The 144,179-nt window shown below is 41.6% G+C and overlaps 1 protein-coding gene and 1 pseudogene across 2 annotated transcripts; both read left to right on the top strand.

Annotated features, from left to right (window-relative positions):
* The first annotated feature begins 76,367 nt into the window (after positions 1-76,367).
* Positions 76,368-111,208, top strand: LOC142740879 (short stature homeobox protein). 2 transcript variants are annotated; one of them, XM_075850300.1, is made up of 5 exons: positions 76,368-76,853; positions 79,499-79,707; positions 84,591-84,648; positions 85,135-85,223; positions 108,839-111,208. In XM_075850300.1, exons 1-5 carry the CDS (start codon positions 76,586-76,588, stop codon positions 109,082-109,084), a joined length of 870 nt encoding a protein of 289 aa, XP_075706415.1. In that variant the 5' UTR covers positions 76,368-76,585; the 3' UTR covers positions 109,085-111,208. The 2 variants fall into 2 exon arrangements, with proteins under 2 accessions (XP_075706415.1, XP_075706414.1); XM_075850299.1 differs by having other exon boundaries at positions 76,370-76,853; positions 84,591-84,657.
* Positions 111,209-122,825: 11,617 nt separating this feature from the next.
* Positions 122,826-122,895, top strand: LOC142747575 (U2 spliceosomal RNA; annotated as a pseudogene).
* The last annotated feature ends 21,284 nt before the right edge of the window (positions 122,896-144,179 follow it).

Raw genomic sequence — 144,179 nt, 5'->3', positions numbered from 1 at the left:
TACAACGGTGTGTACTACTACCTTCAGAGGACAGACACACAGGCTCTAACCAGAGTAGAAAGAGAAGTGGGAGGCCCCACTGCACAACTGAGCAACAAGACAAGTACATTAGAGTTTGAGAAATAGACGCCTCACAGGTCCTCAACTCGCAGCTTCATTAAATAGTACCCGCAAAACGCCAGTGTCAACGTCTACAGTGAAGAGGCGACTCCGGGATGCTGGCCTTCAGGGCAGAGTGGCAAAGAAAAAAGAAAAAACCATATCTGAGACTGGCTAATAAAAGGAAAAGATTAATATGGGAAAAAGCACACAGACATTGGACAGAGGAAGATTGGAAAAAGGTGTTATGGACAGACGAATCGAAGTTTGAGGTGTTTGGATCACACAGAAGAACATTTGTGAGACGCAGAACTGAAAAGATGCTGGAAGAGTGCAAGCATGGTGCAGGTAATGTGATGGTCTGGGTTGCATTGGTGCTGGTAAAGTGGGAGATTTGTACAAGGTAAAAGGGATTTTGAATAAGGAATGCTATCACTCCATTTTGCAACGCCATGCCATACCATACCCTGTGGACAGTGCTTGATTGGAGCCAATTTCATCCTACAACAGGACAATGACCCAAAGCACACCTCCAAATTATGCAAGAACTATTTAGGGAAGAAGCAGGCAGCTGATATTCTATCTGTAATGGAGTGGCCAGCGCAGTCACCAGATCTCAACCCCATAGAGCTGTTGTGGGAGCAGCTTGACCGTATGGTACGCAAGAAGTGCCCATCAAGCCAATCCAACTTGTGGGAGGGCCTTCTGGAAGCATGGGGTGAAATTTCTCCCGATTACCTCAGCAAGTTAACAGTTAGAATGCCAAAGGTCTGCAATGCTGTAATTGCTGCAAATGGAGCATTCTTTGACGAAAGCAAAGTTTGAAGGAGAAAATTATTATTTCAAATAAAAATCATTATTTCTAACCTTGTTAATGTCTTGACTATATTTTCTAGTCATTTTGCAACTCATTTGATAAATATAAGTGTGCGTTTTCATGGAAAACACAAAATTGTCTGGGTGACCCCAAACTTTTGAACGGTAGTGGAATTATTATTTTTTTTTTGAAACAGCAACTTCCAGCATATCCTTACCATTGTTTGGGCCATGCTGGGAGCTGGAAACAATTTAGTGTAAACCTATATTGCAGGGGTTGCACTAAATTGAGCTGTATTTGTGCTGGTGTTGTATATATTTAATGAGCTGGGTTCTGGTGCTGTATATATGTACTGAGCTTGGTTCTGGTACTATATATATATATGTACTGAGCTTGGTTCTCGGGCTGTATTTCCGTACTGAGCTTGGTTCTGGAGCTGTATTTATGTATTTAAGCTTTGTTCTGGTGCTGTATTTATGTACTGAGCTTCGTTCTGGTACTGTATATATGTAATGAGCTGTGTTTTGGTGCTGTATATATGTAATGAGCTTTGTTCTGGTGCTGTATATATGTACAGAGCTTGGTACAGGAGCTGTATATACAGTATGTACTGAGCTTGGTTCTGAGGATGTATATATGTATTGAGCTTGGTTCTGATGCTGTATTTATGTACTGAGCTTTGTTCTGGTGCTGTATATATGTAATGAGCTTTGTTCTGGTGATGTATATATGTAAGGAGCTGAGTTCTGGTTGTGTATAGAACTATATTGCTTGTAAAATGTACAAATGTTTTTATGCTTGAGTTAAATAAAAAAAACGTGGAAAAGAAATGACACGTCATTGATTGGTAGGGAAAACAAACATGGCGAGGGGGAAGGAGATGTCGGGAAAGAGATGGGGGAGGCGCCAAACTGAATCTTGGCCCCGGGTGCTGGAGAACCTAGCTACGCCTCTGCATTCAGGCATATAATAAATTCATGGGGGGGTTGACCTGAATGACCAGGTGTTAAAACCGTATAGTGGCATGCGGAAAAGCTAAATTTGGTACAAAAAAATGGCAGTGTACCTTGTACAGATGGCACTGTACAATTCATTTTTAATTTTCCGTAAAGCTGGCAACCCGGGTACCTACTTGGAGTACTAAGAAAAAAAATATTAAATTTATTTTGCTTGGAGACGAGGTGGGGGAAACTTCTGCTGCTTCAAGTAGTACTTGCCATATCGTTCGTGGCAGCACATTCCAAGTGAAGTGTCTGCAACACCCAAAAAATAGAGGGCACAAAAAAGGTGCCCTCTCTGAGCAAAAAGGGGTATCCGTAAGGATACCATAAATCAGTGCGATACATGTCCATCAAAACCCAGCCCTTGTATGAAGGACTGCTTCTGCATTTTCCACACCTCCCTGGATTAAAAAAAATTATGCTTTTGAAACCCTCACCCCTATGCTTTTGAGACTCCCACCCCTCCCTTTATCATTCTGGTGTTTTACCCATTTTTAAAATTGTACACTCCAAAAAAAATGTATAACAACACTAAAAACACTCATTATACCCCTAGATGTATACCTAATACTCTAACAAATGTGTATGATCTGCACAATTTTTTTTTTATGCCTATGCTTGTGGCTAAAAATCATCCAAGCAAAAATAAGGCCTCAAAATCCTTGTGGTGCTTCTTCACTTCCAGGGACTGCTATGTGTCCAGATAGCATATTTGGACCACTTTGGGGATATTTCTGAAGTCAGAAGAAATACCCCAATAAATATTGAGGCACTTTACTTCACTTATATGCTGTGTCTGCAAAATGTAACATTTTATTTTTCAAGCCAAAAAAACTATGGGGTCATAAAAGTGATCACACCCCTAAATACATGAAGGGTGCAGTTTCCAAAATGGGGGTCACTACACTATGCTGGTACCTCAGGAGCTCTGCAAACGCGACATGGCCCCTGAAGACCATTCCAGAAAAATCTGTGCTACAAATTGCGTTCCTTCTCTTCTAAGCCCTGCCGTGGGTCCAAAAAGCAGTTTATTACCACATATGGGGTATTGCCGTAATCGGGAGCAATTGCTTTACAGAAAAAAAAGTCGATTTTCATCTTCACAGTCTATTTCCATTAAATTCTGCAAAAAAAAACTGTGGGGTCAAAATGCTAATGCTAGAAAAATTCCTTGAGGGGTGTACTTTCCAAAATGGGGTCACTTTTGGGGGATTTCCACTGTTTTCATCCCGCCAAGGCGTTGCAAACACAATATGGCACCGCCAACCATTCCAGCTAAATCTGCGCCCAAAAATCCAAATGGTGCTCTTTCGTTTCTGAGCCCTGTTGCTGGTCTAAACAGCAGTTTATTACCACATATGGGGTATTGCCGTAATTGGGAGAAATTGCTTTACAAATGTTGGGGTGCTTTTTCTCCTTTATTCCTTGTAAAAATTAAAAACTTCTATGTTTTTTCAGAAAAAAAAGTAGATTTTCATCTCCAAAGACTAATTCAATTTAATTTAGCAAAAAACTAATGGGTCAAAATGCTAACTAAACTTCTAGATAAATTCCTCGAGGGGTGTAGTTTCCAAAATGGGGTTACTTTTGGGGGTTTCCACTGCTTTGGCACCACAAGATCTCTTCAAACCTGACATGGTGCCTAAAATATATTCTAAAAAAAAAGGAGGCCCCAAAATCCACGAGGTACTCCATTGCTCCTGAGGCCGGTGTTTCAGTCCATTAGTGCACTAGGGCCACATGTGGGATATTTCTAAAAACTGTGGAATCTGGGCAATAAATATTGAGTTTAATTTCTTTGGTAAAACATTCTGTGTTACAGAAAAATTTTTATTACAAATGAATTTCAGCAAAAAAAAAAGAAATTCTAAAATTTCACCTCTACCTCCTGTGAAACGCCTAAATGGTTAAGAGACTTTGAGAATGCTGTTTTGAATACTTTGAGGGGTGAAGTTTTAAAATAGGGTGATTTATGGGGACTTTCTAATATATAAGGCCCTCAAAATCACTTCAGAGCTAAACTGGTCCCTGAAAAAATAGCCTTTTGTAATTTTCTTGAAAATGTGAGAAATTACTGCTAAAGTTCTAATCATTGTAACGTCCTAGAAAAATAAAAGGATGTTAAAAAAATGATGCAAACCTAAAGTGGACATATGGGAAATGTTTTTGTTTTTTTTTTTTTCATTTTATTTATTTTGTTTATCGCAATTCCCAGTTGTATACATAATCAACAAGCAATAAATAAATATATGTATATATATATATATATATATATATATATATATATATATATATATATATTGGGTCTTTTTTTGTTTTTTTTAATCCCACCCTTCCCACCCTCTAAGACCGGCCTAGTTTCAACTCCTTCAATCCCATTTTCCCCACAATGTATTATTATTATGATTCCCCATACTGTAATAATATAACTTCTCATATTTCAATATACATTCAACATTGTTTTTCCATATTTTAACTTCTAAGGGACTATTTGAGAGCCACTTTCTTACAATTTGCAGTTTAGCAACAAACAGGAATTTCCTTAAACCGTTTAATTCCGAGTCATCTCCTAATATCACCAACTGTGGTGAAAAATAAATATCAACTTCGAGACATTTAGAGATTTCACAGAAAATTGCATCCCAGAACCTAACTATTACCACACATTTCCAAAGAATATGAATATAATTCGCCCCTTCTTCTCCACATCTGGGAAAAATATCTTTCTTACTATTATACATTTTACCCAGCGAGTGAGGAGTATAATAGAGTCTATGAACTAGGTTGAATTGAATCAACTGGTGGTTAAGGTTAATTGACACATTTTCTTTATATTTTTATAAACAGCTTCCCATTGAATCTCCCCAAAAGCGTTCAACTCTTTCTCCCAGTTAGGAGCACTTTTAGGTTTTAACTGTTCTGCCTTCATTTCTATTGAATGTTTATATATACTTGACAGGGTTTTTTTTTTCCTAATGTCCTTGTCACGTTACTGGTTTGTGGGCCCACTAGGCCGTACCGCCGTAGCGGGGAGGCAGCTGGCCAAACAACAGGGAACCCCAGCAATACAATGTGCCGCACAAGGGTGCCTGGATAGTCCAGAGAGTGGCCGCAGCTCTGGCACAGATGGAGATGGGTGCAGCAAGTAACGCCAAATGTGGCGGATGACACAGGTGCCGCAGGTTGCGTCAGACGTGGTGAATTACTCTGGACATGGCAGATGACACAGGACGTGACACGACTCCGACACTAGTAGGCACAGGAATAAGAACAGCACGGGATACAGGAACAGGTAACAGGGCACGGGTAACAACTGGAACGGGAAACACTAAGGGACCATTTGCAAGACAGACTTGGGATAACTAACAACGCTTAGGCAAGGATTAGAATGGCTGGGGCCTTCTTATAGAACAGGAAATCATGGGCAGTTGATGATGATTTCCTCTTGTGCACCCTACGGGACACAGCAGACCGGAGCGGAGGTGAGCGCCGGCATCTCCTAGGAAAGAGATGGGGACCAGCGCTCACGGATCCATGGCTGCGGGCGTCGGGAGGTGAGTAAACCCAAAGGCCCGTGGCCATGGACACTACACTCCTGTTCTCGTAACAATTTATAAATTACATTCATAGAATCTTTATTAAAAATCTCTTTTTTTTTAGTATGTGTAATTGCATGTTCCAATTGGGCATATGAAAATCTCTCTTTTTCTGATAAACCAAATCCCTCCACCAATCTTTCCCATGGCTTAATTGTACCCCCCCCCCCCCCCTCCGCAACATCCAATATCATCCTTAATCCTTTTAACTTCAAAGGAGGTAACTCTTGAATATCTTTAAATTCATTGAGGTTCATGTTATGCCATAGCGGTGAAAAATCCAACGACACCCTACCATCCAACTCCTTCCCCAATAGTGTCCAACATTTATGTAGATGTACAGCTAATGTACTTTGCTTAAAATTACCAGAATTTAATTGTCCCGATTCCAAAACCTCATATATGTCTGCATAACACCCCTTAGCTTTTTTAGTTTACCACTGTAAAAAATCCTCATTCCTCCATTCCCTTATATACTGGAGTTGCGCTGCTAAGTAGTATGCTCTAACATTAGGAAATGCTAGTCCACCCTTAAGGGTATGTTCACACGGCAACGCAAAATACGTCTGAAATTACGAAGCTGTTTTCAGGCGAAAACAGCTTCTGAATTTCAGCCATTTTTACAAGTGCACACGTTTTTAGCAGCGTCAATTACGGACGTAATTGTAGCTGTTTTTCAATGGAGTTAATGAAAAATTGCTCCAATTACGTCCCAAGAAGTGTCTTGCACTTCTTTGAAGCGGGTGTAATTTTACGCGCCATCTTTTGACAGCGACGCGTAAAATTACAGCTCGTCTGCACAGAACATCGTAAGACCCATTGCAAGCAATGGGCAGATGTTTGTCGACGTAATGGAGCCGTCTTTTCAGGCGTAATTTGAGGCGTAAAACGCCTTCATTACGTCTGAAAATAGGTCGTGTGCACATACCCTTCTTGGGAGGCATAAATGTTTCATGCGGACTCTCTTCCTTCCCAAAACTAAACTGTTTAAAAAACATTATAATTCTTTTAAACTGTTTATCTTGGATCCAAATGGGAGCTACCACGAAAACACATAAAAGCTTCGGAACCAAAACTGATTTTATCAAAATGATTCTATCTGCTCTGGATAAGGGGAGTTCACTCCAAATTTTGATTTTCTTTCCACCTCCCTTATCAATGGGTAAAGATTCAATGCTGCAAATTGATTAAAATCATTTGAGATTTTTATACTCAAATACTTAAAATTGTCACCCGGATAAACTACTCTTATGTCCCTATTTATCTTTACTTCCAAGTTGTCAAGTGTTGATTTCTCTCAATTTATTTCTAGACCCGAGAAGTATCCAAACTCCCGAATCTTAGCAATTAGATATTCTAGCTTCTCCTCAGGATCAGCTAAAAATAATAAAAGATCGTCTGCATAAAGAACAATTTTGTCCTCTCTCCCCCTAGCTCCAAATCCTATGATGTTACTGTCATTTCTTATCAAACTAGTCAACGGTTCAATAGCTAATGCAAATAGAAGGAAGGAGAGAGGACAGCCTAGCCTAGTACCCCTGGTTAAGCAAAAAAACTCTGAATTCTTACCATTAATATTAATATTCGCACTAGGCCCAGTGTATAATAATTTGACTAGGTTGATAAAAGAATCTCCAAAACCTTGTTTCTTCATAACAGCCCATAGGTAGCCCCACTCCACCCAGTCAAATGCTTTTACTGCGTCTAGCGACAGGATGGAGTGGGAAGCCACCCCTGATGGCACCTGAATATTTACATCTTTGTTTTTTTATAATATTTATTAACATTTTATTCGGTTTACCCGACTCACAATATTTTTTCTGTCCCAAGAAAAATAACTTATTCTGCGCTCTAGTCACTACACACTTTTTATACTCTGCTTGAGCTTGTGACCATTCATTTTGGTTAACTTCAGTAGGATTGTTAACAAATTTTACTTCCAATTCTTCTGCACTTTGTTTGCAATCATTTTCCTTCTTATTGTAATCTTTTTTTAATCTATTCATTCTCTTAAACAAGACCCCCCTCAATTATACTTTTATTGTCTCCCAAACTATTCGATCAGATGCTGTATTCCAATTTAATTCTAATATGTCTTTAACCTGCTCTTTAATTATTTCTAAGTTTAGTATCAAGATAAACCAATGGGGGTTCATTTTTATTATCTTATTAATATTTTCCTTCCGATCATCTATTTTCAACTCAGCTATTACTGGCGAGTGATCCGATATACTCATAGTTACATAGTTACATAGTTACATAGTTAGTACGGCTGAAAAAAGACACATGTCCATCAAGTTCAACCAAGGGAAGGGAAAAGGACACATAGGAGCTAATATTTTTTTGTTCTAGGAAATTATCTAACCCTTTTTTAAAGCCATCTACTGTCCCTGCTGTGACCAGCTCCTGCGGTAGGCTATTCCATAAATTCACAGTTCTCACTGTAAAGAAGCCTTGTCGCCTCTGCAGCTTGAACCTTTTTTTCTCCAGACGGAGGGAGTGCCCCCTTGTTTTTTGAGGGGGTTTTACAAGGAACAGGATTTCACCATATTTTTTGTATGTGCCATTAATATATTTATATAAGTTAATCATGTCCCCCCTTAGTCGTCTTTTTTCAAGGCTAAATAGGTTTAATTCTTTCAATCTTTCCTCATAACTTAAATTCTCCATGCCCCTTATTAGCTTTGTTGCTCTTCTTTGTATTTTTTCCAACTCCAGGGCATCCTTTCTATGAACTGGAGCCCAGAACTGAACTGCATATTCTAGATGGGGCCTCACTAATGCTTTGTAAAGTGGCATTATTACATCCCTGTCCCGCGAGTCCATGCCTCTTTTAATACACGACAATATCCTGCTGGCCTTTGAAGCAGCTGATTGACACTGCATGCTGTTATTGAGTTTATGATTTACAAGTACACCCAGATCCTTCTCAACAAGTGAATCCGCCAGTGTAGCGCCCCCTAGGACATATGATGCATGCAGGTTGTTGGTACCAAGATGCATAACTTTACATTTATCTACATTAAACTTCATCTGCCAAGTGGACGCCCAAACACTTAGTTTGTTTAAATCTGCCTGTAATTCATGAACATCTTCCATAGTCTGAACTATATTACATAGCTTGGTGTCATCTGCAAAAATAGAAATAGTGCTATTAATCCCTTCCTCTATATCATTAATAAATAAGTTGAATAATAGTGGTCCCAGCACTGAACCCTGGGGTACACCACTTATAACCGGTGACCATTCAGAGAAGGAATCATTGACCACAACTCTCTGGATACGGTCCTTGAGCCAATTCTCAATCCAATTACAAACTATATTTTCTAAACCTATAGTCCTTAATTTACCCATTAGGCGTCTATGGGGGACAGTGTCAAATGCCTTTGCAAAGTCCAAAAACACTAAATCCACAGCGGCCCCTCTGTCTAGACTTCTGCTCACCTCTTCATAAAAACAGATTAGGTTAGTTTGACAACTTCTGTCCTTAGTAAAACCGTGCTGGCTGTCACTTATAATGGTATTTATTGTCACATAATCCTGTATATAGTCCCTCAATAGCCCCTCAAACATTTTCCCCACGATGGATGTTAAGCTTACTGGTCTATAATTACCCGGGGAAGACCTAGAGCCCTTTTTGAAAATAGGCACCACATTTGCCCTGCGCCAGTCCCTTGGCACTATACCAGTCACTAGAGATTCTCTGAATATTATGAAAAGGGGGACAGAAATAACTGAACTAAGCTCTTTAAGAATTCTAGGGTGTAACCCATCTGGTCCCGGAGCCTTGTGCACATTTATTTTATTTAATTTAGCTTGGACCATCTCTACATTCATCCAATTCAGTATATCAACTGATATATTAACAGCACTGGCACCGGCTACATCAGCTGCTCTTTCTTCTGTTGTATATACAGAGCTAAAGAACCCATTTAGTAACTCTGCCTTCTCTTGATCCCCTGTGATCAACTCCCCATTACCATTATCTAGGGGTCCTACATGTTCAGACCTTGGCTTTTTTGCATTTATATGCTTGAAGAATTTTTTAGGATTTGTTTTACTATCCTTGGCCACCTGCCTTTCATTTTGTATTTTTGCTAATTTTATTACATTTTTACAGATTTTATTAAGCTCTTTATATTTTACAAAGGCTGCAGCTGTACCCTCAGATTTGTATTTTTTAAATGCCCTTTTTTTGTCATGTATTGCCCCTTTCACAGAAGGTGTAAGCCATGTGGGGTTTAATTTGAGTCGTTTATACTTATTACCTGTAGGAATAAATTTTGCACTATAATAACTCAAAGTAGATTTGAAAATCTCCCATTTATCATTTGTACCATTATTTGACATTAGTTCTTCCCAGTCTATATCCTGAATTGCAGCCCTCATCCTGGGGAAATTGGCTTTCTTAAAATTAAATGTTTTTGCCCTCCCAGCCTGCGTTTGTTTTTTACAGTATAGGTAAAATGTAACTATATTGTGATCACTGTTACCGAGGTTTTCACGAACATTGACATTCCCAACAAGATCTGCATTATTAGAAATGACCAGATCCAACAGAGCTTCACCTCTAGTCGGGTCTTCCACAAACTGGCCCATAAAATTTTCCTGCAACAGGTTGAGGAAATGTCTCCCCTTCGCAGTTGAAGCCGAACCATGACACCAATTAATATCCCGGAAATTAAAATCTCCCATTATCACTACAGTACCCGCCAGTGCAGCCCGCTCCATCTGTTTATATATCTGACCTTCCATCTCCTCAGTTATACTCCTCCTATCATATTTTATTTTCTCTATAATTGGTAAAATTCTATCACTACATAAATGCAGGTCTATACGAGACATACGTTAAATGTTAACTAGTAACTATTTTGTGTGGTATTACTATCTGTTTTAAAAGCAGATACATTTAAATTTAGAAAAATGTTGGTGTTTTTCACAAATAAATATTAAATTTATCGACCAAAATGTTTTCACTAACATAAAGTACAATATGTCACGAGAAAACAATGTCAGAATCGCTTGGGTAGGTATAAGCGTTCCAAAGTTATTACCACATAAAGTAACACATGTCAGATTTGAAAGAATCGGCTGTGCCACAAGGCCAAAACAGGCTGCGTCCTAAAGTGGTTGAAACCTGGGCACTAAGCCCCGAGGAAACTGCAGAGGCGGCGATACGCGTGGAGTACCAGATGAACGCTTCTGTCACAGTGTTGTATTTACCTTTATTCACACATGCTGCAATTTTTTTTATATATTACATATTACATGCAAATTGAAGCATTTTTTCTGATGCACCTTTCTTAGCATAGGAGCAGTGACGCAAGAGGGTTCATTGAACTGTTGTTTTAGACACACGTTTGGTAGCCCCCTGGTTTATTTTCACGGTGAGCTGCTCCACTGTAGAGTGTCGTTCGGCCCTCGCGCACCTTCGTGTTTAGACAGCCTATCGCACACCTTATAAACCCACCAAGCCAGCCCACAACACATAACTTCCTTCATGGATTCGACTGTATATATACAGTGAAGGAAATAAGTATTTGATCCCTTGCTGATTTTGTAAGTTTGCCCACTGTCAAAGACATGAACAGTCTAGAATTTTTAGGCTAGGTTAATTTTACCAGTGAGAGATAGATTATATAAAAAAAAAAAAATAAATCACATTGTCAAAATTATATATATTTATTTGCATTGTGCACAGAGAAATAAGTATTTGATCCCTTTGGCAAACAAGACTTAATACTTGGTGGCAAAACCCTTGTTGGCAAGCACAGCAGTCAGACGTTTCTTGTAGTTGATGATGAGGTTTGCACACATGTTAGATGGAATTTTGGCCCACTCCTCTTTGCAGATCATCTGTAAATCATTAAGATTTCGAGGCTGTCGCTTGGCAACTCGGATCTTCAGCTCCCTCCATAAGTTTTTGATGGCATTAAGGTCGGGAGACTGGCTAGGCCACTCCATGACCATAATGTGCTTCTTTTTGAGCCACTCCTTTGTTGCCTTGGCTGTATGTTTCGGGTCATTGTCGTGCTGGAAGACCCAGCCACGAGCCATTTTTAATGTCCTGGTGGAGGGAAGGAGGTTGTCACTCAGGATTTGACGGTACATGGCTCCATCCATTCTCCCATTGATGCTGTGAAGTAGTCCTGTGCCCTTAGCAGAGAAACACCCCCAAAACATAATGTTTCCACCTCCATGCTTGACAGTGGGGACGGTGTTCTTTGTGTCATAGGCAGCATTTCTCTTCCTCCAAACACGGCGAGTTGAGTTAATGCCAAAGAGCTCAATTTTAGTCTCATCTGACCACAGCACCTTCTCCCAATCACTCTCAGAATCATCCAGATGTTCGTTTGTAAACTTCAGATGGGCCTGTACATGTGCCTTCTTGAGCAGGGGGACCTTGCGGGCACTGCAGGATTTTAATCCATTACGGCGTAATGTGTTACCAATGGTTTTCTTGGTGACTGTGGTCCCAGCTGCCTTGAGATCATTAACAAGTTCCCCCATGTAGTTTTCGGCTGAGCTCTCACCTTCCTCAGGATCAAGGATACCCCACGAGGTGAGATTTTGCATGGAGCCCCAGATCGATGTCGATTGACAGTCATTTTGTATGTCTTCCATTTTCTTACTATTGCACCAACAGTTGTCTCCTTCTCACCCAGCGTCTTACTTATGGTTTTGTAGCCCATTCCAGCCTTGTGCAGGTCTATGATCTTGTCCCTGACATCCTTAGAAAGCTCTTTGGTCTTACCCATGTTGTAGAGGTTAGAGTCACACTGATTAATTGAGTCTGTGGACAGGAGTCTTTTATACAGGTGACCATTTAAGACAGCTGTCTTTAATGCAGGCACCAAGTTAATTTGGAGCGTGTAACTGGTCTGGAGGAGGCTGAACTCTTAATGGTTGGTAGGGGATCAAATACTTATTTCTCTGTGCACAATGCAAATAAATATATATAATTTTGACTATGTGATTTTCTTTTTTTTTTTTTATATATATAATCTATCTCTCACTGGTAAAAATAACCTAGCCTAAAAATTCTAGACTGTTCATGACTTTGACAGTGGGCAAACTTACAAAATCAGCAAGGGATCAAATACTTATTTCCTTCACTGTATATTGTCTATATTTTCTGACAGGTAGCGTCCATACATGAGGCTTATCCCTATTCAGGATTGCTTGGTGTGGGAGGAATAAGTGTTTTTAAAAGTTTTTATGTTTTGAGCTCACATGTTTTTTTGTACTCATGGTGTAAATAAACTTTGTTTGTAATGTTTGCACCAATATTGGTGTGCAAGAGCCCTTTTTACACATAGTCTTGTCCTTCTCTAGGGAATCATTTTTGTATTCATTGTTTACAGTGTGTGGCACGTAGCACTTAAACATTTAGTCATCTGCTGTGCCTGACATTGCCTTTATTCACCCTAGAATTATTGTAAAATGTCGTGTCTCACACAGAGAGTGCCTAAGTATTCTTAAGACCCCATGTTGCCACGATCATGAGTCTGAAAGCTTAGTTTTGACTTTGTATTTTTTGTGTGACTTAAATTCACTGTAAGGGCAAAAACTTGCGGAAAATTCCACCTACACTACAGAAGAAATTGGTAATTATTATTCACACTAACTCTCAGTATACTCCAAAATAGGGAACTGCTCAAGAACGCACATATAAAGTTCAAAATAATTACCCACAAAAAAGAACGAGATTGTATAAAAACTTTTGTGGTATATACATAATCATATCTAGATGTTATGGCTTCAAGCAGCCAAGAAGTCCACCATCACTTATAGATGGAGTGCAGTTAGTGATTACTATGGCTGATGGAAGTAAAAAATTAAAGGGAGAAGTGAAAATTTGATTGGAAACAGAGAGCAATAAAAAGAGGAAAAGACACAGGAGACTCCTCATGTGCTGAATTAACTCGCTGCTGAGGATGATTGTGGTGGAGTTTTGCTACTGGGCCTCATGCCTTCTTGATATATGTTTTTGGCTATTTGATTTTTGGACACTCCCCCCCCCCCTCAAAAAATAAATAAATATATATATATTCTTGTAGAATACCATAGTTTTCCATTAGACATATATTTATGTGGAATTCCTCATGAATATTATTTGTTTTATCAGTGAAGGGGATTGCATAGGTTTCGCCATACTGCAAAAACAATAATAATATCACGGTTCTCACCGGATCCGTTTGTGGATCCTCTGTGTCGTCTGGGAGATGGTGCTTGTAACCCAGGCAATGCTTGGCACAGCAGGTTTAGAGGCAGTCAGATGAATAGGCCAGAAGTCAGGACAGGCAGCAGATGTCGTTACGGGTATGGATAGCAATAGGTCAAGGCAGGCAGCAGGCAAGGATAGTACAAGTTCAGGCAGAGGTCACAACGGGAAATCCAAACAAAGGCAGAAGGCAAGTTAACAGGGAAAACTGGGTACAGGGAAGCAGCTCACAGGGATAACTTGGTTGAACGAGCAAAGATCTGAGGGAGGCGGGTCCTTAAATAGGAAGTCTTAGGATTTTGACACACGCCGGCCCTTTAAGAAAGGAAGAGTAGGCGCGTGCGCCCTCTAGTGGCTGCAGCCGCAGCTAGTAGATGATGGCCATGGAGGGAGGTGAGAGATGCAGTTACCTGACGACGGCCAGAGCCTGCAGAGCGTCCGGATCAGGTAAGTGAAGTTCGGGACGAGCATGAGGGAATGGAGGGTGCAGGAACCGGAGCAGAGGCCATGGATGCAGCGGTGAATGGCGTGGTAGCCGTTACAAATAATAACAATATGAAAGCTTATAATAATTATTATTATTATTATTATTTTTTATTATGCTAAAAAACTTATATGTATGTGTAAAAATCTTTTTTTTAGCAAGATATTTTTGCCTTTGGAAAGGCTTTTCTAATCTCACAAGACAAGATTTGATCCTCTCCTTGACTCTGATATACTTAGGCCCTGTTCACATCAGTGTTGGGTTCTGTTTGGGGTGTCCGTTCATCCATTTCGTCAGAGGAACAGATGAACGGTAAGCCAAACGAAAACCATGGCTTCTATTTCAATTACCATTGATATCAATGGTAATGCTTCCACTGCTGTTGGCTTCCATTTGTTTCTGTTTCGTAAAGTTTCAGATTTTTCTTCACGGAAGCAATAGTGTAGTCGACTACGCTCTTGTTTCCATAAAAAAAAACTGAAACTTTATCTAACGGAAACAAACGGAAATTAACTGAAATGGAAGCATTACCATTGAAATCAATGGTAATGCAAACAGAAGCTAAAGTTTAAAGGAAAAGATGAACGGAAACCCCAAACGGAACCCGATGCTGATTAAATAGGAAGTCTTAGGATTATGACACACGCCGATTTTTGTCTGTCTGATATATTCAGTTTATGCAGAGAGCTGAATTGTGGGCATTTCTAAAGCTTAGTTCACATCACAGTTTAACTATGCATTAAATATAAGTATAATGTACAGTACCTTAAGGTTTCTATAAGGGCTTATGCACATTGCCATATTACGGCTCCAATTACATACCTTTATAGGGTTTCCACAGAGGTAAGTGAGCCCTGTACCGTACCTTCCTGTCCCTGGGATTTAATTCAATGGCTTACATCGTTTTTTTCTGTCAGATTCTGTATGAATCACTTGGAATGCTCCATCGTAATCTGTATGTATGGAGGTATCTCTATAAAGAGTGAGATGGAACCTGTACTGGCAAAGTCTACGGTTCTGCTATGTGCATAAGCCCTTAGGCTGGAATCACACAGGCAGTTCTTGGTGCTGTTTTTTTTGTTGCACTGAAGTGGATACAAAAGACAGGCGATATATCAATCTTTCCTTTACACTTTTCCTTCTTTTTGGATCAACTGTAACGTTTGATTAAAAAAAACTGGCACAAAAACTGCTTGTGTGATTCCAGCCAAAGGGTAAGGCCGGGTTCCCACGTAGCCTAAAATAAGAATAGTATATTTCAATGAAATATATATAAAAACTGGATATCCATTTTTCGGCCTGACGAAGACGCATGTTCTGCGTTGAAACGCGTTGCCCATCCTGTGCTGCACAATAAATCAGCTTATCAGTACCTATCTGCCTTTTCTTCATATCAAGGAGCGCTCTCCAAAAATATCCAGTTTTTATATATATTTCATTGAAATATACTATTCTTATCTCCCTGCGGCTCAATCTCATTGATGCCGGTACCTGGATACGGAAAGCTGCAACCTGGCTACATCATAAGGACTTTTACACTAAGCTATACCTGCCAGTACTAGCTTTTATGGTGAGCCTAATCACTTACCTTTACTATCCAGTAACCTATCTTTTAAGGTTTATCTTGCACCATGTGGCGCTGTGTATATTTTTCTCTCTTCAGACATCACGTAGCCTAAAAGGAATTGTCTGCTGAAATTCCGCAGCATTTACAATACTAGCAAAGTGAATGAGATTTTGAAAATCTCATGCCCACGCTGCGGAAAAAAAACGCACAAAAATCGTGCGGAAAGTGTTCTGCGGTGCATGTTTTCAATTCCGCAGCATGTAAATTTATGCTGCGTGTTCTGTTCGGAGATGCTGTGTATTTGGCCCATAGGCTTCAATGGGGTGCAGAAATTCTGCAACAGATTTATGTTGTTGCGGTTTTTACAGCGGAGACGCAGCGGAGATGCAGTAAAAACCGTTGGGAATCCACAGGTGCACACATACTTTGCTATAACCAATGTTTAACACTAAATACACAGGTAAAACTGCTGCAGAAAAAAACGCAGCGTTTCCACAGCAATATGAGCAGAAAAAGCGCACTATGTGCGGATTTCTGTGACAAATTTCTCAGCGTTTTTCTAGAGATTCTGCTGCAGATTTTCTGTTGCAGAAAATCTGCAGCGTATCCTGTGTGTGGGAACATAGCCTAAGAGTGGCCTTGTGGCATATCTTTGACACATTTCCATCAGGACCCTGAAAAGACAGAAAAGTGCAACCTTGCTCCTGACAGAATATAGGACTACACCGCATTCCAAATTATTATGCAAATGTTATTTTTCGCTGATTTTCCTAAATAGTCAATGCAAATGACAGTCAGTATAATCTTCAAGCCATCAACCGTTGGAGTATAATGCGAATTTTATTGAACAAATCTAATGATAACAGATTTTTTTTAGAAGTAAAAAACTCAAAATGCACTGTTTCACATTATTATGCACAACAGAGATCAAAACATTTTAAAGGTTGTAAAGATTATTAAAATGGTAATTTGTTGAATTTGCAGCATCAGGAGATCATATTTACAGAAATCAAAAGCTCTTTCAATAAAAAACAAAACTTAACAGGCCAAGTTACATGTTAACATAGGACCCCTTCTTTGATATCACCTTCACAATTCTTGCATCCATTGAATTTGTGAGTATTTGGACAGTTTCTGCTTGAATATCTTTACAGGATGTCAGAATAGCCTCCCAGAGCTTCTGTTTTGATGTGAACTGCCTCCCACCCTCATAGATATTTTGCTTGAGGATGCTCCAAAGGTTCTCAATAGGGTTGAGGTCAGGGGAACATGGGGGCCACACCATGAGTTTCTCTCCTTTTATGCCCATAGCAGCCAATGACACAGAGGTATTCTTTGCAGCATGAGATGGTGCATTGTCATGCATGAAGATAATTTTGATACGGAAGGCACGGTTCTTCTTTTTGTACCACAGAAGAAAGTGGTCAGTCATAAACTCTACGTACTTTGCAGAGGTCATTTTCACACCATCAGGGACCCTAAAGGGGCCTACCAGCTCTCTCCCATGATTCCAGCCCAAAACATGACCCCGCCACCTCCTTGCTGACTTCGCAGCCTTGTTGGGACATGGTGGCCATTCACCAACCGTCCACTACTCCATCCATCTGGACCATCCAGGGTTGCACGGCACTCATCAGTAAATAACACGGTTTGAAAATTAGTCTTCATGTATTTCTGAGCCTATTGCAACCGTTTCTGCTTGTGAGCATTGTTTAGGGGTGGCCGAATAATAGCTTTATGCACACTTGCAAACCTCTGGAGGATCCTACACCGTGAGGTTCACGGAACTCCATAGGCACCAGCGGCTTCAAATACCTGTTTGCTGCTTTGCAATGGCATTTTAGCAGCTGCTCTCCTAATCCTATTAATTTGTCTGGCAGAAACCTTCCTCATTATGCCTTTATCTGAACGAACCCATCTGTGCTCTGAATCAGCCACAAATCTTTTCACAGTACGATGATCACGCCTAAGTTTTCTTGAAATATCCAATGTTTTCATACCTTGTCCAAGGTATTGCACTATTTCACGCTTTTCGGCAGCAGAGAGATCCTTTTTCTTTCCCATATTGCTTGAAACCTGTGGCCTGCTTAATAATGTGGAACGTCCTTCTTAAGTAGTTTTCCTTTGATTGGGCACACCTGGCAAACTAATTATCACAGGTGTCTGAGATTGATTACAAAGATCCAAAGAGCCCTAAGGGTATGTGCACACACACTAATTACGTCCGTAATTGACGGACGTATTTCGGCCGCAAGTCCCGGACCGAACACACTGCAGGGAGCCGGGCTCCTAGCATCATACTTATGTACGATGCTAGGAGTCCCTGCCTCGCTGCAGGACAACTGTCCCGTACTGTAATCATGTTTTCAGTACGGGACAGTAGTTCCACGGAGAGGCAGGGACTCCTAGCATCGTACATAAGTATGATGCTAGGAGCCCGGCTCCCTGCACTGTGTTCGGTCCGGGACTTGCGGCCGAAATACGTCCGTCAATTACGGACGTAATTAGTGTGTGTGCACATACCCTAAGACACAATACCATCCATGAGTTTAATTGAAAAACTAATAATTAAATGTTTATGACACTTAAATCCAATGTGCATAATAATTTGGAACACGGTGTATAGGAACTGACAATCCAAATGTATGAGTATATATTTGCACAATACACACCAGGTGCAAAAATAAAAAAAAACTTTAATTCCGCTACTGTATTAACCGTTCACTTTGTAAATGAAAATAATTTCTACATGCATGCAGGTATTTTGTAAAGAATAAGGCTGGATTCAAACTATATGGATTTGGTATGGATATGCTGCAAACTTCCAGAATGAAAATCCACAGCAAGTGAATAGATACAAGTTAATAGAATAAAAGAGAAGAAATACTAGTGAATAGAACTTTTACAAACCACATTCACATTCAGCAAAATATCTGTGTGGATGCTGGAGAATTTGTATTGTAGCGAGTGAAAGCTGAGAGTCATAGTACAAACGTTGTTGGCCTCGGATGCAGAGTTTTTTCTGTATCGTGTGAACCCAGCCTTATGGGTAAACACAATTATATTGAAACAGATATTAATCTGCGAATATATTGGATCTGTTTGGGTCTGTTATCGGGTCACTTATTGCATATTCGTTATGATTAATCTTGAAGTTCTGCTGTAATCTTTCAGAAAATAAAATGTTTGCTCAGTTAAAATAAATTACCCCCAGACATATGCACAGGTATGTGGTTTGTGAAGCTACTTTGCAACAACTGAATCATTGAATCATTTCCAATAGTAAATCATACATTTATAAATATGCATGCAGTGAAATGTTTTATTCTATACCATTTGCATTTTGGCGTGGAAAGCCAAAAGAGAATCAGCTTGATTGCCAAGTACAAAACAGACTAATGCTAACCAGATACAAAATGATTTTCATATAATGTAATTCTAAAATAAAAGAAGTGTTAACGATCCATGAATTTATAATGAAGGTTGGCTTCACGCAGCGAAATTTTTTATTACTTTTTCAGTTAGACCAGGTTCCCACCTAGCGTAAACGCTGCAGAATTTCCACAACGGAATTGTGTGCGGAAATTCCACAGCAGTTACAGTAGCACCAAAGTGGATGAGATTTAGAATATCTCATGCCCATGCTGCAGAAAAGAACTCAGCGTAAGGGTATGTTCACACGCTAGCTGTCATTTACGGCTGAAATGACAGCCTGTTTTCAGCTGCGTTGTTTCAGCCGTAAAAACAGCTCCTCGTAATATACGAGGCGTCTGTGACGCTCGTATATCTTGAGCTGCTCTTCATTGAGTTCAATGAAGAACGGCTCAAATTACGTGGCAAAGAAGTGCCCTGCACTTCTTTGCCGAGGCAGTCAATTTACGCGTCGTCGTTTGACAGCTGTCAAACGACGACGCGTAAATTACAGGTCGTCTGCACAATACGTCGGCAAACCCATTCAAATGAATGGGCAGATGTTTGCCGACGTATTATAGCCCTATTTTCAGGCGTAAAACGAGGCATAATACGCCTCATTTACGCCTGAAAATAGGTTGAGGGTTTTCCCCATTGAATTCAATAGGGATGCAAGTCCCGCAACAGAAAGCCAAGTGTTGCGACTTTTGTTGCGTAATCGCCGAATAAATCGCAACTCAGGAAAAAAAATCATACTTACCCAAAACGCCCTCCTTCTTCCTGCAGTCCAGCCTCCTGGGATGACGTTTCATCCCATGTGACCGCTGCAGTCAATCACAGGCTGCAGCATCACATGGCCTGCAACATCATCGAAGGAGGCCGGACTACGCGCAGAGATGATGGAGGGGGTAAGTATGAGCGCTTTCTTCTGCAGCGGAAATTCAGTTTGAAAAACCCACCAAAATGTGGTGCAATTTTACGGACGGAATGTATTGCGGGTTCCAGGTCGTACACACTGCGTGATTTTTAAGTAGCGAATGCGACTCGTGGGAACTTAGCCAGTGCAGTCACACGCAGCAGATTTTGTTGCAGGAATTTCAGCTTAAGGCAGGGTTCAATGGTGAAAACCGAAACAGAAAACCCGCGATTCCGCAGCATAAATTGACATGCTGCGGAATAAAATACAGCACCACAAGTCAATTTATTAAAGTTTTTTCTGTGGATTTATTATGCAGAGTGTGGGTGAGATTTGTTTAGTGGATTGAATTTCTCTTTTTCTAGAATTCTGACCTTGAGTACAAAGCAAAAAACAGATAATACCAACTACAGTGTCCTATAAAAGAAATTATGATGCCCACATAATACCAGCTACACTATATATGTTCTGCCAGCAATTCTACCCATATTTTTCAAGCCATAATGTCTATATAATACAAGTCACAATACATATCCAATACCTGATATAGCCACATAATCCATGCCAAGGTGGCCATATAAGTTATAGCGGCCATGTAATAGTAACCATAATGCCCATTTAAATCCAGTTATATTATCCATATTATACTAGCAAGTAATAGTGTCAATATAATTCAAGGCATTTTGTGCCTATTGATAATATCAGTTGTCCATTCTGCTTCACCGTTTCAGTCTGTTCTAACCTATATTGTCTGGATGACATATGCAAGGACATATGCAAGCAGTCAACCAACATCCAGCTTCATGACTTCGAATCTTCCATAGGAATAAAAGTACTGTAGGTGTGTGGCAAATTCACCTATTACTTACTTCTTCTGCTGGTCAAGTACAGTAGCAGTAGGCAGGGGCGTAGCTAAAGGCTCATGGGCCCGGGTGCAAGAATTCAGCTTGGGCCCCCCTACCCCTCCCCAGCACCACCATCATCATCAGACCCCTGCGCGCTCCTATGCCCAGACGCCTTGCCCAACAGCCCCTATAGTATAATGCCCCCACACAGTTAATGCTCCCATAGCTGCCCCCACACAGTATAATGTCCCATAACGTATACTGCCCCCCCATAATAGCCCCATACCGTATAATGCTCCCCATATCAGCCCCCCATACAGTATAATGCCCCCCCCCCCGCAATATCAGCCCCCCCATACAGTATAATGCCCCCATATGTGCATAATTACTTACCTATCCCCGTTCCCACATCGAGTGGAGGATCCTTCGCCTCCTCCGGTGTGTACTATGAGTGACTCGGCGCAGGAAGGCGCGATGATGTCGCTACATCCCGCCTGCCTGCGTCGAGCCGCTCACGGCACAGGGAATGCTGGATCAAGGAGATGTCAGCTCCTTGCTCCAGCATTGATTGGAACCGGGACCTCGGTGAGTGACTCACGAACCCCCAGGGGGACGCGACCCACAGTGTAGGGATGTCACGATACCAAAATTTGGACTTCGATACCGATACTTTGTTTACTTTGCCAACAGTAATAAAAATTAAAAAAAAAGTTCTTCCATTTTATGATGTGAGGCACGAGGTGTGATGATGAATTTTGAATGTGCCTCACATTAATAGTAATTCACCTCATCATGTTTCTCAGTCATAATGGGTTAATGTGTAAGGTACATGATGGGGTTAATTACTATTAATGTGAGGCACATGGAGGTTAAATTCATCATCGCACCTTGTGCCTCACAATTAGGCCCCATGCACACGACCGTAAATAACCTCCATTCACTTTCATTGAGCGCGGACACATTTCCGTATGGGAGCACAGCCCGAAAATGCGGGTGGCAGTCGGCGGCCGGCCGTGCCCGCAATCGCGGGCCGTGATTGCGGGCACGGTCGTGTGAATGGGGCCTAAGTGATAGAAAGCAATTTTTATTTTTTTACAGAGTACACATCATAAATGATGCAAAAAAATTGTTGTGCAGGTTATTACGGCCGCGCCAATACCGATTATGTGTATGTTTTATGTATTGAGACTTATTTTAATGTTTATTATAAAAAAGGTGAATGTGTAATTTTTTTATTTAACATTACTTTGTTTTTATTTTATTTTTAAACTTCAATGTACTGGCCTATAGCTATATGCCAGTACATTAGCCTGTGTACGGATAGTACACAGGCAGTTGTTAAGACATACCTCAGTATGCCCTAACAGGAAATATGGTAGGACAGCCCTGGGGTCCTTCAACAGACCCTGGGCTGTCTGCCCATATATGGTATGTCCCTTAATCGCGTCACAGGAATTCCCCGTGACGCGATCCAGGGGCATCCCCCCTTCTCATTTTCCCCTGAATGCTGCAGTCAGCTTTGATCACAGCATTCAGGAGAATAGCGGCGGAGATGAGAGGTTTCTCTGATCTCCGCCGTTATAGAGCGGGGCTGCAGCTGTGTAATACAGCCATTGCCCCGCTCCTGATATAAGTGCGCGCGCGGTCAGCATGAGGTGATGCGGCCGGCGCTGCACTAATGAGCGGCGGTTCAGGCCCTGGGGACAGAACATGGGGGTGTTTTGTAGCGCGCCCACCATGTTCTGTCTTCAGTGCCGACGCTCATTAGTGCAGCGCCGGCCGCATCACATCATCCTGACGGCGCGCACATGTCAGGACTCAGGAGCGGGGCAGTGACTGTATTACACAGCCGCAGCCCCGCTCTCATACACTCGTGTACTATACTGTATTGTGCAGTTTGCGGTGGAGGAGGGGGGGGCTGTGATTTAACGCTCCCCCCCTCTCCACCGCATACAACACAATACATTACAAGGCATCACACACATTACATTACAATACACGACAATACACGACAATAACGTTACAACACAATACATTACATTACACTGCAGCTTACCTGGAGTCCTCCGCACCGACTCTTCTGCTCTGTCTGGAAGCCGTGTCACGTGACAACACGGTCACATGGTACACTAAGTGTACCATGTGACCGTAACCCGGAAGTGCCGGCTTCACGGCACAGAAGATTTAGTTAGAAAACATGCTGTATGGCAACGGGGGCCCGTGGGCCCCCCAGGCTTATGGGCCCGGTCGCAACTGCGACCGCTGCGACCCCTATAGCTACGCCACTGGCAGTAGGACTGATGGTAAAACAAAGTCTTAACTCAGGACTGTGTTGCACTCACACACGACCACAGAAAACAAACATAACACTTTTTTAGCAGAAAGGCACACCACTCAATAAGACAGAGTTATGGGCACTCCTCCCTGATACAGGGGTAACATCTCTTCAAATCACAATGTCAAAGTCCTTGCTTGACCTTACTTGCTTGCTGGCTTGCTTACTTGTTGCTTGCAGGGAGTATCCTGCAGTGGCGAATTAAGTAGACCATAAGCCCTGGGCCCACACTTGGGCTCCCCTTCTCCAGCCGCGGCATAACTATTGTTAACACTACCTTTTTATGCAAGCTTTAACAAATGAGCGTTACGATTCCCCTTGTCAAAGGACTGCGTCCCTACATACTGACAGTCTCCAACCATCACTGACTGTATCACACTGTGCATGGACACATCCTCCTGACAAGGGGAATGGTAACACTCATTATGATATATGGGGGCATCTGTGTGGGCATTATACTGTATGGGGGCATCTGTGTGGGCATTATACTGTATAGGGTGGCTATGGGGGCATTATACTGTATGGGGGCATTATACTGTATGGGGCATCTATGGGAGCATTATGCTGTATTATTGGGCAAAATGATGTATGGGGGAATTTGTTTGTGCATTATACGGCATGGGCATTATACTGTATGGTGTTATTATACTATATGGGGCAGCTATAGGGGCATTATGCTGCATGGGAGCATCTGTGTGGGCTTTATACTGTATGGGGGCATCTGTGTGGGCATTATCCTATATGAGGCAGCTATGGGGGCATAATACTGTATGGGGACTTTATACTGTATGGGGCAGCTATTGGGGCATTATGCTGTATGGGGCAGCTATTGGGCTTTATGATGTATGGGGGAAATTGTTTGGGCATTATACTGCATGGGCAATATACTGTATGGGGGCATCTGTGTAAGCATTATACTGTATGGGAGAATCTGTGTGGGCTTTATACTGTATGGGGGCATCTGTGTGGTTTTTATACTGTATGGGTGCATCTATGGGGGCATTATACTATATGGTGGCAGCTATGGGGGCATTATACTGTATAATGGCAGCTACAGGGCATTATACTGTGTGGATGCAGCTATTTGGCATTATACTGTGTGGGAGGCACTATGGGAGCATGATACATTGTGGGCTGAACCGGGTGTGTATGGGCGGTGATTCTGTGTAATTAGAGGCGTGCCTTAAAATAAAAATAAAACATTTCTACACACGCCACATTGGTTGTCCCTCTTTGTGATACTAAGTTTTGGAGGTATGGAGGAATCCCTGGCCAGAGCATTGCCAATGCTCTTCCCGGAGATTCCGCTCCTGGAGAAGCCCCTTACATCAGTGGCTCCTCTCGGGAGGCCCAATGGCTCTATGTACAGGAAGGTGGGGTGTAGTGCTATCTATAGGAGGGTGTGTGTTGCACTATCTACAAGATGTCGCCATATAGTGTATGGTGCTATTATATTTAGGGGCACATTGTGTGGCACCATGAGAATTTTATCTTCGTTTATATGTGTGGAAACGTTGGAAAAGTGAGGAGCTGAAGACATCTGAGTGTCAAATTCTGCATGGGTCATGGTCGGGATAAGTCGTCATGAGGCGTGGACCAGATGGAGAAGAGAAGAGGAAAAATACCTACTGGAATCTCAGAAGAAGTCACCCCTGAGTCACTTTATTTATAGAGAATCTGTCACCTCTCCTGACATGTTGATTATAGGAAATCCTTGTATATCACAAAAAGTCTTTGTGCAGTCCAGGACTTATAGGCAAATGGGTGTTACCATTCCCCTTGTCAGGAGGATGTGTCCCTGCACAGTGTCATACTGTCAGCGATGGTTATAGACTGTCAGTATGTAGAGACACAGCCCTTTGAGACCCCCTTCTCAAATCATAACCCCCATTTGTTAATGCTTGCACAAAAAGGAAGTGTTAACAATAGTTACGGAGCAACAGGGCTGTGGTAGAGTAGGGGGGCCCAAGTTTGTGTAACAGCCCCCCAATCCACCACTGGTTGTCACTATGGGCAAAGCTCATGCAGTGAATATCACTAGGTGGGAATAGCCACATTTTAAGGTTTAAGCACTGCTTCCAGCATGAGGACGCAGCATAGCCACGATGGTCTCGTCCTCCTTGCTGGTAAGGCTGTGTCCAAGCCATTTCTTCCAGTGAAAATAGTTTTTTAAAGCAACAGTAGCCAACCAACATTGCCTAAATCTGCCAAAAACAAATACAAAGTGAAAACATAGCATAACATATACATTTGTCGCACAGTAACATGTCTTCCTCCTGTACTGCCCTCCTTGGGAGGGAAAGCAAGTTAACACATCACATAATAGGAACCATGCCCATTTTCTTGTCACACCACATTTGGTACTATATGCAACATAAATATGTAAGGCACTAAAATAAAACTAGGGAGCCATTTAGGATGGGAGCCTCTCCCACATTCTTATGCCACCTCCCAGTTTAACCTTTTCCTGACCAGGAGCTTTACCCACCTTCCTGACTGGGCTCATTTTTAGGTGCCAATTTAAAAGCAAATTGTTGTTCTATTATTTTTCCAACCTACATGTTTTTGGTCTTGTTTTGGGCTCGGGCAAAAAACACGGCAAAAAAGTGCAGGCAGGTCAAAATCTGCCTCGAAGTTCCTTCAGGAATTTTGAGGCAAATTTTTTTCTGCCTGCAAATTACTCCGTGTGCTACATGGTGACTTCAGCCACGACACAGGTCATCCAACCAAAGATCGCTATGTCCCATAGCCTACACCGCAAGTAATGAAAGTCAATGTGGTTGCGTTGCGACCTGCAAGTAACTGCGACACGACAATTAGTATTTCTTGCAACTGTCATGTCGTGGCAACATGCACATTGTGACACAACCACATTGACTTTCCTTACATGCAATGTAGGCTACGGGACATAGAGATCTTTGGCCGGTCGACCTATGTCATGCGTGGCCAAAGTCGGCGTGTAGCAGATAGACAAATTTATTTATAGAGAAAAAAAATTATTGAGAAAAAAAAAAGTGTCTGTGGTTTTTTTGTTTTTTTTACATTACATTTGGTGAGAGAAGATGCAACTGGTGATCGCTGTGACAGGCTGTCACAGTGATCACCTGCCCAGAGACCACTCTGAAGCTCGGTGATACAGCTGTCTCTAGACAGTTGTATCATGGAGCTCCTTACCGTCGGCACGCATGTGATCGCTGTGACAGGCTGTCACAGCGTTCACATTAATGAGTTCCTTACCGTCGGCGTGCAAGCGCTGCTGGGAGGAGCAATGTGATTGCTGTGACATGCTGCCACAGTGATCACATGACCGGAGACCACACTGAGTGGTCTCCGGGTGAAAGTTCTGTGATATCAGCAGTCTCTAGACAGCTGTATCACAGAGCTCTTCACAGTCGGCATGTAAGCGCTGCTATTAGGAGCAATGTGATCGTTGTGACAGGTTGTCACAACGATCACATGACCGGAGACCACGCTGGTTAAAGTTCCATGATACAGCTGTCTAGAGACAGCTGTATCACGGAGCTAAATGCCGCCGGGGAGCGGCAAAACTGCTATCTCTGCAGGACAGTCTGGAACGGCCCTGCAGAGTTAATAGTCTATGGGCAGTCTGCAAGTGGTAAGTCTGTGTCATACCTTACACAAGAACAAACAAAACAGGCCGGACTTTCCAACATTTTATCAATGATGTTTTCAGGGACTTATGGGATCATTTGTAAAAGTCTATCTGGATGATATCTATATTCTCTCTCAGCATTGCAAACATGTCTGCACCCTACTACAACGACTTTGAGAATTTTGCTAATACATAAAACATGAGAAATGTGAATTTGAACAAACTACTATTCAATTTTTTGGATACATTACATCTTAAAAAGGTCTGAGTATGGACCCTTGTAAAATCAAGGCTGTTGTTGATTGGCCAACCCAAAAAAATTTACACGTTCAGAGATTTATTGATTTGTCTAATTTCTACAGAAAGTTCATTCGAGACTTCTCCAAGATCATAACACCAATCACTTAACTGACAAAGAAGAATGTTCGCTGTACTTAGACACCTGAGGCTCAGGATGCTTTCATTAAATTAAAGACCCTCTTTACATCAGCGACAGTATTTGATGTAGTGAAAGAGGTTTGGCTCTGAGGAGAATTCTTGTTAAACAACAGAAAATGTTCATGTTTTTTAGCTAACAAGCCAGTCCCCATGAGGTCCACAGCACTGTCAGGATTTGAACCTAGAAACTTCTGTGTCCCAGGCAGCAGATCTTTTTACTGAACAAACTGGTTTCACCTGCTTGAATTTCTATATTAGCCTGGACCTTACACTTGCTTATTGCCAGACTATTGAGCTTCCTGCCTGTAAACTAATTTATTTCTACCTTACTCTACAAAAAGTTGCTTCTCATTTGTGTACCGAACTTGGATTGTTTCCTACTCACTCTACAACCTGTTGCCACTAATCTGTGAACTGAACTAGGATTGCTTACTGACCTTGTCTCTGCCTCACGCTACAACCTGTTGCCACTTTTCTGTGTAAACAACCTGGACTGTTACTTGACTACTCTTGTTATTATCAACCCCTGCGAGATTGTTTTAGCTACTGGACTCTGAATTTTATACAGACACCTTGATACAAATACACTGTAAAGGATCTGCCAGGCACAGCTTCGGGGTTAACTCCCATAGGTAATCAGTCTGCACCTGAATCTACGTCTCTGAGACTGACTCCATCTTCCACCACTCAGGATGGCAGGCTTAGGAGTGGGAGAGCCTATCGCAGCCTGGCCAGACGGAGCTAGCTCCCGCCCTCTGTCTATTTATACCTACCTTTCCTGTTCCTCCTTTGCTTGTGATTCTTCTCGTGTGGTTTCCTGGCCCAGCTACAGCTCCTAACTATTTGATCCTGCTCCATACTGACCCTGGCTTACTGACTACTCTCCTGCTCTGCGTTTGGTACCTCGTGCTCTCCTGGTTTGACTTGGCTCGTTCACCACTCTGGTTGCTCACGGTGTTGCCGTGGGCAACTGCCCCTTTCCCTTTGCTTTGTATTCCCTTGTATGTTGGTCTCGTGCACTTACTGAGCGTAGGGACCGCCGCCCAGTTGTACCCCGTCGCCTAGGGTGGGTCGTTGCAAGTAGGCAGGGACAGAGTGGCGGGTAGATTAGGGCTCACTTGTTAGTTTCCCTACCCCCGTCGTTACATAATCACAAGTCCATACCTAGTCTACCCTGGTCCCTGACACCACTATGGACCCCCTTGAGACCCTGGCTCAGCAAATGCAGGGTCTCTCCCTACAGGTCCAGGCCCTGGCTCAGAGGGTCAACCAGCCTGATGCTACCTTGGTAGTTCCCTTCACCTCACCTCTTGAACCCCATCTCAAGTTGCCCGACCGGTTCTCAGGGGACCGGAGGGCTTTTCTCTCCTTTCGGGAGAGTTGTAGGCTTTACTTTCGCTTAAAGCCTCATTCCTCAGGTTCTGAGAGCCAGCGGGTGGGTATAATTATGTCCCGGCTCCAGGAAGGGCCCCAAGAGTGGGCCTTCTCCTTGGCTCCTGACGCCCCTGAACTTTCCTCCGTTGATCGTTTCTTTTCTACTCTCGGACTCATTTATGACGAGACTGACAGGACTGCCTTTGCCGAGAGTCAGCTGGTGACCTTATGTCAGGGTAAGAGACCTGTTGAGGAGTATTGTTCTGACTTTAGGAAGTGGTGCGTAGCTTCTCGGTGGAATGACCCTGCCTTAAGGTGCCAGTTTAGGTTGGGCCTGTCGAATGCCCTGAAAGACCTGCTAGTTAGCTATCCCTCTTCTGACTCCCTAGACCAGGTTATGGCTTTAGCGGTACGACTTGACCGACGTCTCAGCGAACGACAACGTGAACGTTTATGTGTTTCCTCCTCCGACTCCCCCATGATGCCTCCCGAGGTTCCGTTGCTTCGTTCCTCCCCGGAAGACTCAGAGGTACCTATGCAACTCGGGGCCTCCGTGCCCCCCCAACAACGTAGAGATATCCACAGGAAGAATGGTCTCTGCTTCTACTGTGGGGATGACAAGCATCAATTGAACAACTGTCCTAAGCATAAGAATGCAGCCTGAGGACTTCCGCGCCTAAGTGATCATCGGGGAGGTCACTTGGGCGCACAGGTATTTCCCGTGAATATGAAACGTAATAAGATCTTGCTTCCCTTTCAGGTCTCTTTTGGTGGTAGGTCTGCTACCGGCAGTGCCTTCGTGGATTCAGGGTCCTATGCTAATATCATCTCTGTGGAATTTGCTATGTCTCTTGCTATGCCTTTGATTGATTTGCCTAAACCTGTCCCGGTAGTGGGTATCGTCTCCACTCCTCTTGCTAATGGTTATTTTGCACAGCATACCCGTTTTTGAACTCCTTGTTGGCTCCATGCATTTGGAGCAGTGCTCTGTACTGTTGATGCAGGGATTATCGTCCGATTTGGTTTTAGGCCTTCCCTGGTTGCAGTTGCATAATCCCACGTTTGACTGGAATACTGGGGAGCTTACCAAATGGGGTAATGAATGTTTGACGTCATGTTTTTCTGTTAATTCTATTTCTCCCCCTGAGGAGGTGAACACGCTACCTGAGTTTGTTCAGGACTTCGCTGATGTTTTCTCTAAGGAGGGCTCCGAAGTGTTACCTCCTCATAGAGAATACGATTGCGCTATCGAATTGGTACCAGGAGCTAAGCTTCCTAAGGTTAGGATATTTAATCTTTCTTGTCCCGAATGTGAAGCCATGAGAGAGTATATCCAGGAATGCCTGGCCAAGGGTTACATTCGCCCCTCTACTTCTCCGGTAGGTGCTGGCTTCTTCTTCGTAGGGAAGAAGGATGGTGGTCTTAGGCCATGCATTGACTACCGTAACCTGAATAAGGTCACTGTAAGGAAAAAGTATCCCCTTCCTTTGATTCCTGATCTCTTTAATCAGGTTCAGGGGGCCCAATGGTTCTCTAAGTTTGATCTACGGGGGGCGTATAACCTTATCCGCATCAAAGAGGGGGATGAGTGGAAGACTGCGTTTAACACGCCCGAAGGTCATTTCGAATACCTCGTCATGCCCTTTGGGTTGTGTAATGCTCCTGCGGTCTTCCAGAATTTCATAAATGAGATTTTGAGAGATTACCTGGGGATATTTCTTGTAGTGTACCTTGATGACATATTGGTGTTTTCCAAGGACTGGTCCTCCCGCATTGAGCATGTCAGGAAGGTGCTCCAGGTCCTTCGGGAAAACAAACTGTTTGCAAAAACCGAAAAATGTGTGTTTGGGATACAGGAGATACCATTTTTGGGTCAAATCCTCACTCCTCATGAATTCCGCATGGACCCAGCTAAGGTTCAGGCTGTGGCGGAATGGGTCCAACCTGCCTCCCTGAAGGCGTTACAGTGTTTTTTGGGGTTCGCTAATTATTACAGGAGATTTATTGCTAACTTCTCGGTCATCGCTAAGCCTCTTACGGACGTCACTCGCAAAGGTGCTGATCTCCTCCACTGGCCTCCTGAGGCTGTCCAGGCTTTTGAGGTCCTTAAGAAGTGCTTTATCTCGGCCCCGGTGCTGGTTCAGCCCAACCAAATGGAGCCATTTATCGTGGAAGTTGACGCATCCGAGGTGGGAGTGGGGGCTGTCTTGTCCCAGGGTACCAGGTCCCTCACCCATCTCCGCCCCTGTGCCTACTTCTCCAGGAAGTTTTCGCCCACTGAGAGTAACTATGATATTGGCAACCGCGAACTCTTAGCCATTAAATGGGCATTTGAAGAGTGGCGCCACTTCCTGGAGGGGGCTAGGCACCAGGTAACGGTCCTTACCGACCACAAGAATCTGGTTTTCCTAGAATCTACCCGGAGGCTAAACCCGAGACAAGCTCGATGGGCGCTATTTTTTACCAGATTCAACTTTTTGGTTACCTATAGGGCTGGGTCTAAAAATATTAAGGCTGATGCACTGTCGCGTAGCTTCATGGCCAGCCCTCCTTCGGAGGAAGATCCTGCTTGTATTTTGCCTCCCGGTATAATCATTTCTTCTATTGATTCTAATTTAGTCTCTGAAATTGCGGCTTATCAAGGTTCAGCTCCCGGGAACCTTCCTGAGGACAAGATGTTTGTTCCCCTGCAATACCGGCTAAGGGTACTTAGGGAAAATCATGACTCCGCACTATCTGGTCATCCAGGCATCCTGGGTACCAAACACCTCATTGCCAGAAACTATTGGTGGCCTGGGTTGCCTAAAGACGTTAAGGCCTACGTCGCCGCTTGTGAGGTTTGTGCTAGGTCCAAGACTCCCAGGTCCCGACCAGCGGGCTTACTACGTTCGTTGCCCATTCCCCAGAGACCTTGGACACATATCTCCATGGATTTTATCACCGATTTGCCTCCATCCCAAGGCAAGTCGGTGGTGTGGGTGGTAGTAGACCGCTTCAGTAAGATGTGCCACTTTGTGCCCCTCAAGAAACTACCCAACGCCAAGACGTTAGCTACCTTGTTTGTCAAACACATCCTGCGTCTCCATTGGGGTCCCTGTCAATATTGTTTCGGACAGAGGGGTACAATTTGTTTCTTTGTTTTGGAGAGCCTTCTGTAAAAAGTTGGAGATTGATCTGTCCTTCTCCTCTGCCTTCCATCCTGAAACCAATGGCCAAACTGAGAGGACTAATCAATCTCTAGAACAATATTTGAGGTGTTTTATCTCTGACTGTCAATATGATTGGGTCTCATTCATTCCCCTCGCCGAATTTTCCCTTAATAACCGGGTCAGTAACTCGTCAGGGGTCTCCCCCTTTTTCTGTAATTTTGGGTTTAATCCACGGTTCTCCTCCGTTTCACCTGGTAGTTCCAACAATCCCGAGGTAGAGGTCGTTCATCGGGAACTGTGCACAGTCTGGGCCCAGGTTCAGAAGAACCTAGAGGCGTCCCAGAGCGTACAAAAAACTCCGGCTGATAGAAAACGTTCTGCTAACCCCTTGCTTATGGTCGGGGATCTGGTGTGGTTATCGTCTAGGAACTTGCGTCTTAAGGTCCCGTCCAAGAAGTTTGCTCCCCGGTTTATTGGGATGTATAAGGTCATTGAAGTCCTCAATCCTGTCTCCTTCCGGCTGGAGTTACCCCCATCTTTTCGTATACACGACGTGTTTCATGCCTCCCTCCTTAAACGCTGCTCCCCGTCCTTGGCTCCTTCGAGGAAACCTCCTGTTCCCGTTCTCCCCCCTGAGGGGGTGGAATTCGAGGTGGCCAAGATTGTGGACAGCAAAATGGTCCAAGGCTCACTCCAGTACCTGGTCCATTGGAGAGGATACGGGCCTGAGGAGAGGACTTGGGTACCCGCCCGGGATGTTCACGCTGGGGTATTGGTCAGGAAGTTCCACCTTCGTTTCCCCAGTAAACCAGGTCCACTTATAAAGGGTCCGGTGGCCCCTCATAAAAGGGGGGTACTGTAAAGGATCTGCCAGGCACAGCTTCGGGGTTAACTCCCATAGGTAATCAGTCTGCACCTGAATCTACGTCTCTGAGACTGACTCTATCTTCCACCACTCAGGATGGCAGGCTTAGGAGTGGGAGAGCCTATCGCAGCCTGGCCAGACGGAGCTAGCTCCCGCCCTCTGTCTATTTATACCTGCCTTTCCTGTTCCTCCTTTGCTTGTGATTCTTCTTGTGTGGTTTCCTGGCCCAGCTACAGCTCCTAACTATTTGATCCTGCTCCATACTGACCCTGGCTTACTGACTACTCTCCTGCTCTGCGTTTGGTACCTCGTGCTCTCCTGGTTTGACTTGGCTCGTTCACCACTCTGGTTGCTCACGGTGTTGCCGTGGGCAACTGCCCCTTTCCCCTTGCTTTGTATTCCCTTGTATGTTTGTATCGTGCACTTACTGAGCGTAGGGACCGCCGCCCATTTGTTCCCCGTCGCCTAGTGCGAGTCGTTGCAAGTAGGCAGGGACCGAGTGGCGGGTAGATTAGGGCTCACTTGTTCGTTTCCCTACCCCCGTCGTTACATACACAGTGAAATATAGCATAATACCAACAGAGAACAGTTCCATCAAAGTAGTGTCAGACATTACTTCCCATATAGATGTGCCCCACATTAGCGGTCATAAATGAAGTATCATAAGATAGAAGTGGAAATGTTAATTCCACTAAAGATATGGTGTTAATTGTCAATAACATATTTATGGAGGCCCTACTGCAATTTTTTTCTTTTTCACTGACAACTATGTTGTTATGTAGGCAGTGGGTGCTTTTCCTACCACCTTCGTCGGCAGCCGGCTTCCTCTGGCCGCCAGCTCTAAAGTCCTTCCCTGTTGCTCCAGGTCTGCCTCCTCATATCACCTGGTGCCTGAGCAAATTTGGTGTAAGCTAGTTGTGTTTTGCAAAGGTTCATGTTTGAATCCTTATTCCAGTCCGCACCCTGCTATCTTTCACCAGCCTGTATCCAGCTATCCGCTACCAGCCTGTATCCAGCTATCTGTTATCAACCTGCATCCAGTTTTCTGTTATCATCCTGTATCCAGCTTTCCACTACTAGCCTGTATCCACCTATCTGTTATCATCCTGTATCCAGCTATCTACTACCAGCCTGTATACAACTATCCGCTACCGGCCTGTATCCAGCTATTTGTTATCATCTTGTATCCAGCTATTTGTTAGCAGCTTGTATCCAGCTATCCACTACCAGCCTGTATCCAGATATCCGCTACAAGTCTGTATCAAGCTATACGCCTCCAGCCTGTATCCAGCTATCTGTTGTCAACTTGTATCCAGTTTTCTGTTATCAGCCTGTATCCAGCTATCCACTACTAGCCTGTATCCAGCTATCTGTTATCATCCTGTATCCAGCTATCCGCTACAAGTCTGTATCCATTCTCCACTACCAGCCTGTATCCTGTTATCCGCTGCAAGCCATTATCCAGATATCGCTACCAATCTGCTTCCTGCTCCCTGCTTCCAGTCCGTATCCTGTTACCCGGCATCAGTCTGCATTTCGCTATCTACTAACAGTGTGTATCCAATTTTTTGAGACTACTCTGAGGCTTACTACTGGTGGTCTTTCAAGTTTTAAGGCTTTCGACGAGATTTTAGGTGGGAATGTGTGCCCATTCTGCTAAAAGAGCATTTGTAAAGCCGGACACTTAAGTTGGACAAGAAGGTCGGCTCGCAATGGGTTTTTTAATTTTTCTTAAAGATAGATGAAGGTACTCTGTTCAGGATCCTAATCTCTTCACCAGAATGGAGAGTTGTTACAAAGAGCATCTCTAGCTATGCAGGACCTGTTCTGCATTACACAGACAATTCATTGACTCATTGACTTGACTTAACATTACACAACCCATTGACAGATATGCTTGGGTAGCATTGCTTGTCACAGTTGTTTGAACAGTAGTTCTGATCCTGTAAATCACTGTCTGTGATGGCTTGATGTACTTACTGTGACTGTTAATTAGCCAAGCAAATAAATTGATTATATCACTATGAAAAAGTTTGCAAATAGATTTGTCATTCTACTTACATGCATAGAGAAGAAAAATCACTTTGAATGACCAGGTAATGAGAATTTATAAAAGCAATTGAAAGTAAAGTGGATACCTCTCACCCTCTGCCTTCCCTGACTATTCCCTTGTTAAATTTTATTATCTTATTAACCGCATGAAGATATCTCCTCTGACAAGCTCCCCTAAGCGACTAAAGGTCTTTGCTGACATGCCTCATAGACACTTATATACGATAATTGATAATATCAATATTAAAGCATGGGAATCTGCTGGGGTTAATGGTATTGCATGTTTATTCCATAAAGAGACATTATGTCCCTTTCACGATTTGGTCCCAGCATATGGCCTATCTCATACAGATTTTATAAACATCTCTGCATCATTTACACTCTGAGCTTGGTGCTCTCTCACTTCCAGTCCGTTTTTAACATGCTAATACTAATAAGCTCTCCACGGTTAAAGTTGTTACCTTATTCTATAATTCATTCACTAATTACATATCTACATTGGGTAAAGAGAGTGTCTAGGAGCTCAGCGCATTGGAAGATGTCATGTAAAATTGCGCTACATTGGTACTCCAGTCCAATTTGTTAAAATGACTCCCACGTCCATTAACTTTTGCTGAAGGGTGTGTGCCCAAGGGGTACTTACCTTCACACTTGATGTAAGTGCCCCTATTGCAATCTTTTTGGGTTGACACATTTTAATTTGCAAACAAGGTTTTGAGATTTTACACTCTTTCCTATCCAGGCCTGGCCTTATGCTTTCTGAGAAATTAAACAAGTTCAGAACATGGCCGATCAGTTCTCTCACATATTCTATTGGCTGCAAGGCTTATAATTGCCAGCAATTGTAAGAATAATGCACCTCTTCCAAGGGCGGAATTACAAAAACAGGTAAATTATTCCTTCAAAAGGGAAACATCTGTGGCCATCAGAACTCATACTATAGACAAATTTTTAAAAAGCTGGTTTCTCTTGAGTGTAGTCTACCAAAGAGGCAACTGTAGCCTCCAGTCTTGCTCTAACCTGATGAGCTGGGTATTTCATTTTACTTCTGAACACTACAGTACCGTTTGTCTATTCCTATAGGTAACTTCTAAACACTCCTTACTGTACTGTACCTATTTGTTACTCCACAAACTAAGGCACACTATTTTTGTGCATACTTAAAGGGGTATTCCTATATCAGACATTTATCACATATCCGTAGTATATGCCATAAATATCTGATAGAGGCATGTTCCAGCCCTGAGAGCCGCACCTATTTAAAGATTAAGGGTCGCCTGACCCCTGTTCTCACCTAAAGAGATGGTTGCTGGCTGCCGCATCCAGGCAGTGGCAAAGTGGCTGGGATTACCGAAACAGCTAAGCTAGCTGAGAGGTGAATTTGAGCTATGGAAAAAAGCATAGCACAACGATCTACGCTGTTTTTGTAACTCCCAAGTTCCAGAAACATTGTTTTCTGAGTATGCCTCTGCCTTATGCTACAAACTGTTGTTGCTTCTCTGTGTACGGTAACTTAGACTATTACTTGAGTACTCTTGCTATTATCGCCCTTTTTCCAGATTGTATCAGCCACTGGATTCAAAATCAGCTTCCAAACTTTGACACCTCCTTTATCAAAAATTTGGGCTAGCCTAGCCATTCCACCTCTGATACAATATCTCCTCTTCCTACGCTTTTGTCTGATTGACTGGCAGAGAATAACTAATACCACTGTAGACTTTGAATAAATGTGATTAATCGAAACATAGGCTCACTGTGAGGTGTAAAATATTGAGAAAGGATGAGCAGATGGTTTAGTGTGAACATTGGCTACAAGAGTTGGTATCAGAATAGGTGGGCTCACACAATTTGATCATAATGTGCACTAAGAACCTCACTATTGTATGTAGATTCAGCATCAATGCATGTAATGGCCGCCGCCTCCGCTTACCTGTTGACGGCCGTGACTGCAGACCTCTATCCTCCTGTCTCCCCGGAGACGCCAACACGTGTATCCGCTCTGCCCTGCAGTGACCACTAGGGTGTGCGCGCGCACATTCCCATCCTTAAAGGGCCAGTGCGCACACATGTAATTACTTAATTAATTATCCCTAGATCACCCTGGGCTATAAAAAGGGCCCTGAACTTTCACTTCTTGCGTGTGCATTGTTGTGTATTCCCATGTTAGTCTTACCAAATTGTCCCTTAGTCGTATCCTGTTCAAAGTGTTCCTGTGCCCTGCTACCTGTATCCTGTATCCCGTGCTGTGTTTGTTCCTGAGCCTTATTTAGTGTTGAAGTCATGTTGTGCCACGTCACGCCTGCTGTCATACACCATGTCTGGTGTCATCTGCCACATCTGGTATCATCCACCACGTTTGGCGTTATCTACCGTCAAGTTCCATCTGTGCCTAACCCTCTGCTACTGTCTGGATTATTTCAGGTACTCTTGTGCTAGGACTTTGTATAGGCTGTTGTTTGGCCCGATGCTACTCCGCTACGGCAGTGCGGCCTAGTGGGTCCACATACCCACAGATCGTGACAATGTATATTTATTAATAGTGTTTAGGTAGCATTAGTGTTCGCAGAGTGCTGTCGCCATTTTTGAATATGGTATTAGAATAATCATTGTCCTGCAAGTCCCGCAGGTCAGAAATCCAGTTCACAATTCCAGGGCCTCCTTCGGCATGATGGTACCACAGAAAAATGGAAGTCCACTCTTGCCAACTGTGCCCTGTCCCAGATCGCTTTTGCAATCTATCCGTGCGGTGTATGGGATGTACTGTAAAAAAGTTGATGCCAGCACCACAAAGAATCAAAATCAGCACAGAGAGAACACCAAAAATTGTGTGTTTTTCTGTTTAACTCTATGACAGGCTTTCTGTTTGTGTAATAATATATTAAACTTTGAAGACAGCACTTAAAAGAGTAATTTTTCAAAACGCTTTGGGGTTTATTTTAACAGCATTCCATAGATAAATACAATGTTTTGGGCTGTTATATGTTATACTTTAATCTGCCATCGGAACTGTCTGTTAAAATAAAGCACACAGCACTTTTGAAAATTATCTATTTTGTGTAGTGTCTCTATCTCCGAAATTCACTTTCTGTACATCCTATGGCAGATAGAACTATTAGACTTGGGACAAATACTTAAATAAATGCTGTTGTCCACCTGCATATTTACAATGTGTAATAATATTTTACCATTGCAGGCTTTGTGTTTGCTTAGCGATATATAGCACTACAGCAGACTGGAAGAGTCTATTTGTTATGCTCCTACAATTGTTTCCCAATTTTATATAAAGTTGTGAGTAAGTGCGTGCACCTATTTATATAAGAGGGTTGTACTAAATACAACTTGTTTATGGTGTGTCAAATACTTTCTCTACTCATCTCAAGTGACATGTACACTATTTATAATTATTTTTCATTAAGGTAAAATGTGTTCCTTTGTGCACAACATTCTATCTTCTGACTTGCTATATATTGGTGCTTGGATCTGTACTGATCACTAGAATAAGGGGCTGTAGTTCTCTTCCGAACAGACGTTAGGCCATAGACTGTAATGAGAGGCCTACAAGAATCTTTAATCTAGCAATAGTTGAGGGGTCTCAACACAGGATCCTCCACTTATATTAACTTCTGAAATGTTCCAATGATATGCCAGGAGACAGATTTTTTTGCGCACAAAAGTGCACATTGACTTTAAAGTGTAGGTCCACTTTTGTTTCAAGTTTTGCAACATGCCATTCAAACTTTTGACAACTAAAGTTCAGAATCTGACTACAAGCTGCCACTAACAACAACGTAACAACTGCTGAGAAAGTGACAATGGCTTCTCAGATGCTGAGCTTCAGCTATCAGAATTTTTAATTTCATGTAACAAATGTGCAAAGGTTGAGATACGGTACATTATTTTGTGCTTGTGAATATTATCCAATTACGCCAGTGACATGCACCAAAAACGGCCTGTACAACAGGCTAGACCTCAACCAGTGACACCTGCCCAATATTGTTACAGATCAATCCTGTTTAAATATCTTAACTGTATGATATTATATAATTTATTAAATTCTTAAAAAATACTATTTGATTTACATTTTTATTCAGTTATTCATAGGGCGATATTGAATCTGATTGAAGCTTCTGTAAACAAGCTACCGCACAGTTCATATGGTGAAATGTTTATTGTGCTTTCTGACCTTTTACGAATTGGTTGCAGATGCTAAAATTATTCAGTGGCATTTATAAAGCAACTCATTGAAACAAGAATTTACCCCAAATATATTACTGTAATTTTTTGTGTAGTATGAAGTAATATATGAACATATTGATCTAAACTATTGTATTTACTTATTTTTAAGTAAAAAATGTATAAGTTCAAAATTATTATTGTTATTAATCTGAAGTAGTAGTAATATTAGTAGTCGTAGTAGTAGTCTCATTTAAGTAGAAATTATATTTTAACTTAGTTATTTTTAAAAACTATAATTAGTTGAGTGAATTTAGATAAACAATAATATTGGTTAGCTTAATAAGCTCAAAAAGATTGCAAGTGCACTATACAATATTTTATGTATTTTCCAGGTGCGCTTTAATTTTATGCCTAAAACTCTTGTGTAATTAAAATGAACTCTATGTGTTAAGGAAACTAATAATAACCTGAACTTTAATATTTAACTAAATGTACTGTCATATCTTTAATGTGTGTTTTCAGACATATAAAATGTTCTAGAAAATATTTTTATAGATCCCAAAAGTAGACAGTAAATATAAACATACTGACTTTTTCCCAATATCATACCTTCCATAGAGGCAGGGTAGGGTGGATGAAGACCTAGCACTAAACTATTTCCCTGTTTACTACAGTTATAGCTGATATCTGCAGCCTCCACTGGGGGAGGCTCACTGCATTCAGATTTTTATAGCACCCACTGATTTCAATACTAGCCGTATAAATCCACATGCTGTTAACTTCCCCATGAGGTAATTGCAGGCAGCTAAAATCGTATAATTGATTAAGTCATATAAACCGTGCTGCCCTATACGGAAATATGAAATTAATTGGTTCAGATTTTTTAAGCCTAAAAATAGAATGGTGGGCATTAACTTTAATAAAAACATAGTTTATTTGGCAAGTTCTCAGTGAGTCCTTTACTCAGTGATGGATTATAATATGGACAGTTTGGGTGGCCGCACCCAAAATGCCCATGTTATAATCCGCCACTGCATCTCCATTTTTTACTTTTTTTTGAATCAGTTGTTATTTTTTTTAATCTAATAGATATTGACTGATCCTACTTACCATTCTTGCTCCTGAGTTCCTCTTTATCTCCAGGCACACAACGTCCTGATGCTAGAACTCTGTGTGACAGCGTCTGGAGATGTCAAAGAACCTAGGAGCGAGGAGGGTAAGTATAGTACATGGAGGAGTCTGGTCTGGAGTCTGAATATTTTTTCTTGTAGATCAAATCTGTGGCACTCTGCAGGTTGTCTGGGTGCTGTAGGTAGGGTTCCCACCCGTAGATACTTGCAATGCAAAACTCAAGCACTCCTTCGGTTGATATATGCAAAATAGGTTTATTTGAAATAAGGCAATATGAGAGTAAAGGTATAATGTTTCGGCCAGAATCGGGCCTTTATCAAACTCTATTGCCACTGGTCAATAGAAAAAACCTTTAGGAAATTACGCTGTGAAGATGGGTAGCTTGAGTTTTTCATTACAATGAATATTTTTTCTTGTCTGGCCTTTGGTCTGAATTTAGGGGAATGGTCTTGAGTCTGAAGAAAATAAGGGGTTTAGTTTAGATCTGAATTTGTTTAGGGGTCTGGTCTAGAGACTGCATTAATTTAGTGCTCTGTTCTGGGGTCTGGATTGATTTAGAAGTATAGTCTGGGGTCTCTATTTATTTAGATATGGTCTGGGGTCTGAACTAATTTAGGGGTTTGGTCTGGGGTCTGAATTAATTTAGGTATCTAGTCTGAGCGCTGAATTTATTTGTTTTGCTAAAGGGGCTGGCAATGAGTAGCAGCAGCGAGCCAAAGATGTCCCAGCAGCAAATTCTGCAGTGGTCAGGACAAGTCATCATAGCATTCTAGTCATCATAGTGGTCTACAAAAACTCTCTGCGTAGCCCTAGTCTAATAGATAACTGGGTGTTGCCATTCCCCTTGTCAAGAGCAACACATTATGATACTGTCAGCAATGATTGGACAGTGTCAGACTGTGTAGGGATATATCCCTTTGACAAGGGGAATGGTAACAGCCGGTTGTCAATTTATTCATTTAGGCAGAACAGGGGCATACTGTTTAACCAAAATTAAACCTGCTAGCACAGAAAAGAGGTGTTAACTATAGACAAAGTATGACAGGGCGGGGTGGGGAAGTATATCGATGCGGTCATCAGTCTGGTCTGTATTTTTTACCCTACACTGTGCTGTATCTAGATATCCCTTTCTGTTTATATCCGTCTTTTTACTTTTGGAGGTGAACGTTCATTCCCATAGACTGTTTTGATACTATGATGATATGCAGATGCCTTTTATTATGATTAACACATATGGAACGTTAACTGCATGTATAACACTGTACAGACAGCTCACTGTCTGCTCTGTCTGTGAAGCTCTGCATTTTAATATGTTTTAAAGATTGACTTTCCTTATGAACTAATAAATGATTGTTATCTTGTTACGCTTCACCTATCTAGCAAATTTTGTAGAATCATATTTCATCTTTTACATAGTTATGTACTGTAGATTGAAATAAATGCATATGTCCATCAAGTTTAACCTTACTAAGATCAATTATACATAAATCAATACTAAATTCTTTATAACTCTCTATGCCATTTATCATTAGATGGCATTAGCTTTTTTTAAATGCAGACATAGTATCTGCCATCGCTACCTCTTGGGTATTCCATAGTTTAACTACTCTAACTGTAAAGAACCCTTTTCCATACTGATGTCTGAATCACTTTTACTCCACACATAATGAATTTTTCTGGTCCTTTGTACAGTTCTTGGAATGAATAAACCATGTGCCAGTTCTTTGCATTGACTACACATATTTTATAGATGTTAATAAGATCACCTCTAAGGCATCTTTTTTCCAAGCTGAATAAGCCCAATTTTTCTAGCCTCTCCTTGCAAGACAGACCTCCTATTTTAAACCCTTTTGAACCCTTTCAGCTCTCCTACATATTTTTTTTTTTTAACGTGGAGCCCAAAACTGAATGCCATATTCGTTATCTGGTCTTACAAGGGTTTTATAGAGGAGCAATATTACATTGGGATCACAGGTTTTTATCTCTGCACACTCAAATTGTATTTGCTTTTGCAGCTGCTGCTTGATATTTCGCACTGGTGCTTAGCTTACTTGTAACCAGAATACCCAGAATACTCTTTCTTCTCTTGTTCAATAATACCCAGTTTTACTCCCTTTGATGTATGATATATCTATCTATGCAGTAATACTCTTACTGCGGCCTAGGTGCATTACTTTACATTTATTAGCGTTCTTGCCCAGGCTGGCAGCTTATAAAGGTCTTCCTGTAATATTTAAAAATTTAGCTGAGTTTGAAGCAGGGCCGCACTGGCCATCTGGCAGCTCTGGCTGTAATGGCTGCCGTGACTTCCCCACGGCCTCTGCTCCGGTTCCGGCATCCTCCATTACCACATGCTCATCCCGAGCTCCACTTACCCTATCCAAACGCTCTGCTGGACCTGGACGGCGTCAGGTAAGTGCTTCCCTTACCTCCCTCCGCGGCCGTCATCCTCGATGTGCGGCTGCAGTCACTAGAGGGCGCGCTGACTCGTCCTGTCTTAAAGGGCCAGCCTTAATTCCTAAGACTTCCTATTTAAGGTTCCTCCTTTCTTGCATCCATGCTTGTTCAACCAAGTTTCCCATGAGTTTCCTTGTGCCCTGGTTCCCTGTTTCCGTCCCTTCTGCCTTTTGTCTGGATTTCCCGTGCTGACCTCTGCCTGAACTTGACTATCCTTGCCTGCCGCCTGCCTTGACCTATTGCTTCCATACCCGTTACGCCGCCTGCCGCCTGCCCTGACCTATTGCTGCCATACCCGTTACGACGTCTGCTGCCTGTCCTGACTTCTGCCTATCCATCCGACCGCCTCTACCCGCTGTGCCAAGCGCTGCCTGGGTTCTAAGCACCATCTCCCAGATGACACCGAGGATCCACGAACAAACCGGTGAGAACCGTTATACTGGCAAATGCCAGAAGGGCCAGTGAACAGTGGGCCGCCTGCTGGCCGGCAAAATAATCAGTGTCAGACAGTCAGGGCCGCACCGTCCATGAGGCGAGATGAGCTTCTCGCCTCAGGCAGCAGCCTGCTGCCTCTCTGAGGGGGCAGCGGCGCCACTGAAACCATCTGCCGTCACCCCCTCCTGCACTAATTGTACCTGCGTCTATATGCCCCACCATTCAGCATCTTACAATGACCCTGATTTGCAGGGCAGAATGACTTGCCCCGCCAATCAGCGACTTTCAACGATTCATCGTGCCTCTTCTGTTGTTGAAAGGCGCTGATTGGCGGGGCAAGTCATTCTTCCCTGCCAATCAGTGCCTTTCAACGACGCTAGCAGCGTGATGATGTCATCGCACCGCTTCCGGGGTTGAAAGGCGCTGATTGGCGGAATAAGTCATTCTGCCCTATATATGTGGGTCACTATCTACAGGTGAGGCTATATGTGGGACTCTATCTACAGGGGAGGCTATATGGGGGGCACTATTCTACAGGGGGCACCATATGTGGAACACTGTGTACTGGAGAGGCTATATGTGGGACACTATCTACAGGGGAGGCTATATGTGGGACATTATCTACAGGGGGCTATATGTGGGGCACTATATACAGGGGGTGCTATATGTGGGGAGCTATCTACAGGGGGGCTATATGTGGGGCACTATCTACAAGGGGCTATATGTGGGGCACTACATACAGGGGGCAATATATGTGGGACACAATCGACAGGGGAGTCTATATATGGGTCACTGTCTATAGTCGGGGCTAAATGTGGGACACCAGGTAAAGGGGGGCTATATTTGGAGCACCATCTATGGGGGCTATATGTGGGCCATTATATACAGGGGGCACTATATGTGGGGAGCTATCTACAGGGGTGGCTATATTTGGGGCACTATATACAGGGGTCTCTATGGGGGGCACTATCTACAGGGGGCTCTATGGGGGCACTATCTATGGGGAGCACTGTGTGTGTGTGTGTGGGACACAGTGTATGGGGCTATTATATTCAGGGATACAGTGTATGGTGCTATTATAATCAGGGACACAGTGTAGGGTGCTATTATATTCAGAGACACCATGTATTGTGCTATTATTATTAGAGGTGCAGTGTGTGTAACTATTATATTTAGGGGTACAGTGTGTGGCACCATGAGAATTTTATCTTCGTTTATAGGTGCAAAAATTATTAAATAGTGAGTAGCTGAAGACATCTGAGTGGCAAACTGCAGAAATGGGCTGTGGCCAGGGGACAAGTCATCATAGAGGTCTGGACCGGATGGAGAAGAAAAGAGAAAAAGAACAACTAGAATCTGAGATCGTCAACGATGAGTCACTTAATATAAATGTATTTTCTGCTTCTAATCAGTACTGTAGTCACTGTATGATCTATAGCGAGATTATGTTGTGGTATGATTGTTTTTTTTTTGTGAAACAGCAACTCCCAGCAAATCCTTACAATTGTTAGGTCCATGCAGGGAGCTGTAGTTTTACGCCGTACAAACCTATATGACAGGGGTTGCACTAAATTGAGCTGTATTTTTGCTGGTGCTGTATTTATGTACTGAGCTTGGTTCTGGTGTTGTATTTATGTACTGAGCTTGGTTCTGGTGTTGTATATATGTACTTAGCTTGGTTCTGGTGTTGTATTTATGTGCTGAGCTTGGTTCTGGTGTTATATTTATGTGCTAAGCTTGATTCTGGTGCTGTATATATGTACTGAGCTTGGTTCTGGTGCTGTATATGTGTACTGAGCTTTGTTCTGGTACTTTATATATGTATTGAGTTTGGTTCTGCTGCTGTATTTATGTACTGAGCCTTGTTCTGATGCTGTATATAAGTACTGAGCTTGGTTCTGGTATTTTATAAATGTAATGAGCTTGGTTCTGGAGCTGTATGTATGTACTGAGCTTGGTTCTGGTACCTTATATATGTATTGAGCTTTGTTCTGGAACTGTATATATGTACTGAGCTTAGTTCTGGTGCTGTATATATGTATTGAGCTTGGTTCTGGTACTATTTATATGTAGTGAGCTTGTTTCTTGAGCTGTATATGTCAAAGCTTGGTTCTGGAGCTGTAAATATATACAATATATTTATAATAACAAAATTGCAGGGCAGATGGAATTGTTTTCAATTCATTGTATATTTAATGGGAACCTGTCTGGTAGTTGTAACCACTTGAACCGCCACTATGCGGTAATACATAACCTGACAATATTTCCAGACATTCCCCTGTATATTGTTTTCAGATGCTGAAAAATCTCTAAAATCAACTTTTAAATTGGTTCACACTATAGGCTAATTACGCATTAAAGGGTCATGGGGCGGTGCCGCTATCCTGAAGAGTCACATATTTCTAACTCCAAACCCACCTTTCCATGCTTTATTGACATCCCACTAGCTGTTATACATCACTACCAGTCTCCTCCAACTTTTCGGATGCGCCATTGCCTTGTAATACTTGGCCCAGAGGCGTAACTAGGTTCTCCTGCACCCGGGGCAAAGATTCAGATTGGCGCCCCCCAACTTATGTCCCGACATCTCCTTCCCCCTCGCCATGTTTGCTTTCTCTACCAATCAATGAGGTGTAATTTTTTTTCATCATTTTTCTAGCCAGTTCTGGACCGGGCAATTTTGAGCCCTCAGGACCAGGCACTGTTTAGCCATTTTTAGCACGCGTTAGTTAAATGGCTATAACTTTTTTATTTTTTGGGCTAGCGACGTGATTTTTACATTGTTTTTTCCGTAGACAATGCAGGTTTTTTTTAATCATTTTTATACACATCCTTATTTTAGAATTTTTAGGCTTAAAGTTTGAAAATAATAGTAAAAAAATAAGCTTTTTTACATTTCAGCTATTTTTTGGGGGGTAATAACATAGTTTTACCCTAAAATAGACCTTTTATTTGTCATTGTCATTGTCATTGTCTACCATAAATGTTAATATATTACATGTCTATATTAGGGTAATTGGGTCAGGGCTAGCGTTACGACAATGATTGGCGGTGGGAACGTTTTGGGGTGGGTATTTTATGTGTATTTATTATTCAATTTTTTTGCACTTTACTTTACTTTTTTTTCTTTATAACTATGGTCTGTCCCTCAAAGGTCAAAAAAGACCTTTGGAAGACTTTATATATTTTTTTTCTTTCTTTTACACCATCTTTTTCCACTGTAACTGGGGCTGTACAGCATTGAGCACTGTGTAAAAGAGATCAGAGAAGACAGAAGCAGGGAAAGCTGCTTTTATCTTCTCCTCAGGGTCCCCGGCAAACACTGACTGCCGGAGACCCGTCATTCAGCTGCCCGATCGCTCGGGCAGCAAGGTAAAACCCGCGCCGTAAATAGTCTATGGCGCGGGTTTTAAGGACACTGACCGCTGGCCGTAAATACACAGCCAGCGGTCGGGAACCAGTTAATGTAACTCGAGCATAAAACCATTTCTACATTTTACAAGCGATATAGTTATATAACGTAGTTAATATAAAAATGTATTAAAAGAAAATAAATTAAATATAAAAGGCATATATATACAAGCACAAAGACACATTCACAAACAGACCCATATATACCCAGTACAGATAATGTAGTAGATTTCACATGCAGTCCTATGTAACATCACAGATAACACAGTGATAGCTCTCTGAGTACAGATAATGTAGTAAATGTTACCTGCAGTCCTATGTAACATCACAGATAACACAGTGATAACTCTCTGAGTACAGAACAGATAATGTAGTAGATTTCACATGCAGTCCTATGTAACATCACAGATAACACAGTGATAGCTCTCCGAGTACAGATAATGCAGTAGATGTTACCTGCAGTCCTATGTAACACCACATATAACACAGTGATAACTCTCTGAGTACAGATAATCTCGTAGATTATAACTATACCCACGGACACATATAAACACACACACAGAGGCATATATATAAGGGCAGCAGAGTATATAAGGGGCAGCAGGGTATATAGGGGTCAGCAGGGTATATAAGGGGCAGCAGAGTATATAAGTGGCAGCAGGGTATATAGGGCTAGCAGGATATATAGGGGGTAGCAAGGTATATAGGGGCAGCAGGGTATATAAGGGGCAGTAGGGTATATAGTGGCAGCAAGGTATATATGGGGCAGCAGAGTATATAGGGGCAGCAGGGTATATAGGGGAAGCAGGGTATTTAGGGGCAGCAGGGTATTTAGGGGCAGCAGAATATATAAGTGGCAGCAGGGTATATAAGGGGCAGCAGAATATATAAGGGGCAGCAGGGTATATAGGGGCAGCAGGGTATATAAAGGGCAGAATGTTATATAAGGGGCAGCAGGATATATAGGGGACAGAAGGTTATATAGGGGCAACATGGTATATAGGGGCAGCAGGGTATATAGTAGGAAGCAGGGTATATAGGAGGTAGCACAGATATCTGCATTTTATCTGTTCTACTTTAATATTGAACACACACTTTTACAAAGAGACATAAACACGTGCAGATACATACACACACACACAAACTGTAACATATACACATACAAACACAGAGACACAAACTGTATACCCACTACACACACATATACACACAGACACACATAGACACTCACAGCATACCCCCTTCCATACCACCTAGTTGCGCCGCCTGCTCCCCCTAGCTACGCCCCTGTTTGGGCACACACTGTGCAGCGAGGTGTACTCTGCCCGGCTGCACCGCGCATGCCAGTACAAGGCAATAAAGCATCCGCAAGAGTTGGAGGAGGCTGCTAGTGATGTAGAACAGCCAGAGGGATGTCAATCAAAACCTGGGGGGCGCTATTTAAATTTTTGCCTCAGGCAACAGAAAAGCTAGAATCGGCTCTGCGGAAAGTGGTGAACACAAGCACCAAAATTACAATAACTGCTGCCTCCTGGTGTTTAAAACCACATCTCTCTGAGATTTATTGCTGTGTACCCTGCAACGATGGGAAGGAGCACTGCAGAAATGAAGTATAGTGCTTGTTGGCCGAGGTACAGCTAATCAGCTCTAGACTTGTTTTCTGTACTGACGCCTCACTCATTAGCGCACAACTCTGGCTCCGCAGAGGAAAAGGTGAATCGCTACCTTCCCAGTCTGCAAGTACAAATCAAACCTAACGCTAGTTTGCTGAGTATCAGCCAATCAGTGATGGGCTTGCTCTTTCTACTGTCCCCTGAGCACAGCTTCAGTCTTGCTGCCGAGGAGAAGGAGACTCCAGCCCCTGCCAGGTATTTTGCTGATGGCTGTAGCGCCAGCTGGTTTATTTCTTTATCTGCTTCAGCTTCATGTAAGCTGCAAACAGTCTTCTACAATGAGTGGGGTAGGGGGGGCATAAGTGAGTGTAAAGGATGATGCACACAGTATCTGCAAGCAACCTGCTTTTGGGAGGGGAGGAGTTTCAGATACGGTAATTAGGAGGAGTTAAAGGGTTAAAAGGGTGAGCATCAGGTTATGGTTAATTTGAGCCACAGATGGGAGGAGCTTTGTAAAAGGGGCATGGCTTCATGGGAAGATGTACGGGGCTTAGTGGTGGAGGGGGCATATCAGGTATAGATGCATATGTACTGCCAGCATCCTGCATGTCAGTGCCCAAGAATCAGCAGTCTACAAAAGAAAGCAGGTAAATATGGCAATGTGAGTAAATTGTTGGATTGATTTTTGTAGTGTGACTGGTTGATGTAGTGTTAACAGTGTAGGTCAATTGTATGAGTGAAATATGCAATTTGTGTGAGTTTTGTGTCTTCTAATGTATTAGTGGCATTTGTGGGCGTGTTGTGTGTGTGGTATACAGTGAAGGAAATAAGTATTTGATCCCTTGCTGATTTTGTACGTTTGCCCACTGTCAAAGACATGAACAGTCTAGAATTTTTAGGCTAGGTTAATTTTACCAGTGAGAGATAGATTATATTTAAAAAAAAAAAAAGAAAATCACATAGTCAAAATTATATATATTTATTTGTATTGTGCACAGAGAAATAAGTATTTGATCCCTTTGGCAAACAAGACTTAATACTTGGTGGCAAAACCCTTGTTGGCAAGCACAGCAGTCAGACGTTTTTTTTGTAGTTGATGATGAGGTTTGCACATATGTTAGATGGAATTTTGGCCCACTCCTCTTTGCAGATCATCTGTAAATCATTAAGATTTCGAGGCTGTCGCTTGGCAACTCGGATCTTCAGCTCCCTCCATAAGTTTTCGATGGGATTAAGGTCTGGAGACTGGCTAGGCCACTCCATGACCTTAATGTGCTTCTTTTTGAGCCACTCCTTTGTTGCCTTGGCTTTATGTTTTGGGTCATTGTCGTGCTGGAAGACCCAGCCACGAGCCATTTTTAATGTCCTGGTGGAGGGAAGGAGGTTGTCACTCAGGATTTGACAGTACATGGCTCCATCCATTCTCCCATTGATGCAGTGAAGTAGTCCTGTGCCCTTAGCAGAGAAACACCACCAAAACATAATGTTTCCACCTCCATGCTTGACAGTGGGGATGGTGTTCTTTGGGTCATAGGCAGCATTTCTCTTCCTCCAAACACGGCGAGTTAAGTTAATGCCAAAAGAGCTCAATTTTAGTCTCATCTGACCACAGCACCTTCTCCCAATCACTCTCAGAATCATCCAGATGTTCATTTGCAAACTTCAGACGGGCCTGTACATGTGCCTTCTTGAGCAGGGGGACCTTGCGGGCACTGCAGGATTTTAATTCATTACGGCGTAATGTGTTACCAATGGTTTTCTTGGTGACTGTGGTCCCAGCTGCCTTGAGATCATTAACAAGTTCCCCCGTGTAGTGTTCGGCTGAGATCTCACCTTCCTCAGGATCAAGGATACCCCACGAGATGAGATTTTGCATGGAGCCCCAGATCGATGTCGATTGACAGTCATTTTGTATGTCTTCCATTTTCTTACTATTGCACAGTGGCGTAACTACCACAGTAGCAGCCGTAGCAGCTGCTACGGGGCCCGCGGCATGGGGGGGCCCGTGTCGCCCTGACAGGCACATTACATGTGCCAGGCCTGGAGGCACGGGCCCCCTCATGCCTAGTAGCAGCATCACTAACGTGACACTAGGCATCCGGGGCGGGCCGGGGGCCCGGTGATAGCCGCAGGGGGGGTCCGGGAGCCCGGTGATAGCCGCTGCACTGCACACTGTGCAGTTGAATAGGACGGCGATAGGTGGTAGGAGGAGTGCTCAGGCAGGGGAGAGGACAGGGGGCAGAGCTAAAGGGAACGAACGACGCGAGACTTCGGGCGGAGGACAGCACAGTCAGGACTGCCGCTAGTCTATGTCTTCTATGAGGGACGGACCAGAGCTCCCTCAGCCATTACACACAGCGCTGACACTAAGCTCCTCCCATCAGCCTCTGTGTAACACGGATCCAGGAAGTGTCCGGACTGACTGTGTCTTCAGCTACAGTGGTGGAGGGGGAGCCCGCTGCTCCGTGAGGGCGGTAAAGTACCAACACAACCAGCTCTGTGCCAGTGCATCCTGCTGCCATGTTATAGGTGCGGTTATTGCTGTGTGTAATAAATGCACTAGTTGCCTGTGTAACGCTTACAGGGGGTGTTTGTGTTTAGCTTGGCATAGAGGACGATATTATACAGGGCAGACCAGAAGTTGGTGCAGGCTTTGCAGTGCCTGATGTTTCTATCCAGGCCAGGACCTGCGTTATGTGGATATTCTATCTTATCCACAGTGTGTTTGGTGATGCCGCTGTGTCTGGGTTATAGAGGGTTAATAATCACCTGCTGCATGAAGTCCAGGGCGAATGTTCCTTTGCTGGACCTGTTGCTGAAATGATTCCAGGGGTCATGCATGACAATGTAACTAATTCAGACGACCGTGGCGTTTTTGCGCACGCAAAACACGCGGCATTTTGCCTGCGCAAAAGCCACTTACCTGCTCCGTGTGGCAGCATCATATGATGCGCGGCTGCGTGGTTTTCGCGCAGCCGCCATCATTATGACATGCCATTCGGATGTTTGTAAACAGAAAAGCACGTGGTGCTTTTCTGTTTACATTCATCCTTTTGACAGCTGGTGCGCGAAAGAGGCAGTTCGCACGGAAGTGCTTCCGTGCGACCTGCGTGGTTTTCACGCACCCATTGACTTCATGTACGTGAATCCCGGTCATGAAGTGGTGTAAGAATGACAAATGTGTCTAGCAAGTTGGGGAATATATCTAATTCTATGTTTGCTATTTTAGTTAGGCCCCATGCACACGACTGTAAAAAACACTCCGTAATTGCGGACCGCAATACAGTCCGCAATTACAAACCCTCCAGGTTCTAGAGCTCCGAAAATGTGTCAGTGCCGTATAACCGCGCTGGGAATTGTGGAGTATGTCCTACTTTTCTAATTTTGCGGGCCATGCTCCCGAAAAAGTGGCCCGCGGGTGTCGGCGGCCGGCCGTGTGCATGAGGCCTAAATTTGTGCACCCTACAGAACTATTTTCAAATCTCCCTTATTTGTCTCCTAATGTACATGATAAACTATATTAATATTTCCAGGGGGGTAGCTAAAGGCTCATGGTGGTCAGAGCTGTAGCACTTGAGTTAAATGATGAGCATGTTAAGCCTGCTCCGCCGGCCCACCAGCTGCTGTTTGACACATTTTTCCCTATTAGGTCGTTCTCCCATGGGTCGAATAAGTTGCGTAAAAATCATGCAGCGTATCCGACCTGGAACCCGCAGTACATTCCGTGCGAAAAATCTCACCTTTTTTCTCTTTTTTCCGAACGTAATTTGCGCTGTGAAAAATAACGCTAATACTTACCCCCTCCGTCTTCTCTGCGCGTAGTCCGGCCTCCTGCGATGATGTTACAGGCTATGTGACAGGCTGCAGCGGTCATATGGGACGAAACGTCATCCCAGGAGGCCGGACTCCAGGAAGGAGAGCATTCTGGGTAAGTATGATTTTTTTTATTTTTTTACATTTTTTTCCTGAGTTGTGATTTTTTTTTTTGCCGCGTAGTTGCTGCGATTACGTCGCAAAGGTCGCAACACTTGGCCTTCTGTTGCGAGGTATCTCCCCGCTCTGCCATTAAACGGGTTGTTCCTACATAAGACATGTATCCCGTATGGATAGGGGATACATGTGTGATCGCTGGCATTGATAGGGAGAACGGGGGACCGAAAGTCCCCTGAAGTTCTCCATCACAAACCTCGGACTTCCGGGGTCTGTGTCGGCAGCTCCGTAGAAATGAATGGAGCGATTGTGCGCATGCGTGACCAGCGCTCCTTTCATTTTTATTGAGCTGCGCAGACGCCGGAAGTCAGAGGTTAGTCATGGAGAACTTGGGGGGACTTTCAGTCCCCCGTTCTCCCTATCGCTGCCAGCAATCACACATGTGGATAGGGGATACATGTCTTTTGTAGGACACTATAGGTCGGATTTTTTTGGGGGGTTGGGGCTGCATGGCGTTACCTACAGGGGGGGCTGCATGGCGTTACCTACAGGGGGGGCTGTATGGCGTTACCTACAGGGGGGGCTGTATGGCGTTACCTACAGGGGGGGCTGTATGGCGTTACCTACAGGGGGGGCTGTATGGCGTTACCTACAGGGGGGGCTGTATGGCGTTACCTACAGGGGGGCTGTATGGTGTTATCTACAGAGGGGCTGTATGGCGTTACCTACAGGGGGTGGCTGTATGGCGTTATCTACAGGGGGGCTGTATGGCGTTATCCACAGAGGGGGGCTGTAAAAAAAGCACTATCTACAAGGGGGGGGGGTTGTGTGACACCCAGGGGAGGGGGGGCCCCAGTCAAAAGTTTGCTATGGGGCCCAGCCTTTCCTAGTTACGCCCCTGCTATTGCACCAACAGTTGTCTCCTTCTCACCCAGCGTCTTACTTATGGTTTTGTAGCCCATTCCAGCCTTGTGCAGGTCTATGATCTTGTCCCTGACATCCTTAGAAAGCTCTTTGGTCTTGCCCATGTTGTAGAGGTTAGAGTCAGACTGATTAATTGAGTCTGTGGACAGGAGTCTTTTATACAGGTGACCATTTAAGACAGCTGTCTTTAATGCAGGCACCAAGTTGATTTGGAGCGTGTAACTGGTCTGGAGGAGGCTGAACTCTTAATGGTTGTAGGGGATCAAATACTTATTTCTCTGTGCACAATGCAAATAAATATATATAATTTTGACTATGTGATTTTCAATTTTTTTTTAAATATAATCTATCTCTCACTGGTAAAATTAACCTATCCTAAAAATTCTAGACTGTTCATGACTTTGGCAGTGGGCAAACTTACAAAATCAGCAAGGGATCAAATACTTATTTCCTCCACTGTAGGTCTAGTGTGTAAGTGTTATGTGAAGTATGTGTTTAACATTTGTGTGGTGTGTGTCTAGTGTGTGGTATGTGTCTAGTGTATGAGGGGTATATGTCTAGTATGTGAGTGGTGTGTGCAGCATCTGTGCCAGGTGTGAGTATTGCGTGTTCAACATGTGTCCTTGGTGTGGGAAGACAATGTGCGGCATATGTCTTAGGTGTGAGTGGCCAGAGTGGAGGATATATCCTAGGTGTGAGTGGTGTGCGTGAGCATGTGTCCTAGATGTGAGTGGTGCATGTGCGGCATATGTCCTAGGTGTTAGTGGGGGATGTGTTCTAAGTGTAACTGGTATGCGTGCGCATGAGTCATAGTGTGAGTGTTGTGCGTGCGCATAAGTCAAAAGTGTGAGTGGTGGGCTTGCACTTGTGTCCTAGGTGTGAATGGTGTGCGTGCACGTGTCCTAGGTGTGAGTGGTGTGCGTGCGCATGTGTCCTAGGTGTGAGTGGCACGAATGCAGCATGTGTCCAGCTTGTGGGTTGTATCTGTGCGTCATGTGTCCAGCAATTGAGTGTGTGTGTATATAGCTGAATATAAAATATAAATCATACTATTTATGTAAAGGATCTGCCAGACTCAGCTTATGTGTCGACGCCCGCGGTTAATCAGTCTGCATCTGCTCCTAGCTTTGATAGAGTGACTCGATCTGCTACCACTCAGGCTGGTAGGCTGAGGAGTAGGAGAACCTATCACAGCCTGGCCAGACGGTTCTAGCTCCCGCCCTCGGTCTATGCATACCTTCATTTGCTTCTTGTCTTTGCCTGTGATTCTCTCTTGTTTCCTGGCTCTGCTGTTCCAGCTATTACTATTGACCTCAGCTTCATATTGACCCTGGCTTTACTGGCTACGCTCCTGCTCTGCGTTTGGTACCTAGTACACTCCTGGTTTGACTCGGCTCGTTCACTACTCTTGTTGCTCACGGTGTTGCCATGGGCAACTGCCCCTTTTCCCTTAGCTTCTGTCTTCCTTTGTCTGTTTGTCTGTCGGGCACATAAAGAGCGTAGGGACCGTCGCCCTGTTGTACGCCGTCGCCGGTAGTGGGTATCAATTCCACTCCACTTGCTAATGGTTATTTTACGCAGCATACCCCTGTTTTTGAACTCATTGTTGGCTCCTTTCATTTGGAGCAGTGTTCTGTACTGGTGATGCAGGGATTATTGTCCGATTTGGTTTTAGGCCTTCCCTGGTTGCAGATGCATAATCCCACGTTTAACTGGAGTACTGGGGATCTTACTAAATGGGGTAATGAATGCATGACATCCCGTTTTTCTGTTAATTTTATTTCTCTCCCTGACGAGGTGAACACACTACCTGAGTTTATTCAGGACTTTGCTGATGTTTTTTCTAAAAAGGCCTCCGAAGTGTTACCTCCTCATAGAGAATACGATTGCGCTATCGATTTGGTACCAGGAGCTAAGCTCCCTAAGGGTAGGATATTTAATCTCTCTTGTCCTGAACATGAGGCCATGAGAGAATATATCCAGGAAAGCCTGGCCAAGGGTTACATTCACCCCTCTACTTCTCCGGTAGGTGCTGGCTTCTTCTTCTTAGGGAAGAAGGATGGTGGTCTTAGGCCATGCATCGATTACCGAAACTTGAATAAAGTCACTGTAAGGACCCAGTATCCCCTTCCTTTGATTCCTGATCTCTTCAATCAGGTTCAGGGAGCTCAATGGTTCTCTAAGTTTGATCTTCGGGGGGCTTATAACCTTATCCGAGTCAGAGAAGGGGATGAGTGGAAGACTGCGTTTAACACGCCCGAAGGTCATTTCGAATACCTCGTCATGCACTTTGGGTTGTGTAATGCTCCCGCAGTCTTCCAGAATTTCATAAATGAGATTTTAAGAGACTACCTGGGGGTATTTCTTGTAGTGTACCTTGATGACATACTGGTGTTTTCCAAGGACTGGTCCTCCCACATTGAGCAGGTCAGGAAGGTGCTCCAGGCCCTTCGGGAAAACAAACTCTTTGCTAAAGCCCAAAAATGTGTGTTTGTTGTGCAGGAGATACAATTTTTGGGGCAAATCCTCACTCCTAATGATTTCCGCATGGACCCTGCCAAGGTTCAGGCTGTGGCTGATTGGGTCCAACCGGCCACCCTGAAGACGTTACAGTGCTTCCTGGGGTTTGCTAATAATTGCAGTAGATTTATTGCTAACTTCTCAGTCATCGCTAAGCCTCTTACGGATCTTACTCGCAAAGTTGCTGATCTCCTCCACTGGCCTCCGGAGGCGGTCCAGGCTTTTGAGATCCTTAAGAAGTGCTTTTTCACTTCCCCAGTGCTGACTCAGCCTAAACAAATGGAGCCATTCATCGTGGAGGTTGACACCTCCGAGGTGGGAGTGGGTGCTGTCTTGTCCCAGGGTACCAGGTCCCTCACCCATCTCCATCCCTGTGCCTACTTCTCCAGGAAGTTCTCGCCCACTGAGAGTAAATATGACGTGGGCAACTGCAAACTCTTAGCCATTAAATGGGCATTTGAAGAGTGGCGCCACTTCTTGGAGGGGGCTAGGCACCAAGTAACTGTCCTTACCGACCACAAGAATCTGGTCTTCCTAGAATCTGCCCGTAGGCTGAACCCGAGACAAGTTCGATGGGCATTGTTTTTTACTAGATTCAACTTTGTGGTCACCTATAGGGCTGGGTCTAAAAATATTAAAGCTGATGCACTGTCGCGTAGCTTCATGGCCAGCCCTCCTTCGGAGGAAGATCCTGCTTGTGTTTTGCCCCCAGGTATAATAATATCCTCTGTTGATTCTGATTTAGTCTCCAAAATTGCGGCTGATCAAGGTTCAGCTCCCGGGAACCTTCCTGAGAACAAGCTGTTTGTTCCCCTGCAATTCCGGCTAAGGGTACTTAGGTAAAATCATGACTCTGCACTATCTGGCCATCCAGGCATCCTGGGTACCAAGCACCTCATTGCTAGAAACTATTGGTGGCCTGGGTTGCCTAAAGACGTTAAGGCCTACGTCGCTGCTTGTGAAATTTGTGCCAGGTCCAAGACTCCCAGGTCCCGACCAGTGGGCTTACTATGTTCTTTGCCCATTCCCCAGAGACGTTGAACCCATATCTCCATGGATTTTATCACCGATCTGCCTCCACTCAAGGCAAGTCGGTGGTGTGGGTTGGAGTAGACCGCTTTAGTAAGATGTGCCACTTTGTGCCCCGCAAGAAACTACCCAATGCCAAGACGTTAGCTACCTTGTTTGTCAAACACATCCTGCGTCTCCATGGGGTTCCTGTCAATATTGTTTCTAACAGAGTGGTACAATTTGTTTCATTGTTTTGGAGAGCTTTCTGTAAAAAGTTGGAGATTGATCTGTCCTTCTCATCGGTCTTCCATCCTGAAACTAATGGCCAAACTGAGAGGACTAATCAGTCTCTAGAACAATATTTAAGATGTTTTATCTCTGACTGTCAATATGATTGGGTCTACTTCATTCCTCTCTCCGAATTTTCCCTTAATAACCGGGTCAGTAACTCGTCAGGGGTCTCCCCCTTTTTCTCTAATTTTGGGTTTAATCCACAGTTCTCCTCCGTTTCACCTGGTGGTTCCAACAATCCCGAGGTAGATGTTGTTCATCGGGAACTGTGCACAGTCTGGGCCCAGGTTTAGAAGAACCTAGAGGCGTCCCAGAGCATACAAAAGACTCAGGCAGATAGAAGATTTTCTGCTAACCCCTTGTTTGTGGTCGGGGATCTGGTGTGGCTGTCTTCAAAAAATGGTTGCCTTAAGGTTCCGTCCAAAAAATTTGCTCCCCGGTTTATACAGCCGTACAAGGTCATTGAGGTCCTTAACCCTGTCTCCTTCCGGCTGGAGTTACCCCAGTCTTTTCAAATACACAACGTGTTTCACGCCTCCCTCCTGAAATGCTGCTCCCCGTCCTTGGTTACCTCGAGGAAACCTCCTGTCCCTGTTCTCACCCCTGAAGGGGTAGAATTCGAGGTGGCCAAGATTGTGGACAGCAGGACGGTCCAAGGTTCCCTCCAGTACCTGATCCATTGGAGAGGATACGGGCCTGAGGAGAGGACTTGGGTACCCGCCCGGAATGTTCACGCTGGGGTATTGCTCAGGAGGTTCCATCTTCGGTTCCCCAATAAGCCAGGTCCACCTAGGAAGGGTCCAGTGGCACCTCATAAAAGGGGGGGTACTGTAAAGGATCTGCCAGACACAGCTTCTGTGTCGACGCCCGTGGTTAATCAGTCTGCATCTGCTCCTAGCTCTGATAGAATGACTCGATCTGCTACCACTCAGGCTGGTAGGCTGAGGAGTGGGAGAACCTATCACAGCCTGGCCAGACGGTTCTAGCTCCCGCCTTCAGTCTATGTATACCTTCATTTGCTTCATGTCTTTGCCTGTGATTCTCTCTTGTTTCCTGGCTCTGCTGTTCCAGCTATTACTATTGACATCAGCTTCATATTGAGCCTGGCTTTACTGACTACGCTCCTGCTCTGTGTTTGGTACATCGTACACTCCTGGTTTGACTCGGCTCATTCACTACTCTTGTTGCTCAAGGTGTGGCCGTGGGCAACTGCCCCTTTTCCCTTAGCTTCTGTGTTCCCTTGTCTGTTTGTCTGTCGGGCACATATTGAGCGTAGGGACCGTCGTCCAGTTGTATGCCATCACCTAGGACGGGTCGTGCAAGTAGGCAGGGACTAAGTGGCGGGTAGATTAGGGCTCACCTGTCTGACCCTACCCCGTCATTACAATTTATTTAGAGTATGGTGATATTTTAGCATTGTATAGTGGTATAATTTTAAATCTTTATACGTCAGTATTAGGCCATGATCATGCAATCAGGATTTGATTAGGACTAAGTCCCTGATTCCACACCTAAAACCTTTTCAAATCCACTAACATTCTGCATCCTTTACAAGTGAATGGGATATTTTATACCCCATTCACATGTAGCGTAAATAAGTCTGCTTGAATTTTTTCCGCACCACAAAACAAAATCCTCTAGAATAATGAGCATGTTCATTATTCTTGTATTAAAGCAGTGGATTTGTTGGAGTTGGAGCCAGGGCCGACCTTAGGGGTGTGCTACCTGTGCCTTCGCACAGGGCCCATCACTCCAGCAGGTGGAAGGGGGCGTTGCGCTGGCTCCCTTCCCCTGCTTGTTTCAGATGCACCCGGGTCCGGCGACTCAGCAGTCGCCGTTCCGCCCGGGCGCTACTTCACTTAGTGACCATCGCTACCACTGTAGCGGTGACACCTGGCATGATGGCGGTGGCGCCGCTAGCAGCCGCTGCGGCTGCTACAGTGGTAGTAATGGCACGATAGCAGAGCAGGGAGATTATAGAAGAGCAGGGAGGTATCTCCCTGCTCTGCTATCTACTAGCACCACTGTAGCTCCCTGAAGGAGTGGAATCCCTGTGTGACCGGGGATTCCACTCCTGGAGCACTCCTTGATGTCTCTGTCCATATATGGCAGACAAAGAATGGCGACATCACACTGCGAACACCAATGTAACCTAAACCACTAAATATAAATAAATAGGTATTACTGCTAAATCTACTTACAATAGGGAGGCTCTTAGTGCACATTTTGATCAAAAAGTGTTTGCCCACCTGCCACGACAATGCGACCTCTATAAGGAATCCCCTTATAGATTATAGTGGAATCCCCGGTCACAGCATCCGCAACGCTGTGGACGGGGATTCCACTTCAGGAGTTTCCCCTGATGTCACTGTCCATATATGGACAGAGATATCAAGGAGCGCTCCAGGAGCGGAATCCCCGGCCACACGGGTGCCACAGAGGGCTCCTTCAGGGAGCTATAGTAGCGCTATCTACAGGAAGGGGGGGTTGCTATCTACAAGTGGGCTGTGGGCTGTGTGGCATTACCTACAAGCGGGCTGTGTGCTGTGTGGCACTACCTACAAGGGGGCTGTGTGCTGTGTGGCACTACCAACAAGGGGGCTGTGGGCTGTGTGGCACTACCAACAAGGGGGCTGTGTGGCACTCCCTATCAGGGGGGCTGTGTGGCACTCCCTATTAGGGGGGCTGTGTGGCACTCCCTACAAGGGGGGCTGTGTGGTACTCCCTACCAGGGGAGCTGTGTGGCACTCCCTACCAGGGGGGCTGTGTGGCACTCCCTATGAGGGGGCTGTGTGGCACTCTCTACATGGGGCTGTGTGGCACTCTCTACAGGGGGCTGTGTGGCGCTATGTGCAAGGGGGCTGTGTGGCGCTATCTACAAGGGGGCTGTGTGGCGCTATCTACAAGGGAGCTGTGTGGCGCTATCTACAAGGGGCCTGTGTGGCGCTATATACAAGGGGGCTGTGTGGCACTACCTACAAGGGGGCTGTGTGGCGCTATCTACGAGGTGGCTGTGTGGCTCTACCTACAAGGGGGCTGTGTGGTGCTACCTACAAGGGGGATGTGTGGTGCTACCTACAAGGGGCTGTGTGGTGCTACATACAAGGGGCTGTGTGGCGCTACCTACAGGGGGAATCTGTGAGTGGTGGGATGATGGTCATTTTATTGTGAGTGGTGGGCTGACCTTTTTTGCCTGTGTCTTTTGCATTCTCTTCAACGGCTTAAGAAAAAAACACACAAAAAAAAGTCAAACAACGCTGTCAGTTCCTGAAGGAATTTAGAGGCAGATTTTTTTTTGCCTTACAAAAAACGTGTGTAAATCTACCCTACAAGTGTAGTGCTTTTTTTTTTAGCCGTTTTGTGTCTTTCACTAAACAATTTTTGTAGAGGTGCCCTGAGGAAATTTTCTTTTTCCAGTGCTGCCTCAAGTGCGAAAAGATTGGGAAACTCTGTATCCTTGGATCCCATCGTGGAGCAGCTCAGTTCGTTGTTGGAATGGGGCCTAGGTGAGTACAATTTTTGTTTTTGTTTGGGGGCACTGTCTACAAGGGGGAGGTGGGGGACTGTATGGCACTGTCTACAAGGGGGAGGTTGGGGGGATTTGTATGGCACTGTCTACAGGGAGGCTATATGGCAAAATCTACAGGGGGGCACTATACTGTATGGGGGCCACTAAGCGGGCATTATACTGTGTAGGGGTACTACAGGGGGCATAATACTGTGGGCCCAATAAGAGGACAAAATACTGTGTCCTTGAAGAGGTTGTAATATATTACATTATTAAATATTATTATTATACTGTATGGGGGCAATAAGGGGCATTATACTTTTTTATGGGGCATTTTTTTTTTTAATGATGGGGTGGTGCGGCGAAAGATCACTTCGCACGGGGCGCCATCTATCCTAAGGCCGGCCCTGGTTGGAGCTATCAGGAACTATTCCTCTTTTCATTTAAACCTGTTGTAATAAATCCCCCCATGTCTAGTATAGCTGTAAGGTGGTCCCATGTACTCCAGCCCAACACTGGTGGCTGCGTATGGCCTGCGGTGGGCCTGTGTGCTTAAAAATGCCGGGGCTGATTTTAAGTTCCAGTCTTGCCCTGGTTTTAAGTATTCTGCAAAGTTTTGTATCATCAGCAAAAACACTTTACTTTCAATCCCATCCACAAGGTCGTTAATAAAGGGATTAAAAATAATTTGGCCAAACACAGATCCTTGTGGTACCAGACTGCTGAATTCAGCTCATTTTGAGAGTGTAGCATTTAGAACGACTCTTTTTTTTTTGTCCCTTAAAGAGGCTCTGTCACCAGATTTTGCAACCCCTATCTGCTATTGCAGCAGATAGGCGCTGCAATGTAGATTACAGTAACGTTTTTATTTTTAAAAAACGAGCATTTTTGGCCGTTATGACCATTTCTGTAGTTATGCAAATGAGGCTTGCAAAAGTCCAAGTGGGTGTGTTTAAAAGTAAAAGTCCAAGTGGGCGTGTATTATGTGTGTACATCGGGGCGTTTTTACTACTTTTACTAGCTGGGCGCTCTGACGAGAAGTATCATCCACTTCTCTTCAGAACGCCCACCTTCTGCCAGATCACGCTGTGACGTCACTCACAGGTCCTACATCGTGTCAGACGAGCGAGGACACATCGGCACCAGAGGCTACAGTTGATTCTGCAGCAGCATCAGCGTTTGCAGGTAAGTAGCTACATCGACTTACCTGCTAACGCCGATGCTGCTGCAGAATCAACTGAAGCCTCTGGTGCCGATGTGTCCTCGCTCGTGTGACACGATGCAGGACCTGTGAGTGACGTCACAGCGTGATCTGGCAGAAGCTGGGCGTTCTGAAGAGAAGTGGATGATACTTCTCGTCAGAACGCCCAGCTAGTAAAAGTAGTAAAAACGCCCCGATGTACGCACATAATACACGCCCACTTGGACTTTTACTGTTAAACACACCCACTTGGACTTTTGCAAGCCTCATTTGCATAACTACAAAAATGGTCATAACTTGGCCAAAAATGCTCGTTTTTTAAAAATAAAACCGTTACTGTAATCTCCATTGCAGCGCCTATCTGCTGCAATAGCAGATAGGGGTTGCAAAATCTGGTGACAGAGCCTCTTTAATCAATTATTTACCCATCTACAAACATGTTCACCCAGTCCGTGCCGCAGTAGCTTCAGTACAAGGCTGTTGCGAGGTACACTATCAAATATGACCAACATCAAAATATGCACTTACCTCCTCATTGAAATTTATCAGGTTGGTTAGTCACAACCTGTTTTTCACGTATCTATGCTGGTTATCAGATATTAAATTTTTTTACTGCTATGTAATTTTGCAGTTCAGTCCTTAAAATATCTTCAAAAATTGTACATACAACAAATCTCAGACTTACCAGACGGTAGTCTCCCAGTCCCACTTTTTTACCCTTGTTAAATATTTGAATAACATCAGTTATTCTCCTATCCTGTGGTATTGACGGTGTTACAGGAGAGTCTAAGAAGATGAGCTATAATGAACTATCAATTACTGTACTCAATTCACTTAATGCTTGTGGATGAATGCCATCAGAGCCACGGTTTATTAATTTTAATTTGCTTAGACACAGCTGCACTTACTCTTGTGTTAAGTACAGTGGTGCTTGAAAGTTTGTGAACCCTTCAGAATTGTATACATTTCTACATAAATTTGACCTAAAACTACATCAGATTTTCACACAAGTCCTAAAAGTAGATAAAGAGAACCAAATGAAACCGATAATTCCAAATTATTAGACTTTGTCATTTATTTATTTATTGAGGAAAATTATCCAATATCACATACTTTATCTGTGAGTGGCAAAAGTATGTGAGGATCTGCAGATAATTTGAAGGTGAAATTATAGTCCGGTGTTTTCAATCAATGGGATGACAATCATGTATGAGTGGGCGACCTGTTCTATTAAAAGAAAATGGATCTATCAACGTCTGATCTTCGCAACACGTTTGTTGAAGTGTATCATGGCATGAACAAATGAACAAAGGAGATTTCTAAGGACCTCAGAAGAAAAGTTGTTGATGCTCATCAGGCTGGAATAGGTTACAAAACAATTATTACCCTCCCCAGGAGTGGTGAACCCGCAAAGATCACGCTAAGAGCAAGGTGTATAATAGTCTGCGAGTTCACGAACTAATCCAAGGTAACCTCTAAGCAACTAAAGACCTTTCTCACATTAGCTAATGTTAATGTACATGAGTCCACCATCAGGCGGACACTAAACAACAATGGTGTGAATGGCAGGATTGCAAGGAGAAAGCCGCTGCTCTCCAAAAAGAACATTGCTGCCCGTCTACATTTTTCTAAAGATCACCAGGACAAGCCAGAAGGCTGTTGGAACAGTGTTTTGTGGACGGATGAGACCAAAATAGAGCTTTTGGGTTTAAATGAGAAGCATTATGTTTGGAGAAAGGAAAATATGGCATTCCAGCATAAAAACCTCATATATTCTGTGAAAAACGGTGATGGTAGTATCATGGCTTGGGCCTGTTTTGCTGCCTCTGGGCCAGGACGACTTACCTTAATTTATGGAACAATGAACTCGGAATTATACCAGAAAATTCTGTCTTTAGATCTGTCCGTGAGCTGCATCTGAAAAGAACGTGGGTCATTCAGCAAGACAACGACCCTAAGCACACAAGTCATTCTACTAAAGTATGGTTAAAGAAGAATAAGGTCTCATGCACACGACCGTAGTGTTTTTCTGGTCCGCAAATTCCAGGACCGTGTTCCGTGAAATGTCCTCCGCAGTTCATCCGTATGTAATGCGCAGTTCATCCGTATGTAATCCGCAAAATGCGGCTAAAAAAAAAAAGCCTAGGTAAAACAGGATGACGACAGAACTCATTCCCGGTCGTCACCTAGCAATACTTCCGCAAATCCGCAAACTGCGGTTGACACACGGAGGTGTACCCGCATTTTCCACGGGCCCATTGACTTCTATGGGCATGTCCGCATCGAATTTGCGGGCCGTAATAAGACATGTCCTGAGTTTGTGCGGCACGCATTTGCGGACATGCGGGGACCCGTGAAAACACGGATAGTGTGTATGGGCCCATAAAAATGAATGGGTCCGCAATTCTCCCGTGGATTTTCGGGGGAATTACGGACGCAAAAACACGTTCGTGTGCATGGGGCCTAAAGTTAAAGTTGGCCAAGAATGGCCAAGTCAAAGTCCTGACCTTACTCCAATAGATATGTCTTGGAAGGACCTGAAGCGAGCAGTTCATGGGAGGAAACCCACCAATATAATAGAGTTGAAGCAGTTTTGTCTAGAGTGATGGGCTAAAATTCCTCCAAGTTGATGTGCGGGACTAATCAACAATTACCGCAAACGTTTAGATGCAGTTATTGCTGCACAAGGGGGTCACCCCACATGCTGAAAGCAAAGGTTCACATACTTTTGCCACTCACAGATGTGTTATTAGATAGTTTTCATCAATAAATAAATGACCAAGTCAATATTTTTGACTTATTTGTTTGATTTGGTTCTCTTTATCTACTTTTAAGACTTGTGAAAATCTGATGTCGTTTTAGGTCAAATTTATAAAGAAATAAAGAAACTTCTAAGGGGATCACGAACTTTCAAGCATCACTGTAGGTAATATAGGGTGAAGAACCTTGATTTCTGTACCCCTGAATATCTGGCACTGGCAGCTCATCAGTGAACACAGATAAAAGTATATGTTTAATATCTTAGCCTATTCTTTGTCCTCTACAATTAAGTTTCAAGGTCAATGGACTATAGAATGGATTACAGGTTGGATGCAAAAAATGCATCTATTGTTTAATCCCTTCTGCACAGTAAAACACAACAAGGGATATTTCTGAAACCATTCTAGGATAAATCTAGCCTTAAAGGGGGTTTCATTAAATTAGGAAAAGTGGGCTGCTTTTTCTTTTATCCTAGAAACAGCACCACTCTTGTTTGTGTGCATGATCTGGTATTGAAATATGGCCTCAATATTTTTTTTATTTTTCAGACCAGAAAACCTTTACAAAAAGTTTCAGCTGTTGATTAAATACTATTGTCTCACTGTATATGTGTGTCCTAGTAAATCCCTATTATCCCTCAGTAATAAAATATGCTATATAAAGGCTAAATGAAATTGATTAAAATAGGGGTGTCATAGTATACCTTGCATACATTTCCTTTAGTACTACACTTTTACAATTTATACTCGTCCCTGCATCAGTGTCTTTTACCCCCTACATTAGATATATTATCTTCAAGAAACAATAGGGATTTTCTAGGACACCTACTGTGTAGGAATAGTGTGGAGGTCGGTGTTTTTCTTTTCAGGACAAGTTCTTGTGGTTATAGGGCAGAATAGGATACGTTTTTATTTCTTAATATGGTTGATTATTTGTGAACTAATAGAAGTTATATTTCATTTGTATCTTTGTACCAGAGGCATTGTTCTGTAGCGTGTACCATATTCCCCAACAGGAGTGCACTCTTAACCAAATTAAATTGGCATACCCCTGAGCTATACCCTGTCTCAGTAAATCTCCCCTGTGTTAAACCTTACCTTGCTATTTTGCAATAAATGCACATTCGGTTAGATCTCTGTGTGTTTTATTGCTATTTTATTTTAAAGCTTTGTTTAACATACTTGCACAGAGTACATGAAGGGGGGTTTTACAGTCTATACAAGGGGCTTTAGGTGGCTCAATAAAACCAGCACTAATTGTATACTATTAAGGTAGACAGTTACAAATCAAGCGGAGTCTAATCCCCACTATAATCACTGTAATATAAAAGCACCTCTTCAGCACATACTACATGCCCGTACACTGTGCCTTGGTGATAATGAGGGTAAGCTACCAAGTTCATTCCTATTGAACTGATAAGTATTATGTCCTTAGCAGTAAATGCCTTAGTATCACCCCCTCTGTGAAAGAACCACTGCTCCCTTCTGTTTAACTAGTTTTCAAGCAGTAAAAAAAACAAAAAACTTTTACTGCTTTTAATAATTGTCCTTTATTCACTCGGCCATTTCATTGCTGCCTAATGAACATACTTTTATGGTGAATGCAGACTGAAGAGGCATGAGAGGCCTGGTACAGTATTCAACGAGATTGATTTTTATTTTTTTACTCATTATAATTGTTTCACTAGGAAAACAAAATATGAACACATAAGCACCAAGTACTAAAACTCCATCTGAAATGCAAACCATATACATTGGTTTTGTAAAGGTTTTTTTTCTATATTTTTGCTAAATTACCATATTGAAGAAGCCAGAATATTGTCTGTTTATTTTCACTAACAGAATTAAGTGATGTGAAGAACAATATATACTTCTGCTAATTTACATACTTTAGAATTATGTAACTGAATTTGCAAATATAAACTTTCTATCAAGCACAGTTTTATGTTTGGTCTTATTTTGATCTAGTTCTCCAATGAAAGATAGGAGAGAAGGGCTGATCCGGAGCATATGTATAAAATGTGGCACGTGTAGGACTGTCCTTTTTTTCTGTTCAATGTCACTGTGACATCAGACAAGATGTGCCCAATAGTGAGAGGAAAGGCTGTCATCGGGACACTTTGATGTCTACAGCTCCTTGATAGAAGGTCACAATACACAGTGACAAGTACAAAATAGCACAAAGTGAGGTGATGCTGGGGCACGTTCACTGTATGATCGTTCACATTTAGGGCATGACCACACATGGCGGAATTCCTCCGCAACTGTCCGCATCAATGCCGCACCTAATCCGGGTTGCGGATTACGGCTGCGGATCTGCACAAAATGTGCAGAAAATTGATGCGGACTAGCTGCTGCGGACTGCGGGAAAAGTGCTTCCCTTCTCCCTATCAGTGCAGGATAGAGAGAAGGGACAGCACTTTCCCTAGTGAAAGTAAAAGAAATTCATACTTACCGCCCGTTGTCTTTATGACGCGTCCCTCCTTCGGCATCCAGCCCGACCTCCCTGGATGACGCGCCAGTCCATGTGACCGCTGCAGCCTGTGCTTGGCCTGTGATTGGCTGCAGCCGTCACTTACTCTGAAACGTCATCCTGGGAGGCCGGACTGGAGACAGAAACAGGGAGTTCTCGGTAAGTACGGACTTCATTTTTTTTTACAGATACATGTATATTGAGATCGGTAGTCACTGTCCCGGGTGCAGAAACAGTTACTGCCGATCGCTTAACTCTTTCAGCACCCTGGACAGTGACTATTTACTGACGTCTCCTAGCAACGCTCCCGTCATTACGGGAGCCCCATTGACTTCCTCAGTCTGGCTGTAGACCTAGAAATACATAGGTCCAGCCAGAATGAAGAAATGTCAAGTAAAAAAAGCAAGACGCATCCGCAGCACACATGACATGTGCATGACAGCTGCGGACTTCATTGCGGAACTTTGAATCTCCATTGAAGTCAATGGAGAAATTCCGCCATGAGTCCGCCACTGCTCCGCAACAGACAGAGCATGCTGCGGACACCAAATTCCGCTCCGCAGCCTATGCTCCGCAGCGGAATTGTACGCATCGTGTAAACGAACACTGCGAAATTAAAGTGAAAGTCAATGTAGAAACGGCTCCGCTGCGGATTAACGCTGCGGAGTGTCCGCAGCGGAATTTAAGTGCAATTCCGCCATGTGTGAACCCGCCCTAAGGGCGGGTTCACACATGGCGGAATTGCACTTAAATTCCGCTGCGGACACTCCGCAGCGTTAATCCGCAGCGGAGCCGTTTCTACATTGACTTTCACTTTAATTTAGCAGTGTTCGTTTACACGATGCGTACAATTCCGCTGCGGAGCATAGGCTGCGGAGCGGAATTTGGTGTCCGCAGCATGCTCTGTCTGTTGCGGAGCAGTGGCGGACTCATGGCGGAATTTCTCCATTGACTTCAATGGAGATTCAAAGTTCCGCAATGAAGTCCGCAGCTGTCATGCACATGTCATGTGTGCTGCGGATGCGTCTTGCTTTTTTTACTTGACATTTCTTCATTCTGGCTGGACCTATGTATTTCTAGGTCTACAGCCAGACTGAGGAAGTCAATGGGGCTCCCGTAATGACGGGAGCGTTGCTAGGAGACGTCTGTAAATAGTCACTGTCCAGGGTGCTGAAAGAGTTAAGCGATCGGCAGTAACTGTTTCTGCACCCGGGACAGTGACTACCGATCCCAATATACATGTATCTGTAAAAAAACATATAAGTTCATACTTACCGAGAACTCCCTGTTTCTGTCTCCAGTCCGGCCTCCCAGGATGACGTTTCAGTGGAAGTGACGGCTGCAGCCAATCACAGGCCAAGCACAGGCTGCAGCGGTCACATGGACTGGCGCGTCATCCAGGGAGGTCGGGCTGGATGCCGAAGGAGGGACGCGTCATCAAGACAACGGGCGGTAAGTATGAATTTCTTTTACTTTCACTAGGGAAAGTGCTGTCCCTTCTCTCTATCCTGCACTGAATAGGGAGAAGGGAAGCACTTTTCCTGCAGTCCGCAGCGGCCAGTCCGCATCAATTTTCTGCACATTTTGTGCAGATCCGCAGCCGTAATCCGCAACCCGGATTAGGTGCGGCATTGATGCGGACAGTTGCGGAGGAATTCCGCCATGTGTGGTCATGCCCTAAGGGGGAAAACGCATCCGAAACATTATACACAGTATTGGACTGTATACTGCTCATATGTTAGAGATTCAAAATTCTTCTCAATGCGTTCATTCAGAAGAGTAAAGTGTGTAAAGGAAAAGATGTGTACGATTAGGAGAGCAGGAGACTTTTCTACATTCAAATATTGTAAAACCTTCGTTTTGTTTGATGTTCTAATAAATGTAAAGTATGAAGTGTTGGTTATGACATCTTATGTCTATTTATTTGTCTATATCTATCTATCTATCTATCTATCTATCTATCTATCTATCTATCTCATATCTATCTATCTATCTATCTATCTATCTATCTATCTATCTATCTATCTATCTATCTATCTATCTATCTATCTCATATCTATCTATTATCTATCTATCTATCTATCTATCTATCTATCTATCTATCTATCTATCTATCTATCTATCTATCTATCTATCTATCTATCTATCTCATATCTATCTATTATCTATCCATCTCATATCTATCTATCTATCTATCTATCTATCTATCTATCTATCTATCTATCTATCTATCTATCTATCTATCTATCATCTCATATCTATCAATCTATCTATCTATCTATCTATCTATCTATCTATCTATCTATCTATCTATCTATCTATCTATAAATCTATCTATCTATCTCATATCTATCTCATATCTATCTATTATCTATCTATTATCTATCCAACTCATATCTATCTATCTATCTATCTATCTATCTATCTATCTATCTATCTATCTATCTATCTATCTATCTATCTATCTATCTATCTATCTATCTATCTATCTATCTATCTATCCATCTCATATCTGTCTATCTATGTGAAATTATTTTGATCTATAGAGCTGCCGCACCTTCTATTGTATATTGCATCCTACATGTATAGAACATTTCTAGCAATCTGGGCCCCGGCCCCCTCCTGATTTAAATGTGAGGTTGTGTAAGAGATGCAATCATGTGCTGCAAGGTGGGGGGCTGCTTTTGCCTATAGCCCTGTCCAAGTGGATCTTAGCTGTGAGCCTTGCCTCAGGCTAAAGCTAAGCACTGGTTTAAAATGGCCACAATGAGCACCAACCTACTCTGTACCAATCTCCATCACCCAATGTCTACTGAGCAGCTTAAGGGACTGATTGCTCCATTAACGCATATAACCTTTCTATCATATTCTACAACAGAAAGATACATACCCAGACCATTTCTATAATGGGTCAGGAGAATATAATTTTTGGTACATAAAGGGTTACTGTAACCTCTACAACTTCCTTGTGCTCTTGTTTAATAAGCTTCGACTTGTAAAATCACATCATTGATATTTAAGCATGCTCCGAAGTTCATGGATCTCTTGATGAATATATGTGTGTTTATTTATTTTTATATATATCTATCTATAGATAGATAGATAGATAGATAGATAGATAGATAGATAGATAGATAGATAGATAGATAGATAGATAGATGATAGATATACACATATAAAATGTGCTGCGCTTGTGTTCCTGGCTAGCTTTACATTGGCTTTATATATATATATATATATATATATATATATATATATATATATATATATATATATCATAGACTACTTGCTTTAATTAAAAAAAAGATTACGCATAGTACAATTTCAGAATGTTTTTTTATAGTATTTGAATTACATTATACTTCTTTCGATATCCCTTGTCATTGATGTTACTTTTTGTTATTTTGTAGACTTGGACACACAAATTTTCCTGCAACTTTTCTTCCGTTTCGGTAACTAAAAGGCATACAATAATATAAAAATAAAATTATATAGGAAAGTAAAATATAACAAAATCTAAATTAATTTTAGTTGTGAAATTAGATGCACATTTATCAAAAGACATATAGTAATTACAATAGAAAACGAGCTCCTGCTGGAAATGTAAAAATACCTGACTTGGTATAGTATATAGCAGCTCAAATTATTTACCCACTATATTCCTGCTGCTAATTCTATACTGTATGCAAACTTTATTCACTACTTGTATATAACATTTCCCTGAGCTCCACATTCCTCGAGAAGTAGATGTCATAAGAACAAATGTATAATATTAAATGTCCCCGAATATCGTTCATATAATCGACGATTTATATTAAAACGGAATGAAATAAACTGTTCTGTAGCGTAACCTCCTCGGTCCATAGTAAATTACCAACTGCTTTAATTTAATCGCCAATTTAATCGCCTGCGGTGTATAATCTAATGAACATCACTTAGAATTGTAGCTATATATATATATATATATATATATATATATATATATATATATATATATATATATATATATATATATATATATATTTACACACACACACGCACACACACATATATATAAAACTGTGTGTGTGTGTGTGTGTGTGTGTGTATGTTGATAAAAAATATTACTTCAATAACTTTCACAGTATCTTTGGCCGGTTATTAAAAAGAAACAGTGCTACAAATGAGCAGTGGAGGTTTGTTCTGCAGTATCCGCTCCTTGTAACTGAGAGGAAACGTATGTAGGAGTGAAATGAACTTCTTGTGATTAAAAGAATCCGGTCTAATGATGGAAATGTCATTATTTGTGTGACGGAAGCGCTCAGGATCAATCAGCCTCAATTAGGATTACACTGAGTCCATTGAATGTAATCTATTAGCGTCTCATTTCACACACGGGTCCAGTGCATAAATCAATAAGCAGCAGAAGGGGGAGAGAAGGGGGAGACATAGGTGGTAAATTAAGAAGAAAATCAAACTTACTACATCTAAAGAGTCAATTCCTTCATCAATAGCAATGAATATTTAATGATTAAAATAAGCACATTCGGTAGCAGTGTTCATCATAATATTAACATATATGTATATATGTATGTGTGTGTATATATATATATATATATATATATATATATATATATATATATATATATATATATATATATATATATGTATATATAAAAGTATATATATACATATATATATATATATATATATATATATATATATATATATATATATATATATATATATATATATATATACTTCTCCTTCCCTCCAGATGTGACGTCAGACACGTAGGAAGCTCAGTGTAATGTGCAAATTGTATGTTACACACCAGTGACCTCGTCAATAATGTGGAGAGACCTCAAGCTCGATGCAAGGGTCTGATTTTTTAAATAGTTTGACTTTTCTTGTTTTTACAAGGAGTGTTGTGAGATGCCAGTCATGTGGTTGGTCTGGATGCCATAGCTGCTGTGTGTGTGTGGCTTTATTTTTATAAACTTTCGTATTTTGCCTAAATACACTGGTCTATTGATATCAGTATGACAGCCAACCATGCCTTCAGGAATGGGGGAAGGATCTCAGTTCTCCCTGTCTAGGTTCATATTTATATGCTGCCATGCCAGGTACATAGTTACACCTATCACCAACCGTACAGTTAATGATGTCTCTGCACTCTAGTAGTGGTCTTCTCTTCAGTGTATAGAACTTATTACTGCTGTATCTGATGATGAAATAACTTTATTTTCATAGTAAAGAGCTTGAAAAGTCAATTTACAACAGATCCAGTGGCTTGTGGAGAATAATAATGATGATTATTAGACTGCGCAGTGGAGGGAAACTTTATAAATCCCCTCTCGGCCTTTTCCATTCTCCCACCCACAGAGAAGATTATTTTGAACGAATTATTCTCATGTATATACTTAATGGTAGAAGGGCTTGTTCTGGAGTCTGAGTGGGAGGTCTGCTTAGAGGTAGAAGGAATACAACATATATCTTATTATACAGGAGAAAGCTACAAAGTCACTGTGTGTTTATTACCAGCTATATGCGGTAATATGGGGGGAGGGGGCTATGGTAATATTACGTAGGTCCCTGGAGTTGTCTGTTGTATTTTCTTGTATGTATATATATATATATATATATATATATATATATATATATGTGTGTGTATATATATATATATATATATATATATATATATATATATATATATCAGCTGCACTGACACACTCGCATTGCTTGGCCTCTGAGAGGTTCTACCTAGTACAAATATAACATGCTACAGATTACATTGCACACTAAACTTTTTCTTTTTAATGTTTCTCTATTGAAGATTTTGGAGATGCATGCAAACAAGTGAATACATAATGATACAGAGGCCATAGGAGATAACACGGCTGCATAGAGTATTCTGGTTTACAGATACGTAATGAATGATATTCACAGTGGACACTGGGAAAAAAAATGTTTATTCTCATAGGAATCCATATTGTATGTTTTCATTATTTTTTTTCTAGTACCCTTCACTGCAGGTTTAACGAAAGACGTTAGATACACTGCATAGTAGCATTGCGTTTCTGCAGTGATAAGTTCTCTTCTTGTCACATGACAGGTCTTCCTAGAAAACAGAACAAACTATGCAACTGTTGTGGGGATGTTAAAGATCCAGCCCGCTTCACAACAGATAGTCTATGCGTTCTGTTACCATGGAAACACTGGAAGTGAAATAAATCCCCATTTCAAACATATCATAACCTAGATGTAACATAATGTGGCTATTACACTAGGAGACGATTTGGTAGAATAGCCAAACTCATCACACCAGGCACAGTGACACTAATGCCACTGCATCGTGTGTTCTCATTCTTCCCTCTCTCGTGTATATTTACCATAGGCTGAGCTCACACTTTGCTGGTGTACTTGTCCATTTACACAACTGATCCAAACCGGTTGGACTCATGTATGTATATATATATATATATATATATATATATATATATATATGTGTGTGTGTGTGATAGATAGATAGATAGAGAGAGAGAGAGAGAGAGAGAGAGAGAGAGAGAGAGAGAGAGAGAGAGAGAGAGAGAGAGAGAGAGAGAGAGAGATAGATAGATAGATGCAGGTTTTTAAGGGGGGATGTTGCGTCAACTGGATCCTCAAAAGATGGACTTTTACCGTAGAGAAAACTACTGCTAATGTATTTAAATCTCCCTACTTCTTCATCTTGACAAACTACCTGTCAAAACATAAAGGTAAACGATAGTGTGAACACAGCCTAAACCAACCGAGCATATGTGTTACATGTTTGTGTTTCGTGGCAAAACACAAACATATAACACAAATATCTTATTCATAACAATTGTATTATCTGTACCACTATCATCGGCAGTGCGGTCTATAGTGCACTATGCAATAGGATTACAGTACAGTGTATTAAATGGGCTCTACTAATGCACTGGATTTAATGAATGATAATGAAGATGGGCAATCAATGGAAGAACACATTCCAATATACTCACCAATGTTAACTTGGTTGTGGATGTCTCCCCTAAGTGTGGTTATATTTAGAGCTCTTCCAATGTGGTCATTATAATAGATGCAGCATTTCATTATTATTACATATTGGATGTCATCTGTACAGTTGTTGTCTTTCTTGTAGGTGTTGGAACACTGCTGACCCTTACTTTCACACATTTCTTTTTATTATTTGCAGGGGTTAATACATCCCTCCAGCGGGGTCATGTGTGGAGCTCAACAACACACTTCACTGTAAATGTCTAATACTATTAATAATAATAATAATGATGATAAATATATAGTAACATTAGAGGTATATTATAATACACAGCCGAATATTGAGTAAAATTTAGAAATAAGTTACCGTTGCACTATCAGGGAGACAGTACTTACGAATGCTGCTAGTTATGCATCTATTGCTGAATCCAAACTCCTATTTAATATTCGCCAGATGTGTTTTGCTGCCACTAACCTTTCTCCAGACTCCAGGAACCTTCTGCTTTGCTTGTTGCTGAAACACAGAGGAGGCATATAGCATTAACGATTTTATATATATATATATATATATATATATATATATATATATATATATATATATATATATATATATATATATATATACTTATTGTGTTTAATATCAAGATTTAGTATGTGACTGTACATCAATGCAAAACGTGCACACTGATCTCAATACAAGTATCTCTGTAATATAACTATAAAGGGTGTTTGTCTGTTTTCCTGGTACTCTAATGACTTCTTGTGCTCTAGATCCGAATGATTATAATAATAGATGAATAGGAAACATCTCATCTGCTACACATCGTAAACAACAGGCAGTATCACCTTGCTTCATGACCTTGCCACATGGACTTCACCAGGCTGCATTGCCTCCAGACACTGGACTAATCTGAGGGAGGTGAGGGAAGAATTGACTGAATGAAACAGATCAATGACTTATTCCCCAAGCTGCTTGTACCTTGTTACCTTGTAGAACCAAGCTATACAACTACACTACAAGGGAAACGCTGTATATACAAGTAGAATGCACTTCTTATGGTCACGTTTCAGTCATTTAACCCATCATGTCCTGTGCTATGTGAGGCAGGCCTCTTATTACATGATCCACCAGCACTAGCGCAATCCATCAGCACGGTGTAACGACATTCTATTATTAGTTAACGCTCAGTGTAATTATTTTCCCCTGTAAATATGTTAAAACACTTTAATAATAACACTGACAAAATATCTAGTGACTCTCAGGACCACATTACAATTTAATGTGTTTGGTAATAGACAGGTCTCCTGATATTTGCTGGGACGTATGTCTTTCTGTAATAATTATCTATAGCCTGAGAACATAATAGATCAATCCTGGAAAACTGGAATTTATTTTTTGTTCTAGTATGAATAAATAATTTGTAAAGAAAATACAAACACATCTCTTGATGAGGTTATCCTTTTATGACAGCAGATCTTTCCATGAATCAGAGCCTGTTGACTAGGATCCAGACTTCCTCATAAACCTGAGTTGAGACTATATCCCCCCCCCCCCTCTCATTGCTAAGACAGGACATCTTGATTTGTCCAGTAATTAGACACTTTACAGTAATGGAAGAAATTGCATATATTATATTCACCCACCTGATTAGAATGAACTCACTGCTTAGGGTGGACTTCATTATGTCATGGCATTAAATAATGAGAGAAATCATGAAATCAGCCTTCACCATGGAAAGAGAGGCGGACACAAACTGTAATGTACATTCCCTTTAAGTGAATCAATTGGAAACCATTCACCTAAAGGCAATATTAGTGGGTCACTACATAAAGGGGATATATCCTTATATATATTATATATCCCCTTTATGTAGTGACCCACTAAATGTGTATATATATATATATATATATATATATATATATATATATATAAATATGTAAATAGATATGAATATATATGTGTGTATAATATATATATATATATATATATATATATATGTATATATATATATATATATATATATATATATATATATATATATATATAAAATAATCCTCAATCATTACAGGACTTCAGTATTTTAAAATAAGAGAGTATCATTTCATAACTTCGTCAAATAATAAAACTAGATATTTACATAAAGTAAAGATAAAACGTTATGAGCTATAACTGACACTGAAATAATAATAATAATAATAATAATAATAATAATAATAATAATAATAATAATAGTAATAATAATAATAATAATAATAATAATACAAATATTAATAATATAAATAATAATAATAATATTTAGATAATAATTACATTTTTACAATTTGGACATGTTAAGAAATATGCAAAGCAGAAATTATTTTTCAATGGTCATAAGATTGTACAAGGACCTCAAATTTAGTCAATGAGCATCTCATGCTTTTTGGTACGTTGGCACCGTTGCCAACAAATAGAACTGGTTCGGCGCTATTAGCTCCCCTGGCAATTTCAAGTAGCATTCTGTGGACATTGTCTATGTGTTTTCAGTGTACAGCTGTAGAGTGCAGCAGATACCTGGTGTATCTTGTATGTTTATTTGTCTCTTTTAACTCTTTTTGTGCATCTTACTACTCTAAATCAAGGTGCACTGATGCCAAGCAGTGATGAAATAGGAAGAAAAACCAATTGCTGCACTGAGGTGGGGGATAGCTGCTAGGAATCCGCCTGCAACTATGGAGAAGTCAGTAATTGCTGGAGACAGGGAGAGCTGGGGGTTGGGCTGAGGGATCCATGTATAAATAGTGTGATCTCAAATTGAAAGGCATAAATAACAGCAGGAGTGATCTAACCCTATGCAGTTCATCCTCGACGGGGAAAAAAAAGGGGGGAGAAACAATAAGGAGAAGCTTCCTGGGGACGTGTAGATCTCCTATTGCAGACCAAGTGGATCTCTGTGGATACAAGATCACAGGGCGCAGCAGCCATGGAAGAACTTACTGCTTTTGTATCTAAGTCGTTTGACCAAAAGAGCAAGGATGGCAGCAGTAGTGGCAGCAGCAAGAAGGAGACCATTACATACAGGGAAGTTCTGGAGACTGGCTTAGCTCGGGCCAGGGAACTGGGGAACTCTGATACCAACCTCCAGGACATTACAGACAACAGCAACCACTGCTCGCTGCACCTCTACAAGGAGCACACAGACATTGACAAGGACAAGCTCAAAGACTACAACACCAGCAGGATATCCGAGGGTGAGTATCCACTGCATCTCTATGAAATGTATTATATATGGACTGTCCTGTATGGACTGTACTGAATCATGTACAGGGAAAACTTCCAGCCATAATACAGACACAGACTGTAGTACATGCGCCCTACACAGACTAACAATTATGTGTCATGCTATAGCAATGCCATTCTAATCAGTACAACACATACAATGCAGACTCACTATTACACAATAGTCTATGTACCTTAGTTTCTATTTAGTAATAAGAATTGCACATTCACAGCTTTAAATTAGTATTCATTCTTTATGAATAATTGTATCATTATTTTTAATGGAAGAGTTGTAACCATACCTTGTGATGTGAAGCTTTCCCATAGAAAAAGGAAGGATGTGTGTGACTATTTTCTGCTCTGTTGTTGATAATGTCTGACAACTTCCGGATAGTGTAAATGATAATGATCGGGAATTATTATTTATTAGGCCCAGTTTTACACTCACAACACAAGAAGAATGCATTCTGTCTATTCTGTAATATTAGAGCAACAGACATTAGGCTCACTGAATATTGTTTTGTTCACCCAGGGAAACAGGTGTTCTTCTTTCAAATTGTTATCATGGCATTTGTTAGTAAGACATATTGCAAACAGCCTGCAAAACATGTGGCTGGATGGGGGGGGGGGGGGGGGGGGCGGTAAAACGTTTTCATCTGGTGTGACTCAAGGTGAAACTAAATTAAAAACAAGACATGGGAGATCAGGATGGAGGAAACACAAATGTGTTTTGTGATGCTATTATGTGTTTTATGTTTCTTGGGAAATAGCCGTGTATTTTTAATCATACAAGCAATTTCATGCATTAGAAGATAGATAGATAGATAGATAGATAGATAGATAGATAGATAGATAGATAGATAGATAGATAGATAGATAGATAGATAGATAGATAGATAGATAGTATTTCATAAATATTATTTTTAGTTCATCTATTAAAGAGATGACATTGCTGCTTAGTACACTTAAATATAGAGACCAGAATCTTATCGTAATGTATTTTGTGCTTATGCTACACAGAAATCAAATGTTCCAAATAAATATCCCGATAATGATCACATTATGCTAATTTAATATTCATTAATCATGGTATACTTAACGCAATGTCAGCACATAACCATTACCCATCGCAATAACAGCAGAATATGGCATAATGTCATTGTGTGCACTGTCTAGGCTATGTGTTGTCACGTCATTTACATGCCTTTTACATTCCTTTTTAGTCTACGTGTAAAAGTATTGTAGAAGAACAAAAGGATTACAAATCGATTAAAACCTAATAGAAGAACTCTATAAACACATGGAAAAAAAAACATTTTATGTTTTTTTTCTTTTGGAAAGCTCATTTTTATTAAATGGATTGTACCAGCACGAGAAAAGTTTCTGTAGGATGTTATGAGAACTTAAAAACAAAATAGCATTTAATTAAAAATATAAAAAAAAATCTGCAAAACAGAAATGAGTAAGATTTATATTATTTTGTGTTTTTATTATTATTTGTAATATTCTTAGTATAAACAGAAACATTCTGCTGCTATTTTCACTGTCCTGCTTATGACTAATATTCTAATTATCGTGACATACCTTTTTGCATCAGCATTTGGCACTTGACTATCATATTCCTAATTGAGGCCCCATTAACCACCTCTAGAGCCTCTTTCTTGCCTTGTTCATTGATGCATTGATAAAAGCAGAGATTCTGTCCAGCCAGCATTGTGTTATGTTAAAGACAGAAGAACCATCTACAAAGACACTGAAGTATATACTGTGGATATAATGTGCATAATGGATTTAACACACACACACACACACACACACACACACACACACACACACACACACACACACACACACACACACACACACACACACACACACTCCTATCATTATCATTATATAATTATTTTGCACCTTATACCTTCTATCTATCTATCTATCTATCTATCTATCTATCTATCTATCTATCTATCTATCTATCTATCTATCTATCTATCTATCTATCTATCTATCTATCTAAAGTCATGTCAAAATTCAGGTTGAGATCATAACACAGAAGAACATGAGCCCAGGAGAATGGGCATAGGGAAATGTTTGCTGTTAATCTATTTATCATATGTAATGAAGCCACAGAGCAGAGTGAGCTGTATTTATTATCATTATTAAATGGTATGAAATAGATACAGATCCTCGATCGTTGTGTATTACTATTCAGTATGTGTAGAATTGATTCCCCTGCCTGTGTTCTCTGCACCGCTATTAGACTAATAGTAATCGATTGAGAATACATTAGGACATATCTGTTAGGATAGGACGAGCAGTTCATGAAATACATGACGGATGAAGAGTCATTATTTACATTACTGACTTTTCCGTCCCAAGGAAAATCACATTTCATCCATCAATTATTCTGGAGCTAAATAAAAATGATATGAGGAAATGCACCTTGTTAATTGTAGATCAAGTCCTGGTTCATTTGTCACTAGGAGAAAGCTTGTGTTGGGGACATCTATCATAGAGATATTACAATGTCAGTTCATAAAAGTTGTCTGATCTCAGTACAGGTTAGGTACTAATGCACACCATGCTATGGTATTGATGAGACTCCCTGTGCTCACAGGAATCTACGAGTGTAAGGACAAGAGAGAAGACGTGAAATCAGAGGATGAGGATGGACAAACGAAGCTGAAGCAGAGGAGAAGCAGAACGAATTTTACATTAGAGCAGTTAAATGAACTGGAAAGACTGTTCGATGAGACTCACTATCCTGATGCATTTATGAGAGAGGAGCTAAGTCAGAGACTGGGACTCTCTGAAGCCAGGGTTCAGGTAAGGAGTTAAACTATAAAGTACTGTCATAACTAACTGCAGGATAATCGCTATCATCCCTTCCTTGACATGATCTATCTATCTATCTATCTATCTATCTATCTATCTATCTATCTATCTATCTATCTATCTATCTATCTATCTATCTATCTATCTATCTATCTATCTATCTATCTATCTATCTATCTATCTATCCATCTATTGTTTTGTCGTGTTAGCAAAAAAATAAATAAAGCTAAATAAATAAATAAACAAGACAAAAATAAATACCCTGAACAAGAGGAAACTTTCCATAAATGAGTTAGATAAAGTTAAGTATGAACAAGTTATTTAATAGTCAGATTGTAATAGATCATACCGTAATCTTTATCATCAACAAAATAATAAAAATATAAGAATAATTAATATATAAGTATCTAATATAATGTTCAAATCATACTTGCAAATTAAAATGTCTAATAAGAGCAAAAATAACAGTCAATATAACTTCTTATAACGTAATAATAATTTATTGAATATGCAATATTTTACATGTAATGAGAGTATATATATATATATATATATATATATATATATACACACACATATATATATATATATATATATATATATATACATTTATATATATGTGTATAGATATATATATATATATATATATATATATATATATATATATATATATATATATATATATATATATATATATATATGTACATACTGTTGTTCACATGAAACACTGATTGTATTCCAAATGATTTATGTCTCATTATAAAGGAAAGGCAACTGGTGTCCAGTGCATGCATGCAGGTTTTCTGTATGCCACCGGCCACAACATCCCTTTGGCAGCATGGCCACATTTGGTCTTATTAGTTTTCAGCACAATTTCGCAGCTTTTGTCGGTGCCACCGCCGAATAGAATAGGCCCCTTTAGAGGTTCTTTGGCTGCTTTGGGGCTGGATAATCCTGAGCCGGGGGGTGAAGGTGCCCCAGCTGACCTGCTTGACAGCCATATGGATTTATGACATCCAAGTCCTCCCCATCTGCTCCCTCGTTCTGCCTTTAAAGTGCTGGAAACACAATCCTGAAAATGATGATTATTTAGTCAGTAAAACGTATTTACGAGCTTTTAGCTGAGCATTCAGCCTTTATGACAGGACGCAATGAATTAAATCTCTATTACTCCATCATAACTTATCCTGCCTTACAATTAATCGATAAACATAACAATAACTCAAGGACTGCTGTGTTATATACAAATATAAAGAAGCAAAACTAAAGATTCAAATAACATTAATAATATACAAAAGAAAATGTCATCATTGCTTTATTAGCGAGACCAAACTCGGAAATCCTATATGTTTAACATCATGAATTGTATTTGTGAGTGGCATAACCTTGAGATTAGACCTTCTAGTTATTATCATAAATAAAAAGATATATTCATAGAGAGCGAGAGAGACAGAGAACGACAGAGAGGGAGACAGCGATACAGGGAGAGAGAGAGAGAGAGAGAGAGAGAGAGAGAGAGAGAGAGAGCGAGAGAGAGAGAGAGAGAGAGAGCGAGAGAGAGAGAGAGAGAGAGATACATGTTAATTATATTAATACACATCAAAATCGCAGGAGACTAATCGCATGGAAGCCTTGTCTATTTTACATAAAGCTGAAGGGGATATCAGTTTTACAATTATTACCACGGTTTTGCTGTTCTAGATCTATAATATCTTCCACTGCCTTCATGTATTGTTTCTAGAAAAACAAATTACTTGTAATTCTGCCCTTTATTACAGAGTAGCACCTTCTCAGGATATCCAAAGTTGCAGAAAATTACTCCTTAAACTACTTTCAGATCTCAACCAAAATGTCTACAATATATTGACTCAGGTGGAGGCATGAAAAAAAAAAAAAACCTGTGAGCTCTGAAAAAAACTGTTTGGAATTGAAATAGTTGGACAGTTTGGGAAAGAGGAAGCAAATTATGTGAGAAAATCAGAGCATTCCTAATAACGCGTATTAGTAATGGGGGGGGGGGGCTCAGTATAGGAGCAGGACAGGGAGGCATTTTATATGGTAAATACTTGGTGGCTTGTTGTAATAAGCACACACTGTCCTTGCTGTTAGAAGATACAGTTTCAATTGAGAGTGGAAATTTGCTGTAAATAAATTGATGCTCCTCTGCCTGCCTGCTCCTTATTAACCTTTTATTTTTAGCGTGTCCTGGAACCCCATACCACCCAGCTGTCAGGCTTATAATTGAAAGTTATGAGCCCATAGTGAGGAGCAGGCAGTAATTCAATTACAAGAAATATCTCTTGCTTTATGGCGCACAGCTAAATTAAATGTCATTATTCACTGTCTCTAATGGAAATCAAAAGGAAATCAGATTAGAGTATTTGTGAAAGAAATCACTGAGTGATCCTTAATGAAGAAATAACTGTCTAAAACAGTGTAGTGCGCTTTACTTAGCAGATTCAGACCTAAGTGGGATTGATCACAACCCTGATTTATTATTGCTTAACCTACTGGCTAATTCATCACGTTTATTTTTCATCATAACCTGTTTTTTTTAATTGTTTTTTTTCTTGGCTTGTCCCATGGCTTTATGTATTTATTCCAAAAGTGCCCAGCCAATGTGCCAGGAGCTATCCAATGTGCCCCCTCTCCATATAACATAATCACATTACACGCTGAATGCGCTGCTCCCTTTGTCTGCAGGATCTACATACACAACAGGATCTAAGTAGCTTCTAGTGAATTTATACTGCCCGTAAGCTGGTGTGTGGCTTTGATAAAGGAAAAGGATCAGTATCATAGGGCCAAATGGAGATTATGGTGGGCCATGTAAAGTCTGCTGACCCCCTATTATAGAGAACCCTCTCTGAAGTATGGGGCGCACTATTACACATGACATTGCTCTCCCTAGCACTGTGATGAATGTCTTCCAGAGTTTCTTTGCACTAATTACTGCCTTGTAAATGACCATCATTAAAGCAATTGAACAAAGCTCGGAGGGGAATGCAAAGCAGAAAGTGCAGCCAGTATGAATGAGACAGTAGTAATTGTCTATATTGGAAAATACTGAGTAGTGACGTAGCACTTCCCACCTTCCTGCTCATGCTATGTACTATGGTCCACCTCTTTGGAGCTGGTGATATGTTATTAATTAATAGTGATGTAGTAATGATTTTGTTCCTGAAAACAAATTTTGTTTTTATTATAAAACGACTTGTGCATGTGATTTTGGTGCTGATCATTTTGCTGCAGATTTTTAAAAATATAATTTGAGGAGAGAAAAATATACATAACTCCCAATGTGGTAGTATGGAAAAGGAAAACGTGGATTGCATTTTTTCTAGAACTATAAACCCCATAATTAGATTAAAGGAATGTTGTGATTTGTATGCAAATCTTTGCCGTTGTTTTAAGTATAATAAATAATGATAATTGACAGTGGACAATCACTTCCAAAAACTACTTATATATAGTCCAACATATAAAAAAGGTGGGCAGTCAGTTTTATTAGAATATTTTAATGATGTATAGTGACTAATATCTATCTATCTATCTATCTATCTATCTATCTATCTATCTATCTATCTATCTATCTATCTATCTATCTATCTATCTATCTATCTATCTATCTATCTATCTATCTATCTATCTATCTATCTATCTATCTATCTAATCTATCATCTCAATCCTAACTTTCAGTGTTATTATCAGATAACTGCTCAGTGAGAAATTTGCTTGTATATAATAATTACCAGCATACACTAGCCAGCAAGGACTTTCACACTAGTGTTTGTATTTGAGTTTTGCTTTTTTATGGATATTTAGTAAAAAAAAAAAAAAAGTAAAGATAATGGTCCTTTGTCAGCTCCACTTTTAAGGAATTAAAACTGATGCAAAAATAAATAAATAAATATATCAGTCAGTAATACCCAAAAATGTATGTATTTAAGACTTGAGCAAAAATGTTAAAAAAAACAACTGATGCAAACTGACATTATTTTATGTAACATTTGTCTAATTTTTTTTAAAGGAATTTAAACTTAAACAAACACACAGCAAACAGATATAATAAGATATAGCCAACATAAAACAAGATTTAGCTTTGTTGTCCCCTGATTTGCTTGTTACTTTGGCAAAGTATTTATATGGCTTTCATGTGTTGAATTATTCATAGTGAAATGTGGTATATATGTATATATATATATATATATATATATATATATATATATATATATATATATATATATATATATATATATATATTCTTTTATTATAATGTTAGGGAATATGGGTGTTTGACATTCATATACAGGAGAAATAGGCTGTGTTCAAACGTCGCAGATTTGTTGCGGATTTGTCTCAGATTTTCATCAGTCAAATCTGCAACAAAATCCGCAACAAATTCGTGACTTCTGAACTAGGCTATGTTCACAAATTGAAATTTGTTGCAGAGTTTGGTGCAGATTTTCATACAGATTTTTGAGCCAAAGCCAGAAGTGGTTTCAAAAGGAATGGGATATTCTATATATAAAAATCTGCATCAAAATCTGCCACAAATCATGATGTATAAACATAGCCTTAAGTAGCAGAGCTAGTACAGTAAAAGCTTGATAGGTTTAGAGGCCATACACAGTTAGGTCACCTATCAAAAATTATTTTTCAGTACAAAGTAATTGATAGGACCACAACACACAAATAGTACACCCTCCACTGTTTTTTCCCCAATCCTATTATTTGTGGTATATACATTCATGCATAAATTAGTATTTTATAAATATTTGACACATTTATCCTTTAAACAAAATGTTATTACTTTTATATATTTTTGAACCGCCCTTGGCAGGAGGGTCTTCAATCTCTGTAATGTTTCTCAGGTATGGTTTCAAAATCGAAGAGCAAAATGTAGAAAACAAGAAAATCAAATGCATAAAGGTGGGTACGGTGAGTAGATCCAAACCCAATGCAAACTTGGTCTCAAATTCAGGTGGCAGAGGGTTCTTCCGTTTTTACTTTCAAATAATTGAATATCAATACATTTTGACAGAATACTCTTATTGAGAAGTCTACTGTTATTTCACAACTAGAGAAGTAGTAGCAATCTCACATCCTAGACAACTGGTTATTTGTTTTCATTGCTTATGTAACCTTTTAATTTAATTATATTATTATAATAATTTTGGGTGGAAACAAGTGATGCAGCATAGCACCATGAAAGGGTAATAATAAAACACTTTACATGCAGTTCAGATAGGCTTTGTAATATTTGACAGATACATTACTACACAAAGGAGGAAGTTGTTTGAAGGTGTAATATCTGCATCAGTATCAGCATCATATCCAAGAATAAATACATACAGATCTGCTTGCCAAGCTCCACCATTGAGTTGTCTCCAATTTTTATTTATGCTTTTTTTATAGGTGTCATTCTGGGTACAGCAAGTCATTTAGAAACATGTAGAGTTGCACCATATGTGAACATGGGAGCACTGAGGATGCCTTTCCAACAGGTAAATCTATAGACTGTAAGATTGTGATCCATATATTGTAAAATCTAACTTGACATTTATATCATGATAATTATGTTTTTGTTTTTATAGTTTCTTTTTATCAAGATGTGATATAGATCACTAACATTAGGTCTTAACCGGCTGTCTAAAATTGGTCAGACTGACTGTTTTTACTGAGTTTGTAGGTCCTGTCACATTTTTTTTAATGTGACATTCCCTCCATGTAAGGTACTGGAAACTTTCCTAGTATATTTTCAACACCTCATATGAGTCTAAGGACTCATTCACATGTGTCAAGAGGTTAGGTTAAGTTCCTTCTGGTCATTCAAATAAAAGTTATAAGGAAACTGATGGCACAACTGATCCTTTTATATTCAATTTGAATCAGTTGTGCCCTTTTTTAAAGAAAAAGCGTCCAGCATTAACGCCAGATGTCTTTGAAAGCTGTTAGTCTTGCCTGAAGCAATGTTGAATGTTACTCTCCTTTAGGTGGTACTGCAAAGTTAATGTTCTCCTGAATGAGTAGGATAGACACCACATTTGGATCCTGTATCTGTTAATGCACCCTAAGCATATCTAGTAATCTAAATCAAATACAAATTTTAACAATAAGGTAGTGAAGTTGTGGTAGTAATTATAAGGGTGAGTCTACACAGCAAAATGACGAACACGGGCTGCTTCAGTGGATTGCATATAATTTTACTAGCAAAACTTGTCTTTTTTCTTTTCTTGTGACTTATAAATGAAGTGACATTTTATTGTATGAAACTTCACATGAAAGTCCCATTTACTTGTAAATATTATATGATGTGTAAGAACCATGTGTGATAAGTTGGATATTGTAAACAAACATTGGCATATGTATCAAAGGGGCAGCACATGCTGTTGCTGTGGAGCCCATGGAGCTCATGTTGGCTCCATTTACAACATGAGAACCTAAAGAAGTATTCTCCTATGTACAGGAAATGTAAACTTGGTTAACAAGAGGTAGGAACCAGCTAGGAGGGCTTTCCTTGTCATCTGCAGGTTCCTTCATGCTCTTTTGATGGGTAGGTGTGTAGTGGTGTAAACCAGCACCAAGCGGGGAGCCCTGCTTGGTGCTCCCTTACTTTTGTTTTTGGGATCTCTAAATATGTTATAACATTTAGAATGTGATTTAGACGGCAATTGTTGTATTCTGGGACTTCACAGAAAAATTATTTCGTTGTTTAGTTATAAAATGATGTGCAAATATTTTATAAGATTTATAAAGGATTCCAAATACTAATATCAATAACTTTTCCTCAACAATAATCACACATAATCATTATGCATATTCTCCATCACTTTACATATTCGAACACACAAATGCAAGCAGAACTTTGCCCATAAGGGCATGTTCAGACGTGGCGGAATTGCTGTGGGATTCCGCTGTGGACAGTCCGCAGTGGAAATCTGCAGCAGACAGTTTGTCCATTGGTTTCCACACCTTTTTAGTTATCTTCGTGCAGACGTTGTGGAGAACTCCGCTGCGGACCATAGGCTGCGGTGCAGAATTTTGTGTCCGCAGCATGCACTGTCTGTTTCGGACTTGATGCATACTTGTTGCGGAATTTCAAAATTACGCAATGAAATCCGCAGATGTTATGTGTGTTGCGTTGCGGATTGCTTTCAGGAACAGGATATTTCATCATTCTGGCTGGACCTATGTGTGTCGAGGTCTATACCCAGACTGGGATGGAATGTTTGAAAGAGAGCAGGGTGTGATCTGCACCTAAATCCGCAACGACAAATCCGCAGCATTTTACTTAAGATTTTAGCCAAATCCGCAATGGAATCTGCAACGCGGATTATGTGCGGCATTGATGCGGACAGTGTCTGCAGAATTCCGCCACGTCTGAACATGCCCTAAAAGTTTCCAATCTAAGGTCTTATGCACACAACCGTAGTGAAATTAAAACTAAGATGGGACATGATATATGGTTTTATCTGCACCATTGATATCTATGACGATTCATCTAAAGTAGTGTACAGGAGAGCAACTTTATTTCCCTTCTCGGTGGTAGCTACTGAGGGAGGAGAAGGTTCTTTTCTAAACTTAAATATTTATGCAGAACTGCTTTTGTAAGCTGGTTAAGTTACTTGTAGTGGATGTTATAATTAATAAAAAAAAACAAAAAAACTTATTTTTTCCTCTTGGCCATATATGCAGATTAACATTACATTATGCTTAAAGAGGCTAGCACCAGTTTATAACTGCCCTATCATCTACCTAATCTAATAGGCGCTTTAATGTAGATAAGTAATGTGTTGTTTTTTTTTCAAAACGTTTATTTTTGACGCAGTTATGAGCATTTTAAGTGTTATGCAAATTTGTTCTTAATGCCCAAGTGGCCGTTTTTTTACTCTTGACCAAATGGGCGTAGTAAATATAAGTGTATGACGCTGACTAAACATCGCCTCCAGGCTGGAGGTCATGTCCGTTCATTTACCTGTCGCTTGTACGAAGGAACTACGGGAGTAAGTGACAGCACAGCGTGATCTCGCGAGATCACGCTATGCTATGGATTAAGCTGGACATGAATGAAGAGAAGTGTATGACGCTGATTGGTCAGCATCATACACTTCTCTTTACTATGCCCACTTGGTCAAGAGTAAAAAAAAAGCCCACTTGGACATTAAGAACAAATTTGCATAACACTTAAAATGCTCATAACTTCGTCAAAAATAAACGTTTTTTAAAAAAAATAAAAAAACCAACACATTACTTATCTACATTACAGCGCCCATTAGATTAGGTAGAAGAAAGGCCAGTTATAAACTGGTGACAGAGCCTCTTTAAAACTAAATAAGTGTTTAGTAATTGTGTGAATGCTATCATTTTACTTTGCTTTGCTCTTTGCATGCATATTACATTTTTCTATCTGTTGCCTGTAACAGATTGCAGATTGAATTTTTCCAGAGCAGATTTTAAAATTAAACCCTTCCCGCCGCAGCCCTTTTTCAGATTTTCATTTTCGTTTAATTCCTCCCCGCCTTCCAAAAGCCATAACGTCTTTATTTTTCCGTCGATATAGTACTATGAGGGCTTGATTTTTGCGGGACGAGTTGTAGTTTTTCGTAGCTCCATTTATTTTGCCATATAATGTACTAGGAAACGGGAAAAATGTGTGGGGTAGAAAATGAAAAAAAACTGCGATTCCTCCATGGCTTTTTGCGCGCCGTTTTTACGTAATTCACTGTGCCATTAAAACAATATGTTAACTTTATTCTGTGGGTCAATACGATTACCAAATATATATCGTTTTTTCTATATTTTACTACTTTTACAAGTAAAAACCTAAGTGTAAAAAAGAAAATTTATTTTGTGTCGCCAAATTCCGAGAGCCATAACTTTTTATTTTTCAGTCGATTAAGGGTTATGAAGGCTTATTTTTTGCAGGATAAGCTGTAGTTTTTAATAACACCATTTTGGTGTAAATGCAACAGTTTGATCACTTTTTATTTCATTTTTTGTGGGAGATTAGGTGACCAAGAAATAGAGATTCTGGCGTTTCCAATTTTTTTTTTACGGCGTTCACTGTTCCGGTTAAATAATGATATATTGTTATAGTTCAGACTTTAACGGACGCGGCGATACCAATTGTTTATTATTTTATTTTTTTACTATGCTCTAGGGGAAAATGGGAAAAGTGGGGTTTTTTGAACGTTTCATTTGAAAAAAAATGTTTACACAAAAAAAACCTTTAACTAATTTTTACATTTTTTTATTAGTCCCCCTAGGGGACTTCAACCAGCGCTAGTTACGCTGAGGTGTCGGCTGTAACAAACAGCCGACACCGGCATCGTATGATGTGGGTTCACTCCGTTAGCCCGCTCCATACTTCCCCTACCCGACTTTGGCGTATGGATACGTCAAATGTCGGGAAGGGGTTAAAGGGGTTTTCCACTACCGGACAACTGATGACCTATCCACCTATCTATAGGTCATCAGTACATGATCTGTGGGGGTCCGACACTAAGATCCCACACCATTAAGCCGTGCCGGCTGTCTCCGGGCATCGGACGTACATGTTGGAAGCATTTGGCTCCCGTCACGTTAATAGGAGCAGAGCTGCAGTTCTGCAGCACAGCCGCAATACAATGTACGGAGCCAACTGCTTCCGGCTCCGTATATCACATAATGTACAATAACATCCGGTGCCCGCATGCCATCAGAGCAGCAGATCAGTGCGGGGTCCGGGTGTCGGACCTGCACCGATGATATACGGATGTCCTATCCGGTGGATAGGTCATCTGTTGTCCAGTAGTGGACAACCCCTTTAAAGTTATGATCTAATTGATTGAGATTGGCACATAATACCTTGCACCTTGGGACCTTCAATAATTGAATCCACACCAAAACACACTCCTTATGCAAACACACACACACACACACACACACACACACACACACACACACACACACACACACACACACACACACACAGACACACACAAACACACACACACACACACACACACACACAAACACACACATATACACACACGCACCTGGAAATAGGTTTTGTATTATTGAGTAAGCTCCATCCATACTCAATACTCCAAGTACAGAATAAATAAGTATTCTTATATACATGTAGATCTATACTGTAAGCATTCATAGACTTATTGAATGGAGACTACTGCTGCCAACTCTCCCTGTATGATCTAAAATCCAGCCTGGAGCCTGATTCTCATGTGCTCTTTCCTACAGGGCTGCCCCTCTTGTGTCTAAAGAGAAATACAGTCCTGCATAAGGCCCATTCTTCAATTTTTTTATTTATTTAAAATTCAGCTGGTTGCTCTTGGAAACAGACAGCAGTTTACCTATACTTTGCTGTCAGACATAAAATCTAACAGATCAGTCTATGTAACTTTGAACTGAACTCCCATAATTCACTGAACTCTGGTAGCAGGAAATAAGCATAATTATAAATTAGGCTTTGGATGTGACTGAGGGAGAACAGAGTTTAGAGTTTTTTAAAAACTTAAATCAACATTTTATATAAATTGATTATATAAGTGTATGCATGTTGTCCAAAGTGGAGTTTTCATTTAGTGAGCCAGGGGCATAAAAAAGTTTGTCTAGGTTGATACTTTTCCAAAATTAATTTAGACCATTTTAAAAAACAAAAAATATTAATTTTATTTTATGCAATGACAATTTCATATAAGATTTTAAAAAATAATTGCATATATATCATTATTTATTATTGTAGATTGAGAAATCATAGGCTTTAAACTAATAATTGTACATACTATACTTTATTATCATAGTTTGAGAAATTATTGCATAAAATTATTTTATTCAAAGACATTATATCTTGAGTTTTGGGGTTAATATAAACACCCTCAACAAATAAAATACAAAGTGATTAAGTATTAAAAAATAGCTATTTATTCGAAGAGGAATAATACAGAAAGAAAATAAAGAGCACAATGCTTGAAAACACCTTGTATGAAAGTGGCCGATAGGGCCACTCAATAACCACTACAAATGGTAGCAAATAGTATTCAGCGATTTTTAACCCTTAAAAATTGAGGTATGTTTTGTATTAATGTCCAGACAGTGCAGAGATTTTTTTTATGCAAAGGTTTAAGTACTTAAACAGTTTGGCATTAGGCTTTCCAAGTTTTTATTGTCCCTTTTTTTGTGCAATATAGTACTTTATATTTTAAAATGTTTACAAAAATTTAATTTTCCTTATTAGGGTACATTAGAGTATAGTTTTTTTCACTGTCCCGTAGCTACTGAACTAAATAGGTTTAGGAATGCCTATGCTTTATTTTGACATATGACATATTTTTTTTTTAGTGTATTGACAGGTAAAACCAAGTCAATAAATGCGTTTATGGCAAATATACGTTACGTATATACGTATACATTGCATATTACATGTGGCTTTGCCGCACGGATTTCCCTGCGTATTACAGTACCGGCAATGTAAATTAGATTTTAAGTAATCTCATCTACACGTTGCAGAATTTTTGCGAAATACCTGTGCTTATCTGCGGTTTTGATGCAAATTTTTCAGTACCCAATTCTGCAATGTGGGCATGTAGCTGTAGGCTGGGTTCACACGTGGCGGAATTTCACTTAAATTCCGCTGCGGACACTCCGCAGCGTTAATCCGCAGCGGAGCCGTTTGTCCATTGACTTCCACTTTAATTTAGCAGTGTTCGTTTAGACGATGCGTAAAATTCCGCATTCATTCTGGCTGGACCTATGTATTTCTAGGTCTACAGCCAGACTGAGGAAGTCAATGGGGCTCCCGTAATGACGGGAGCGTTGCTAGGAGACGTCAGTAAATAGTCACTGTCCAGGGTGCTGAAAGAGTTAAGCGATCGGCAGTAACTGTTTCTGCACCCGGGACAGTGACTACCGATCCCAATATACAGCTACCTGTAAAAAAAAATGAAGTTCATACTTACCGAGAACTCCCTGCTTCTGTCTCCAGTCCGGCCTCCCAGGATGACGTTTCAGTCTAAGTGACGGCTGCAGCCAATCACAGGCCAATAACAGGCTAATAACAGGCTGCAGCGGTCACATGGACTGCCGCGTCATCCAGGGAGGTCGGGCTGGATGCCGAAGGAGGGACGCGTCACCAAGACAACGGCCGGTAAGTATGAATTTCTTTGACTTTCACAAGGGAAAGTGCTGTCCCTTCTCTCTATCCTGCACTGATAGGGAGAAGGGAAGTACTTTTACCGCAGTCCGCAGCAGCTAGTCCGCATCAATTTACTGCACATTTTGTGCAGATCCGCAGCAGAATCTGCAACACAGATTCTGTGCGGCATTGATGCGGACAGTTGCGGAGGAAATCCGCCACGTGTGGTCATGCCCTTAGAGTGTGTTTTTTTTGGACTTTATTATATAGTGATTAATTATATACTACTTTTTTTTAAGGCTTTTGTGTAAAATTATTGTATAGTATTGTATAGTAGTATATTTTAAAGCTTACCCAGGTGGCATAGGAAATATCCCATTACTGTGACTCATGTCACAGTGATCTGGGTCTTCTTAGATTTTGCTGATGTCTCCAAACATTCACAATTATATGGCTGATCATATTATCAGCATTAGTGAAGCAGAATGTGGAACAACCACATTCTTTTTTTCTACATATTGCACGTACACTATGTAGAAATCAATCACAAAGGCTGAAATGGTAAAAAAAAAAAAAATGCTTCTGCTCTCTCTCTAGGGCCACTTTCTCTCATTTATGTGAAGGTGTATGGACGGTATTTGAGGGGCTAATTGTTCTCTGCATATGTGTAGAAGAAGTGCACTAAATGTGAACAGATTAACTAACTGTTGCCAGACATATGCATATGAATACACATGTATGAATCAAGAAATATCAGCTAATTCCTTATTTTATCATTTGATTGGATATTATATAATTAGGCTGATTGGCACGTTTTTAATGTACTACATTTTGCATAATATATATTTTACTGGGGAGGCATACTCCTGAATATGACCCTAATGAAATGTTGGTTATCATTCCCATTTTTCCTTATGCCCCCTAGTGTTTGATGCTTGCAAATAGCAATTAAAAAAGTTTCCAGCAATAGAAAAATAAATCTGGGATACAGAATTGGGGATTGCCTGCCACCTTCGTCTCTCTGGCAGATGGAACCAGAAGCGCGGGCATATCATTTCAATATGTCCCACTAGCGCTTCGACAGAATGGAGACCTGTCATGTCACATCCTCAGTTGCTAAGCAATGGCCCAAACATATTAAGGCTGCTGCTTATGAAACAGCTGTAGTAAAAAAAGAAGATTCATTAGAGGTCAGAAGAGTTTCTAATTTTATAGTTCATAGTTCCCACTATCCCATCACATAAAAGGGATATAGTTAAATGGAATGTATCATTAGAAAATAACATATTTAAATAAGGATTTTATTATTCACACATTTAAAAAAAAAAAATAATTTGATGGTGTTTTTTAAATTTGTTTATGTGAATATCTACATTAAAAAAAAACTTGAAATATTGTAATTTTTTCACTGGTCACTAGAGAAATCACAATAAGCTGACATTTCCTGTTCTCTGTAGCTTACTTGTCAGCTTTGCTGTAATGGCTTGGTCTCTGCGGGAGGGGCTGTACTCCATAACTTTCGGCAAACTGTAAGGGCATGACCAGACGTGGCGGAATTGCTCTGGAATCCGCAGCGTACACGTTTTCCAGAGCTTTTTAGTTGGGTTTGTTTACACGTTGCGGACAATTCCGCTGCGGAGCATAGGCTGTGGTGCGGAATTTGGTGTCCGCAGCATACACTGGTTGTTGCGGATGTGTAGCGGACTTGTTGCGGACTCATTGCGCAATTTCTCCATTGACTTCAATGGAGAGTCAAAATTCCGCAATGAAGTCCGCAGATGTTATGTGTGCTGCGTAGCGTATTGGTTTTACTAACATGACATCTCTTCATTCTGGCTGGACCTACGTATTTCTAGGTCTACAGCCAGACTGAGGCCCCATGCAAACTAACGTAAAAACGCCCGTAATCACGGGCCGTTATTATGGCACGGGCAGGCATATAGAAGTCAATGGGGCTCCCGTAATTACGGGTGACTACGTGTGTGCACCTGTAATTACGGGAGCGTTGCTAGGCGACGTCGGTAAATAGTCACTGTCCAGGGTGCTGAAAGAGTTAAACGATCGGCAGTAACTGTTTCAGCACCCTGGACAGTGACTTCCGATCACAATATACATCAACTTGTAAAAAAAATAGAAGTAGAAGTGATGCGGACAGTGTATGCAGAACTCCGCCACGTCTGGTCATGCCCTAAGGGCATGTTCAGACGAGTCGGAATTGCTGTTGAATTCTGCTGCGGACAATCCACAGTGGAAATCTGCAGCAGCCTTTTTTTCATTGGTTTCTATAACTTTTTAGGTAACTTAGTTCAAACTTTGCAGAAAATAGCAGTGCAGAATTTAGGCTGAGGGCACATTCAGACGTGGCGGAATTGCTGTTGAATTCCGCTGTGGACAGTCCGCAGTGGAATTCTGCAGCAGCCGTTTTTTACATTTGTTTCTATACATTTTTAGGAAACTTAGTTCAGACGTTGCAGAAAATTACTGTGTGGAATTTAGGCTGCGGTGCAGAATTTTCCCTCAGCCACATGCTAATTATGTTGCGGAGAAGAAGTGGAATTTCACTGCAGATTTCAGCCTTTGCAATGCAAAAACTGAAATCTGTGGCAAGTCCGCTGTGATATCTACAACGTCTGAATTGCCTGTCAAATATGCAAATGTTGGTGCAGATTCGTTGCGAAATCTGCACCAACATTTGCAGCAGAAAAATCCCGCCACGTCTGAACATGGCCTTAGGTACACTCGAGGGAGGAAAAATGATCAACTTCAGCACAACAATAATTGGAATATAAAAATATAAACTTTATTACATTTAGACATAACAGAATAAAAAAGATGAGTCACACAATAAAAAAGGCGTCAACCTATGCTAGACCACAGTAATGAATAAATATCGTAGGCATATGTATATAAGAATGTAGGGATATGTAAACAAATTACGTGTCAGAAGTCTAGAAAATAGCAGCCAAGCAGTCTACAGAGTACATCAAAACAATTATTGAAGGTGAAATGGTAATACTTAGATTACAATACAAATTAAAGAAAATATACAATGGTATACCATATACACATGAAAGGGCTAATAATAGATGTGCTCAGGGGCTGATAGGTATTGAACTGCCAGTGTGAAATAGCTGACACGCATGAAAAATAATTACCTACCCAAAGTCATGGTCACACACAGGAGAGACTCCCACACCCGACGCGCGTTTCGGCAAATGCCTTCGTCTGGCCTTAGGTGTAGAATTTTCACTCTGCAGCATGCATATTCTGTTGCGGAGAAGCAGTGGAACTTCACTGCGGATTTCAGCCTCTGCAATGCAAAGGCTAATATCTGCAGCAAGTCCGCTGTGATAGCCGCAACGTCTGAATTACCTGTCAAATATGCAAATGTTGCTGCAGATTCATTGCGTAATTGCCGTAACTTTGCAGCCACATTTGCAGCGGAATAATTCCGCAACGTCTGAACACGCCCTAAGAATCTATGAGATGAGATTTCTCTATCAATTGACTACCATTTATTTCAGCTGCCATAAAGTGCACACACCCTGCTGTACTGACTATACAGGATGTACACAAAGGAAGTGTGCGTCTCCAATATGACCACCTCCAGAGAAGGTTTTCTAAAGCATTTTTAAAATAACTGCAACTTTTAAAAATCTACTTTATTAAAAGTAAAATTAATACATGACACATTCACTTTAACATCTACAAAGGTATGATCATATGAATTTAACTTGGATCTTCACTTATTTTAATTTGGCCATGTTTATTTTAATAAATCTTGGCATATGTTAATGCTAAACATTGTGTAGCAAATGTCACACTATATCTGTATACCAGAAATGTAATATATTGTAAATTAACTGCTCTTTTTTTATTTATTAGTAAAGTATAATAGTTGTTAAACATATTGGTGGAGATGCCCATATCAGCCACTCAGATTTCTTCTGTCATTTTCAAAGAGTCTTCAGAAAAATTAGATCTGAAATCTGATTGGTTGCTACAGGTAATGGTAGCCATACACAATAGATGAATGCTGGCAGAACCGCCAATTTTGGCTAGGCCAGCCGACCATCTAATGTTTATTCGGTGACTCTTACTTTTTCTCAAATGGCAGATGTTGGCGGAAAGAAAGGTCGGGCATATTGGATTTCAACATGCCTGTTCCTTTTGTTCGTAAGCCTCTGGCAGCGGCTTTCTCCCTATTGTGAACACATGCACGCTCAGCTGAGCCGAGTGTGCATGTGCATAGGGGAGTCAGGTGGAATAGCTGTCTGGCAAACGTTTGTTTGGCCGAAAGCTATGTAAAGTTTTTTTGGCCAGCTTTAGGGCATGGCCAGACGTGGCGTATTTCTGCAGACACTGTCCGCATCAATGCCGCACATAATCTGTGTTGCAGATTCCGTTGCGACTTTGCCTAAAATGTTCAGTAAATTGATGCGGATTAGCCGTTGCGTATTCAGGTGAAGAGTACATCCTGCTGTCTTTTAAAACATTTCATCTCAGTCTGGCTATAGTCCTCGAAACACATATGTCCGGCCAGAATGAAGAAATATCCTGTTTGTAAAACCAATCCGCAACGCAACACACATAACAGCTGAGGATTTCATTGCGGAATTTTGAATCTCCATTGAATTCAATGGAGAAATTCCGCAACAAGTCAGCAACAAGTCCGCAACAGCCAGTGTATGCTGCGGACACCAAATTCCGCACCGCAGCCTATTGTCCGCAGCAGAGTTTTCCACCACGTGTGCACAAACCTAACTAAAAAGGTGTGGAAACCAATGGAGAAAATGTCCGCTGCGGATTTCCGCAGCGGACTGGCCGCAGCGGAATTCCAAAGCAATTCCACCACGTCTGGCCATGCCCTTACTGTTCACCTTTTTGTTTGCACCAATGTTGTTGACATTTCCTTCATAACCTTAAATATTCAAGATTATTTATTGTTAACTCTGAATGTTTTAGAGTCTATAACTTTCAATATATTTTGAATCACCTAATTAATTTATAAACGAAAAAAAGCTAATCGTATCCATAATCATCCCAATGTCCATACAAATATAAACTTGAGTTGCAAATCGGTTTTCGATTTTTAATTGCTCCATGTTGGTGGCAAAATATTATTCAGCTGCCTACGACTTAAACACAGTTCATCTTTCAGTAGTTTTTTGGCAAAACTGTTCACATCTAGGTGTGAACACATGATTGTGTAATTAGTAAAAATAAATTAGTAAAAAGAAAATGCAATTAAGTGAGTGTTAATATATGATAAAAAAAAATACTGTTTCTGTGTCCGATATGTCATTGATTTAATAATAAGACATTTTAAAATTACATTGATATATCAATTTTCTCCCTTGATTTAATGCAAAGTGGATAAATGCTGCCAGGTCTGTGCACAATACAATCTGGTCTTTATAAGAGACTGTTGGCCACCTAAAGTCATATTGACGAAGCTGATGTTTGTATGGAAAAAGTGGCAAACTGCGAGCATACATGTGGTTGCTGGACAGATGTCCAAAACAAATGTTTTCAATCAAATTAATTTTTCTTTGGCCATTTCAACTAGATTTTATGGTAGAAAATGTAGACAAACATGAGTACCTTATGACAAATTTACACTGTGCCACACTCAGCCTTAGAAGAGGCTGCAAACATATTTCATTTTCACTGCTAGTGATGAAATATAGTCTCCTAATGGCCTGAATATATTTATGATATAGGTGAGCCAGGAAAAAAGATAACATTAACTTGTATGAATGTAAAATTCTTGTTACTGCTGCTGGATACATTTTGTGCCAATTTATCCAAATCACTGGCCAAGTTGTACACATTTTATGCTGCCAAAATATTTTAATTATTGTTTTAATAATATTAAAAGACAAAAATGTTTTAAGTGTAACTGATATTTACATTTTTATTCTACATAATGGCTGCAGCATAAAACATTCATTTTTCTATTGTTTCTATAAAATGGAGTTCTATATTTTATAGAAATTGCTCTAGTTAGATAAACAGGGTTAAAAAGGTAATACAGTAAATACAAAATTACAAAGTTAAGACATGAATCAGGAAAGTAAAATACAACTCAACAACAGTTTGTTATAACTAGTGCATAGAAAAACAAAATACAATAGTGTCGCCTCTTGTAGTCATGACACAAAACAAAAAATAAAAGGGTTGTATGGGCCTGAACTTTGAAGGCATATGCCTAAGACATGACGTGAATGTATGATCAGTAAGGGCAGGTTCAGACGTGGTGGAATTGGTGTGGAATTCCGCTGCGGACAGTCCACAGTGGAATTCTCCAGTGGCCGTTTTTTATATTTGTTTCAATACATTTTTAGGAAAGTTAGTTCAGACGTTGCGGAAAACTCCACTGCGGACCATAGGCTGCAGTGCGGAATTTTCAGTCCGCAGCATGCACGGTCTGTTGCGGAGAAGAAGCGGAATTTCACTGCGTATTTCAGCCATTGCAATGCAAAAACTGAAATCTGTGGCAAGTCCGCTGTGTTTTCTGCAACGTCTGAATTACCTGTCAAATATGCAAATGTTAGTGCAGATTCGTTGCGTAATTGCCACAAATCTGCAGCAACATTTGCAGCGGAAAAATTCTGCCACGTCTGAACATGCCCTAAGGGTATGTTCACAAGCAGTGGTTTCAGACGTAACTCGGGCCATTTACGCCTCGAATTACACCTGAAAAAACAGCACCATTACGCCTCCAAACATCTGTCCATTGCTTGCAATGGGATTTACAGTGTTCTGTTCCCACGAGGAGTAATTTTACGCGTCGTTATCAAAATATGGCACGTAAAATGACGCCACATCAAAAGAAGTGCAGGTCACTTCTTGGGATGTTTTTTGAGGAGTTTTTCATTGACTCCATTGAAAAACAGCTCCAAAAATGGCCGTAAAATAAGCCGCGAAAAACGCGAGTTGCTACAAAAACGTCTGAAAATCAGGAGCTGTTTTCGCTTGAAAACAGCTCCGTATTTTCAGACGTTTTTTGATAAGCGTGTGCACATACCCTAAGAATGTGAGCATTGCGACCCCCACTGATGAGAACCCCATATCTCTCGTTCTTGCAATGTGTCTGGTATTGCAGCTTAGCCCCATTCTCTTGAATGAGGTTGAGCTGCCCTGAGCTGCAATTCACAGAGGCAAAGTGCATGAACATGAGCAACACTGTGTCTGGAAAAGATCAGAAAGTGTCAGAGCACCTTTGGTCTTGTGGTTGGATCCTTCTCTGATCCCACATTGACGGCATAACCTAAAAACATATCATCAATGTTTAGGACCATACAACCCATTTAGGTATCTGAGTTTATTGGTTGCTTACTCATCTACATTAAGATGGGAAAATCAAAGGAGATATGGACCTTACTCTTTGCTTGAAGGTGACCTGTCACCCACATTAGGGTATGTTCACACGCAGTGTTTTCAGGTGTATTTCGGGGCGTAATAACATAAAAAAGTTTTAAAAAACGGCACGTAAAAAGAAGGCGCGTAAAAAGAAGGAGCATGTCACTGCTGGAGCCATTTTTTTTTTTTTTTTTCATAGGGTTAATTGAAAAACAGCTCCTAAAATGGCTTATAAAAAGCCTCCTAAAAAGATTTTTGCTTCAAAAACGGTTGAAAATCAGAGGCGGTTTTCCCTTCAAAACAGCTCTGTAATTTTCAGCCATTTTTATATGGGGGTGTGAGCATACTGTTATGCTGCCCTCACTGAGAACTTTCATTAAGAGCTCAAGCAGCGCCACTAGAGATAAGTCAATCGTATTCATGAACTGCTGCTAGCGCGTCACTTTCCACCAGCTCTGCCCACTCTCCGCTGATAGATAGATGTCTCTCTATGTAAAGTAATAGGGAGACATCTACATCTGTCAAACAGCAGAAAGTGGGCGGAGCTAGTGGCAGCACACTTCTGGTGGCGCTGCCTGGGCTCTAAATGTTAATTTTCAGAAAAGGGTTCAAGTTAGCACATAAGGCCACGTTCAGACGTGGCAGAATTTTTATGCTGCAAATGTTGGTGCAGATTCGGGGCAATTACGCACCAACATTTGCATATTTGACAGGTAATTCAGACGTTGCAGATATCACAGCGGACTTGCCACAGATTTCAGTTTTTGCGTTGCAAAGGCTGAATTCCGCAGTGAAATTCCGCTGCTTCTCCGCAATATAATGTGCATGTTGCGGAGGGAAAAGTCTGCACCACAGGCTAATTTCCACACAGTTATTTTCTGCAACGTCTGAATTAAGTTTCCTAAAAATGTATAGAAACAAATGTAAAAAATGGCTGCTGCAGAATTCCACTGCGGACTGTCCAAAGCGGAATTCAACAGCAATTCCGCTACGTCTGAACGTTGCCTTAGTGACACACTGCTGAAATCAATGTATTGGTCGTTACATTATGCCGCCCTCGGTGAGAGTGATTAGCCACCCTTATAAATGATTAGATAGATGTTGGGACCATTGTAAATATTGTACGTATTAGGAATAAATTCTTTTACATATAACGGTAGCGCATTGCATCACGACTGGCCAAGTTGGAGGCTGTTATAAACACAAAACAATGATAATTTATATGCGTTAAAAATATTTTTAAATCAATGATACACAATGCTTGATTGTTTTGTGCTTTTAGGGCATGGCCAGACGTGGCGTCTTTCTGCAGACACTGTCCGCAGCAATGCCGCACATAATCTGCGTTGCAGATTCTGTTGCGGCTTTGCCTAAAATGTGCAGTAAATTGATGCGGATTAGCCGTTGCGTATTCCGGTGGAGTACATCCTGCTGTCTTTTAAAACATTTCATCTCAGACTGGCTATAGACCTCGAAACACATAGGTCCAGCCAGAATGAAGAAATATCCTGTTTGTAAAACCAATACGCAACGCAACACACATTACATCTGCGGATTTCATTGCAGAATTTTGAATCTCCAATGTCCAAGTCAATGGAGAAATTCTGCAACAAGTCTGCAACAAGTCCGCTACACGTCCGCAACAGCCAGTTTTTGCTGCGGACACCAAATTCCACACCGCAGCCTATGGTCCGCAGCGGAGTTTTGCGCCACGCGTGCACGAACCTAACTAAAAAGGTGTGGAAACCAATGGAGAAAATGTCCGCTGCGGATTTCCGCAGCGGACTGGCCGCAGCGGGATTCCAGAGCAATTCCACCACGTCTGGCCATGCCCTTAGGCACATTCAGATGTGGCGGAATTGCTGTTGAATTCCGCTGCGGACAGTCCGTAGTGGAATTCTGCAGCAGCCGTTTTTCTCATAGGTTTCTAAACATTTCTAGGTAACTTAAGTCGGACGTTGTGAAAAATAACTGTGCGAAATTTAGGCTGCGGTGCAGAATTTTGACACCGCAGCATGCACATTATGTTGCAGAGAAGCAGCGTATTTTCACTGCGGATTTCAGCCTATGTAATGCAAAGGCTGAAATCTGTGGCAAGTCTGTAGTGATATCCACAACATCTGAATTGGCTGTCATATATGAAAAAGTTTCAGCAAATTCACAACTAATCTGCAGCAACATTTTCAGCTGAAAAATTCTGCCACATCTGAACATGCCCTTACACTGGCTAACAATTGTTACAAGAAGTTTAAAAAAAATAAATTCTGTATATCAACAATTTTTTGATTTACAAAAAAAAAAAAGAAAACAATAAAAGACAAATCTATAAGTTTGCCGTATGGTTACTAGACTAAGTGGAGAATGTTGTTAAAAAAATATGATGAAATAAAGTTCAATAGTATGCTCTCTAAATAGGTCTACTGTTATGAAGTTGTAAATTAAATGATACAGTTACCCTACTTAACATTCATGAGAACATAAATATAAGCTTATGTGTACTTTCCCAATCCAATGAATGCTTCACTTGCATTCGGTGTGCTTGCTTATGCAGATATAGCATGTGTTATATAATAACAACCTGATTTTACAATGCATTACAATTATAAAACCATAATCCAGCCTATAATGAGGAAATACATACAATAATAATGAAATGACTAAATATGAAGCATAAGAATAATGAAGAAATAACTATGTTCCATTATTGTAAGTATTACTGTAGGTACATCAGACTCTCTATTTACAAGTTATAATATTCAATAATATTACAAATATAATCAATAAAATAGCTAAAAGGTGAAAATGAACCTTGTAGTTAGGGCATGATTTTGAACCTATGTCAGCAATGTGCCTGTAAGTGGTTGAAATGATAAAAGAATAAGATCTATGTAGAAAACAAAAATAAAATATAGCATAATAATAATAATAATAATAATAATAAATAATAATCATCAACATCCTCATAAAAAATTCTAACAATAAAAATAATAATACTAGCATAACATTTTTAGCAGTATTTGGTCACATACAGACAGAAACCAGACACTTAATTCTTCATGCAATACACCTAGGAGCTTATGTAGTAAAAAAAAAAAAAAAAAATGACTAAGCTCATTTTAACACACAAACAAACAAATAAATAAATAAAAACATTGTTAATAGTTGTATTTATTGCAAGATTTGTTTAAATACAAATATTCATAGTATTAATAGAAACCAAATGAAACAATTAAGTTGACTTGTATTCTGATTTTTTTTTTGTGTCTATCAATTTATATTACTTCGGTGGGTGTGATTTATAAGATGTTAAAAGATATCAAGTTGTGTGCTTAATCATTGTTAATAATGCATATTTAATTCTGCAAAACCTGAAAGTTTTATGCTGTTTAGAAATAAGAAGAGTGCAAAGTTGCAAAGCTAGTATAACATTTATCCCATTTAGCAATGTAGAATTTTACATTAACTCATACAAACAATTGCTATCTGTTAAGGCAGAACCTGATAATGAATGCAATTGGATTGGGCAATAATTTAATTAATATAAAAAGACTAGCTTAAAATAACTGGGTTTTTTTTAAGAATGGAAATACAATAATCTAAAAAATAAAAATGCATACATTCTAAAGATTCTATACATTAAATAATTTAACTTTAGCAAATAAAGTTACCAAATGTGCTTAAATCATTTTAGATTATGACTACAAAAAATAACTTGCATTAGTAATGAGAAAACAGTTATGCAAATATTAAATAAAATAAAGTAATACAATGTAAAATAGAATAAAAATACAATGTAAAATAAAACACACATATAAACTATTGATATAGAAAGTCTACAACATCTCAAAATGCCCAGGCCCAGGTTTGTACATCTTATACATATGTATACACACACACTTTTATATTTTTTTAATTACACGTTACCTATTTTCTCGACCATATACTGAATTATTTTTATTCTATGTACTGAATAGATGTTATTATTGTCAAGATATGATTAGTTTATTTGGCAGTAGTCAGTAAGGGGAAATTACAAAGTGTTAATTCATGTCCAAAATGTTATGTTCCTTTTTCTTACAAAGATTTGACTATCACGAATGGAACACACATCTGGATTGCGGACCAAAAGTCTAAATAAAATGTGTTAACACAATAGGGTTTAGCACTTTTAATTTCTAGTTTCTAAAATTACTGTAGATACGTGCTTATTGAGGTCATTCACTCTGTATTTTCAGTAAGAAAATATTTAATTCAAGCAAACGATAGAAAAATAGTTAACTCCTTGATTTTGATGAAAATAAAACCCAATATGATGAATTAATTAATTTTAATGTAATCAGGTAATTGATAAGGAACAATGTGGGAAAAATTAGCTTCCAAGAAAGAATTCACTGGCTGCAAAGCTGCATAATCACTTCTGGGTATGTTGGCAGCTTGTAGGCCTCACTGCTGCTTTCTAAGAGATATAAAGTGTGAAAAACATTCACTTTAGAAATATAGACTTCTATTTGCTTGGGAGTGCCATCATATTAATGTACAATATTTAAGATCATTCATGTTTTCTGACTGATTTACTAATGGTACATTAAATTTACTAATGATACAGTTTTCCTTCACTTTGTACCTTTTAAGAGGAGAGGTAAAAAAGCTCTAACATCACAGCAGTCATCCATCTGTAAAAGAAAAATTAAACTCTAGGAACAATTAGGGAACAGATGAGACTTTAAACAGTTAATTTAAAACAGTAGGGGAATGACCTTTAACTTAGGTATGTTATACAGTGGAAGAGGGAATGAAAAGGACGCGTATATGATACTATACGTTAGCTTAAAGAAATTATGTTTATTTTAAAAAAATTATTGAATTTTTAATTCTAATGTGTTTAAAAGAAGAATGAACTATATAAGCATTTTATTACAGTTTCTGATATTTTTATAACATTTTTGAGGTTTCATAGATGGTTTTAAAATTGATTTAAAAAGTTTTCAAATTATGAATAAGGATTTAACAGTGAATTTATATTTATGCTTTTGTAACAAAATGTTTAGTGTGAACCCTGTAGTTCATAATATTAACCATATGCTTGAATTAATTAATTAATGTTAATTGATCTGTGCATTTACTGTTAATAAATCTCTAGGCGTGAGGTTTATTATGATATTAATAACAACAAGTTATCTGAATTAATTGACTTTTCACAGTATGTGTGTGTGTGTATATATATATATATATATATATATATAAATATATATATATATATATATATATAGAGAGAGAGAGAGAGAGAGAGAGAGAGAGAGAGAGAGAGAGAGAGAGAGAGAGAGAGAGAGAGAAAGAGAGGAAAAGATAGAAAAAAAAATTGTTATCAAGTTGAAAAAAAATATTATTCAAAGCAAATGTAGAAAAAATTGAAGATTCACAAACTAACTTCCGGCATATATTCAGAAAATATCACAAGAATATTATGTTTCCTATTTATGCATGATCTTAATTTCAAATATTAATGTGAAACTTTTGGCCCTGCTTCTTTTCACTAAGTTTTTACACCTCAGTGTTTCAATTAGGGGAATTGTAGACTAACGGTAGTATGGGAAGGCAAAATGAGATGTAACTTTGAATGTTTTATTTGTTACAATGTGTCCCTATTCATGCTATTTCCATAAATACAGAAAGACCTTTTCTTAAGTGTTAATAAAATGCTACTGTGAAAGTTATAGGGCCATATATCAAATTTCTGTGCTGCAGAATGGGAACAAATTCGAAGCCACACATAAGGAAAATGTTTCCATTATAAGCTATTGGGATTTTCTAATTTGATTAGGTTGCTGTAAATTTTTTCACCACTACAGTTCTCGATTCACACGTTTTCAGTTTTTATTATAATGTAATTTTAACAGATAATTATACAGTTCGCGTATTATTTTCCTGTGGATTGAGCAGACATTTACAATAAAATAGGCGGTTTTGTTTTATTTCTGGCACATTACTTTTCTGGTATCATAATACATTCTAATATTTTTCAAGATGCTTTAAATGTTCCAATGTAAATACAAACCATTTATGTGTAATGAAAAGTTAGGCATTTAGAAATTTCAGAATGTAATAAATAAAGTAAACCAATTAACCTGCAGCATAGAAATTGGTAGTGATGTACAGCTCCCTTTACCGGTGATATAACTTCCCGGTAAAGACAGAAATAGTGTAATCAACTTTTTATTGTTTTATTAGTATTGACAATATTAATTGTTTGGTCAAATGTTCTTTAGTCTGACATTTTTATTTACAATTTAGTATGATGTTGAAAAATCAATAGTGATGCGTGTACCAAACGGTTTCTTTTTTTTAATACTGACGCCACTGATATAGAACAGTGCATAAAACTGTTGAGACCTGAACTAGAGGAAAGTCTCTATGACAGCAATAAGCTGTCATACATGTAAACCTTTATTCAGTTAGTAAAGGGCTGTCGGTATCAGAAATAAAATTGTAAATGTAAAAAGTTAGCACATCTAGCAAAACTAATGCAAGGCAAAAGTGGAGTAGTTGCCCATTGCAACCAATCAAATTCCATCGTTCATTTTTCCTTTAGAAAAAGAAAGTCTCGATGCCATGGGCAGCTACTCCACTTTTTTAATGCACCAGTGTTTAAATAAAGCTCCCCCTTGGTATAGTCTGACATTTTTAAACCTATTTACTGCATTTTTTTTTATTTTACAACACCTGATACATGACCTATTTTATGTTATGTAACATTTCACGTCTTTTATTATCAATAGACATAAATATACATGGTTTAGGGCATGTTCAGACGTGGCAGAGTTTCCGCTGCAAATGTTGGTGCAGATTTGGGGCAATTACGCAACGAATCTGCACCAACATTTGCATATTTGACAGGTAATTCAGACGTTGCAGAAAACACAGCGGACTTGCCACAGATTTCAGTTTTTGCATTGCCAAGGCTGAAATACACAGTGAAATTCCGCTTCTTGTCCGCCACAGACGGACCGCAGCTTTCCGCAATGTCTGAACTAACTTGCCTAAAAATGTATAGAAACAAATGTAAAAAACGGCCGCTGGAAAATTCCACTGCAATTCCGCCACGTGTGAATGTGCCCTTACGCTTACAAGGATTAGGTTTTCATGTGCTGTCGATTTCAAGATTTATAATACCTCTACACTTGTGTAGAAAAGCAGTAGTATGGCCTGCGTGTTGGAGACCCTTTATATTCTGGACTTATTTCCATTCCAAGGGCACGTTCACACAGGGCGGAATTTTTCTGCTGCAAATGTTGGTGCAGATTTGGGGCAATTCCGCAACGAATCTGCAGCAATATTTGCATATTTGACAGGTAATTCAGACGTTGCAGATATCACAGCGGACTTGCCACAGATTTCAGTTTTTGCACTGCAAGGGGTGAAATACACTGTGAAATTCCGCTTCTTCTCCGCAATGTAATGAGCATGCTGCGGAGGGAAAATTCTGCACCGCAGCCTTATTTCCACACAGTAAGGGCATGACCACACGTGGCGGATTTCCTCCGCAACTGTCCGCATCAATGCCGCACAGAATCTGCGTCGCAGATTCTGCTGCGGATCTGCACAAAATATGCAGAAAATTGATGCGGACTAGCTGCTGCGGACTGCGGGAAAAGTGCTTCCCTTCTCCCTATCAGTGCAGGATAGAGAGAAGGGACAGCACTTTCCCTAGTGAAAGTAAAAGAATTTCATACTTACCGGCCGTTGTCTTGGTGACGCGTCCCTCTTTCGGCATCCAGCCCGACCTCCCTGGATGACGCGCCAGTCCATGTGACCGCTGCAGCCTGTGCTTGGCCTGTGATTGGCTGCAGCCGTCACTTACACTGAAACGTCATCCTGGGAGGCCGGACTGGAGACAGACGCAGGGAGTTCTCGGTAAGTATGAACTTATATGTTTTTTTACAGATACATGTATATTGAGATCGGTAGTCACTGTCCCGGGTGCAGAAACAGTTACTGCCGATCGCTTAACTCTTTCAGCACCCTGGACAGTGACTATTTACAGACGTCTCCTAGCAACGCTCCCGTCATTACGGGAGCCCCATTGACTTCCTCAGTCTGGCTGTAGACCTAGAAATACATAGGTCCAGCCAGAATGAAGAAATGTCATGGTAGTAAAACAAATACGCTCCGCAGCACACATAAGATCTGCGGACTTCATTGCGGAATTTTGACTCTCCATTGAAGTCAATGGAGAAATTCCGCCATGAGTCCGCCACTGCTCCGCAACAGACAGAGCATGCTGCGGACACCAAATTCCGCACCGCAGCCTATGCTCCGCAGCGGAATTTTACGCCTCGTCTAAACGAACACTGCTAAATTAAAGTGTAAGTCAATGGACAAACGGCACCGCTGCGGATTAACGCTGCGGAGTGTCCGCAGCGGAATTTAAGTGAAATTCCACCACGTGTGAACCCGCCCTTAGGGCATGGCCAGATGTGGCGGAATTGCTCTGGAAATCCGCAGCGGACCCGTTTCTCCATTGCCTTCCACAGCTTTTTAGTAGGGTTCGTTTACACGTTGCGGGCAATTCCACTGCGGAGCATAGCCTGCGGTGCAGAATTTGGTGTCCGCAGCATACAATGGTTGTTGCGGACGTGTGGCGGACTGGTTGCGGACTTCAATGGAGATTCAAAATTCCGCAATGAAGTCCGCAGATGTTATGTAGATGTTATGTGTGCTGCGGAGCGTATTGGTTTTACTAACATTACATTTCTTCATTCTGGCTGGACCTATATATTTCTAGGTCTACAGGCAGACTGAGGAAGTCAATGGGGCTCCCATAATTACGGGTGACTACGTGTGTGCACCCGTAATTACGGGAGCGTTGCTAGGCGACGTCAGTATATAGTCACTGTCCAGGGTGCTGAAAGAGTTAAGCGATCGGCAGTAACTGTTTCTGCACCCAGGACAATGACTACCGATCACAATATACATCAACCTGTATCAAGTTCATACTTACAGATAAATCCCTGCTTCTTCCTCCAGTCCGGCTTCCCAGGATGACGTTTCAGTCTAAGTGACGGCTGCAGCCAATCACAGGCTGCAGCGGTCACATGAACTGCCGCGTCATCCAGGGAGGTCGGGCTGGATGCCGAAAGAGGGACGCGTCACCAAGACAACGGCCGGTAAGTATGAAATTCTTTTACTTTCACTAGGGAAAGTGCTGTCCCTTCTCTCTATCCTGCACTGATAGAGAGAAGGGAAGTACTTTCACCTCAATACGCAACGGCTAGTCTGCATCAATTTAATGCCCATTTTGGGCAGAGCCGCAACAGAATCTGCAACGCAGATTCTGTGCGGCATTGATGCGGACAGTTGCGGAAGAAATCCGCCACGTCTGGGCATGCCCTTATTTTCTGCAACGTCTGAACTAACTTTCCTAAAAATGTATAGAAACAAATGTAAAAAATGGCTGATGCAGAATTCCACTGAGGACTGTCCGCAGCAATTCCGCCACGTGTGAATGTGCCCTAAAACCCTGGTAGCTTTTATGTATCAATATCTTTGTCTATCAATGCCTTGCTGCTTTATTACCCCGTAGTGCAAAATTACTGATTTTTCTCTCTTTCTTCTTCCCCTTAGGTCCAAGCTCAGCTACAGTTGGAAGGTGTAGCCCATGCACACCCTCATCTTCATCCGCACCTGGCTGCCCATGCACCTTATTTGATGTTTCCTCCTCCACCCTTTGGACTTCCTATTGCATCACTGGCAGAAACTGCATCTGCAGCAGCCGTAGTTGCAGCTGCTGCTAAAAGCAACAGCAAAAACTCTAGTATTGCTGACTTGCGACTCAAAGCCAGAAAACACGCAGAGGCTTTGGGACTCTGACGCTATTTGCCATTGGCATATCAGTAAACTGACTTCATTGTTTCCCTTTTTCTGACATTATATGACTCTACAGACACCAAATGTGTTGGTAAATCCTTTGCAAGTGTAACAGAAAAAAAAATAATGGGCCTGAACCTGCTTCTCTAGAAGATCAACAAGGAGTGTGGAAGATTCCTTATCAAATGTGCCATTTGGTTAAGTTCATTGCGCATCATGATTTTTTTATGATGTTTGTAAACACAATGATTTTGAACCAGAATGACAACAGGAGTAGTTGAGAACATAGCCTTATATTATTTGGACAAACATGACTACATTTGAAGACGAATGGAAGCTGAGATATTTTTTACCCTTGACAACAAAATGACAATATTGTCTGCTTTTAGTTTTCCTTCTGCATGTTCCTGAGCGAAAAAAAAGCAAAAAACAAAAAAATGGAAAACGTATACATAGATCAATATATTATAGATATCAGATCATTGGGGCTGGTCTCCATAATGCCAATGCTATTATTCCACTGCCACAAGAATCTTCCTTGGCAGATATAGTTTCCTAAACCTATAATGGAGTTTTGGAATATGAAAAAAAAAAATCAAGAATCATCCTGCATAATGTGTAGTAGTCCTTTCACCTTTTCGCCGAACCAGGCAGCAATAATATATTCTTTCCAATTTTCATATTTTGGAAAGGAATAATATATACTAGGTACACCATGTATTGGTGCTTTCAAATTACTGAAAAGGAAACTGGTTTTGCTATAAAGTTAGCATACTTTTACCATTACATTTCATATGCTTGAGCCATTTATCTGTATGCAGTCATCATGTCCAAAATACAGAATTAAGTAGATTTGGAAATCCCATGAATCTTAATTTATTTGAAAGAGGTAGAAGTTGGAACAATGGTGTCACTAAATAATATTGAGACGGAATGAAGTCTAGTAAAATGCAACTAAGTGCAGTAAAGTGCAATACTGTAAATATTATAGATTTAAAGAAGACATCTTCAGATGTTGATAAGTAATTTTGCATTCACCTAGGCCCAGCCTTTTGTGCTTCACTTGGGTGTTGCAGTTCATTTGCCAAATGAGTGAATTCCATGGGAATGGATTAAATAATATTTTCTTCTTCCTTGTATAAGGAAAACTGCCATGGTTTAGTCAATGTGCCATATGATGATGATTTCAGCTCAAAAGCTGGCATGGTGGTTTTTATTTCTGTATTTTTTTTTTAAATTATGAATTGAATACATCTCGGAATAATAGACCATTACTGGGAAAATTCTGGTTGCAGAAAGCACTGCAAGGTATTGATACTGTTACAACAAATACCAAAGTGTTTGCTTTTTACTTTATTTAATGTAAAATGTGTCCAAAAAACATTTCAATACTATGTTGTGAATAACAAAAAAAATCCAACACTTTTCTCTTAACGAATTATACAAAAAGAGTAAAAAAATATCACCATTTCTGTTTGTGTTCCGAACATACAAGACAGGCAAACCATTTTGTTTCTTTGTAAAAATGTAAGTGGATGTTTTATTTATTTTTCTGTTTGAAATTTTATAAATGTGTAATATTTTAATTATGTTGAGTGTACATCTTAATATGCTTTGCATTTATTTTTATATGTTGGACACTTGTTGCTTTCGTCATAAGTTTCAGGCAATTAGCCAAAAACTCAAAGCCCTTTTTTTGACATTGTTTGTGCCCATATAAATGTAGTCCCTTTGATTGTTGCTGGAGACATTGCCAAGTATGATTGATCATCTGATGAATTAATCTGATTCATTTAATAAGATGCATACATTATGCCAAACGTCCAGGAGCATCATGTCACCCAATACAATACATTGGGCTGCGTATATATTTATTGTATGTCTGGATAAACAGACATTTCAGGGATAGTAGAAGAATAGCCTGTTTAAAGCAAACTGATCTTAAAATCTATCATTTTGCATCCTTGAACATTTTTTTTTTTAGCAAATCTTCCATACCAGCATGCTTCAGCACAGATTCACTAAAACATGCTACATTCAGTCTCCGGGTGTATTGGTAAATCACATGGTATGAATGTACATCTTGGTCAACAAGTGGAATATTAATAAATGTATAAATATTTACAATTGTGAGATAGCCCATGATTGACACATCATTTCCATAAGCTATGAAACTTGAACTCATCAAAGGGCTGAAGTTACTGATATCTCTCAGCAGAATTTATTGTGGCAAAGCATCGGAAAAGTCATTTGCACCATTTCCATTCACCGTAATGGATGTTGGAGATCTCCTTGCGGTAACTGATTTACAATGTTTCCTATAGCACGAGAAATATTACAGTAATGCAGGAAATAGCACATCTGTGTTGAACACCCAGGCTAACAGAACCCTAATAAAAATATTTTGCTGTGCATTTTTAATGAAATGTACTTTTCCAGTAAACACGTACGCACAATATTCATCGTCTTTTAGGCAGCATGAGTTATTATGGCCTTTTAAAAGGCATTTCATATAACATTGTCTTAACAAGACACCAAGCCAGAATGCCTGTTTACACATATATCTTACTAATGTCACAAAACTGATAACAGTGACACTAACCATCCAAATGCCACTATTAGGGCACGGCCAGACGTGGCGGAATTGCAGTGGAATTCTCCAGCGGACATTTTTTACAGTTGTTTCAATACATTTTGAGGCAAGTTATTTCAGACATTGCGGAAAACTCCGCTGCGTACCATAGGCTGCAGTGCAGAATTTTCCCTCCGCAGCATGCACTGTTGCGGAGAAGCAGCGGAATTTCACTGCGGATTTCAGGCCTTTGCAATGCAAAAACTGAAATCTATGGCAAGTTCGCTGTCTTTTCTGCAACGTCTGAATTATCTGTCAAATATGCAAATGTTGGTGCAGATTCGTTGCGTAATTGCCCCAAATCTGCACCAAAATTCTGCCTCGTCTGAACATGGCCTTACATAAAAATAGCTGCAGAGTAAAATAACATCTCCCCTGCCACAAAGTCTTCAAAAAGTGCAAAACATCTGTGTCACATTTAGCTGCTCCAAGCCTGAGAAGCAGAATTTCTAGGTTATTCATTAACGGATCAATCCCCCAAGGTGCTACCCTTGGGTCAAGCAGATACATTATTATTATTTTATTTTCTCAAATCCGGATATATTTAGGGATATAGCTTGGTGTATATAAATTGTTGTATTTATTCATTCATATAGTCATATTATTCGCTGAAGACCCATAATCAGATCAATTCAATATTTTATGATCTTAGGATTGGTTGCTGTTGGCAAAAACACTTTCTTTTTGCACTAGGTTTATAAATATCACATTTAAATCTAATATCAAGGTTTTAGCACATAGTTTTTGTCATGATAGAGTTTTTTTTAATGTTGAAAGACAAAAGGAAAAAAAATATTCTATTGAAATCAAGCAGGAAAATGCATTTTGCTTTTGCAGTTGATCTTAGAGGGGAAACAAATGCCATAAAAATGCCAGGTTGCAAAAAAAAAAAAAGAACATGTAGCTGGTGCTCAAAAATGTACAGCGTACGGCTGCATTGTGTTATTGGAAATCTATACAATTTACTTGCAAAAAAATGAGCTTGCATATGTATACATAAAATACTGCACCAGACAAATGCCATGCAAATACCCTGTGCAAAGCCCAGCTTTTATTACTGTTAACCCAGGTTCACTGATTATGCCTAAAGAAAATTAGCAATTATTTGAGGGCTCCTTCACACACAGATTTTCTCTGGTGTTTTAAACTGCATAAAGAAATCCTTGTAAAACGCCAGCATTTCATAAAATGTAACAGCATTTTTTTATGCAGTTTTTTTTTATTTAGTGACATTTTGTACATGATTTTTTTTTCTGCAGTTTTATTTAACTCCTATAGATAAGCTTATGTAAAAAACTCCAGAAAAAACGCCACACCCAAAACGTGCTACATTTTGAAAAAAATGCCACTGACCATAAAAAAGCAATATAAAACACCACAAACCAAAATGCATGTATGTAGTGCATTTTATAACTCACTATAACCTTTAGGGCATGGCCAGACGTGGCGGAATTGCTCTGGAATTCCGCTGCGGACACTCCACAGCGGAAATCCGCAGCGGACCCGTTTCTCCATTGCCTTCCACAGCTTTTTAGTAGGGTTCATTTGCACGTTGCGGACAATTCTGCTGTGGAGCATAGGCTGCGGTGCGGAATTTGGTGTCCGCAGCATACAATGGTTGTTGTGGACGTGTGGCGGACTGGTTTTGGACTCATTGCGGAATTTCTCCATTGACTTCAATGGAGATTCAAAATTCCGCAATGAAGTCCGCAGATGTTATGTAGATGTTATGTGTGCTGCGGAGCGTATTGGTTTTTTAACATGACATTTCTTCATTCTGGCTGGACCTATGTTTTTCTAGGTCTACAGCCAGACTGAGGAAGTCAATGGGGCTCCCGTAATAACGGGTGACTACGTGTGTGCACCCATAATTACGGGTGACTACGTGTGTGCACCCATAATTACGGGTGACTACGTGTGTGCACCCGTAATTACTGGAGCGTTGCTAGGTGACATCAGTATATAGTCACTGTCCAGGGTGCTGAAAGAGTTAAGCGATCAGCAGTAACTGTTTCAGCACCCTGGACAGTGACTACCGATCACAATATACAGCAACCTGTAAAAAAAATAGAAGTTCATACTTACCGATAACTCCCTGCTTCTTCCTCCAGTCCGGCTTCCCAGGATGACGTTTCAGTCTAAGTGACGGCAGCAGTCAATCACAGGCTGCAGCGGTCACATGGACTGCCGCGTCATCCAGGGAGGTCGGGCTGGATACCGAAAGAGGGACGCGTCACCAAGACAACGGCCGGTAAGTATGAAATTCTTTTACTTTCACTAGGGAAAGTGCTGTCCCTTCTCTCTATCCTGCACTGATAGAGAGAAGGGAAGTTCTTTCACCCCAATACGAAACAGCTAGTCCGCATCAATTTAATGCCCATTTTGGGCAGATCTGCAACAGAATCTGCAACGCAGATTCTGTGCGGCATTGATGTGGACAGTTGCGGAAGAAATCCGCCACGTCTGGGCATGCCCTTAATGTAACCGATGACTACACTAAAAAACTGTAAAAAATTCCACGAAAATGCAGCAAAACGCTTTGTGTGAATCAAGCCTAACGGGGTATCCACACTTAAATGTAAGGCCTTATTCACACGAACATGTTATATGTCCATGTGACGGCCGTCAAAACAATGGGCCGTCACACGGACCTATGGAATTCAATGGGGCCGTTAACACGGCCGTTGTTTTAACATGTCCTATTTTTTCACGCTTCACGCATCCCTCCATAGACTCTGAAGATTTTCACATCCGAAAATGCGCAATGCCCATGTGAATCCGGCCTTAATCATTGAAAAAAGAAAAGTTATGCCTCTGTCTAATACATTTATGTTTTAATTTCAGATTTGTCAACATTTCTGCTTTTTGTCAGGGAATGGGAACAGTGTTGTATAACCCAAAAATGCCTGCAAAATTGGAAATATACGTATATTCATACATATGTTAGCATATAGACCATATCAGTTTTTACTCACAAAAAGGGTAGGAAAGCCTAGAGCTGTTCAGTTTAGGTTGAAACAATATTATCAACAAACTAAGGGCTTATTTCACGCATCCCCCATAGTTGAGAGTCTATGGAGGGATGCGTGATGCGCGGAATGAACGGACATGTCCTATTTTCGCACGGACCCTTCACACAGTCCGTTGGAACAACGGCTGTGTGAACGGCTATATTTAATTACATAGGTCCATGGGACGGCCGCTGTTTAACACGTTCGTGTAAATAAGGCCTCACCTATAGTTACATAACTAGGCCACACACACACACGCATGCACGCACACAATACACACACTTGTTTTCAGCATTATAAAAGGCATGTAAAAAATGGCATGTGTATCAAGCGTTTTTAATGGCGTTCTTTCCATGCATTTTTTGGCTGCATTTTTTTGTGTCTCAATTTATACAGCCATTTTTCCTGCATTTTTTAAGTCATCTGCATGGCATACCTAGAGCATGCTGTGATTTTTTTTCTAAAAATGAAGCTGGACTAAAAAATGTTACATAAGGGCATGACCTGACGTGGCGGAATTGCTCTGGAATTCCGCTGCGGACAGTCCGCAGCGGAAATCCGCAGCGTACACGTTTCTCCATTGCTTTCCACAGCTTTTTAGTTGGGTTCATTTACACGTTGCGGACAATTCCACTGCGGAGCATAGGCTGCGGTGCGGAATTTGGTGTCCGCAGCATACACTGACTGTTGCGGACGTGTAGCGGACTTGTTGTGGACTCATTGCGGAATTTCTCCATTGACTTCAATGGAGAGTCAAAATTCCGCAATGAAGTCCGCAGATGTTATGTGTGCTGTGTTGCGTATTGGTTTTACTAACATGACATTTCTTCATTCTGACTGGACCTATGTATTTCTAGGTCTACAACCAGACTGAAGCCCCATGCACACTAACGTAAAAACGCCCGTAGAAGTCAATGGGGCTCCCGTATTTAAGGGTGACTACATGTGTGCACCTGTACTGTCCAAAAACTGCTGAAAATAAACAGTGTGAGCGTACCCTTAGGAGCCCCACACATGAGCGTGTTTGGTCCGTGATATAAGGTCGGGACGTCGACCGCATTTCCCGGACTGAACACACTGCAGGGAGCTGGGCTCCTAGCATCATGGTTCACTATAACGCTAGGTGTCACTGCCTCGCCGCGGGACAACTTCCCCGTACTGAAAACATGATTACAGTACGGGACAGATTTCCCGCAGCGAGGAAGTGACACTTAGTATCATAGATAACTATGATGCTAAGAGCCTGGCTCCCTGCAGTGTGTTCGGTCCGGGAAATGCATCTGACATACGGACCGTATATCACGGACTGAACACGCTCGTGTGAATCCGACCTTGGTATGGTTAAAAAAAACTTGTCTATCAAGTTAGACCAGAAGAGGGAAAGGTAGCATAGAGAAGGGGAATACAAATCTTAGTTTACCTTTGTTCATCCAGAAGGCACAACAAAAAAAAATGGTATGAGCCAATTTGCCTCAAAGGGAAAACAAATTCCTGGACCATACTTGGCAATCAGACTGGATCGATATTCAATCAAGTATAAACATGAAGGGCATATTCAGACATGGCAAAATTGATGTTAAATTCCGCTGCGGACAGTTCGCAGTGGAAATCTGCAGTAGCCGTATTTTTCATAAGTTTCTATACATTTTTAGGCAACTTAGGTCAAACATTGCAGAAAATAACAGTGTGGAATTTAGGATGCGGTGCAGAATTTTTCCACCATAGATGCACATTATGTTGCGGTGAAGCAGCGTATTTTCACTGCGGATTTCAGCCTTTGCAAAGGCTGAAATCTGTGGCCAGTCCGCAGTGATATCCGCAACGTCTGAATTACCTGTCAAATATGAAAATGTTTCTGCAAATTCGTAACGAATCTGCAGCAACATTTTCTTATGAATAATTCTGCCACGTCTGAACATGCCCTAAGGGCATATTAAGACGTGGCGGAATTCTTCCGCTGCAAATGTTGCTGCAAATTCTCTGCAATAACGCAACGAATCTGCAGTAACATTTTCATATTTGACAGGTAATTCACATGTTGCGGATATCACAGTGGACTTGCCGCAGATTGCAGCCTCTGCGATTGAAAATTTACTGCTTTGCCGCAACAGACAGTGCATGCGGCGTAGGGAAAATTCTGCACTGCAGCCTAAATTCCGGACTGTTATTTTCCGCAACAAAGTTACCTAAAAATGAATAGAAACCAATGGAAAAAACGGCTGCTGCAGATTTCCACTGCGTACTGTCCGCAGTGGAATTCAACAGCAAATCCGCCATGTCTGAATGTGGCCTTAGGGCAAGGCCAGACGTGGCAGCGTTTTTCCGCTGCAAATGTTGGTGCAGATTTGGGGCAATTACGCAACGAATCTGCACCAACATTTGCATATTTGACAGGTAATTCAGATGTTGCAGAAAAGACGGCGAACGTGCCACAGATTTCAGTTTTTGTATTGCAAAGGCTGAAATCCACAGTGAAATTCCGCTTCTTCTCCGCAACAGTCAGTGCATGGTGTGGAGGGAAAATTCTGCACTGCAGCCTATGGTCCGCAGCGGAGTTTTCCGCAACGTCTGAACTAACTTGCCTCAAAATGTATTGAAACAACTGTAAAAAACGGCCGCTGGAGAATTCCACTGCGGACTGTCCGCAGCGGAATTCCACAGCAATTCCGCCACGTCTGACAGTGAAACCTCTTTGAAACAAGCTCCCAAAATTGTAGTAAAAAATGGTCTAGTGTGAAAATCTGTTTAAGTCTGGTCACATCTGCATTGGTCTTTCAAATTTACTGTTCTGTCACGGGTACAGAAAAATTAAAATAAAAAATAGATGTCCCCTATCCATCGCATGACGGCCACCAATGTGGCGCGATGGATCACATTGGCTTTCATGGGTTCAGTCGGGTTTCTGTCATGGTGTCCGTCGGTTTTATGACATTTTTGACGGATTCTGCAAATGTGGGCATAAAGACCCACAAAAGTAGAGTAGAAAAACAAGACTGGACGCCCAATAGAATGTACAAAAAAGTATCAAAGTTTATTAGTTGGACCATATAATACTATACAATGCACAATAATCAGATAAAACAGAAAAAACAGGGCCAAAATGACACCGCCCAATCCCTCCTTAGCAGGGGCGTAACTAGGAAAGACTGGGCCCCATAGCAAACTTTTGACTGGGGCCCCCCCTCCCCCAGGTGTCACACAACCCCCCCTTGTAGATAGTGCCTTTTTTACAAACCCCCCTTTTGATAACGCCATACAGCCCCCTGTAGATAACGCCATACAGCCCCCCTGTAGATAACGCCATACAGCCCCCCCCTGTAGATAACGCCATACAGCCCGGCTGTAGATAACGCCATACAGCCCCCTTTGTAGTTAGCGCCATACAGCCCCCTCTGTAGATATCTACAAAGGGGGCTGTATGCCGTTATCTACGGGGGGCTGTATGGCGTTATCTACGGGGGGGCTGTATGGCGTTATTTACGGGGGGCTGTATGGCGTTGTCTACAGGGGGGACTGTATGGTGCTATCTACAGGGGGGCTGTATGGCGTTATCTATGGGGGGGCTGTATGGCGTTATCCACGGGGGGGCTGTATGGCGTTATCTACGGGGGGGCTGTATGGCGTTATCTACAGGGGGGCTGTATGGCGTTACCTACAGGGGGGACTGTATGGCATTCCCTACAGGGGGGGACTGTATGGCGTTCCCTACAGGGGGGGGCTGTATGCCACTATCTACAGGGGGGCTGTATGGCGCTATCTACAGGGGGGCTGTATGGCGCTATCTACAGGGGGGCTGTATGGCGTTATCTACAGGGGGACTGTATGGCGCTATCTACAGAGGGGGCTGTATGGCGTTATCTAGAGGGGGGACTGTATGGCGTTATCTATGGGGGGGGGCTGTATGGCGTTCCCTACAGAGGGGGCTGTCTGGCGTTACCTACAGGGAGTCTGTATGGCGTTCCCTACAGGGGGGGTCTGTAGGGAACGCCATACAGCCCCCCCTGTAGGGAAAGCCATACAGCCCCCCCTGTAGGGAAAGCCATACAGCCCCCCCTGTAGGGAACGCCATACAGCGTCCTCCCCCTGTAGGGAACGCGATACAGCGTCCTCCCCTGTAGGGAACGCCATACAGCGTCCCCCCCTGTAGGGAACTCCATAAAGCGTCCCTCCCTGTATGGAACGCCATACAGCGTCCTCCCCCTGTAGGGAACGCCATACAGCATCGTCCCCCTGTAGGGAATGCCATAGAGCGTCCGCCCCATGTAGGGAACGCCATACAGCGTCCCCCCCTGTAGGGAACGCCATACAGCCCCCCCCTGTAGGGAACGCCATACAGCGTCCCCCCCTGTAGGGAACGCCATACAGCCCCCCCTGTAGGGAACGCCATACAGCCCCCCCTGTAGGGAATGCCATACAGCCCCCCCTGTACGGAACGCCATACAGCGCCCCCCTCCCAAATAAATGTGACCTACAGTGTGTCCTAATAAAAGACATGTATCCCCTATCCACAGGATAGGGGATACATGTATGATCGTTGGCATTGATAGGGAGAACGGGGGACCGAAAGTCCCCCTGAAGTTCTCCATGACTAACCTCTGACTTCCGGCTTCTGCGCAGCTCAATAACAATGAAAGGAGCGCTGGCCACGCATGCGCACAAGCGGGACCGGCGCTCCATTCATTTCTCCGGAGCTGCCGACACAGACCCCGGAAGTCCGAGGTTTGTGATGGAGAACTTCAGGGGACTTTCAGTCCCCCGTTCTCCCTATCAATGCCAGCGGTCACACATGTATCCCCTGTCCTGTGGAGAGGGGATACATGTCTTTTGTTTAATGGCAGAGCGGGGAGATACCTCCCTGCTCTGCCGTACTGTTCAGTGGCGTCCCGCTGTAGCAGCCATAGCGGCTGCTAGCGGAGCCTCCGGCCATGGTGGGGGCCTGTGCCGGCGGGCGACACGGGCCCCCTCATGCCGCAGGCCCCGTAGCAGCCGCTACTGCTGCTATGGCGGTAGTTACGCCACTGCTCCTTAGGGTATGTTCACACGGGCTATTTGCAGCGTCCTGAAAAACGGCTGAAAAAACGACTGAAAAATCGGAAGCAGAAGACCTACAAACATCTGGCCATTGATGTCAATGGGAAATACGGCATTCTGTTCCAACGGGGCATTTTTTAATGCCTCATTTTCAAAAAACGGCGTGTAAAAAGACGCCCCGTATGGCTATGTTCACACGCTTAACAAAATACGGCTGAAAATACGGAGCTGTTTTCAAGGGAAAACACTCCTGATTTTCAGCCTTTCTTTAATCAAACCAGCGTTTTTGCCGCGTTTTTTTACGCCCATTTTTGGAGATGTTTTTCTATTGAGTTAATGAAAAACGGCTCAAAAAGGGGCTCACGACGTGACATGCACTTCTTTTTACAGGGTGTCTTTTTACACAGCATTATTTAAAAATGAGGCGTAAAATAACGCCCTGTCGGAACAGAACGCCCTATTTCATTAGAAAACAATGGGCAGATGTTTGTAGGCATTCTGCTACTGAATTTTCAGCCGTTTCAAACGGTTAAAAAAAACTTGTGTGAACATACCCTAAAAAGAAGTGCATGTCACTTCTTGAGCCGTTTCTGGAGCCGTTTTTCATTGACTCAATAGAAAAACAGCTCCAAAAACAACCGTAAAAAACGCTGCAAAAAATGCTAGTTTAATTAAAAATTGTCTGAAAATCAGGAGCTATTTTCCCTTGAAAACAGCGCCGTATTTTCAGACGTATTTTGTTACCCGTGTGAACATACCCTACTGATCAAACCTTGGTGCAATTGCATTATTGTTCCTTGTTACATGTACTATCTAAAAGGTTTGACTTTAAGGAATTGTTTTTAGACTCTAAGGCCATGTTCAGATGTGGCAGAATTTTTCAGCTGCAAATGTTGGTGCAGATTCGGGGCAATTACGCAACTAATCTGCACCAACATTTGCATATTTGACAGGTAATTCAGACGTTGCAGATATCACAGCGGACTTGCCACAGATTTCAGTTTTTGCATTGCAAAGGCTGAAATCCGCAGTGAAATTCCGCTTCTTCTCCGCAATGTAATGTGCATGCTGCGGAGGGAAAAATCTGTACCGCAGCATAATTTCCGCACAGTTATTTTCTGCAACGTCTGAACTAAGTTTCCTAAAAATGTATAGAAAGAAATGTAAAAAACGGCTGCTGCAGAATTCCACTGTGGACTGTCCGCAGCGGAATTCAACTGCAATTCCGCCACGTCTGAATGTGCCTTAAGGCTGGGTTCACACGACCTATTTTCAGACGTAAACGTTTTACGTCTGAAAATCCGGCTGCAATACGTCGGCAAACATCATTCATTTGAATGGGTTTGCCGAAGTACTGTGCAGACGACCTGTAATTTACGCGTCGTCATTTGACAGCTGTCAAAAGACGACGCGTAAAATTACAGCCTCGTCAAAAGAAGTGCAGGACACTTCTTGGGACGTTTTTGGAGCTGTTTTCTCATAGACTCTATTGATAACAGCTCCAAAAACGGCCGAAAAAACGGCACGAAAACGCCGCGAAAACGGCCCGAAAAACCCTGCGAAAAACGTGAGTTGCTCAAAAAACGTCTGAAAATCAGGTGCTGTTTTCCCTTGAAAACAGCTCCGTATTTTCAGACGTTTTTGGCTCAGCGTGTGAACATACCCTTAGGGTATGTTCACACGACCTATTTTCAGAAGTAAACGAGGCGTATTATGCCTCGTTTTACGTCTGAAAATAGGGCTACAATACGTCGGCAAACATCTGCCCATTCATTTGAATGGGTTTGCCGACGTACTGTGCAGACGACCTGTTATTTACGCGTCGTCGTTTGACAGCTGTCAAACGACGACGCGTAAAAATACAGCCTCGTCAAAAGAAGTGCAGGACACTTCTTTGGACGTTTTTGGAGCTGTTTTCTCATAGACTCCAATGAAAACAGCTCCAAAAACGGACGTAAAAAACGCCGCGAAAACGGCGCGAAAACGCCGCGAAAAATGCGAGTTGGTAAAAAAACGTCTGAAAAGCAGGGTCTGTTTTCCCTTGAAAACAGCTCTGGATTTTCAGACGTTTTTGTTGACTACGTGTGAACATACCCTTAGGGTATCGCAGCGTTTTTTACGTCCGTTTTTGGAGCTGTTTTCATTGGAGTCTATGAGAAAACAGCTCCAAAAACGTCCAAAGAAGTGTCCTGCACTTCTTTTTACGAGGCGTAATTTTACGCGTCGTAATTGCCGTACGACGCGTAAAATTACGCGTCGTGTGGACAATACAGCGTTATACCCATAGAAAGTAATGGGCAGATGTTTGACGACGTATTTGAGACGTATTTCCAGACGTAAAACGAGGCAAAATACGCCTCGTATACGTCTGAAATTTGGCCGTGTGAACATACCCTTAGAGTATGTTCACACAGCTTATTTACAGCCAATTTTCGGACCGTAAATGCCCCGAAAAACAGTTAAAAATACGGAGGCTGAACGCCTCCAAACAACATCTGCCCATTGATTTACATTCCGACGGTTCATTTTTTTTACGCGGCCATTTGAAAAAACGGCAAGTAAAACATCGCCTTGTAAAAAGAAGTGCATGTCACTTCTTGAGCCGTTTTTGGAGCCGTTTTTCATTGGGTCAATAGAAAAACAGCTCCAAAAACGAATGCAAAAACGCCTCAAAAATGTCTGTGGTTTAAAAAACGGCTGAAAATCAGAGGCTGTTTTCCCTTGAAAACAGCTCTGTATTTTACAGCTGTTTTTAATTTAGCATGTGAACACACGCTAAATGGTGATTGGGCATTTTCATCTGGGCGCTGGTTTTTCTCTTTTATCTGATTCTTGTGTATTGTATATTATTATATTGTCCAACTAATAAACTTTAAGACTTTTTTTTATACATTCTATTGAGAGTTTAGCCTTGTATTTTGCTCTTGTTTTTTTTTATTTGTAGTTTAGAGGTTCCCTATTTATATTGAGGATATATGTATAGGTTTTATGCAGATGTGAACATAGCCTAAGACCTTATTCATACGACAGGGTTTCCTCGTCGTGTGATGGCCGTTAATAAAACTGCTTTATCGCTTCTCTGCCTTTTGGCTAAGATCAAGTGTAGTACCTGCTCAAGCTGAGGTTAGTAATCATCCCTGCCGGTGGAAGTTTGGACCATCGAAGCGGGATGACAGAACGCCGAGGTGAGGGCAGGGAACCACAACGGTCATCGCTCTGGTGTACACATTTTTTTTAAAGGTACCATTTGTAGGTGACCAGGCGACCGCCGGATCGAGGTCAGGAGGTCGGGTAGTTTGGAAGCCCGAGTTGCTATGTGCCCCAGGGCTGGTGACCCTGGGGTGCCCTAACTCACTGGGGGTGGGATCCCACTGAGTGAAGTCACATTTGCACGCAGTCTCTTTCACACTATATGAGCACACACCTTTATTCTCCCGGCCTTCTGGCTGGGAGATGAGGAATATTTTTATACCTGGCGGATATCCAGGCTGTATCACAGCGCACATCCACTTATTTCATTTTGTTCACTGTGTGTTTGTCACGTTTGTCACAAGAATTTTGGGATGCGGTGCCCTTTTGAGACCCTCATGAGGTCTAGGGGGAAAATGTGTGGCCATCTGGTTCCGTTTTCCCCTGCAACCCGGCCTCCCTTCGTCAGAGGGGAGGTGCAACCATGATGCAGGCTCCTAGGTGGACACTGGGGTGGCAGCCCAGGTAGAAGCCTAGGAGTGTGTTTGGGTCTCCCTAAGCTTCGGCGAGGGGGGATCATCGATCCTCGATCCTCTAGGCCTATGGTTTGGAGGGTCGAGGAATGGTTATGCGGGTCCTCTCTCTTTTAAGAGAAGGGCTGCGATAGACCGCATCCTTGTGCACTTTTTGTGCGGCACCTCTGCACTTTTTATGCACTTTGGTGATAGAAAGCACGGCTCGGGCTTTAAAAAATAAATATAAAAATAAATAAATCAGGGATTATGTAAAGATTGATATGTTCATGACTCAGATGTAATGGCCGCACACACGCCGGGGACACGCCGGATATTTAAAGGCTTGAGCTCTCCTCTATGTTGCCATCATTTCGGCAGGCCGCCAATCCGCATTCAGCACGTCATTTCTGACGTCCCGGGTGGCGGCGAGCCTCTATTCTGACAGCCAATCAGAGCACCCGGACGACGAAGCGTCCCTAGTAACCCTGGGAAACTTTAGGCGGCTCCATGTTTACAGTCCGATCAACACCAGAGGTAAAAGATGCAACGATCCACAAATCAAAGTACTACACATACCTTCTCCCAAAATAGCCAGCCAGTAGGATTGGCCAAACGGGACTAGAGCCCCGCAGTATTCAGGATAATGTTACATGATATAATATTAATTATACCATATGGGAGACACCGTCGTAGAGTGCGGTATATACAGATTACCTAATCACGGTACCGAAAACCACTAGGGACACAAAGAATTCCCTATATGCCCCTTACCACATGGCAATATCCCTTTCTGCCCCGTAACACACCAAGCTACGCTGCATTACAGGGTAGGCACCAGATATCACAAGGTAGAACGGGGATACAAAGATGTATCTACTGTACATAAAGTCACAAGATGACAGGTACAAATCTAAAAGGAGGATATAATCAGAGGAAGCAAGAATAAGAAATTTGCTCATTGAGACCGTCTGATCGCGGCGTTCAAAGAGGGGCGATTGCACATTGATCGCGTCACAGAAAATAACTGTGACGCGATCAAAGCCCACAACTCGTATGTCCAGACAGCCCAGGGTCCATTGAAGGACCCCAGGGCTGTCTGAACATATTTCCTGTTGTTAGGGCATACTGAGGTATGCCCTAACAACTGCCTGTGTACAATCAGCACACAGGCTAATGTACTGGCATATAGATCTATGCCAGTACATTGCAGTTACAAAATAAAAATCAAAATGCTAAATCCCTTTATGGGATTTAAAAAAAAAAGTTAAATGAATGTAAACATTTTTTTATGATAAATAAATAAATAAATAAAAAGTAAAAATACACAGAAACACACATTTTTTATAATAAATAAACTTTTTAAAATATAAGTCCCAAAACCTGAAATAATACAGACATATTTGGTATCGCCACGACCGTAACAACCTGTACAACAAATGTATAACATTATTTATGATGATCGGTGTATGGTGTAAAAAAAAAAATTAAAACTGCAGCGGAACTGCTTTTTCTCTGCATTTTCGCCAAAATTAAAATTTAGAGAAATTAAACGATAATGTATTTGTACCAAAAACTGGTACCTACATAAAGTACAAATCGTCCCGCAAAAAACAAAGTCTCATACAACTACGTCGTACAAAAAAATAAAAGAGTTATGAGCGTCGGGATGCAAAGAGGGGAAATGTAAAAAATTGCTCTGTCCTCAAGGCCAAAATTGCCCGTGTCCTTAAGGGGTTAATAAGCACAGAAACAGTGCTAACTGGTCGATATATGAATCTTTAAATAATCCCTGATGACGTATCACATAGATAGGTGGTACTGAAACGCGTAGGATTACATGGACAATTATTGGCAAGGGTTCAGTGAACATTTATGATATAAGGGGAGACAGCGATCTATCAGTGGGCACACATACTATCACCCACTGACGCTTCTCTTTCTTCTGACCACTTGCTTTTGCCTTTATTGGATAACTGGGCTTTTAGAGCCATTTTTAATCAATTGACTAATAAAGAGACATTTTAATCGTTCTTTCAGGCGGTGAAAATATTAATATTGAACGATATTCAGTATTAGTTTATACAGTGGATAACTTTCCGAGTTAACCCTGCCTCCTTAGTTTTAATTGACAGCTCCTCCCCTCCCCCCATCACACACAAAATCCCAGCACATCAATGTCCTGCTCTGGTGCATGCGCACAACTGGACACCATAGCGGCATAACACAGTAACTAGATTTGAGGCCCGGACGAAGTAGGCAAGGTTGTCGGCCCATACATGATGGGTGCATACGCACTATCTCAGACGAGTTTTCTGCATTCAGGTCAGGCCAGTTTTTGACGGTGGGTGACCATAAGAAGAAGAAGAACGAACAAGGCGTGAAATGTTTGCAGACCGTTATTTACGGTTGGAGGAGGAGTTTAGTTGAGGGGATAACGCCAATGAGCTTTTGACAGCAGCGGCCAGTGAGGGGTGAGTAGAGTTCAAAAGGGGAAATGCTGGTGTCAGGTTGCCTTTAACAGGTTCCCGACCGCTGGCTGTATTTATACGGCCAGCGGTCAGGGTCTCTGAAGTCCTCCGTATAGACTAATTACGGCGGCACTTCAGAGACTGTGCATGCGCGATCGCGTGCACACAGCTCTATGCCCTGGCTGTTGTTAACAGCCATGGGCACTGGGCAGAATGTCAGGGCCCAATCTTTTGGCCCCTGAACATGTGATCGCTGTGACAACCAATCACAGCGATCACATGCATTTCTGCGTATATAACAGTGTGCACGCGATCGCGTGAACACAGCCCTGTGCCCACGCTGTTACCAACAGCTCTGGGCACTGGGCAGAGTATCAGGGACCAATCTGATTGTCCCTGAACATGTGGTCACTGTGAAAACCTATCACAGCGACCACATTTGTTTTATTTTGACTTTTCTGGCAGCAAATCTCCTGCCTCTTTTCTTCTCCTCAAACATTGTTTCAGTTTGAGGAGAAGAAGAGACTCGAGAGAATTGCTGCCAGAAGAATACTGTGAAAAAAAAGTGTTAGGCTGGATTCACACGAACGTGGCGTTTTGAGCGCGCAAAAACCACTTGACAGCTCCGTGTGTCATCCGTGTTTGATGCGCGGCTGCGTGATTTCATAGAGATGAGGCTAGTCGACGTCAGTCACTGTCCAGGGTGCTGAAAGAGTTAACTGATCGGCAGTTAACTCTTTCAGCACCCTCGACAGTGAATGCCGATCACAATATCGAGCAACCTGTTAAAAAAAAAAAGAAAAAGTTCGTACTTACCGAGAACTTCCCTCCCGGCTGTTGCCTTGGTGACGCGTCCTTGGTGACGCGTCCTTGGTGACGCGCCTCTTTTGACATCTGGCCCTGTCAGGGATCATTACTATGTATATTGTTTGAAAAATATTATCCTTACATATATATATATATTCAGTATATTACACAAAGAGATTGGATTCATGGAGCACAAAGAGCCTGCATAACACGCCTATGGAAGACACCGCCCCCTGGAATGCAAAGAGGAGTGTGCAGAAGAATGTACACCAAAACTTATGACAGAGGAGCCAATGGGACTCAAGCAATCCTACATCTCGAGGGAGGGGCATGTGTCTCCTCTGTCTGTTTCTTTGTTCTGAATAAAGTTCAGTTCTCCTCTTTTCTGATGAAGGGAAAGTTGTGTTGCGAACATTTCTGACTCGTTCACTTCTTTCCAGGCATGCCTTCAGCTTTCAATTTACAGAGGTGGTTATTCGGTGTGAAATGACAGGGAGAAAGGAGCTTCCCTGATTTACGGACCTGACATTTTTGGCACCCCAAATGGGACCTCACTCGAGGAAATATCGAAATCCGGATAACCGACAATCACAGGGTGAAACAGAGGACCCGAGATTGCCCACTGATAAGGAATTTGATCACCTCCGCAATAACACGGTAAGCGAGTTGATTTAATGAATCTTCGTCTTATCTGTGTTTGTGGACGGTCTTGTGGCGATCTGTAGAACCCTTTTGTTGATTTCCTGGATTATCTCAGGCGACAGAGGTGATATTTTCCGCTGTGAGGTTGAAAACCTGTGAGACCTCAGTCGCGCCCGACTAACCATCCTCTGGGTAATTAGGGACTAGATATATATAACCTGTCTTATACAGGGGCACGCGGGCATAAGTACATGTGTGATAAGTCGTGGATAGTATTATAACCTGTCTTATACAGGGGCACGCGGGCATAAGTACATGTGTGATAAGTCGTGGATAGTATTATAACCTGTCTTATACAGGGGCACGCGGGCATAAGTACATGTGTGATAAGTCGTGGATAGTATTATAACCTGTCTTATACGCGGACATGCGGGCACGGTAAACTGTGCGATAAGACGTGTGATAAGTCGTGGGACAGGCGCATGCGGGGTGCAACGCACTGATAAGTCGTGTATTAAATTGTAGGTTATATATATTAACCAGGTCAGAGAGTTGTAGACCGAAAATTTATATATAAATTACGTGTATAACATAGACTGTTAGAATGGATGGTTTACGGTCCATATTCAAATCTCCAGGATCGTCCGTTTCCGGACAGTCCTATTCGTATGATTTAGTGAAGCGAAGGGAAGGCAAGCAGTATGTGAGTAAAATGAAGAAATTGATGGATGTGTGTGGGATCCATAGAGGAGGTAGGCTCCAAGCCGTAGATTGGGCAAAAGGTATTCGTGAGAACAAAGGGAAGTTAGAAGATAGTAAGTTGATGGAAAGTGCTTTAGCATGGCAGCGAACAGCCATAGCGGTCAGCAAAGAGGGATTTGAAGAAGCAGAAGTTAGGAATAAGAAGGGCATTATATTATGTTATATGTATTATACAACAAAGGAGCAGCCCCCACCTTATAATGGCCGCCATCCCTCATTTTGGGTGTGCCCTTATTGTGGCCAGCAAAACCCCCTTACAATTGAACAATGTGTTTCCTGTGGGAGAGGCCGCCCCTCACCTCCTGATGAGCTCACGTCCGGCTCAACCAAAGCAGCCTGCCCAGGCCCAACCCCTAGACCAACCCCTTCCGCACCCACCGACACGCCCAGTACACCCGGAACTGACATCAGTACGTCACAGGAAGTTCCCACCCCCGGCGGCCATCTTACTACTCCACATGAAGCTACCATAGAGCCACCATTACCACTATACCCAGTCCTTACACCAGATGGTGCCTATTATGTCCCGAAAGATTTTGTGCCCCTTTTCCCTATTATCCCCCCAAACATGACTGGACGCTTCCCGTCCATAGATGACTTTCTTAATAGCCCGGCCTTTCAACGTGAAATGGCGAAGAGAAGGAGTCAGTGTGAACCGGATGAAGACAAGGAATCCCAGCATGAGATACATGCTGTGAAAGAGGATTGTACGCTCCCCCTCCCGGTCAGTCAGATACCAGGCCATGTCACATTTCACATACCAGAGTCCCCACCAGTGGAAGAGAGGGATACTTTCTCTGATGCAGGACACCCACAGCACTGGGAACCATTAGCAAAAAGACTGGTGTGGCCTACTGACACTTTGTTGATAGCAGGAATGGGTGATATTGTCACCCAGCGAGTGGATGCAATTGTCAATCCAGCTAATAGTAAGCTCCGCCATATGCGAGGGGTGGCCAGAGCAATAGTACACGCCGGAGGTGTCGGAATCCAACGTGACAGCGATCTCATAGTTCAGGAACAAGGCCCACTTAGAGTGACAGATCTGGTATCCACAGGCCCAGGAAATCTCCCCTGCACCCTGATAGTACATGCAGTAGGCCCTGTGTATGAGGCCGAGAATCACGAGCACTGTGTTCAACAGCTTCAAACAACTGTCCGCAGGATTCTGGATTTCGCCAATTATAAACGTCTCACAACCATAGCACTCCCAGCTATTAGTGCAGGAATTTTCGGGTTCCCACCTCAAGCATGCGCACAGGCAATTGTTCAGGCCATACGGCATCACCCAGCAGTGCCGTCCCTGGAGGAAATCAGATTAATTAGCAATGATGATGTTACTGTCCAAGCACTGAAGCAGGCCGTGCAGAACATGTCCAAGCAAGTTATCCCCTCACCCTTATTTAAGGAGATGTTCCCTGAAGATCCGGATGAACTGCTACCTGGCCTACCCCGCCCACCGGTCTACCCACCCCCTCCTACAGCCTTACCTCTAGTTCCCATATCCACACCCCTCGTGGTACTCCCCGATGCGACACTGCCTCAGGAGATCGGGATTACCACAGCCGCCTCCTCCGCCATCCCCGGCTCTCCTCCGATCCCTGACCCACCTACGACCACGACCACGTCCCAAGGTGACGCACCCAACAAATATGTGGCCTTCAATCCGACGCAAGTGAACCAGATTGTGAGCCAACTCCCGGACCCGGACAAGAATCCTATGCCGTTCTACAGGAGACTCAGACAAATTCAACAGACATACTCAGCAGCATGGAAGGATTTGCAACTCATCACTAGCATCAAGGCGGGGGATAGTTTCTGGCCCATAATCCAGTCTGCCTTAGATGATACACAAGTACCAAATCAGGTAACTTATGACTCAGGAGATGTGTTTTGCCGTCAAATGCAAGGATGGGCCAGGGATAGGTTAACGGAATCTTCTACGAGTATTTCGGACTGCACCCAAGACACCACGGAGTCAGTGGAGAAGTTCTATGCCCGGATACAATCCCTTTTCCAAGACCAGGGGTTTGATGTTAAAGTCAAAATGCAACAGGTGTTGTTAGTGTCCTCCTTTGTTAATGGTCTCAAGGAGCATATCAAGAAGAAGTTGGTGGAGGGAAGGCCGGAATATGTTGACATGGATCCCAGGAAGGTCCTCCTCATAGCTAAAGCTATTGAAAAACAACCAGCCCCCACCCCACAGGAGTCTACAAAGGTAGCTGTGTGCCAGGATATCAATACAATTATGTATGCCGGACCAGCAGAGCGACGCCCCCCTCTCTACCCGAAACAGGCTTACCGTCCTCCTCAACGATCTTACGAGTCTAGACCCATACAAGCGAGACTAACAAGGAAATATCCTGACGCTCAGGGTCCCGGAAGGGCCAGTGGAGACCTCGCCTGTTATAGATGTGGGGATCCGGGGCACTTTAGGCGACACTGCAGAACTCGTCCGGCCAATCAACCCGATCCACGACCTCAAGGAGATTACAGTAATCGCTCTCCGGAACGCCCTTACCGACCATAGGGAACCGGCAAGCCCGTGCCCACCATGGCCTCTGTTACTGCACAGTCTGGACCTATTTCTTCTGTTAGGATCCTGGTGGGAGGCCACTCTTTGCCTTTTCTAGTGGACACGGGTGCAGCCAGATCAGTCATAAGAACTAAGGATCTACCTGCTGACAGTTTCATATCTGAAGATTATATCTCCTGTGTTGGTGTAGACGGCAAGCCATCTTCTTCTAGGCTCACCTACCCCGTACCTGTTGGGGCCCAGCAAGAGATTCTCTCCAGATTTGTGGTTTCCAATACTTGTCCTCTCAACCTGTTGGGAGCAGACTTGTTACAAAAACTTCACGCAATTATCCGCTACGAAGACTCTGGAATGTACCTCGATTTGGACACTCCTCTGTCCCAGGAAGAGACCTGTCAGATCAGGGCTATCCCTTTGCTTCTACACCAACCCCCTGCCACCCCCATTCCGGAATATTTCTACAATCAGATCCCTGATTCTTTGTGGTCCACAGGCCCGGAAGATATAGGGAGATTACCCGTTCCACCTGTTCATGTGTTCCTCAAAGAAGGTGTGCACATACCACGGCTCCCACAATATCCTTTGAAGGCTACACAAGAAGCTTCCTTAGGAGCCCAGATTCAGGGACTACTACGGAATGGCGCCCTTATCCACTGCATATCTCCAGCAAATACCCCCCTCTTCCCTGTGAAGAAGAAAACTCCGAAAGGTGAGCCCGATAAATTTCGCTTGGTCCAGGATCTGAGAGCAGTTAACGCTGCCACGGTACTAGAAACTCCAGTGGTCCCCAACCCGCATACTCTGCTGAGTAACATTCCGCCCGAATCTACATACTTCACGGTTATTGATTTGGCCAATGCTTTCTTCAGTGTCCCTCTACATCCTGATTGTCAGTATCTCTTTGCGTTCACCTACAGGGGAGCTCAGTACACTTGGACAGTTATGCCACAAGGAGCACAGAACTCACCAAATCACTTTTCTCAGGCCCTCTCCATGTGCCTGGATCCTTGGATACGAACTCACCCTGAAGCCGCACTCCTCCAATACGTGGATGACCTACTCCTTTGTTGTCCGAACGAACAGACAAGTCATCATCTCTCTCTACGCCTGCTCCAGTTTCTTGCGAAAATTAATTGTAAGGTCTCTCTTAAGAAGCTCCAGTGGTGTGCCACCAAAGTTGTTTTCCTAGGACACTGCATTTCTCAGGGGGTGAAACACCTTACAGAAGACCGGAAGTTTGCTATTCGAGATATTCCCCTCCCAAGGGGAGTGCAACAACTCCAAGCGTTCCTGGGTATGGTCACCTACTGTAGACAGTGGATTCCCAATGCTTCTGCCCTTATGCAACCGCTGTATGCTGCCTTGAAGGATGTAGTCTGGAATCCGCATCTACCTGTGGAAGCCGTGGATGCGGTACAAAGACTCAAAGACCTGATTATCTCCGCGCCAGCCCTTGGCATCCCCGACTATCAGCGACCGTTTTTCCTCTTCGTGTCAGAATACCACGGCCATGCATCCGGAGTGTTAACCCAACACCATGGCGGGACACACCGTCCCATTGGATATTACTCTTGTAAATTGGACTCTGTTTCACAAGCGGCCCCTGTATGTCTCAAAGCTGTGCTGGCCGCCAAGGAATTGCTGGATAAAACGTCTGACATTCTTCTAGGACATTCAGTTACGATATTGGCTCCACATGATCTCAAAGCCATCCTTGATCAAAGCCAACAAAAGTATCTCTCTACACAGCGGCATATGAGACTCCAATGTTCTCTTCTTCTCCCAGAAAATGTGACCCTACAGCGATGCACAATCCTGAATCCGGCCACACTGCTTCCTCTCTCGAGGGGGGATTATACAGATGGGTTTTCTTCTCACACTCCTAACCCCCCGCTTATGACGGATGATGATGATCCAGATGCCCATGAACACGACTGCCTTCAGGTAATGCACCATGAAACATCGCATTTGCCCACAGTGACTGAACAGATGATAGTCAATGCTGACCTTACCCTCTTCACTGATGGATCCAGATATGCGGATGAATGGGGGTCTTTCCACACTGGATATGCTGTGGTGTCCTCTACCACGGTTATTACAGCCGGATCTCTTCCGCCGCACATGTCAGCGCAAGAGGCGGAGCTGATAGCCCTAGCTGAAGCCTGCAGACATGCAGAAGGACGAACCGTCAATATCTATACTGATTCTAGATATGCATTCGGAGTGGCGCATGATTTTGGTCAGCTATGGGCCATACGAGGCTACAAGACAGCCACCGGATCCCCTATCAAGAATGCAGAGGCAGTGGAGAATTTACTGGAGGCCCTCCAGCTTCCCCTGCGAGTGGCAGTAATCAAAGTTAAAGCACATGGGAAAACCCATACGGCAGAAGCCCAAGGAAATCTGTTTGCGGATCAAGAGGCTAAGCAAGCAGCCATAGGACCTCGAGAGGAGGCAGGTGTGTACGTAATGACGAGGAGGGGTAAAAGGAAGGAAGAAGAGCAGGAGGGGGAGAAAATGGATAATCCAGGAGTTAGGACCCTCCAGGAATTTCAAAAACAAGCCCCGACCCACGAGAGAGAAGAATGGCTCAGAACAGGGGCGATACAATCGTCGCAGGATGAACTCTGGAGAAAAGGGAACAGAATATGTCTACCCAGAGCACTTTACCCATCTACAGTACAATGGGCCCACGGAATAGTACACAGAGGGAAGAATCAGATGATTGCTGCCATAAACAAACTATACGTAGCACCCGGCATTTCCACACCAGTTAAGCAATACACTCAAAGCTGTGAAATCTGCAATACCTGCAATCCAGGAAGAACTGAACCCACTCCAAAGAAACACTTGGCAAGACCATTGTACCCGTTTCAAAGGATACAGATAGACCATATGCAATTACCAAAGAGTGGAAGGTATGAATATGTCCTGGTGGTGGTGGACATGTTCTCAGGATGGCCTGAAGCGTACCCAGTGTCCAACATGACAGCAAGAACCACGGTGAAGCGACTGCTGACAGAGTTAGTCTGCAGATTCGGCATCCCTGAAGTCATAGAAAGTGATCAGGGACCAGCATTTATTGCAGATGTGACCAGAGACATTTGGAAGATGGTGGGTGCAGATCTTGGGCTACACACCCCGTACCACCCTCAAAGCAGTGGCAAAGTGGAAAGAATGAACGGTGCTCTGAAAAGTAAAATTCTTAAAGCCACTAAAGAACTGTCCCTGCCATGGCCCGAAGTATTGCCCATTGCTTTGTACTCGGTTAGAAATACCCCCAAACAGCCAACAGGACTCACCCCATATGAAGTCCTCTTTGGGGGTCCTCCCAGAATGGGATGTTACTACCCGCAACAACTTAGTCTAGGAAATGATAGTCTTGTTAATTTTGTTATTTCCCTCAGTAAAGAGTTGACAGTAACACATGCTGCAGTGTTTTCTTCCATTCCAGATCCAGATTCTGTCTCAGGGGTGCACAAGCTACAACCAGGAGACTGGGTACTGGTGAAAAGACACGTCAGAGGGGCCTTAGAAGCCAGATTCGAGGGTCCATACCAGGTCCTCCTGATCTCGCCCACTGCAGTTAAGCTGGAAGGGAGGCCGACATGGATCCACGCCTCGCACTGCAAGAGGGTCTCTTCCAAAGAATGACTGTCACCATGTACATCCTTATCCTTTTCCGTGTTATTGCACAGAGTGTTGAGGGGGAACATGTAGGAATCTCCCAGGCTGATGGGGTGACCACTTTTTGGTATAATTCTTCCAGTACACATGTAGCTACATACCAGTTTGAATTTGAGTCTGTAACATCCTTCAGAAACAAACATAGTTGTGTCAAACAAACATGCGGATATTGGAATGCTTATCACCTGTGCGATCGAGGCACTCAATATATATGTGTAACAGACAAGTATTACGGCAATCATTGTACATCCTGGAAAGCGGTGGGCTGGAACACGGGGGACCATTGGGGATATCGCCCACAGAGTGCCTTAGAAAAGAAAGACATTAATGGGAAGTCCCTTCTAACTAGAATGACGTTATCAAGGAAAGCCTGTGGTCTGTCAGGATTAAACTTGATCCTCACCATAGAAAACCCTAGTAAAACAGACCAAGACACATACATATTAGGGACCCATGGGGGAGTAAACAGAGAAATGGGAAAATTCAAACTAAAAGATATGGTAGACTCCCGAGAATGGAGAAAGTTGAACCCTGAGAGACTGATAAAAGTGTTGCTATCCCAAATACAGATGCATAAAAAAATGATGGCCATGGCTGACCCGGGATTGGAAGACACTATGGCTGTAGAAACCGGATTTGGGGACCATAATGTCTGGTTAGAGTGGGTACAATACACGACACGGAAAGTGAATAAGTCCAACTGCTATGTGTGTGCAGGAGCCCGGCCACACCTAGGGACAGTGCCACTTAATATTCCTGACGATGCTGAAGAATGTTTCCTAAGCCTATACACCAATATAACATTAGACCACACAGTTTGCGAGTCCTGGAAAAAGGAATACCCCATAGTCACCACGATACCCAAACAAGCCCAGGGACTTACCATCTACAAAGGCAACTACACATGTTACACCAATACAGAAGGGAATGGCCGGTTCCTAGGGAACTTTCCGGAAGGGTACTGTTCAAAGTACAGCTCATTAAATGCATCTATCACTCAGAATCAGGTGCAGTTTTTGGGCGATATATACTGGGTATGTGGGGATATGAAAATCAGAACCAGACTTGAGGGGCAATGGAAAGGAGAGTGTGCATTGGCTAAAGCAATTATGCCTTTCCACATTCTTGGCGAAGGTTCAGATGAAGAACCAATAAAAGGATCTTACCACCGCAGAAAGAGGGAGGTATCCCCAAGGGGAAGCTTCGATCCACATGTGTATATAGATACAATTGGTGTCCCGAGGGGGGTGCCAGACGAGTACAAGGCCAGAGACCAGGTGAAGGCAGGATTTGAGTCTCTTATCCCAATTATTACTGTTAATAAAAATGTAGACTGGATTAATTATATATATTACAACCAGCAGCGTTTTGTAAATTATACCCGAGATGCTTTACAAGGGTTAGCCGACCAACTAGGGCCCACCTCAACTATGACATTCCAGAATAGAATGGCTCTTGATATGATATTGGCTGAAAAAGGTGGGGTATGCCGAATGATAGGGACAACCTGCTGTACGTATATCCCAGACAACACCGGGCCCAAAGGAAAAGTCACAATGGCCATACATAAGTTGGAGAGCTTATCACAGGAGTTGAAAAGGAACTCAGGTATTACTGACCCATGGGACCAGTATTTCTCATGGATGACTGGATGGCAGAAAATATTAGCACAAATAGGAGTAGTGGTACTCGCCTTTTTAATACTATTCTCTGTCCTTGTGTGCTGTGTTTTCCCTTGTATCAGGAAAATGATGACGAAAGCAGTAGAACAGACTGTGCCCACTATGTTTACACAAATAGACGAGGTGACACCGATAGTCCCTTTAAAGACAACCATCCTGTATACTGAGGAGAATAGGGACAGTTAGGACCATTCAGAAACCTTGGAAGACCAGGTACAAAGGGGGGTTACTTATAAGGAGTAGCTCGTCTCAAGCTGGTGAAGAAATCCAAAACCCCTACCCGCCTGGTTCGAGTGGTCAGTGGTAGGTTGATAGGCAAGACTCAGGGATAGAAGAATAATATTTCTAGGGGGGACTGTCAGGGATCATTACTATGTATATTGTTTGAAAAATATTATCCTTACATATATATATATATTCAGTATATTACACAAAGAGATTGGATTCATGGAGCACAAAGAGCCTGCATAACACGCCTATGGAAGACACCGCCCCCTGGAATGCAAAGAGGAGTGTGCAGAAGAATGTACACCAAAACTTATGACAGAGGAGCCAATGGGACTCAAGCAATCCTACATCTCGAGGGAGGGGCATGTGTCTCCTCTGTCTGTTTCTTTGTTCTGAATAAAGTTCAGTTCTCCTCTTTTCTGATGAAGGGAAAGTTGTGTTGCGAACATTTCTGACTCGTTCACTTCTTTCCAGGCATGCCTTCAGCTTTCAATTTACAGAGGTGGTTATTCGGTGTGAAATGACAGGGAGAAAGGAGCTTCCCTGATTTACGGACCTGACAGCCCCACCTCCCTGGATGACGCGGCAGTCCATGTGACCGCTGTGGCCTGTGATTGGCTGGAGCTGTCACTTGGACTGAATTGTCATCCCAGGAGGTCAGACTGGAGGAAGAAGCCGGGAGTTCAGGGATCGCAAAGACGTGTATGTGCTAAGCACGATTCATACCGCAGGAACAGTGGCAGTGAGGGAAAGAGGGGCAACATCGGACAAGCACAAACCAGTGAGCGTGTCCGAATATAACAAGTACATGGGGGGGGGGGGGTGGATTTAAGCGACCAGGTTTTACAGCCCTATTTAGTAAAGCAAAAAACAAAAACCTGGTACAAAAAAGTGGCCATTTATTTGTTACAGGTGGCCATCCACAACTCATTTGTGCTCTACAAAAAAAACAGAGGCAGAGACAGATATCTGGATTTCCAGGAGAAAATTATTGAAGGCCTCATTTTTGATGTTCAGGACACCTGAGAATGCCCCCAGTCTGAGGATGTCATGCGACTGACTGAAAGACACTTCATCAGTCGGATGCCCCCAACACCAACCAGAAGCAACCCCCAGAAAAAGTGCCGCGTCTGCAGAAAAGACGGGCACCGCAAAGATTCCCGATATTTCTGTCCCTCATGTCCCTCGCAACCAGGCCTGTGCATTGAGCCATGTTTTAAAAAATACCACACTGTTCTGCATTATTAGATTTTAGTTAATTTGTTGAAAATATATTTGCCCTACATTACTTTTTTATTTTTCCCCTGATTTTACTCCAAGGGTGAGGGAGGGAATGGGTGGGGGGTGGATGTCATGTTTGCATGTTTTCTAAAGTACATCTGCTGGATAGCCCTATTTGCATAAACCTGCATAAATACAGCCCCAGAACCAAGCTCAGTATATATATACATCCCCAAAATCAAGCTCAGTACATATATACAGCACCAGAACCAAGCTCAGTACATAAATACAGCCCCAGAACCAAGCTCAGTACAAATATACAGTACCAGAACAAAGCTAATACATATATACAGCACCAGAACAAAGCACAGTACTTAAATACAGCATCAGAACCAAGATCAGTACATATATACAACACCAGAACAAAGCTCAGTACATATATACAGCCCCAAAACAAAGCTCTGTACATATATACAACACCAGAATAAATACAGCTCAATTTAGTGCAACCCCTGCCGTATAATTGTGTACAGCATAAAACTACAGCTCCCAGCATGGCCCAAACAATAATAAGGATATGCTGGGAGATGCAGTTTCACAAAAAAAAAAAATCATACCATCCATCATCTCGCTGCAGATCATACAATGACTACAGTACTGATTAGAGGCAGAATAACATTTACATTAAGTGACTCACTGGTGACGACTCAGATTCTAGTTCTTCTCTTTTCTTCTCCCCCCGGTCTAGACCTCTATGATGGATTTCTCCTGGCCACGACCCATTTCTGCAAATTTCCACTCAGATGTCTTCAGCTTCTCATTTTGAAAACATTTCTGCACCTATAAACGAAGATAACATTTTCAACACCTCTAAATATAATAGCACCATACACTGCACCTCTAACTATAATAGCACCATACACGGTTTCCCTGATTACAATAGTACCATAAACTGTGTCCCACACAGACACTGTGCCCCTGTAGATAGTGCCCCCATAGTCCCAAGTAGATAGTGACCCCCATAGAGCCTCTGTAGATAGTGCCCTACATAGAAGACCCTGTAGACAGTGTCCCACATACAGCCCTCTGTAGATAGTGCCCACATATGGACTCTAGAGCAGCAAGGCGATAGTGCTAACCACTGAGCCACCCTGCTGCCTTACATATAGTTTGCCCTTTAGATAGTGCTACACATATAGCCTACCTCTGTAGATGGTGCCTCACATATAGCCCACCCATGAAGACAGTGCCGTACATATAGCCCCTCTGTAGATAATGCCCCACAGGTAACCCATCCCTGTATATAGTGTCCCACATATAGACCACCCCTGTAGATAATGCTCCACATATAGCCCACTCCTGTATATAGTGTCCCACATATAGCCAACCCCTGTAGATAGTGCCCTACATTTAGCTCCCCTGTATATAGTGCTCTACATCCCCACATTTTTTATACCCCCCCATGTAGATAGAGCCCTCACTATAGATAATGCCACTCACAGTCTTAATAGAATAAACCAAAACTTTCCATACATACCCTGATCCGGTTTCCATGCCGTCCGGTGGCAGATCTCCTGGAGCTGAACGACGCAAGCGGCGCGTCGTTGAAAGGCGCTGATTGGCTGGGCAGAATGACTTGCCCAGTCAATGAGCGCCTTTCAACCACGGAAGCAGCGCAATAACGTCATTGCACCACTAGCATCGTTGAAAGGCGCTGATTGGCGGGGCAAGTCATTTTTCCCCACCAATCAGCATTATTGTAAGGCTCTGAATGGTCGGGCACGGAACGTCGGCGGACGGCGCGGGCCACCTCATGCTATAGCGGTAATTACGCCACTGCAGGTACACACACAGGACGCAATTTATTTTGTGGTGCATTTTGATGGTGCTGGGCAGCCCGCCTGGTCTAATAGTATGGGCGTAACCAATAAGCTGTATGCAAGTATGGTGCACTACATTAACCATGTGACTGGCACACTTGTAAAAGCTTTATCTGTGTGCAATGTTAATGCTAAGCAGCTGCCACCTCATAAATGAGGTGTGTTGGTGTCTGTTCATTAGTATATATTGCACCTGGGCTATCTCCCTCTATGTATCATTTTGGTCCGTCTGCATCCTGTTGGAGGTTGTGTGTGCACCTGCCTTCATGAGTGAGTGATTTTAAATAATATTAATATAGTCCTTTTTCCGTTATTTGTTAATGTATCATGTCGAGCAATTGGAGTAACGACTGCTCGTCCCAATAATAGCTCCTTGTGACTGGAGCAAAAGAGTGCAGATCAACGAGCTGTCTCGTTGATCTGCCAAAATTGGCCGATGTAATAGGGCATTTAGGCTGAATGCACACGTTGTGTATTACGTGCTGATTTGCCGCGCACAGTTTCTGAATGTAACTTGACCTGTGGTCAAAACTGCAGCATGTCAATTTATCTTGCGTTTCCGCTTGCGAATTGTATCTGTCTAGTTTTAAAGAAAAACGCACCAAAATACGCAGTAAAAAAGAAGCAACTATTTCTGCACCAAAATGTAAAAACCACACCTAAAAACGCACCATTAAATACGTGCGTATACGGCTTTGATGCAGATTTTACACATCAATTTACGCAACGTGTGCATTCAGCCTTAGGGATAGAGCCTGCTGAGGGGAAAAACTACACATTCCTCATGTACACACATATGACTGCTTATTCTGAGAAGTTACCTGAAAAGTTGGGTATGCGCTAAGGACAAAAATGCATTAATAAAACTTTGAACATGAGGGCTTCTAAAATGGTTCATGATCTACAAAACAAAATATTAAGAAAACACTTCGAGTTTAGTGTAGAGAAAGGGCAGCGATGATATTATTGAAACATTCAAGTATATGAAAGGTTTTTATTTTAGAGGACTTCTAGAACTTTTTTTCCAAGCAGTTGTGACATTTTTATAAGCAGTTGGGGCTTGTTTACAGAAGTGCGTGCCTTTCAACCCATCATATGGTACACAAACTGGAACCGTATTGCACACCAAATTGAAGTTCCTAGTTCTACATGCGGGTCTGTTTCACGGTTCATAGGGCAAAACCTGTTTTGACACACAGCAAACAGTAGATCAAGGGAAGAACCCCGTACAATATACTGTAGTATGACTGATGGAGAATGCTGCATTTTTTTATGTGTATGCCACATGCATCAAATATAATCATCAGAATTGAGCTTAGATTCACGTTTAGGAGAAGACAGGAGAGGCTGCAGACTGAGCCAACAGGAAGTCTGGTTGACAGAATTGATATTGAATGACATCAACCAACTTGCAATGTATTGAAATACATGCAAGCTGCAGAAGAAAAATGCTTCAACATTTTTTATTAAAACCAATTACTAAAATTTATTTTTTCCCACATAAAAATAAAATAAAAGCTGCAAAGGAGTCCCTTGACTTTAAGAGTACTTTATCAAACATGCATGCAATAACATGATTACTTATGTAATAATGCTGTGTGCTTCAAGGTACTTGAAATTTGCATTATAAAATTCAACATTTAAAAAGTACAGTTTTAGTTTGGTTAATTTATATGTGGCAGGTCATAAACATTATTTATTAGGCTATAGACAGGATTTTATATTACAAATGGTTTAAACCTGCATAGCCATTGATGGAAAAATGTATGCTGACCTCTAGGATAATGATCTCTTAAAAAGAGTAATTGGAGTCAAGTAGCTCAATCATAAAAGTTGTGACCTATTCTTATACAAAACCACAAAGTTGTGGTTACCTGATCTTCGTAATAGAATGTAGAAGAGCCTCATCGAAATTGATTTCAGAAGACCTCAAAATAAGAGCTGTTGAAGCTTATACAGCTGGAAAGGGTTACCTATGTATTTCTAAAGACGTATACCTGCATTTTTACAGTTTATAATATATAACATATAATATACAACATATAACATACAGTGTTGTTTGGAAAAAACCCAAAACATGAATGACTTGTGATATCTAAGGAACGAGTGAATTCCAATTCATCTAAAAAAAAACACAAAAAAAAACCAGGACATTTGTACATACTGTAAAATGTTGTATGTGGTGTTTGCTTGTTTTCATACATTTTATGACTTCGATAAATCTTAGATCACATTTTACGATCCATTTCTTAGATCGAGATGTAGCCACATCGGACCTACCATTTTCTTGAGAATGAGTAGAGTTTTTAGAATCAGCAATGTCATCTCAGTAAAAATTGCTATGCTATAGGCAATTTTTTTTCTCTGGATATTCTTCAAACAGAGACAGAAGAAACCTGTAACTTAGTTTTTACATATTCTAAATATTTATGTTTAAAAGTACTGTCTAGTATCCAATTAATACCATCATAAATTATTCAAACTAACATACAGATGAATCCCTTTTGGAACAAAAAAAAAAAAAGGAAATCCTTGGGAAGGTTGTGGATGCCCCTAACTGGTGGAGGCCCCAAGGCATTTTCCCCTTTTGCACTTCATATAATCTAGGCTTTAATAGATGAGTCATATATTAACTCACTATTAGGTAATAATCGTCTGAATTGTCAGACAAAAACATTAGATACTAAGAAATGAAAATAGGAATGAGTAATTCAATTGGGTTTTAAATATTTCATGTAATATTCCCAACAAATTGGTTAATATGTATTTCAAATGTAGTTTTATTTTAAAGAACTGTAAAACATTGATGTTCAAAATTTCATGTAACACTAAAAAAATAAAATATATACATATATATTTATGGAAAAAAACACGCTATTAGTCTCCTTTATACAGGAACTCAGTTTACCTGTCCTGGTGACAGACATTTTTAATTGCTTCTGAAAAGATCATGTCCTTCTTGAGCCTTTTTACCTCAAGCATCGGCCTGTTTTTTTTTGTGTTTTTTTTTAATGGTACTTGACATTATATTCAGTATAAATCAAACGACAATTGTTTTTCCTGTTTTCATCCATCACAACTGCCATTCAACTGTCTTTGCTAATGACTGTATTCTTATCATGATGACGGCTTTAGTTGATCCGTGTGCTGCCATATAATGATGACAAGCAGTTAAGTCTAGCCAGAATTATCTGCTACAGTGCACTGACAGAGAGTATACAACTGATTCATGTGATGGTGTTACATCGATCTTGAATTACTACTGTACATGTACAAGAACAGGCTCAACAACCAGGTGATATACAAGGCAATGTCATATAGGAGTAAATCTTTGTAGAGTCAATGAAAAGTTATGTCTGTATTGTATAAAAATGGAGCCACCTAGAAATTTTCTATCAACAATTGCATCATAAACAGCAATAATCTTACAAAATAAAAATATTTACATTATACATAACTGCAGTGTGGGAAATGACAAAGGGAAATAAAGATAAAAATTTAAAGCATGTAAATCTTTGTTCTGCTTGTCCAAGTTCTAAACTTCTGATGTATGTATGGTTTATTAAAATTAATAATCTAGGCCTTCTTCACATCATGTTTTTCCTTTCGGAGTTGGTATATGTTGGGACTCCCAACCTATACCTGCCCGGGGACTCCGGCCCTGGGTAAGCTCCTGACGTCACTGTCGACTAAGTTTTATTACGGTTAGTACTTAGGAACATGCTTGGTAGCCATTTTTCCTCTTTTGGCTATAAATCTGCGGACATCCTTTAGGATGGGATATAGTTTATTATTCTGGGATAGGAAGATATATATAAAATATTTTCCTGATTTCATCAAAGGTTTCACTGTGAGCAGTCTCTACATATGGACCCACAGTGATTAGTGTCACAGATGCCACTAGGACATGGTGAGCAGCAACCGTTGTATTCTATATTGTATGTAACCTTTCATTGTACAATGAACAAGCAGTTGTTGATGGAACCGGAATACAAATTTAGTTTCAACATGTTAAAAGATCCCTACAATGTACAGTAATATCAACTCAACACAATTTTTAAAAACAGTATTTTAACTTATAGCAGGAAATTTGATCTGCAGTTGGCAGCATATTTATGGTTTATACAACTGCAAAATGCAATTCATAAACACTACTTAATAGCTAAAATCCAGAAATCTGAAAGCGTAACCTCAAAAACTGACACTTATATAAGGGGAGGTATAAAGGATGGGAAAGGTCTAATATTGATCTATTTTGAGATAGTATCCAGTCGGGTTAAATGTAAATTGAAATATATTCAGGAATGGAAGAGCGCTCTCTAGCAGGATTACTCTATGAAACAATGGGCTGCTGCAGTAAGATCGACATTAATCTATTCGGTTGTATTAATCAGATGGAGATATTTTTAAAAATTCAAATGCATATGTACTATTGCCCTTTAAAAATCTCTAGATTTAATTCAGACTATTGACCTTTGTTGGGGATTGTGTGAGGCTGTAGAAAATCAGTTACATGTGTGGTGAAAGTGTGAAGAAATGTATTGATTTTACTGTAAAGTATTTATATTGCTATACAAAATTATAGGCTATGATGTACCTCCCACTGATGTAGTACTCTTAAATATGAGGACGTACCAATATGATTGGAAGCAAGATGGGTTTGGTGTCATTTTTTTCTTTTTTGACTTGACACGCAGTTTCATATTAACAAATGGGAGAGTATCCGAAATTCCTGATAACCAGTAAGTTATATATAAGGTCAATGTGTATCTTAGACAAGATTATTGGATAGAAAGGGAGGACCAAA

This window comes from Rhinoderma darwinii, chromosome 2 (assembly GCF_050947455.1).
Source record: "Rhinoderma darwinii isolate aRhiDar2 chromosome 2, aRhiDar2.hap1, whole genome shotgun sequence".
NCBI lineage: Eukaryota > Metazoa > Chordata > Amphibia > Anura > Rhinodermatidae > Rhinoderma > Rhinoderma darwinii.
Note: the sequence above shows the minus strand (reverse complement) of the source record. Positions and strands in the feature narration are given on the sequence as shown.

What these genes read in the sequence shown, in the direction of transcription:
- LOC142740879 (XM_075850299.1), top strand. Translation starts at nt 76,586, where the DNA reads ATGGAAGAACTTACTGCTTTTGTATCTAAGTCGTTTGACCAAAAGAGC. An exon ending in CACCAGCAGGATATCCGAGG is followed by an intron (nt 76,854 to 79,498) that starts GTGAGTATCCAC and finishes CTGTGCTCACAG; the next exon opens with GAATCTACGAGTGTAAGGAC. An exon ending in TCTCTGAAGCCAGGGTTCAG is followed by an intron (nt 79,708 to 84,590) that starts GTAAGGAGTTAA and finishes AATGTTTCTCAG; the next exon opens with GTATGGTTTCAAAATCGAAG.